Source organism: Chelonia mydas, chromosome 3, assembly GCF_015237465.2.
Source record: "Chelonia mydas isolate rCheMyd1 chromosome 3, rCheMyd1.pri.v2, whole genome shotgun sequence".
Classification (NCBI taxonomy): Eukaryota; Metazoa; Chordata; order Testudines; family Cheloniidae; genus Chelonia; species Chelonia mydas.
Window position 1 is genome coordinate 196,414,766 of NC_057851.1, and position 121,792 is coordinate 196,536,557.

Below are 121,792 nucleotides of genomic sequence, written 5' to 3' on the forward strand. Positions count from 1 at the left end.
CGCATCGACAACTGCATAGGGGGAACCCTGTGCCTTCATAGGCCCTGCTATTGCTCCAGAAATAAATCCCCAGCCTTCCAGGGAAATGTATTTATGTTTTGTGTGTCTAAAACATGTCTGCAGGGGACGCAGGCACCGACTGTTTCGATTATTTTCTGAAGTCAGTGAGGCTGAAAGTGGGCAAAGGGGCACACCTGTGCAGGTCAATAGGCAGGATTAGGCCCTAATCCCTCTCCCCCCAATTTCTTGCACCATATACTTCTTCCTAACCCCATATTTCTTATATCTCTCCTTTCTCTTCAAAAACACCCTTCTTTTCTGTCTCTGCCTCTTTACTCTCAGCTGATGTTTTTAAAAAGCGAGTATAGTTTTCCCCTGTGGATATTTACAGTTAAGTTCACAGATGATGACACATGTTAAATACAAAGACAGGTATGCAGTTTTGAAGTGTGGATTATTATATATGTGTGGGAACACTGATATTTAGTGCAGCGTTGCTATACTCGAGAAAATTCACAAGTACTTGGTGCAGCATTGTGATACGCATGTATATACAAAGGTATTTGGTGCAATGTTTTCATTCAGAGGTAGGTCTGCTAGCAGTTGGTGTAGACTTTTTATGCATGAGTAGGTACACGGGTGCTTTGTGCAGAATTGATGTAGGCAGGGGTTATATATTTAGAGTGAAATTCCCCCCTCCCTCCTACCTTAGCCAGGCACAAAGCTAAAATGATCGAGCTTTGCGTGGATACCTTCATGGGCTCAGAGGGTTGGAATTCAGTCCTATAGCCCATGGGTATGCCCCAGGACTGTAATGTAACCTTTCCGTGGACTGGCTACTACCTCTCCACAGAAATTCTTGGCCACAGGATTCATGTTAATTAAGGATTCTATTCTATTCAGGTCCCCATTACAGGGTGGCTTATTCAGGGCTAGCAAGAGACCATGCCACACCCCTTAGCAACACACAGGTGGAGAGATCCCCCTTTGCTACACAAATGCTCTATTTGCTGCCCCTGTGCACATCCGCACACTTAAGCAATGAATAGAGCCTACCTCAGGTGAATATATACATTATTTCATTGATAAACTACACCCCATGTGCAATATGAACACACAAACAAAACTTAGAGGCCAGATACTACAGTGGTGATGGCATTATAAGAATATAGATAGGATCAGATAATACATAGAATTTACAGCATAATCCAATGTCAATATCAATTTTAAAAATCTCTTGCACACCCATCCAATCCCCTAGAACTAATCACTTCCACCTCCTGAGTTGCCTCTGCCCACCTTGATCCATTCCCATGTCAAAGCCTAGGAGCACAAACACCCAGCGTTGTGTAATACCAAGAGGACACATGAACTCCACAGTCGTGGGATCCCTCACTGAAATTGCCTAACCAGCCTCCCTCACCCACTTACACTGGATAGGAGGCAACTCAGCAGAGTCCCATGAGGAGGGAGGTAGTCTCTAAGGGAGACCAGATGATCTACACCATTTAAGGCATTATAAGTCTAATACAAGCCTTGAGTTGCACCGGGAGACAAAAATGGAAGCCAGAGCAGATCATAGCGCAGGCACATAATGTGTTACACGAGAGAAGCTTCACAAGACAAGTAGAGAGCTGCATTCTGCAGTAGCTGAAGTACTCTGAAATGGCAGCCCCACACAGGAGTATTCACCCTAATGCACAAGTGCTCACATACGTAAAGCTGCTTACGTGCATAAGTGTTTGCAGGATCAGGCCCACATTGTGCACCAATCCACTCCTGTGGTGACAATCAGAGAAAAAAGTTTGCTACTTTCTCTCTAGTCACAAGTGCAGGGGAAAAAAACCCACTCTGCACTACTCTGTTACCGTAATATCCAGAAGCAGCAGGGCTCTGACTAACACCCCAAACTGTGAAAGGAAAGAAGACAGGAAGGTGGCCTTAAAGTACATTATCAAATATCAAACTAATTTCTGTTTTATTTTATTGTCAGATTGAAAGTACTGTTATCAATTATGCTAATTAAAAAGGCATTCAGAGCAAGGCATGACATGGAAACACAAAGATCCTCTTTATATTTGCTTAGGGGTTTTCCCCTGTGCACATTAATATAAAAACCTCTGCTTGCTCAGAAGTTAGAACTCAGTCCACAGCTACTCCTGGAACAGGAGGTAGAGCCAGATCCGTGACTTCCTTATGAGAAGTGGATTTGGGACTTAGTTAGAGAATCAGGATTAGATCCTCAGCTAGTATAAATCAGGAGCAGTGGTAACTTGCACCAGCTGTGGATTATTATTAACCATTATTTAACACTTACATTGTAGTAGCACTTAGAAACCAACAAGGTCCAGGCCCCATTTGTGCTAAGTGCTATACAAATATAAAAAGCCATAGTCCTTGCCCCAAAGACTGTAAAAGCTCAAAGACATGTGGATAGGATTCATGTATGGAGGGTGGGCTGTAACAGGCTGTATGCAATTCTTAGCCAATTGATTGTTGTGATTACAACTGGATCTGCCCCTGAATCTGCCACAAGCCTCTTAGCACAGAAATCAGAGGGAATGGTGAATAGGGAATTGGGTTCACTGAGAAACATGGGGAGGAATGTCCCTGGAAGTGTAAGGAGTCTGTGCAATCATACAGGTCACATGGGCTTAAGGGTGGTATTGGTTGTTAAACAAGGTCTTCTCAGGCCCCAGTTACTACCAGTCATTGTAGCCACATGAGGTGAAAGACCAAATGAGGTTCTCATATTTCTCTTCATTTTCTGCTGAAAGTGAAACACACTCCTCTTGCGGTCTCAGTTAAGTAGCACTTTTCTTATACCCTGCCTTGTCAGCGTGAACTATGATCCTGTTACCTTTGCTTGTTGACAACTGCACTGAAAATTATCAGCACAAGAGGAAAAAAGTTACACAGGACAATTAGGTCAAGTGCTGCAATCTGTACATTCTTATTGTGCCTCTTTGTCTTAATTATGTGCTAAAAATAACACACTGATAAAATGGCCCCACAAGTTATATTCAAACTGGGCTAGAGGGTGATACATACTTAAGACAGGAAATGCAAAATTCAGACACATTTAATAAAGGCCACTATGGAGAAAGCATGATACTGTGAATCAAGTGTGGGGATTGTGAAATAACTTTGTTTTCTGGTTATTGCTGGATTGTGTCATACTGTTCTTCAGAATGTTGAAATTATGGAGCCAGAACCTCTGCTAGTGTAAATCAGTTTAGCTTCACTGAGTTCAACTAGAGGAGCAACAACCCCTAAACTAGAAAAGGAGGACTTGTGGCACCTTAGAGACTAACAAATTTATTTGAGCATAAGCTTTCGTGAGCTACAGCTCACTTCATCGGATGCATTCTAAACTAGTAATCCAATAGGGCCGGTAAACTTCTATTCAAGGATCCTCTAAGATGCACTTGCAATTGTAAAAATCAGCACAGGAATGGCAGATATCATGATCAGCAATTGCCTTCTCTCATCATGATTTCCTTACGATGACATAGTATGAAGGAAAAACAAACAGTTGTTTCAAACAGGTCCACTTCCAGTTTTGAAAACCTGAAAACGTCCTCTGTTCAAACCGCTGGCCCTCAGAAAATGTGCTATGTTAGAGCTGGAGATTTCTTTTTGATTGCCTGGTAACTTCCGGTTCTTCAAAAAAGAACTAGATAAGTTCATGGAGGATAGGTCCATCAACGGCTATTAGCCAGGATAGGCAGGGATGGTGTCCCTAGCCTCTGTTTGCCAGAAGCTGGGAATGGGCGACAGGGGATGGATCACTTGATGATTACCTGTTCTGTTCATTCCCTCTGGGGCACCTGGCATTGGCCACTGTAGGAAGACAGGATACTGGGCTAGATGGAGCTTTGGTCTGCCCCAGTGTGACCGTTTTTATGTAACTTCTGAATCTCTGCCCTGTAAGTTCACCCTCTTCTTGGAACCTTTACCATCATGGTAGCTCTATTTAGCTCCTTTAAATTTTGGAGACAAGCAGCTGTGGCTATTCTGCATCTGGCTACCCTTTCCTAGTTCAAAGGGAAGGAGAATAACATTAGTCACTAGAATCCCAAGCAGCATTAAGGGTTGGAGAGAGCTGATTGGAAAACTGATATGGGCACTGCAGTTTCAGTGCTTCATGTTCCCCTTCTCTTGTATGAACTAAGCTTCCCAGTTGGACTACGTCTTCCATGATGCACCATGGTCTGCCCTCCCGGTGCGGGGAGGTGGTTGCACCATTTCAGCCCCTGGCCATGTTCATAGGCGATGTAGTCCAGCTAGGGCAGTGGTTCTCAAACTTTTGTACTGGTGACCCCTTTCACATAGCAAGCCTCTGGGTGCAACCCCTCCTTATAAATTAAAAACACATTTTTATATATTTAACACCATTATAAATGCTGGAGGCAAAGCAGGGTTTGGGGTGGAGGCTGACAGCTCACGACCCCCTCCCCATGTAATAACCTTGCAACCCCCTGAGGGGTCCTGATGCCCAGTTTGAGAACCCCTGAGCTAGGGATTACCTTCCCATAGAGGAGAATGGGTATATGAGGATGTGGAACTACAACTCCCATGAGGCACCATGGTAGGCTATTCAAATAAAAAATTTTCAGTTCTTGGGCATTTGGGTTTTGGATTGAAAAATCAAAAATTTTGGCTATAAACTGACCCTTTTTGAGACATTTTGTTTTGCTGAAAACCCATTTCTCCGGATCATGTATAAAAATGTGATCATTTTACAAAGCGTCTACCAAGTGTAAATATTTGAAACAGTTTTCTTTCTAAAGCGCTTATTCTCTTTGTAGAACTAAAATATTCCTGGTTGTCATACTCTCTGTTTTCCACCAGAGCATTAAATAGGTGGCTAGTGCAGTTCAGTCTGGTTCTCTTTGAAATAAAACCTGACTGGAGTTTGCTTGGTGTGATTACTGATGACTCAGACTCTTGGCTAATATTCTGAGGTCAATGTTTAATAATACTCAGCTCTATCTGAGGAAGTCTTTATTAGGTTAGCTAACACTTCAGATGCTGCCACTAATTGTACCTTTGTTCAGTGTATAAGAGAGTACTTCCTGTTAGTAAGCATAATTATACATTGCAAAAAGTGGGACAGCCAGCTGCTGGGAAAACTCATAGCCACTGAAAGCCACTCTGAGCTGGATTTATTTTCCCCAGCTGTAAAATACTTCTGTTCTTTCTGCTTTAAATGACTAGATGTTTAAGCTTGGCGGGTATTTTCATATGAAAGTGTCTTTTTTCATTTGAACAAACCAAAACATTATTTAATTTCCATTGGGTCTTTTGGTGATGCTAGTTTATTAAAGGCTGGATTTTATTTCTGCAGTATCAGGTGTCACAGAGACATCAGGGTACCAGTAGCAGGAATGAAGGGGAGATCCAGTATGTTTATATTGCCGTAGTGGCTAGAGACCCTAGCTGAGATCAGGATCCCTTTGTGGGAGGTGCTGTATGTACACATAGTGTGAGACAGTGTTGCCAGGTCTCATGATTTTATCGGAAGGCTTTTGATCACTGGTGTGTTTTCTCAATGCCCCCCCAGTTCTGGAATCGTGTTTCAGGTCCTGGTGGTTGTGAGGAAAAGCTTGAGAATGTGAGTACTAAAGGTTCTGGCACCAGAAGGCAAATAAAAATAACCCCGCACCTGTTTTTTAAATCTCATGACTTTGAGGGGCCTGACTTATGTTTTTTGAACACTTAGGAGCAATATTAGAGAGTCCCTGCCCTGGAGAGCTCACTATCTAAATAGGAAAGACAGATAATTCTGCTTCTCCCACTTAACTGAATTCCATGTCCTCTAACCCAGCCACCTTTGATTCACTCCTCCAGCTATTGCCCCGTCTCCCTTTTGTGGGACATGCTATTTACAATCATTGGAGTTCCTCTCCTCCAATTTCATCCTAGAGCCTCTCCAGTCTGGCTTGCACTTCACTGAAACAGCTCTCAACAAAGTCTCTAAAGATTTCTTTCTAAACAAAGCTCAGATGCAGTACTCCACTCTCCTCCTCCTCCTTGACCTGTCAGCAGTCTTTGACACAGTCAGCTACGTTCTTCTTGTCCTCCCTTGGCTTCCATGACTCTGTCCTCTCCTAGTTCTCGCCCTATCTCTCTCATGGCTCCTTCAGCTTGCTCGTCAGAGGATCCTCCTCATCCCACTCCCCTCCAGCTTTCTGTGCGGGTTCCACCGGGCTCTGTCTTTGGGCCCCTTCTCTTCTCCCTCTACACCTTATCTCTGGGTAACCTCATCTGCAAACAAAAATTCAACAACCATCTCTATGCTGACTCACAGTTCTACCTCCCTACTACAGACCTGCCTCCCTCTGTCCATACTAAAATCTCTGCCTGTCTCTGACATCTTCTTGTCTATGTCTAGCCATCCTATCAAGCTCAACGTGACTAAAACATAATTCTTAATCTTCCTCCCCCACAACCCAACCCAAGCCTTCCCCCGACCTCCTTTCTCCATCACTGGAGACAACATCGCCATCTTGCCTGTCATCTGTGCCCAGGTTACACGACTCACCTTTGACTCAGACCTCAGCCTGGATGTGAAGACGTAGCCAACGTCTAAGCCTTGAGGATTCTTTCTGCATAACATCTGTAAGATACGGCCTTTCCTATCCATCCACTCAGCTAAAACTCTCATCCAGACTCTCATGTTCTTGCATGTCAGTTACCGCAACATCCTTTTCTCTGGCCTTGACAAATGCAGTCTTGCTCTACTCCCATCCATTGGTCATTTTCCTAGCCTGTTGCTTTGACCATGTCACCCCTCTCTGTGCATCTCCCCCTTCTGTATCACATCAACCATAAGCTGCTTGTCTTCACTTTCAAGGCCCTTCATCGCCCATCCCCACCCAACCTTTCATCTCTCCTTCGCTAGTGATGTCGACTCCTACCTCCAATGGGCCCATGGTGCCAACCCTCATTGCCACTCATGAAAATTTCAAAAACGCACCTTTCATGCTTTCCCCCCGGCTGCCCCTCCTTCTTGGCAGGTGCTCTCCATAAACATCTACAGAAGGTACCTCCATCACCTCAAAATTCTCCTTTGATGTGTTGCCTATACAATCTGACAATGAATTAGGCCGCTGGTGTGCTGAAGCCACTGCGTGTCATAAGGACTGGGGTTGTTTCCTTGTGTTCCCCATTTGCTCAGTCTGTATCCATCTGTCTCTTGTCTTTGGATCAGGGACTGTCTTTGTTCTGTGTTTGTACAGCACCTACCACAATGGGGTCCAGGCCCATGACTGGGGCCCCTTGGCCAGGAAGTCAGTGGCAGGGTTAGGAGTTCAGTACCTCATCTTTTTTAAGTATCCAGGATATTTTCATCTGATGTCTCAAAAGCTCTTTGCTTAGCTTTGAGAAACATCTGTTTCTTATCTCATTTGGCATTTCTATTGATCTTATCTCACCAAATAATAAAAGGCAAGGTTCACAAGTGGTCACATCCTCATCCCGTGAGGACAAACAGAAGATTGCCCATAGAGGTTCAGCTGACATCATCATCAGGCTGAGATATGAGCCTTGGTAAGATGCAGTCCTGTTGCTATGTGTGGGTGTGAAGGAGGAAGCAGATGGGAAAAGAGCAGTGGCATTTGAAAGGTGGCATTGCTGCCAGATATTGGCTGTGTCAAGAACACCCAAAGACCAATTAGCAGGGACAAAATCATCAGGCTGGTGGGAGTGTGGGGGAGAAGGGTTGGTGTTGAAATAAAAAAATTAAGTTCTGCCACTGGATATACACAACAATAATTAAAGCTGAGGGGAGCCATGTGTGTAGCAGATGGCAGGATTCAGCCCAGAATACACGGACCATGTACTGTATCAACAAATCCAGCTTGTCTGCATGCTGGCTTGTGTAAGGGTCCAGTACTGAGCCCCATCCTAGTACCTTTGTTTCCTCTCCCCATATACTTCCCACTTCTGTCCTGCTGAGTCAGAGGTCAGGATGCCTATTCTTCTCTTTGGCCATTGTCATTCTGTCAACCAGTTGGCAGGGGGTGCTGTCGTAACTTATTCTTATTTTCCCTTTGCGGGGGGTGCGTGCCAAAACTTGCAAGTTCTGCACCTCTCTGGGAGTTAGACAGACCACTCTGGACATGGATATCTTCTGATGTCTTCCCCCAGCCTCTTTAGGAAATTTTTCATGAATGCTTCTGGTCTCTACTTCAACACAAGCTGTTAGTAACCTTAGCCTTGCCTTTCATTTTAAAGAGTGATCTGCAATCTGTGGAGTTAAGAGGTCTTGGTCCTCCAGCTCCTAGAAAAACTGAGGAAGAGTTGTACATGAGGCTTAATAAAATAAGGGACTTCTGGGTAGTAGGTCATTCCCACTCTGCTCCCACAGTATGATGTCTGTGCCTCGTTTTCATCTGCTCCCACGACTAGACTCTGCAATGGCCAGTCTTGATGTCCTGGCATATTTCTTTGAATGAAACTAATAGTTTTAAAAAAACAATTCTCACGTCTGAGGCCTTGAAGGTCTCTTGCCCAAGTAACAGTGCAGTGGTCCCTGCAGAGACCTTTGTTTGTATTCTGGGATATAGATTATGGTCAGAACATTGTTCAGTGCTCCCTGTCATGAGCAGAAAGGGCTCCTAGCTGCCAAGCTTCCAAGCTGTAGCACACCTGGCCGAATCCTGGTCCCTCTATTCTGGCTGTCTTGCAGCTCCAGAGCTAAACCTCCTCAAACCTTTATGTAAGGGGAATCCCTGGATACCAAACACTGGCACAGTGGTTCTGATCCAGTCTCCCTCGTCACCAGCACAGGATGTCTTGCCAGTGGAGAGGCGGTGTGGCCAGAGTGCCTTTCCACTCTTGCACTTCTCAGCTGCCTCTGGGCTGCTCTGATTTGCCAGGGAGGACACCCGTTCCCAGCCAGTCCCAGCATCTGGTGTTGCAAAGATGACATGTAGTCTCTTTTGTCTCCCCACTTGCCAGAGCTGTGCCAAGCACAGCTCAGAACTGGGGCCAGAGTCTCACTTACCTATTGAAGACACAGTACAGCTCGATTAGAAGGATGTGCAACAGCTCTGCTTCAGTCTAGTCTTCTATTCAATAAGATCTTGTCCCTTTCCCTCTTTGATTGTATCCTGGTTCTCTTACTCAGGCCAGAGGCAGCTATACAACAGACAGCCATCCTTCACCCTGGAGCCACCAGAAGAAGTGAAACTGAATGTGCCAGCATTGAGAAACAAATGGCCATCCTTTCAGGGCTTGTCTACACTTACAGGTATGCTTACTGTAGCATCGAGTGGATTTTTCACACCCCTGAGTGGTGTAGTTGTACCAATATAGGTCTGTAGCGTAGACCAGCCCTGAGAGGAAGCAGAGAGACAAATCTTCTTGGGCACAGAGCTTGTTGGAGCAGCAGATTTGGGGATTTCTGAGCAAGGAAACTGCCTTCTGTTTCTTCTGTGTTCAGGGAAGCAGGACTTTGTGTCCATATTTTTGTAAGATCATCCCAAGAATATCGTTGACTCATATCATTGTTTTCTGCTCCTAAGGGAAACATGCCTGCAAGGCCCCAATTATTGGCTAATAGTTCAGGCCAAAGGAACGGCTCTGTACATTACTGACTACCATACAGCTCATTTCTTCACTCATTTGTTTGCTGCTTTCAACACAGAAATTTGGAAAGATTTTGCTGGGTTTTTTTTTTACCAATTTAGAGTGTAGTTGGAATTAAAACAAAACATGAAATTTCAGTGAAAATTGTAGTGAAAAACTCACTACTCCTTTCCAACCAGCTCTCAAAGAATGACTTGAATGTTGAGTGGGCAAAATTACTTTTGAAACATCCCCTAAGCATCAGAAATTACAAGATCCAAATCAGCTTCTGAAACAGGAGCTTTGCCACTGAAATTACAGGATTACCCAACTGAAACTGAGTACAATAGTGAGAAACAGAAAAGGACTGTTTATAACCCAAGTAAATAACATTTCTTAGAATTAGCGTAAGCAGTGCATGCTTTCACAGGACAGTAACTGACCACAATTGATCATCCTGGTGTTACATCATGTCTGGAAAAATTCCAAACCAAAATTTGTCTTCCACTGTAGCTAACCTCATCGTAATGTTGGGAATCAGAATTTCTCTGATGCTGAGGCACTTTGCTTTAAAGAGAAAGGCCGAAGCAAAGGACCAACCAGTATTCTATGAATTCAAATACACGTATTTCAGACGGCTACTAAGGCTGAAGCTTATTCAGTCATGCTTTAGTCCTCATGCTTCTAGGGGAAAGGGCTGGGGAGGATTTCCAAATGAGTGTGTCTTGGTTCATACTTTCAAATGCATAACCTTACACTTCTCACTATTAAATTTCATCCTATTATTATTACTCCACTTTACAAGGTCATCGAAATCTTCCTGTATGATTTCCCAGTCCTTTTCTAAATTGGCAATACCTCCCAGCTTTGTGTCATCCGCAAACTTTATTAGCACACTCCCACTTTTTGTGCCGAGGTCAGTAATAAAAAGATTAAATAAGATTGGTCCCAAAACTGATCCCTGAGGAACTCCACTGGTAACCTCCCTCCAGCCTGACAATTCACCTTTCAGTAGGACCTGCTGTAGTCTCCCTGTTAACCAATTCCTTATCCACCTTTCAATTTTCATATTGATCCCCATCTTTTCCAATTTATCTAATAATTCCCTATGTGGAACAGTATCAAACGCCTTACTAAAATCTAGGTAAATTAGATCCACTGCGTTTCCTTTGTCTAAAAAATCTGTTACTTTCTCAAAGAAGGAAATCAAGTTGGTTTGGCATGGTCTACCTTTTGTAAAACCATGTTGTATTTTGTCCCATTTACCATTGACCTCAATGTCCTTAACTACTTTCTCCTTCAAAATTTTTTCCAAGACCTTGCATGCTACAGATGTCAAACTAACAGGCCTGTAGTTACCCGGGTCACTTTTTTTCCCTTTCTTAAAAATAGGAACTATGTTAGCAATTCTCCAATCATACGATACAACCCCTGAGTTTACAGATTCATTAAAAATTCTTGCTAATGGGCTTGCAATTTCATGTGCCAATTCCTTTAATATTCTTGGATGAAGATTATCTGGGCCCCCCGATTTAGTCCCATAAAGCTATTCGAGTTTCGCTTCTACCTCAGCTATGGTAATATCTACTTCCATATCCTCATTCTCATTTATCATGCTACCATTATCCCTAAGATCCTCTTTAGCCTTATTAAAGACTGAGGCACAGTATTTGTTTAGATATTGGCTCATGCCTAGATTATCCTTGACCTCCACTCCATCCTCAATGTTTAGCAGTCCCACTTCTTCTTTCTTTGTTTTCTTCTTATTTATATGGCTATAGAACCTTTTACTACTGGTTTTAATTCCCTTTGCAAGATCCAACTCTACTTGAATTTTAGCCTGTCCCACTTTATCCCTACATGTTCTGACCTCAATAAGGTAGCTTTCCTTGCTGATCCCTCCCATCTTCCACTCCCTGTATGCTTTCTGCTTTTTCTTAATCACCTCTCTGAGATGCTTGCTCATCCAGCTTGGTCTATAACTCCTGCCTATGAATTTTTTCCCCTTTCTTGGGATGCAGGCTTCCGATAGCTTCTGCAGCTTTGATTTAAAGTAATCCCAGGCCTCCTCTGCCTTTAGATCCATAAGTTCTTCAGTCCAATCCACTTCCCTAACTAATTTCCTTAATTTTTGAAAGTCAGCCCTTTTGAAATCAAAAACCCTAGTTGCAGGTTTATTTTTGTTAATCCTTCCGTTCAGTTTGAACTGAATTAGCTCATGATCGCTCGAACCAAGATTGTCCCCTACAACCATTTCTTCTATGAGGTCCTCACTACTCACCAAAACCAAATCTAAAATGGCATTCCCTCTAGTCGGTTCAGCAACTACTTGATGAAGGAATCCATCAGCTATCGCATCTAGGAAAATCTGAGCCCTATTGTTCTTACTAGCACTCGTCCTCCAGTCTATATCTGGGAAGTTAAAGTCTCCCATGATCACGCAGTTTCCATTAGTATTTACTTCATTAAAAACATTAATGAGGGCTCTATCCATATCTAAATTAGATCCCGGCGGTCTATAGCACACCCCAAGCACTATCCCAGGGGAGGCTCTAATAGTTTTCTTCTCCAATGTAATTTTTACCCAGACAGACTCTGTCTTATCCATTCCATCGCTTCTTATTTCTTTACATTCTACCTCATCATTGATATACAATGTTACTTCACCACCTTTACCTTATTTCTGTCTTTCCTAAACAGCACATACCCTTCATTACCTGTAGTCCAGTCATGACTGCTATTCCACCATGTTTCTGATATCCCTATAATATCTGGTTTCAGTTCCTGCACCAGTAGCTCTAGTTCCTCCATTTTGTTACCTAGGCTCCTCGCATTGGTGTGCAAACATCTTAATTTTTGCTGTTTGGCCTCGCTCACATTCTGTACCCTATTAGGCACGGTCATTCTACAGCCAGTATAACCTATTAGACTGGAATCCACACTGCCCTTCCTCCTTATATACATTCTCCTAGGAAGCATCTATGTTACAGTGGCACTTCTGTGATGCTGCTGCTGTAGCCACAGAAACTACAGCAGATGTTTCCTCATTTATCTCTCACATAAGAAATTAGAACATAGTGATACAATTAACATTTTGGCAAAATCTGTCATTGGATCTAGAAGATGTATAAAACAGTTGTGCCCACGGCCACATTCTACTGCCCCTTCTCACACTAGTAGAACCTTATTATTGAAGTAATTGTAATTAATGGGACTATTCCAGGAGTAAAACGTGACTAAAGTGGTTTTTGGGTAGTGTAATCTGACCTTTACGGAGCTAGAATCTGCATGACTCCTGTAGTTTACTAAGATCTAACCAAGAGTTAACTGAGCAGCAGCACAAACTTTCTAGAGTATGAAAACTCTAGAATTTTAAGGGCACTGAAAATAAAACCTAGGATGCATTGTACAGCAGTGTTTTACAGTAGATTAAATCTGTTATAGAGTTATTTCGAAGCAGCCACCACCCACCACAACAAATTCTTAAAGTAACAGGCCAGAGTTTGCAAACCACATTTTGATTCCTTTACCAGATATTCATGATTACTTTAGAAAGTTGCCTTGGTTCTTATACATGTTGCCCACTGTGGCACATGATAGCAAATGTCATTCAACAATTTGGGAAGTAAAAATGCGAAATGAGTGGAAGTACAAATAAAATGTATTTGAAGAATATTTGTGACCATGAAAATACTGTATGTTCAGTTTCAAAACTGTTTTACTATCATTTACCAGTAAAGAAATTCAATCTTTTTGTTTATAAATATGAAGCCTCATACTCCTATTGCACCAATACAAGGTTTCCATAGCAAAAGAGCGTCAAATGAGACTCAGACACTAAATTGGGTAACTGCTAAGCACTGAAATACGAGCAAAATTGACATGAAATTTTTTTAAAAATGAGTAGTTCTATATGTAACATCTTTGATAGATCTGTTTAATATTCGGAATTGTCTACACAGAGACTTAGGGTATGTCTACCCTGCAATAAAAGACCTTTGGCTGGCCCAGGTCAGCTGATTGAGGCTCTTGGGGCTCATGCTACAGAGCTATAAAATTGCAGAGTAGACTTTGGGTTCAGGCTGGAGTCTGGGCTCTGAGACCCTGTGAGGTGGGAGGGTCTCAGAGCCCAGGCTCTAGCCCAAATGTCTCCACTGCAATTGTTAGCCCTGCAGTCTAAACCCCACAAGCCTGAGTCAATTGACCCGGGTTCTGAGACTCAGTGTCGTGGGGTTTTGTATTGCCGTCTAAATGTACCCTTGGCCTTAGCGGCCTTCAATCTACAGCATGTGCGCCTGCCAAACACTGACTGTCCAACAGCAGTGCGTCAAAGCACGCTACAGAACTTTTAGTGCAGAGCCAGTTAGTACATGGCAGACTTTCCCCCGGCTCACCATGCATTACGTCTCCATGGGGACCCTTGCACTCTCTTGGGACCTATACATACAGTAAGATTGTACGGTGGTAATGGGGAATAGTGGAAGAATAGATCCTTAAATTTTTAGTGATTATTTTTTAAATAAAAGGCATCGAGAAAATCTGTGGGTCAGAATCTCAGCTAGGAACATAAGAATTGCCAAACTGGATCAGACCCAAGGTTCATCTAGCCCAGTACCGGGTCTCTGACAGTGGCCAGCACCAGATGCCTCAGAGGACACTGTAAGAACCCTGCTATACCAGACGTGTAATAGTCTGTCCCTGACATTAGGTTTCATTCTGATTTCTAATAGAGATTAGTGTAAACTCTGAAGCATAAAATTTGTGTTGTCATCAAGCATATCAAGAGTTATAATTAATCTATATATAGGTCGAATTCCTGTTTGACTCTTATGAAAGCCATAGCTGCTGTGAGCAGGATTTAAAGCTGCGTGGGGAAACTTCATTGGATTTCAAGTCCAGTGCCTTAATCACTTAGCATCAGAGGCCCTGACAAGCTATGTATTGTAGACACACACGTAGTAAGAGACAGACCATGCCCCAAGAAATTAGTTTCAGTAGACTAGAGTTGTATTATCCCCATTTTACAGCTGGGGAGCTGAGGCACAGAGAGATTAAGTAATTTGCCCATGGTCACACATGAAATCTGTTGCAAGGGTGGAAATTGAAACCTGGTCTCCTGAGTCCTAGTGCAGTGCCGTAACCCCAAGCATCCTTCTTCTCCAACACCCACTACCATCAATAAGTCTTTCCATTAAGTTAAATGGGCCTTAGCTTAGGTCCTGAATGAATTCAGATGAATGCCTGATTTCCCGCCCCCCCAAATTAAATTATCTGGAATAAGAACTTTCTCAGATCAATCAGCTAAGCAAAGACTGCTCCCTGTCCCTGCATTCGAATAGCTCTTCCTGCCAAAAGATACAAGTACCTCATTCAGGACAACCGTGAATACTAATATCTAGCATTCATGACTTTTTAATGCTAATTGTACCAATTGAAGTGCAGTGGATTTCTACATCAGCGCTACGAGCAGCTGGCTATACCAATCCATTGTGTGGCTATATGATTCTAGAACTATCTGATTCTTTTTTTATTTTCTTGAAACCAATTTTTTGTGCTGTAGCATCTTTTAAAGTCACTAATGTGCTTCATTTCATCTTCACAGAATCAAGGGCTAGCAACCAATTGCCTCCCCATAACTTATGCCTGTTTAGTAAGATCTCCAGTTCCTTAATCAGATAGTTTCTAATGCCTAACACACTTCTAAGCAAACGGGCTAAAACAGGCTAATATAATAAATTGCTTACATACATGTACTCCTATGTCTGAGTTGAATTTAAGCCTTTCAAGTTGAAGATGCTCTCTCTCACTTCACAGAAGTTTCCTGCTGATCCATTGTATAACACTTTACATTAAGGGATCATTCACTGCAGCTGGGATTCAGTATAAGGGGATCATCTGTGTTTGGTGCACTTTATTGTGTTGTGGCTATCATTTTCAAAAATATTTAATTACATGTTTAGTAAAAATAAATACACGATAACAGGCCAGAGTACATAGCAGATAATGCAACCTGTCTATGCCCAAATTTAGTATCATTCCCAATATTGCTTCACCTTCTTCCAGCTACTCCAGGCATCACAGAAGAAATGAAGACATTAACAGTCAGCCATAATTTCGCTTAACCAGACACAAATGCACAGATCCAAGACACCATACAAGACAGTGGGATAAATGCTGGGGCAGATTTATATAAGATTCAGACAGGGGTACGCAATAAAGAGAGGCTGATTTCTTTTAATAGGCAATCAGACTTCAGGCTTTGGCATTCCTTCCTTACTCCAGCATAGTGGAAAATTCCTTAGCCACTCTGGCAACAGGCATCTTTAAGTTTGGTTATGTAGCCACATCAGCAAGTAGAGAAATGAGCCATTTTTTTCTCTACCTTTTCCCCTACAGTGCCCCATACTACCCGGGAGTGCTCCAGAGGCAAAAATATCATGACAAGTTCTCTTGCCTTTTTCCTGTCTACATTAGAGAGTCGTCATGAATCAGAACTGTTGCCCCTTCAACAAACTGTCTAATTCTTGGGACATGCCTGTACATCTCAGCCTTTGCTGGAGTTGCTCTTTTGTGGATCTGTGGCCTCGTCTAAACATTTTTGGGAAATCCTCCACCATTTCACCACCAGCCTCAAGACAGATCAATGGTGGGAGCAGTGGCAGCTAGTGCAAATAGGGTCTTGGCATTAGCTGGAGATTTTACCACGTTGTCATCTCGACGTGTGCTGAGTAGGTTAAGGAGACACAAGTTCTTCTGCTGGTGGAGCTGCACCGATGATGGTGAATGGTGGGGGTTTCCTAGATACAGAAACATTGCAGGGGACAAACAGGTAGTATCTACAGTCATTATGGGCCATGGACCTGCTGTCACACATGATTCCAGCTGGCAAAAGTTTCTGAGTTTCTATGGAGTCCACAACAATTCCACCTGTCAAAGTCCACCAGCACGTGTACTCTCCAAGCACCTTCTCTTGGCACGTGTCAACAGTGGGATCACATTTAAAGAAACAATCGGTGCCAGAGCTTCAGTGCTGGCACAGAGGATGGAGCATTCTGCAAGAGAGAGGCCACTTGGGGTAGTGTCCTGGCTGCCTATCTGAATGCAGGGTCACTTGGCACCTTTGAACCACAGTAGATTGTAACTAATATTTAAACAGTCAGAATGCCAGCATAACAGATGGACATATGTGGATGAAGCCAAGAGATCATCTGCATTGGATCAGATGGCTAAGGGCCTGATTCCCTGCCAACACTGTTTCAACAGCTGTCCAATCAGTTCCTCTCCCTCTCTGATGGAGCAGAGATGTCATTGCTAATTCTACTCTGACAATATTAACTTTCTAAAAAAAAATTTAAAAAATCCTATTTCTTTGATGGAGCCAAGAGGGAGCCCAGTCAGTTTGAATCAGAGAGACAGAATATTAAAGAGTGGAGAGAAGCGATGTAATGTTCATCTCTTTGTCTCCAGCCACTCTGACTCTCTCTAAATAGGTCAGCAATATTCATAGATTTGTTCCACAGCGTTCTGGGCATGCCAGGAGTGTATAATATTGAGTGTTTCTATCTCCTAGAGTAGCCGGAGGCTAGCTGATCTCCCCAGCCAGCTGTGAGCTCTCAGGGCTGAGTGCTTCAGGAGCATTCCAGCTCTGTGCTTGCAGGAGGGGAACACTTTTTGTCCCACCTATGCGGAGACCAGGCTGTTCCTCCTTATTTGTGGTGCTCCTGATTAATTTCCCAGGAGGCGGGGGAATAGGGAAGGTTGTTTTTCAGACAGGGATTTTTTCGTAAGTACAACCTGAAAACCCATAGTCTCTGGGGCAAAATCATAGCATTGGCAGGTCTGCCATGAGAGGAGGGGTAAGGCCTCTTTAAGGGCCTGTCTAGGAAATGATAATTGTTACAGCCCAAGGGGTTTAGCACTACAAGGCTTTGTCCGGGAAGTAAAGACACATCATTTGCCAGCAGTACAGGTCTGCTGGTGGCGGCAATGGGCAAAGTTGCCATGCAGACTGGGCTCAGTCATCTTTACCCCCATGTCATCTAATCCTGCTCATTATTAATGTCTAAAAACAAGACCACCCAGAGGTTAATGGATCTGCCTGGATGCCAGGGGATCTGCCAGAGGCCAGGGCCAACTATGTCAAGGTTCTTTGCCACTGCTCTGCCTCTGGCCCCCCCTAATCCCGACAGCACTGTCAAGGGATCCCTCTAGCTGGAGTGCGCTCTGTGGAAAAGATGTTTCAGCCCCAGGCTATATTATCTTTCTTGGGGATTCTCCTGGTGGAAGATGGGCTGGATTGCATAATTCTGGGGCTTGACTCCTCTTGAAAAAGACAGTCTGCTACTTGGATGCAAAATCCCAGTGCTTTCACTTCATTTGGCAGCTTTTTCTAGACCACTGTAGAAGCAAAAACTATACTAGGAGCATTCTGATTTCAGCCCTTGCCACAAGATCATCAATATTTTGGGTTTGTTGTCGCTAACATACCCACCCATCTTTAAAACTTATAAAAGAAAGTGACCTGAATCATGCCCTCTATCTTATGTTTATTACTATCAATTTTATATTTGCAGCAGAATCACTTTCATAGGTTCTCCCTGGAGGGTGTATCTGCATGGTCTGTATTATTAATATTTATATTCCAGTATCACTTAGAAACCATAATCAGGGGTCAAGATTACAGCTGGCGGGGAATTTCTTACTGAACCATTTTTTCATGGAAAAAATGTCAGTTCCTCAACAACAAAACTGTTCACAAAACTGGATAGATTTCAACGAATCTCCCAATTCAAAACTGTTGTGGGGAGGGGAAGGGGGGGTTTTCAAATCTGATTAAACATCCCATTTTGACATTTTCAAACTGGAAAGTTCCTGTGTTTTGCGTTAAAATTACTTTTTTTTTAATTTTAGTAAATTTATAGTAAATTTTTGTTTTTAAAAAAGATCAAAATCTAGACAAAACATTTAGAAATTACTGAAATAAGACATTTCAATTTACCTGAACTAATTTTTGGGGGGAAAGCAGGGTTAGGGGAACGCAAAAATATTCAAGATTGACTTTTTGGCCTAATTTGGAATGGGAAAATTTCACCAAATTTCACGAGATGAGAGAACCATTTCCCATCTAGCCCACCAAATAGAGATCTCATTGTGCTAGGCACTATACAGATAAATAACAATGATAACTATCTGGACAAATCCAAGATAACTTTCAGTGTAGGCTGCTAATTGATTGTGTGACTGTGCATTTTATTAATTCAATCTGTTCCTGACTATTCCAACTCGTTGGGAGTGTAGGTTATTGGAAAAAATGACGTTTGGTTTTCACCTAAAAATGCAGATAAGTGGTTTTGTAAATCCCCACTTGATGCCTAAATGTTAGGTGCCTAACTCCCATGGAGTTTCAGTGAGGCTTAGGGTCCTAAGTCACTTTTGAAAGGCTCCTAAATCATATGGGTGCTTTTCAAAATTTCATCCCAGCTCTTTTACTAGAGTGACTAAAACCCAGCAGTATGTATGAGCAGTTCAAATTATTCGTTCCAATGTCACTTTGCATTTGCCAACAGTAAATTGAATCTGGCATTGTACTGCCTATTTACCTAGTCTTGTTATGTCCCTCTGAAGTGCCTCGCTGTCTTTCCTTGTCTCTAATACAATCACAATGGTAACAAACACCTTGTATAATAAGATATAAATTCTAAGGCCAGAAGGGACCAGTGTGATCATCTAGTCTGACTTCCTGTATAACACGGGCCATAGAACTTCCCCATAATAATTCCTAGAGCAGAGCTTTTAGAAAAAACATCCAATCTTGATTTAAAACCTGTCAGTGATGGAGAATCCACCATGACCTTAGTAAATTGTTCCAATGATTAACAACCGTCACCATTAAAAATGCATGTCTTATTTCCAGTCTGAATTCGTCCCATTGGATCGTGTTAGACCTTTCTCTGCTAGATTGAGCCCATTATTAAATAGTTAATCCCCAAGTAGATATTTATAGACTAATCAAGTCACCCCAACCTTCTCTTTGTTAAGATAGATTGAGCTCCTTGAGTCTATTGCTATAAGGCATGTTTTCTAATCCTTTAATCATACTCGTGGCTCTTCTCTGAACCCTCTCCAAGTTATCAACACCTTTCTTGAATTGCAGGCACCAGAACTGGACACAGAATTCCAGCAGCAGTCGCATCAGTGCCAAATACAGAAGTTAAATAACCTCTCTACTCTGCCTTGTTTATGCATCCCAGCCACGCAGCTTTCGCCGGGGACTGCAGCTGGGACTGTGTGCCCATCCTCCGTGGCATCCTTGACTGCAGCCAGGGCCATGCGCCTCAGCCCCGTGGTTTTCGCCAGGGGCTGCTGTTGGGGCCGAGCACCCCTGCCTGGTGGCTGTGCGCCCCCTTTTGGCTTCCCAGGGCCATTTGCCCCCGACCTCCTCCCCCGCTGCGGCCGGGGTTTGGCAAGGCTGCAGTCAGAGCCGAGCACTCCTGTCCCGCAGCTGCGGTGAGCTCTGGAGCGGGGGCTGTGTGCCCTCTGTGGCTGCGCCCCCTGCTGCAGCTGCTGGAGCCGAGGCTGTGCCCCCCACCATCAGTCCCCCCCATGGGACTTCATTCTTCCCCTCTACCTAGCCCTGCCCCCACTTATTTTTAGTAAAGTCAGGGACAGGTCACGGGCTCTGTGAATTTTTGTTTATTGCCCATGACCTGTTTTGACTTTTACTAAGAATAACAGTGATAAAATGTTTGCCTTAGTCATGGCAAGTTATTTTATGTCACTTCTGGAGGTTTATAGAGCTTCCTCCAAGTTCTGCACATTTAGACTGAGGGTAATGAAGGCATCTGGCTGCATAGGCAAAAGGATGTGAAAATTAATCCCTGTACATAGTTAAAACACTATTTAGAACATTCCTGAAATAGATTTTCTACAACACATGTGGTACGTACAAAATATACATTGGGGTGGCGCAGTGATCTTACTGACACCTCTTTGGGATTTCCTGCACAATCAGCCCTGGCTTTGCCACTTGTGACTAAGCAGCCAATCAAACTCATGCTCACGCCATGCACGTAGCGATGGCACATGTAATAAATTTCAGAGATGTCTGAGAAATTGCCTTTACCTTGCATCTTTGATCTGCCCACTAATTTGTATTCCCCAGGACTCCTTCAAACATTCCAAACATCTGAGCAGCCCCCAACAGAGCGGACAGGCCAGTGGGTTGAGATATTATTATTTTTCTCTGACACTTCATTCATCTACAGTACATGTCACAGCTACTGAGATTCTAATGGCTTTTAGATTTCTAGACTGTCCAGATCATCACAGGCTGCTTCAGTTAGCAGGACATAAACTATTAGAAATGAACAGGTAATTTGACAGTTAAATTACAATCCTCTCTTTCTAATCAGGGATTTGCTGCTTTTCTCTTCTTTTCTCTTTTCCCTTTTTCTTTTCTGAATAGCAGACACAGTATCCTTAAATTGCAACATACAAACCAATAGTCAGGACTGTAAAAAATACTGTATTTTCAATCTGTAGAGAGGAAGGTTGGTTCAGTGCCTAGCAGAGATGACCCGTGCCTGCCTATAGTGGGGAGGGGGGGCAGTGTAAGGGTAGCCGGCTTCAGCAGTGTTACTGAGCATGCACAGTACAAACCAAGCAGCAAATCGTGGGAGGGTGGGGGAGTTACACTGCATCCCCCTCCACCCCACCCTCCACATTGCCTCTGGTGGCTAGGGCTCTAGCGTGAGACACAGGAGACTTAACTCTCTGCTCTGCCATAGACCTACTGTGTGACTTTGGGCAAGTCACTTAGGCCCAGCTCCTCAAACATATTTAGGCTCCTAACCGCCAGTGATTTCAATGGAAGTTAGAAGCCTGAGTACCTTTGGGGATCTGGGCCTTAGTCTCTTTGTTTCTCAGTTCTCTCACTCTCTGTATGGAAAACGGGGATAATAGCACTGCCTTGCCTCATAGGAGTGTTGTCAGGATAAGTTCATCACAAGATTGAAGGGCTCAGATTCTCCGGTGTTGCGGGACCTATCAGTATCTTAGATGGATGAAACGCAATAGTGCCTGTAAAAGCACAGGCTGTGTTTTCACTGGTAAATGCAAGACCTATCTTTTAAATATATAGCTTTTTTCCACTCTAAAGGAAAAGTAGTAACTCTGATTTCATAGCTGGGCTGATTTTACAAGGAGAACCAGAGATATTGGCAACAGTCTGCAAAAGTGATTGGAGATTTGAAGTGTTTCAATTTTGGGATGACTCAGGATGGGCACCTAAAAGGCCTGTAACTTTTAGGGAAGTGGGCAGGATGCTCAGCACTTTACACAATTGAAAGTTAGATGCCACAATGTTTGGTGCATTAAATTACATTAAATAGACCTACAATAACAATAAAATTGTTTATCCATTGTCAACGAAGTGACTGACCCAAAACCGTTTGAAGTCAGTGAGAGACTCTCCATTGACTTCAGTGAGCTTTGGTTTCCTAAATTTGGTTTTCGGGTTCTTAGCTTGAGCTCTTAAGGCTGATTTTCAGAAATACCCACAACTCCCATTGACTTCATTTGGAACTCTGGGTGCTCAGTAACTCTGAAAATCAAGGTTTAGGCCTCAGGATGGTCACCCAAAAGCTGAAAATTTAGGCATAAATCATTGAGGGCCCAATTCTGCTCCCCTTACTCCTGCTTAGTAGCACTTACTGACATCGTCCCATTGACCTTAATGAGGGCTTCTCACATGAGTACAAGTTGGTTTGAACTAGGAGTCCAGAATCAGGTTCTACAAAATTGGCAAGGTCATATTTAAATGTAAAGGATTTCACTGATTCCTCAGCAATATTGTGACTCAGATTTACAGCCAGTCCATGACAGAAAATTGCAAACATTTGTCACCTGATCATAAAGATATAGTGGCCCAAATCCTGATGTACCTGGTCATATTTAGAAACAATAAAGTTTGAATAAAACCAGAACAAAGGACTCATGACCTGAACCATGTATAATTAAAATAAATCTGAAAAAATAAAGCAAAGAGCATATAGCAGTGGTCTCACTAGTGCAAATGGGCAATTCAGTATTTTCAGACTGGTTCTGTAACACCTGCGGGCTTCCCATAAAGAGCACAAAACATTGTGAGCCCACAGCACTAAATAGATGAACAATAGGTTAGATTTCAAGTACTGATTCCATAAAGGTTTGTGCATGTGCTTGATTTAAGCTCCCGAATAGGCCCGCTGAACACTGAGGCCTACCCATACCACTCTCACAGTGTATTGCAGCTGTAAAGAGGGTGTACGTACGATTTGTGCCCACGTGAGGGGCCTTTTACATTGCCTGAGCACTCAGAATGAGAAGTAGGCCCAATGTGATTCACTGTAAAGTTAAGGTTCAGCACATACATAAATCTTTGCAGGATTTGGGTCTGAATTCAACTGGGACAGTCTTTTGCCTCAAATTTAACTCTAATCTACTATTCCTGTTGTGCTTGAGGGAAGTCTTTCATTCACCTTTGAAATTGCTTCAACCTCCTTTCTTATTTTGAGTGTTTATTTGTTTCAGCTGGGCAGCTAATTTAAGTACAGCAGGTCACATGGGAGGTCTTTGCGCTCAGGGCTATCCTCATTATATTACAGATGATACTTGGTACTGATGGATCTATGATTGGCTGATGTTAGCATTCCCCGTCTCAGCTTCAACAGCACTTTTAAGGTAGGACAGAGCTTTAATTATTTTTTTCGTATGAATTCTTCTCATTACCTCCTGTGTCCTGTTGGTTATTTAATTGAAATAGCTGCTAAGACAGCTGGTGAACACTGTGGCAATATTAGACTGCTTCCTCACAGTGAAAAACTGCTAGCAATTATCTGGGTTAGTGTGAATCAGCCATGCAGGTTGCTGCTTCTCAATTTTCAGCTGAGCTTTGGGCCTTGCTAAATTTGATTTGCCTTCAAGGAGACATGCTGGAAGCCAGAAGCTTACTAACCATCATCCTTGAGGTTCCTCCTGGGAAACAGGTTGCCTAAACAGGGGGGGGGAAAAATCCCAAGTGTGGAAACTGATCACTCCAATTCTCCACTGCACATTCTCTTTTGCTGGCCCCTTTAAAAATCACCTTGCAGTTCTCCCCATCTGGCTTCCAGTCAAGTTGACGGATTTTGCCAGCTGAGTTCTTCCAACACATCTCAGTGAAGGCACCTTGCGGACGGGTCCAGTCTCACAAGGTTCAGGATGTGAGTTTAGCTCAAAAGTTTAGACTGTAGTAGGGCTCCTACTCAATCTGAGATTGCTGAAAATGACATCTACTCTCTGATACAACATACATCACACTGTCTGTGGAAATGATCATCTACTGCCTTTCCCCTTGTGTAGTCACTTACACCTGTGTAAAGTGTGAGTAAAATACTACCCTTCCGAGTTGGTAGTGTCAGTGGCTCAGCATTATTCTTCTTTGTTTTTCTAAAGTGAGTGTCTCTTGCACATGATATGGCCCTAGGAGACTGTGACTGATATTCTTGGCCAGAGGAATAAAGTTTTGATCTTCCCTGGTAAATACAAGGCAAAAAATAACAACAGTGCTCAGACAGAACCTTTCCCCATCATCACAGTGTCCTGTCCATCTTGATAAATCCCAGCTTGAACTCCGTTGAAGTGGGACTGACAGTCCCCATTCCTTTCTTAAGGTCAGCAAAGAGGGCTGTCATGCACTCTTCACTTTGACAGGCTACCATGTGATCTCTTCTGAGACTTTCTAGGAGACAGACAGTCACGACAGTCAAGTCAGTGTATAAAAATAGCTTTTTATTACAACAAATTATGTAATGGGATAACAGGGACAATCCAGCATAATGAGTAGCTGTGTCACCCCTACCCTCTGACTTGGGGTGCCCATTACACTACTTTGCTGCTGTAGCTTCCAGCCTGGACTGTTCACAAACAGCCTCCAGTGTGCAAGTCTCTCCCAGCTATGTCTGTGTATGCACTGCAGCCAGCCAGTCACACCTAGGCTTTTACCTGCCTTGGTTATACGTTAGGGTGAACCAACACATCCCCAGTCTTGGAAATGTATGTCCTGTACTGCCCAGCCCTCTCCTGCACAGTACAAGTTTACATAAAGTCTGTTATTTCTTTAATAGAAATAATAGGTATACAACTTGTCACCCAAGTGGAGTTTCCCAGACACTCCAATTTAAACATACTGGATTAGATAAAACAATAAAACAAGTGCATTAACTACGAAGAGAGAGATTTTAAGTGAGTACAAGTAATGAGGCATAAAAGTCAGAAATGGTTATAAGAAAATAAAGGTAAAGCACTTCTGGCGCCTAACTTAACACACTATATCAGATTCAAGCCAAGTTTCTCAGCACATGCTTTTAGCAGTTTTACTGACCAAACCCTCTAGGTCAGGACCCCTTCTCCCAGAATCCAATTAATGCTTCCTTTGTCGCTTCATGTGCCATGAATGCAATGAGCAGAGAGAAGGGGGGGTGCCTTGGGGGTGTTTGTCCCTCTTTTTATAGTTTCAGGCCCCCTCTTGAAAAAGATTTCCAGCTGGGTACCAGGAGACAAAAAGTCGATGGGGAAGGATGTTCCCTGCTGCTTTTTCCCTCACCTGTTTGAGCCTCCTTTGTTTCCCTTCCTGCTTGATGACTCTTTACTGCTTATATGCAAATCAATCAGAGCACATATTCCTTTGTCTGAGACAGACCTGTCTGCCAACCTCTATTTGAAACACGTGTTAATAACACCATACAGTGGACTCATAACTTCACATACAAGGTTGCCACACATATTTTACCAGCACAATAATGACTAGCAAATTATGAGTTTTCAGATGATAGCTCACAAGCCCTACTGTGTGCAAAGATCATTACAATAGCATGTAGGGTGTGGGCACGGGTACATTTTGTCACAATGGGAAAATGTAGAAACCAAGACTGAGCTTTTCAGTGCTGCTTCTAGGGTTTTAGACTGGGCATCCAAATCTCTAAGGCAGCATTGAAACTCTGAGCCCAAAGGTTTCAAAAAAATAAAAATGACATTTTAGATTTTAACAACACCATAGTAGAAACCTTAAAATATACACACACAGGCAACAAAGCTACCAAGTATTCTTGTTGGGTAACCATCACCCTTTCTTTTCATTCCCCTCTCTTCTTACTTGAACCCTCCCTTACAGCAGATGTCTGATTTTTTTAGGCACTGATCCCGTAAACACTTAAACCGTCAATGAGACTACTCATGTGAGTAAAGTAACACATGCTTATTGTTTGAAATTGTTTTGTTTCTGTAAAGTGGCCAGCACACCCATATATTAGATTATTTACATTTGATTGCCATCATCCAAAATAACTGTAGCTGTTTTTTAATCTAAGGCAACTGATCTCATTTTTTTCCCAAATCTTTTTTACTGCATTTTCTTTTTACAGTACAAAGCCAAAACAAACCATTGCTCAAAGGCTAATTTGGACCAATGAGAGAAACTTACTTGTCATTCATGGAGTAGTATCACAGAGTCAGCCTAATACACCTGCGAGAAAGTGTGTCTGACAGGGATGAGAGGCCTTTGTTGCCTATGGAGATTGCTTCCTGATTTTTCTCATGCATTGGTGCTTTTGTCATGCTTTTTTGAACACCTGAGCTGCTCAATTTATGATGATTGAAATTTTGTTGTTGCTGTTGCTGTAGATGTTCTGGGGGTATTTTGAGTGCAAAACGTTTCCAGAGATTTTTAGGATCTGGAGGGGAAAAGTGTCCATTATAATTGCCGAAAATGAACATGAATTTGATTAAAGGCAAGTAGAACCTTGCCCAGCTGCCCCTCTCTCCCATTTCTTCCTGTGTGATTCCCAACCCTCTAAGATTTCCTTATCTAGCTTTGAGAGAGATTTTGCAACACTGCTAGAGACATTAGACACAGAGATTAGATACGTTAGTGAGAAAAAACAGAAGGTTGTTTTTCTTTTTTGGTGGTTTGGGTTCTGTAGTTTCCGCATCTGACTGTTCCTCTTTTAAGACTTCTGAAAGCATGCTCAACGCCTCGTCCCCCTCAGATTTTGGGTGGCACTTCAGATTTGTAAACCTTGGGTGGATCAAGTGCTCTAGCTGTTTTTAGAAATCTCACATTGGTACTTCTTTTGCATTTTGCCAAATCTGCAGTGAAAGTGTTCATAAATCACACAACATGTGCTGAGTCACCATCTGAGACTGCTATAACATGAAATATATGGCAAAATGTGAGTAAAACAGAGCAGGGGACATATAATTCTCCCCCAAGGAGTTCAGTCACAAATTTAATTAATGACTATTTTTTTAAAGAACATCATCAGCATGGAAGCATGTCCTCCGGAATGGTGGCTGAAGCATGAAGGGGCATACGAATGTTTGGCATATCTGGCACGTAAATACCTTGCAATGCCGGCTACAAAAGTGCCATGCAAACGCCTGTTCTCACTTTCACTTGACATTGTAAAAAAGAAGCAGGCAGCAGTGTCTCCCGTAAATGTAAACAAACTTGTTTGTCTTAGCGATTGGCTGAATAAGAAGTAGGACTGAGTGGACTTGTAGACTCTAAAGTTTTAAATTGTTTTGTTTTTGAGTGTAGTTATGTAACAAAAAAAATCTACATTTGTAAGTTACACTTTCATGATAGAGATTGCACTACAATACTTGTATGAGGTGAATTGAAAAATACTATTTCATTTGTTTATCATTTTTACAGTGCAAATATTTGTAATAAAAAATAATATAAAGTGAGCAGTGTACACTTTGCATTCTGTTTGTAATTGAAATCAATATATCTGAAAACATAGAAAAGCATCCAAAAATATTTAATAAATTTCAATTGGTATTCTATTGTTTAACAGTGCGATTAATCACGATTACTTTTTTTAATCGCAGTTAATTTTTTTTAGTTAATCGCGTGAGTTAACTGTGATTAATCGACAGCCCTAGTATGTGCCACTTAGTGATACAATGCAGGTAGGACTCTGCAGTACTGATCTCCATTAAAAAAAGGAAAGGATCTCTATTTTATAGCTTTGGAGTTACAGCTGATCATTCAACTCCTTGTTGATCAAGCTGGTGTTACCATGGTATCTTGCTGTGATTAAGCAGTTTACTGGATACTGTTGCTTTGGTTGAAATTAATGAAGTGAAGGGATTTTAATCCCTGGCATTCGATAATTTTACAAAAATAAGTATCAAAGGAATAGAAATGATCTTGACGTTTACATGCCTTGTCTTTACACCTGTGACTAGTGAACGCTCAAATCACAAGTCACCATCAGTGTGTGACAATCAATCCATAGGCTGAAATTGTCCAGCTAGTTGTCCAAGACTTTTGCATAACAAATAAATGATTCGAAATTGCAGATGGTTTGCTGACAGAAAAGAGGGATGAACTCATCCCATTAATCATGTGCTGTGAATACTTTGCCCAGCTCTAATTACAAGGTGTTATACTGCCTGTGTGTCTTGGTTATTAACAATGGTCTGTAACAGGATGGCCTATCTCTCCAGGAGCCAGAGGCCTGGGGCCAGCCAGCCCTGTTCACTAATTAGATGCAGTTGAGACGGGAACAGGTGTTCCCTATAAAGAGCTGAGGAAAGGGACAAGCTGCTCCTGTAGTAGTTCTTGGAGAAGGAAGTCTCCAGGTGGGAAATCCTGAGTGTCCTGGCTGGCTAGAAAGCCTCAGATGGAAGTTTGTTTCCTTTTGCAAGTTTGCTGGTTGTTTGAACAATAAATGGAGCCCAGAGGCAAAGGCTGTTGATAATTCCCCGAGTAGTCAGGAAGGTTGCCAGTTTACAGCAGTGCCACCCAAAGGATTCAGGGGGCCTGGGGAAAAGCAATTTCAGGGGTCCCTTCCATAAAAAAAAGTTGCAATAATATAGTATAGTATATTGCCCCAGGGCCTGGGGCAAATTGCCCTACTTGCCCCCGCCTCTGGGTGGCTCTGGTTTACAGTGCCCAATCCCTTGGCAGGTAGATGTCAGCGTCCCTTTAGAAGAAGAAGAAAGCCTGCTGGACTGACTTTGGATAAGAACACAAGACAGAGTAGATAAAGAGTAGATAAAACATTGATGTTCCATTTGTCATTTCTGTTCCCCTCTCAAATACCTTGTGTCCATCCAGCCTGAGATATTATGAAGAGCGGATGGTCATAAATAAAAAAAATGCATGTACATAAACAAATAAAGCCCACTGGGTGGGTGAGTGTGACTCCCTCTGGGATTTATCAACACTGCTCCTGGCAAAGCTGAGAGGAGTTGCTTAAGAATAAGGGCCCTGATCCAGGAAAGCACTTAAGCATGTACTTTAAGTACACAAATAGTCTCATTGGCTTCAGTGGGGCTACTTGTGCTTTGCTGGATTGAGGTTCTGACTCCTGCCCAGTAGTAGGCTGCGCTGCCTCCATGACATTCCCAGCCTTTGCCATCCCAGGAGTTGGAGGTACTCTGCTTAGGAGTCATCCCCAGATCTGACATGCAGCACTGTATAGCTTGCAAGGACACACCTCGCACTTGTCTTGGGAAAATTCGGGAATCCAACAGGATAGAGTTAAAGAAAAATGTTATTGCATAAGAGGGAAGAAATTCAGTCAAAGGAAATGTTCAAATTAAATATTGTTCCTTCAAACAAAAGAATGACTGTGGAGCACGTGTAAACCAAACAGAGAGACTGATCTGAGCCCTGCTTTCAACAGCTCCAAATACAGACAACTGCTGGCATGTGGAGTGTACGTCCCAAATGTTTCCAAAAACCTCCGCACACAGCAGGTTTGTGATGCATTATTGAGTAACAAAAGGATAAGGTCAGCCCCTGCCTCCCTGGGACAGTTGTTCTTCACAAAACTATCTCCTCAGTGTGGAGCCTAGGTGATACCACTAGGTTGCTGCGATCCCCAGCTGTGGTAATCAAATGCAGAAGGCCAGAATGGAGAGCAAACGCTTCATATTAGCCACTCATGTCCAGAAAATTCATCATTTATCCAAAACCATGGCCCCATTGATGTGTAACCCATGTGTGTGCACTGCAACATTTACTGGTATAAATAAGGGAAGACACAGCAGGGAGGATCCATGGTTCATTCCAGGGCGTGGGGGAGGAACTGTGCCAGAGCTGAGCAGGGTGACTCCATTAGAAGAGTGAGAAACATTCAATTTGGGGTGTGGCAGTCACTACACGTGCTCAGTAGCTGATTTGAAGCTAAACAGGCAGCTTTTCATTGTGGGCAAACTGCCTGGCAGAACTTAACCCACAGTCCCCATCTGAAGGCTGAGCCACCTGGAGCTCAGTGAGGCAATAAATAGCAGAAGTCAGAGACTACCTGTGGGAACTCAGCAGCTGAACCCTACAGGATTAAGAGGTGTTTTGATGGCAAGGTAGGGTAAACAGATGTCCTGATTTTTGAGTTTTTTTCTTATATAGGCTCCTATTACCCCCCACCCTCTGTCCTGATTTTTCACACTTGCTGTCTGGTCACCCTGTGGGAAGGTCTGTGTCTCAGAGATTGTGCCAATCCATTTGGATCCAGATAGCCTACTCCCTATCTCACTGAGAGCTAAAAGAAAGTGTAAGTTACTGCTGGTTATAAGAGTTAAGACTGCTGTTGCTGAAGAGGTGCAGGGGAGTTGGAAGGAGACTGTGGAATTGCTCTAGCTGTAAGAGGCTCAAGGGGCATATATACTTTGAATTGCACACATTGCAAGTAGGGCTCACCTCATGAGAAAGTTGGAGGGACGTGAAGATATATGTATGGGTCAAGGTAGACATTTCCTCAATATCTTGTAATAGCAGCAAGTGTGGAAGTTTGTGAGCAAAACACCAAAGGGGTTATCACATAATAGTTGTTTATAGGAAATATTGACACCCAAGTCAGATATTGCATATAGATTATTTGTACTTATTAAACGTTGGGGTTTTTTTTTATGAAGAAATTGTCAGTCTCTTTCTCTTAAAAGTGTAACTGTATAATGGTAAATCTTGGTCCTGAAAGGACTGATCTCTGACTTGTGCTTCAGCAGAAGAGTAGGTTGAAATGCAGGAAAGGGAAAGTAATCCTAGATAATATTATCTCTGTCCCCTTACCTGTTACATAGGCACATGTACCAGTGCCTCATCTAATGCCCGTTGAACACAGTAGGTCTTTCCACTGACTTAAACAAATGCTGAATCAAGCCCTTAATGACTAACTTATTACAAGGAGAGGAGTGGAGCCTGCAGCGGGCCTGGGATCCCGTGGGTCCCAGAGGACCCACTGCCATAATAGCAGGTGCACGTAAAATGTACTTTATTGCGGGTGGGATTGGGTGAGCAAAAAAACTCCAACCCAACAGACTGCAGGAATTTACAGGAAAACACTAAATCTCTTGTCAGTGTGTCATAGATTTTCTTTTTTTTTTTTTTAAATAAAGGTTTTAATACTTAAATTTAAGTGAGGGATAGAAAGAGATTTTTATATCTATTATAACAGGAGTTAAAGTATTTTTTACATGGTCTAAGGTTTATTTTATTCTTTAATGGTAAATATTGTGTCTGAATTCCGTTTATATATATATTAACCAACCGTGGTGTGTTTTTGTTTTTTTGTTCTGTTTTTTACTGGCATGAGGAATCTGTCTCTTGTGGAATTTGAAGGATCTAAGGTTTTTGCGGGTGGGAGCAGGACAAAAGTGCAAGAAATAGTGAGGGAGTGAGTGGGAATGGGAATTGTAGGATTAAATAAAAAGCCCTGCGTAGGGCTCTAGATTGGAGCTCTTCTGTACTCATACAAATAGCCTTATTCATGTAAGTAAGCCTTAGTCATGCACATAGTCCTATTCAAATCAATGTGGTTAAAGGTGAAGGATGAGATCCTGAGATGAGATACGGGGTAGTTGGGGTGTAAAACTATATTCATTACTCTTTAAAAACAGATGGATAATGAACTTTGAATTACCATGATTCAGGTGAGCGTATAATAAAAATGGTTTTAATGCAAAGTTATGGTTATGAATTTAAATGTAGCTAATGTTGGGAAAGTCTCAGTTAAGGTTCTAATATGCACGTTATGTATATTTGCTACAGTCAGAGATGACAATAGAGTATTTCATTGCAGCCCTAGAGCCTTAAAAGCCCACCTGCCCTGCAGGAAGAGAGTGAGGCAGCAGAGCTATGAGCAGAGCCTATGAGAGGAGGCTATTCAAGGACAGGAGCCTCCAGCCCATATCAGCAGGGTGGATGGGTGGGGATAGGTAAAGACATTTGCAGTCCCTGGCCCACGTTGATGGGGATGGTACATGGGAGTTTCCATCCCATATATGGAGGGCTGGTGTACGTTGGGGTCTCTTGCCTCTACATGAGTGGGTCTCCAGCCAGTGGAGTTCAATTAAATACAGAGTTCTAGGCTCTCCAGTTCCTAGAGAGGAATGAGATGTTGTACGAAGTAATTTAATAAATTGCTGGATTTCCAGGTTGGTGGGGGGGGTCGGGTCATTCTTTACTGTTCTCTCTACTCCCACAATCCATCCAGAGGGTGGAGGAGGTGGGACAGGAGAATATTTTCTGTCCATATATGGTTAAATTTGGTATTGATTTTCCTGCCTTCTTTGCATTTAATTTCTCAATATAGCCTTAGCCTTAATGGAATTTTTTGCTGTTGAGATTTCCTAGGGCCAAATTCTCTGCTGATGTAAACTGGTTCAGCATCAATGAAGTAACAGAATTGCACCAGCATACAACAGCAGAGCATCTTGCCCCTTGTTTCAGTTGCATGCTTTATTTACAAAAAGAAAAGGAGTACTTGTGGCACCTTAGAGACTAACCAATTTATTTGAGCATGAGCTTTCGTGAGCTACAGCTCACTTCATCGGATGCATCCGATGAAGTGAGCTGTAGCTCACGAAAGCTCATGCTCAAATAAATTGGTTAGTCTCTAAGGTGCCACAAGTACTCCTTTTCTTTTTGCGAATACAGACTAACACGGCTGTTACTCTGAAACCATGCTTTATTTAGAGTTTTGTTTCAACACTGCGGATAAATATAAAAAAGGAATAACAAAACAGTACAATTACTTTGTCTAGCAGTTAGGACTGCAGTGAGGGTATGAGTTTGCTCTTTTCAAGACTTGGAAGAAAATTTTATAAAACAGTTCCTCTAATTATAAAGAAAGCACAATTTTTTGTAAATGTCTAACAAAAGGTGTAAGAATAATCTGCTTTTTGCAAAGTTAACAAAAATCTTATTGACACTTTATGTATTTATCAATTGAAGTCTCAGTTTGGAGTACGGTATGCTACAAACCACACTGGAGTAAACTCTGACAAACAGGAAATAGTTGGAAGGTTAGTAATACCAATGGGATGTAGCCAGAAGTCTCCCAGTCTTGTCTTTCAATTGTAATCTTTTCCATTTTTTATTTTTGATGGAGCTTTTGGCAGTCTAGTTTCATACTTTCTCAGCTTTTCCATGTGTGTTCTAATTGGAACACTCCCTTCTATTATGAAGATTTTAAAAAACAGGAAACAACATACTTTTATCTCAGTGCCACAGTAGGAAAGTTCACATCAAGAGACAGGATGCTTATAATGCATATATCAGGACCTGTGTTTGAAAATTAAGTGCCTTGCTCTGATTCACTTGAACTTTTGTTACACTGGTGATTTCATTGGGCCAGATCCTTGGCCCTGTTCAAAACCCTGTGCATTGACTGCTCTGTGGCACACAGGGGCTGGACACCCAGCATATCCAATAATCCAATCCTGGTGGCAGAGGGCCAGCATAGCCTGCTTCCCCCCTCTTCCATTCACACTTTCCTGCACAGGCAGCATGTTGGGGGCACAGCTGAGAATGGACATATGAGTAATGTGCTGTGCTGCGCCCTGGTGATCCTCAGCTAGTGTTTACTCGCTGGCACAAGCTAGAATAGCCAAACTGCTCTAAATTATGTCAGGGGCTGAACGCTGCACAAAATTAGCCACTCATGCTGCATTCCTATATTCTATCTCTCAGATCACTTGCTCTGTCAATTCAAGACAGTGGCGTAGCCAGCATGGAACATTTGGGTAGGCCCCAACTTCGGGTGGGCAGACAATGACGGGGGGCAGGTGGCAGGAAGAACCAGGGGGGTGATGGACAATCTGGCCTGGGGCCCCATGTGCGCACCCAGCTCTGGAAGGAGACCCCGCTCTCCAGTGCGCACAGCTCCCGGCACCTGTCCCCATCCCACACCGGGCCCAGCTCCTTGAGGTGGCAGGCCTATCTTTTTTTTTTTTTTGAGGATCTCCTCTTCCACGCCGCTTGCCTGCCCTCCACCTGCTGTGGCGTGCTTGCCCAGCACTCTGCTGCTGTCCCTCCCGCTCCGGTTGGGCCGGGGTGTGTGTGTACCCGGCATGCGGTGTTCTCCATGTCTGGGTGGGGCTAGCTCTGGGGCCGGAGCAGAGCCAGGGAGGTGGGGTGGGCCTGGATTCTAAGTGGGTGGGCCACAGTCCACCCAGGCAGATATGCCTAACCTGCAAAAAAAAATGCAGAAATTGGGCTTGTTTTTGGCTTAATTGGCTTGTGAGTTGCTTGTTGGATAGTTTTTGGCTTGTAGCTTCTTTTTTTGTCCGGCTTCTGGCAAGCATGGTCAATGGGGAGAGAGAGTCAGAGGTGCACAGCAGGCCCACCACAGTCCCAGACTGCATGCTGGGGGGATCTAGTCACATAAGAGTGTTGGGGTTCTTAGGGATTGTCTTGTTTTGGCCTTGTTTTGAAATGGGATTAGCTTGATTTTTGGCTTATTGTGAAAGTCGGGGTGCTTATTTACCCCGTGAAAGTTGGCATCTGTGCACCCAGGCCCACCTGTGGCTAGGCCCGATTCAAGCACTGAATTTTTACTCCAAAGGCCAGATTTTTAAAGGTAGTTAGGTGCCTAACAATCTGGCCCTAAGAATAGAAGTGGGTTGTGTTCCTGTGCAAACAAAAGCAGGCTGATCCAAAACCCACTGAATCTAATGGGAGTCTTTCTACTTCATCAGTGATCTTTAGATCAGTCCTTATATCCCTTTGTTTAATTATGGGATCTTGGCTTTTCAGCAAGCAATTTTAGGAGTGTTTAGTTGCAAGGAAGTCTTTTTACTTAGCTATAATCCCATTAATATCACTTACCTTAACATTATCAAATGTCCCCCAAGATGGACTATTGTCAAAGCTGCAGTCTGATTTCAACAAAATTAAAAACTAGTTCGTTTTAAGGAGACAAGCATTCTAATTATTGAGTGTCTGTGTGTGTGAGGATCAATAATAATGGTTACTACAGCTCGCTCTGAAATAAAACTGTTACTATACCATGGAGATAGGTACTTTACTGAAAGCTAGAACAGATAATGAGTGAATAAGAATTCACTTTACTTATGTAAATACACTTATTTTAAAAAGGTACTTTAAAAGCATAGGGCTTTGTAACACAGCACATAATTGTCCAAAATTTGACATCTGAAAGGTTTTTAAAGCAAATGGTTTTCCACTCCTAGACTATGTAGGTGTTTACAAAACAGTAGGCCCCACTACAGCATGCCATCTAAACTCAAGGAGCCTTATAACAAAATCTGTAAGTGCGTGGTCCTCTATCATCCTGGAAATCTGCAGAATTTTTACAATCCGGAGGATCAGAATGAGCAAAACTGGCTTTTAATAACAGGTAAAGAGGTATGAAAAGTCACCTTCCATCTGCCTGAACAATCCTTTAGAGGATAACTCATGTAGGTATTTATGTAATCAAATCAAACAGTAATACTGTATCAGGGATAACCCGTGTTAGTCTGGATTTGTAAAAGCAGCAAAGAGTCCTGTGGCACCTTGTAGACTAACAGACGTATTGGAGCATGAGCTTTCGGGGGTGTATACCCACTTCGTGGGATGCATGGCCATCCTGTAGCGGCGACACCTCCCTATTCTGTACAAAGGAGGCTCAAAGACACGTTTCCCTTGGCCTCAGCCCATTCCCACCCCCAGCACCGGAAGAGAAGTTCAAAACAGCCCCACCAAGAGACAATTTTTCCAGAACACGGGTGCTTTTAGGCCCTTTTTACAGGAAAACCGCCTGACTGGCCCCCCTAAACAGCTCAGCTCCTTCCGGGCCATGACCTCCCCCTTTCCAGGCCCTCCCCGCTCAGCTCCCTCCTGGCCCTGGCTGCAGCAGCAGCTGCCCTGCTCCCCGCTCCCAGCCCCCTGCCCACAGCCCTGCACGCCCCCCCACTCAACTCCCTCCTAGCCGTACGCTCCCCCCCGGCCTGGCTGCGTCCCTGCTCAGTTCCCTGCTGGCCCTAGCCGCGGCCCGGCCCGGCCCTATCCCTCCAAGCCCTGGCCGCACCCCCCGCCCGGCTGCTCCCGCCAGACCCGGGCCCTCCGGCCCGGCTCATCACGTCACTCCCCCCGCCCCCGGGCCGCTCTCATTGGCTGGCCGTTGCTGCTCTACTGATTGGCTGACTTTCTGAGCGCAGTCCCGCCCCCCCGGCGCTACCTGCTTCTGGTCCTCTCAAACGCTCCGCCCCGCCGCGCTTTCTAGGAATTTTCTCCGCGCCCATTGGCTGTGCCTGTCACGTGGCCGTTGCCCGGTGCCGCCTCGCGCCCGGTTCGGCCGGGCGGTTGGAACCGGTTTGGCCGGGCGGTTGGGGACGGCCGAGCTCGGCAGGGAGCTCGGGCGGCGCGCCCTGGAGCCGGGGCAGTCGCTTCCGCAGACAAAGGCAGCCGGAGCAGCCCGTCGCGCTCAGCGTCCAGGTCAGCCGGCGGCTGTCGGGATGGAGGGGAGGCGCCTGGGAGAGAGGGGGAAGGTCTCTGACAGGTGGGAGCTGGGGTAGTGAGGGAGGGGGGCCAGAAGGGGAGCACAGGGCAGGCGGGGGGGGCTGGAGGCGAGTGCAGGGCTCCCGGGCGGGGGGGGGGCGTAGACGGGGTGGGGGGGGGCTGGAGGCGAGTGCAGGGCTCCCGGGCGGGGGGGGGGGCGTAGACGGGGTGGGGGGGGGGCTGGAGGCGAGTGCAGGGCTCCCGGGCGGGGGGGGGGGGGGCGTAGACGGGGTGGGGGGGGGGGCTGGAGGCGAGTGCAGGGCTCCCGGGCGGGGGGGGGGGCGTAGACGGGGTGGGGGGGGGCTGGAAGCGAGTGCAGGGCTCCCGGGCGGGGGGGGGCGTAGACGGGGTGGGGGGGCCTGGAGGCGAGTGCAGGGCTCCCGGGCGGGGGGGGGGCGTGGACGGGGTCCGGGGGGGGGCTGGAGGCGAGTGCAGGGTTCCCGCGGGGGGGGGAGTAGACGGGGTCGGGGGGGGGGGCTGGAGGCGAGTGCAGGGCTCCCGGGGGGGGGGGGGGGCTGGAGGCGAGTGCAGGGCTCCCGCGGGGGGAAGGGGGAGATATAACTGAGATTCAGAATGTCAAAGTGGGCTATTGTTATAAGTAATCACTTTCGGGGACATTGTTTATCTTGAAAATATCTGGAAAACTAAATATCTCCTTAAAATGTTAGTGTTGCTATTTTAAACCCCAGGCATATTCTGATATCATTTCTTGAAATAGTATTTCTGTTTCACTACTTCCTAAATGATGGATTAAAATGTACAACAGGATTTTACTTCATCAGTAGACTTTCTGCTTTTGGATCAGAAGTTGTGTGTTCAAACCTTGCCCCAAGCTTAGCTCATATCTAAATGTTAATGCTGCAATGCAGTCTTAAGGAGAGCTGCAGAACTTGTAGAGGTGCTTACCTATGTAGGAAAGATGGCAAAGTAAGGTCCTTTTTGTCAGTCTGTGACTGTTCAGATGGAAACAAAAGGTTTCAGAATTTTCTTTGTAAAGGATGATAGCTGTTATGATTTGATATACTGTCCAACCTTGGCACCGATTCTGATATCGAACACTGTATGATTATTGCAGATTTATTTGCCTGTAGTCACTGTACTGCATGTATCTAATTTGTTAGTTTGTGATATCTTGTGTATGAGCAGAAGAGAATTCTGTTCTTTGTACAATTAGCCTAATGAGTTTTTGCTGGAAATCATTTAAACACCATGTGTGATGCTGGAAGCAACTTATGTAGATATTTGGTATCTGAGGGCTTACTTCTGTAAGGCGGGTAAAAATTACCTCTTAGAATGTTAGTGCTTGTCTCCTTTTTGTTCCCTATAGTACTGAATGTATACTAATTATATGTAAGACAGTAAATATGATTTTTAGGGTAGGGCAAGCAGGGGGGCCAGCAAATGCCTTGTGTAGACTTTCCCGTCAGTAGGGGCAGGGAGGTGTTGATAGCATCCATATATTCTATGGATATTATAATATGGAGAAGGACTGCTTAAGACGGAAACATGCAGTTTTAAAAATACTGTAATGTAACCCTCATGTATATGCCTATGAATTTTAGATTTGGAAACTATAGTCACATTTTGATGTGATTAAGCAAAATACTTATTTTCTGCGGTACCAGTATTGTACACTTGATCTGTTTGGAGACTAGTGTGAAGTTCATGCAAATGTGCTATGTGTTTACCATTATTTTCATATGGCTAATTAAGCAAACTTTCTAGTGTAGTGACTTTAAAATTAATGAGTTTAAGGGGCAGATATTTAAAGGTATTTAGGTGCCTAAAGGTGTAGATAGGTGTCTGAAAATCACACTTGATCCCTTTTTTCATCTTTAGGCAGCTAAATACCTTTACAAATCTGACCCTCCATAAATAGCAATTAAGAGATTTTTTTTTTCCATTGAAAGATCCGAATCCTATATTGTAGTTCCTTCCTTCAACATAATGTTATGTAGGTGAGTTTCAGGTTGGTGGAGTATGTGCCAATCAGAAGTTTCTGATGGTCTTTTGTGAGGTGGAAAATGTTCTCAGTTTTTAAGATAGGGAAAATGATATAACATAAGCAAAGCTTAGTTACAGGTAAGTCCTGCTCCTTTTGGCTTTCTCATAAAAGCATAGCATAAGAATGGCCATACTGAGTCAGACCAATGGTTCATCTAGCCCAGCATCCTGTCTTATGACAGTGGCCAATGCCATATGCTTCAGAGAGAATAAGAAGGACAGGGCAGTTATAAAGTGATACATCCTCTTTTGCCCAGTCCCAGCATCTGTCTGTCAGAGTCTTAGGGACACCTGGAGCATGGGATTGTATTCCTTACCATCTTGGCTAATACCCACTGATGGACCTATCGTCCATTAACTTATCTAACTCTTTTTGGAACCCAGTTATGTTTTGGCCTTCACAACATTGCCTAGCAACGAGTTCCACAGGTTGACTCTGTGTTGTGTAAAGAAGTACATTCTTTATTTCTTCAGGTGACCCCGGTCCTTGTGTTATGTGAAACAGTAAATAATGCTTTTTCTTGACAACATTCATGATTTTATAGATCTGTCATATCCCCTTTAGTTGTCTCTTTTCTGCACTGAACAGTCTTAATCTTTTTAAATCCTCGTCATAAAACACAGCTTACCAGATATTGATTAACTGCAGTGGGTAAGGCTCACCTAGAGGACCAAATCCTCATATGGTATAAATAGCCATATTTCCAATAAGATCATTGGAGCTACTGCAACTTAATGCTATCCGAGGATCTGACCCAGAGACTTTAGTGTGTCAAAATCTTTGGGTTTTGCCCGATGTACAGCTAGATAAGTAAATTGTCTAATCTTGTAGTTCTACCTTTTAGTTCTATTCTGCCACCAGCTGGAATTTTGCCTCCTTTCTTTACTTTCCAAATTACAAAAGGTTCGTACTGGATCCTTTTCATTAAGATGTAAAAATGTTAGTTTTCTTTATGCAGATGATGCGATACTCAATTACTCTGCTCCCCTTCCAGATACTCTGTAGTTTACAAAATCAACACTTCTTTCAGGTTCTAACAGTTCATCCATTTTGGACAGTGAATGGAAAGTAGCTCAGTCAATCTCCAGTCTCAAAATTGTCTCCTTTCAGAATCAGAAAGGAATCAGTCAAAGTAAGTGAGACTCTTCAAGATTTGTAGTACTTGAGGTTTTTAAGCCTCAGCAATAAGAGAAACTGTTGTGACAGGTATGGCAATGTCTAGCCACATCCTTGGGAGACCTTACTGAATTAAGTTTGTCTTTGGGCTCCATTATATTAAATGCATGGCTTATGTATTATTTTGGGCCGAAATTGCGTGTAACTTCTCTAGGTGACATTTGTGAGACCTGGATGTTCAAAGGACTGTATTGAAAATGTGCCAGACAAGAATGGACTTCTGGGTCTGTAAATGTTAAATGGATTTCCAAGGGGAATACCTAGGGAGAGGTTAATGCAAATTCCCCACCTTCAATTACACAAAAACCCAGCCTTTTGAAGCTACATTCACCCTCTCAGGATATCTGCTGAAGATTACCTGTTCCTGGAGACGGTGATCAAAGTCCTGACCTGTATAAAGAAACAGGCTTTTCTGCCCAGTCTCAGTTCTGAATCTGAGATAGTTATGAATTTGTAACTATGGTAAAGTCACAGTTGTGGGCTTTGCAGGACTAATGCCTACCAAACGCCAAGATTGGTGTTAAGGATTGCCTCTGGTAAGCTTTTTAGCATGTGTGCAGATTTTTGTTTTTAATGTTTTCTTTGTAATACTTTCACCTTAATAATAAACGTGCTTGCTTAGAAAGAGCTATGGGGTAACTTATAACTGTGGGCGACTATATGGGTCATAGCTTCTGGAGATACAGCAAAATGCAGATTCTAGTCTTTTAGGGAGTCTGGCTTGCTGGGGATATCCGAGTGTTAATCAGGTAGCTGTACAGCCTTTAACACCCTGGTCAGGAAGGAGACAGACACAGGTTTCTGCCCAAGAGAGATGGTGGCTGAACAGTTGGGAGCCTACAGTGGGTCCCTTTGGTGGACAACTGAGGGGAAATAAAGGTGCACTTACCCTGAAACTATGACAGCTGTCAGATCATACGGGGAGCATATCCCATGCATCATACTTGGAGCTCAAAAATCTGTCCTTGTACACAGACTTAAATGCTGGCTCAGTGACAGCCAGTAGGCAAGCTGGAGCTGTCATATGTTAGCTTCAAGAAACTCCTGAAAGCAGCTATATGATATTCTAATGTAAATTAGAATTCATGTCCAGTCTGATGTTTGGTGTGGAAAAAACAGTTTGGAAGTCTTTGTATATACATCTCAGAGATCACTGCAGAGTTTAGCATGATTGGCAGCCCTTGCTCAAAGACTGACGGACGGATGGTTGTTTTAGGTCACTAGTGGAGTAAGGTTTGCCAATGCACTATCTGAGAAGCTTAAATAAATCTTGCCCTCAGTGACTACTGGTTTGGTGAGCATGGTTTGGCCTTCATTTTTGAGTGCTAATGTTCTGTCAACTTTTTTGAAAGGTAAGATTTTTATATATTCCAGATTCCTGTTTAAGAATTTTATAAACTTTAGATATTTCGTATAGACTATAGGCTTGCAAAGAACTGAGGTTACTTGACTGCACTAGGAGATGCAGTTACACTTCTTGTCTAAGTGGAAACCTTAAGTCTTCTAGCTAATGAGTTTGTGAGGGGAAAAATGGGTTTAACCAGAGTTTTATACCAGCTATGCTTGTTTTTTCCCGTAAAGGATGGCTGTACTAATGGAAAAACAAAGTGTTCTTATCTTAACAGCTTTGCCATGTATATCAGGCATAACATTTCAGTGGTACTCAATATACCAACTGTTGTTGTTTCATTGTAGTTCCTGTGAAAGTTGGAAAATTCAAAAGAGCACTATAGCAGCAGAGAGCTGTACTGGAGGTCTAGTCATGAAGTGATTAATACCACCTAAGCTTGGAATTAACAAAATGTTGACTTGTTTTGGTACATCCTGCCTGTAGCCAAAAATTAGACCAATACCTCGTTTATGCTAACAGCTCTAAACTATGCTACATACAGTCTTTATGGGAAACAGTTGTTATACTTAATTGTGGTACATCCACACTTGATCACATCTCCTCAGGGAGAAGCTCCTTTCTCTCTTCAGATATGGAGATTCAATAGGCTCTCCAGAACTCTGAGGATTATTGCAAGTATGGGGAAATAGGGAATTTTCCTTGACCGCTCTTAATTGGCTAGGGAGTCTTGCATACCGATAGGGTCTAGGGCTTATAAAATTTGCATGGCACCGACTAGCCAGAGAGTTAGAGTTCTTAGCCAGGAAACTCTTCCCTTTGCCTTGCAAGAGTTTAAAGGAATAAAATTAAAGCCTTCTGGACAGTTTAATTGTGTATTCTTTTCAAGATATATCATGTTGTTCATCTAGTATCCCAAATATACACAGTGCTTTACAAATGCAGAATAATGTACAGCATGGATAAGGATTTTGATGCATTAACGTAAAGTTAGAGGGAAATATAAACTGAAATATATTAACTGGATGCCACAGAGAGGTGTGTGCTAATTTGTATTGTATTCCATACTTGCAGGCATAGCTTCCCTTCAGGAACTTTCTTAAAAATTGTTTGGTTTTTTTTATACTTAAACATGGTAAGACTAATCATAAGCCTGATATCATTGGCAAGAAATTCTACAGCTGCAGTACTGTCCCTGAAAATGTTCTGTTTCCTGTCTGTGAGTGTAAACTAGGGTTATTTTCAGGTGTATTATCCCTGTGGAAGTTGAGGTAGTCTCTGAGGTAGATAGTTTCCATTCCGTTGAAGGAAGCTTTGCAAAACTGCAAATGAAAATTCTTCCAGCCCAGGCTCAAAATCCACTCATCCACCCTTGAACATTATAATGAACAACTAATATTCTTTTTGCCTGTCAACTAAAAAGCCCTAACCCAATATTACCTGTTGGTAAATGAGTGAATAGAACTTTATAAAACACTTAAATCTGTAAGGCTGCTTTAAGATAAGGACTTTGAATTCAGTTTTGAAACTAATTGGGAGTCAGTTAGTATAGCATAGGCATGGTCTCTTTTATATCAGCCGTAGCTTTGTGAGACATGCTGCGTCATCGTTGGAGGCAGTGTTATCCAGTGATAAGACATTGGTCTGGGACACCAGAAGTTCTGGGTTCAGTTTTCAGCTCTGCAGATACCTGCATGATAGCCTTGGACAACTCACTTCCCCTCTCTGCCTCAGCTTCTCTTTGTGGGGGTTGGGGGGTGGGAAAGCTCTTTCTTGTTTCCACTTCAGTGAAATCTCCTCCCTCCCATATTCTCAGGCACAGAGGGAAGAGAAAGGGGTTGGGGAGAGTAAGAAAAGAACAGGAGTGAAAGAGGTAAAATAGTGTGTGGGGCAGAAGAGGGACAGACATGAGTGAGGAAGGGACACAGACCCAAAGGGAAGAAATGTGGAGGACACAGAAGGAAGAAACTCAAACATTAGAACTTGTTTTCTGCAGCTCTCGGACTTTCTGCTCTGGGCTCTGAAGAGCTACCTTTCTGCATTCTCCCCTATTCCGTCTCTAGAGCTTCTTTCACTCTGCCTTCTGGGCTCCTACTCAGCTCTGTATACGTGTGCAATCACTGGAGGACCGGGGCTTGCCCTCTAGTGTTGTAACTTGAACGTTTTTTGTTTAGTAACACTAAAGCTCTCAACTCAGGCATGCTGCTGTCGTCATTGTATTACATAAACAGTACTTCTGTTCATGCAATTCTGAGTAAATGTGATTTGTTTTTTTTTCCTGGTTATTAAAATAGGACTGCTATAGTTATGTAAACTATCATCATGTTTTCATTGCTGCCATGTTATTTTGAGGTAAATGCTCTTTCCAAGGAAGCTTGATGTTGTGTTTTTGTAAATATTTGCTTTAGAGTTATGTGTATTCATAATTGGTTTTCTGCTTGTCTGCATTATTTTTCATGAGTAGCTTTGAAAGTAAGAGTAGGGTTGTCAACCTTCCAGGATTGGCCTGGGGTCTCCAGGAATTAAAGATTAATCTTTAAATAAAGATTATGTTGTGTGATGAAATCTCCAGGAATACATCCAACCAAAATTGGCAACCCTAAGTAAGAGTAAAGAATAGCTTAAAGAGGCAGCTGCTTACCCATAGAAAAGCTATTGGCCATTGAAGGTTATAATTTCACTTTGTCTCTAATGATAAAGTTCCCATTGACTTCATTGAGAGCAGAGTTAGGAAAATGCTGAGTGCTTTAGAGAAATCCTCCCCTAAAAATATTGAATGAATGCTATTTCTAGTTGCACATATCAATCTCACTACTTTTGTTTAACACTTGTTAATCTTGTAGATAGGCCCTGTGTCACACTGACTTCCTCGCTGGCTGGACAATGGTTTCTTGATCTGGTCAGTCCTTTGCTTTGGTTTGCTGTGGAGTGGTCCAGAGCTCACAAGTGCTGCCATTTGTTCAGAACATTAAGACCAATACTTGGTCACCCCCCTGTAGATGACTGAGGTTCATACCCTAGCTTTTAGTGAGACAGCTACAGATGCGGTATATTGTTACTGAAATACTTTTTTATACCCTCTAATAGGAGACATCAGACTTCCTTAGTCATTATCTGCAAGTATGACCCCATCTCAAGTTACCTTTGAAGTAAGAGGAACAGCAGAACCAGGTACAGAAATCACACTTGTCATATACGTGTGTGTGTTGTAAAACTAGAAGAAAATCTTCAAGCCATACAGTTAAAAATATTTTTTTATTTTAGTTAGAGGGCAAAGAATCATATAATTTTGATACCTACGATGACAAGGTTCAGGAGGGTGGATTGGTAAAGAGGAGCTTTACAAAATAATTGTTCTTTAGCGGAGAGTTGGGGAATGAATTTTATCTCCTTTATTAATAACTTTTGTTTGAAAAATGTTAGCGTACCAGAGATTTTGATATACTCCTTGAAATAGTCTAAATACAATTCTAATTTTAAAAAGTATTTGTGATAACCTTACTTTATCAAGTGGAAATATTTAGCATTAATCCTGACCTCAGATACGCAGGCATACATTGCTATGTTTCTTGGAAAATCCTCAGTTTGTGCATAGGTATGCAGAGGGTTCCTGTTGAACCAAATATAACAAGAGAATATGTTTTGAATGAGTTTGGAACACAGGTTAACAAACTGGATAAGATGGCATGCTGTTCTGATCAAGTATCCTGAAACCTCAGATGTCAGTTACATTTCCGTTCTATCTCTAGCTGGTTTTGGGATGTTCGCTATGTCTGTCTGTGTCTAACCAGTAGGATGTTATCCAATCTTTGCCTTCAACTTTTTTCCAAAATTGTTACAAGCCAAAAGCAGACACAAAGTAGCTATTCCATTGAGTTTCCTCTTTCACTTCCTTCTCTGATTCACAGACAAACACCCCCCAACCCCCCCCACCCCCTCCCAATCAGTGGCTGATTGCATCTAAAAAACCAGAGTGCTTCCTCTGTGAGTCATTATATGATTTGCCACAAGCCTATCTAAGGTATTCATCTTCTCGCCCATCCTGGCCAGCCTAACCATACACACTCCCCTGTTATTTATACAGTGCTATAACACTTAAATTCACAGCGAACCACTCTAATAAATCCTAGAAGGCATCAGCAGCCATTCAATAATAAATCACTAAAATCACCAGAAGCCCCCTCCCCTTCTTATTGAGCATACTCTGCTTTGCCAAACTCAGTGGAGTTCCCTCCCCTCTGCTAAAATCAGAGGTAAAATTCCCTTTCTTGGGCTTGTGGGAGCTTAGCTCTCTCCCCCTCCTCTGCTGGTGAAGTTGAGGACTCAATAGATGTTCAGGATGTTCCACTTGTTCCCTTTACATTCCTTTCATGCTGCAAATCAGAGGCCTTGTCTACACTACAGCGGAAAATCGATCTAAGCTACGCAATTTGAGTTACATGAATAGTGTAACTCAAATCGACGTAGCTTAGACCTACTTACCGTGGGTTCCACACTATGTGATGTTGACGGGAGATGCTCTCCTGTCGACTCCCCCTATTCTTCTCTATCCACTGGAGTACAGGAGTCAATGGGAGAGCAATTTGCGGTCAACTTAGCAGGTCTTCACTAGACCCGCTAAAATGACCGCCGATGCATCGATCACTGCTCGTGGATTAAGTGTAGGCAAGCCCAGAGTAGTCCAACACTTTCTTGTGACTTCTTACTCTAAATTGAATATGGAAGCAGTTAATCATTAGGTAGAAGATGCATGGAATCTGCATTTCTGTCTTACTACAAAGATGCCACTTAGGTTCTAAGGTGCCACAAAGTACTCCTTTTCTTTTTGCGAATACAGACTAACACGGCTGCTACTCTGAAACCTTGTTTTGTGATACTTTTTGCTGTACCTGATGATAATGCAATTCTTGCTTATTATGGGGTATCATAGGGTTTCCAGTTTCAACTTAAAATGATGAATCTAGACTCCATTACCAAAAATCTGAAAATATAAATATATAAGTACCTTGGAAAAGTGTTTGTAAAAGAGGCAGGTAGGAGCTTGGGAGATGATGTTCTCTGTAGCATGTGATTTCAAAGGGGACATTTTGAACATAATTGTGTAGTAGGAGGAGGCGAGAAATATAGCAGGCCAATATTACTGCAGTTTTTGGGGCAACTGAATAAATGTTTGATATATCATTCTGCTCTTTGATAAAAAAAAAAAAAAATTATGTTCTTTGGCGGTAATTAGTACAACAAGAAATACAAACTGGAAGTAAACAGGGAAACAGTCTACCATATGTGGTTTATTATTACAATGATATTGGCAAAATAATGAATATATAATAATGCCTTGTCACTAGTCATCTGTTAAAACTCCTTAGGACACAAACTTTCTGTCACATTTTAGTTAAAAATTAAAAGCACTAATTATATCTTTGTTTGTTTAAAATGAGGTGTAATAAGAGAAGTAACAGGCTATTAAAACAGAAATATGCATTGAGACAGAAACCAATGCCAACATCTTGATTGCTAAGGTAAAATTTATCTAAGGTCACTAACATTTGTTGACGGTTCAAGTGCAAATGTTTATCAATAACCAATTGCGGTTTATTACAAAAACTTCAATATGCAATAAGATTGAAGTGAGCATTCATTTATTTCACATAAAATAAATCAGTAGCTGTTGCTCAACAGAAGCAGCTGAACATGTAATTATGAATGTTGGCAAAGGTTCTGTTAAGAGGCAAATGTTTGGTTGCATAAGTTTCCATTGCATTTGAGCAAAAATTTTCAGCCATATTTGAGTATGAGGACAGAAGGGCAAAAATATACTTTTACCAGTTAAAAAAAAAAAATTGCAATTTTTTAAACCGCTGTACAGGCAAAATGTCCAGGGCTTGGAACCTGAAACTCAGTATGAAGATATAGACCTTGCTAAGGAGCAGTGTCTTTGATTTTTGTATTTTTTAAAAATGACTCTCCATGCTTCCAGCTTTCACAGTCTGTAAGAACTGTTTGATGCCTCACAGAAAGTATTTTGTTTAAAAATGATTTCTACTTGTATGTTATAGTTTTTGTAGAATTCTGAAAACTTGCAAAAATTAAAAATAATAAACAAAAAGGTAGAACTCCAAAAAAGCTTCTGCTTATTTCCTTCTTGTATTTGCAAGTTTATTTCTAAAGCAGCTAGTTGTGACATTGCTGTCCCTAGCAGAACAGACTTGAAGGTTTTTGTTTTTTTTTCTAATCGTAATAGAAGTAGTAAACAACAAGGCTAGAGAAAATTAATTCCTTTTCTGTCAGTGGTTTTGCAGGGAGCTTTTCTGTGGGAAATACCTACAGAATGTGGATGGCATAAGAGGATGATTGTACTGTTTCTGTTGCCCCACAATACTGACATGACATGAGGGCTTGTCTTCATTACGGGGGTAAGTCAACCTAAATTACACTACTCCAGCTACGTGAATAATGATGTAGCTTAGGTTGACTTACTGCGATGTCTTCACTGCACTGTGTTGAGGGGAGACGCTCTCCAGTCGACTTCCCTTACTCTTCTTGGATAGCTGGAGTACCTGGGTCGACCGGAGAGCGCTCTGCTGTCAGTTTAGTAGGTCTTCACTAGACCCACTAAAGCAGCAGCTGGATCTCCCCCTAGTGAAGATCAGCCCTGAGTTCAGGGGTGGGCAAACTTTTTGGCCTGAGGGCCACATCGGGTTTCCAAAATTGTATGGAGGGCCGGTTAGGGGAGGCTGTGTCTCCCCAAACAGCCAGGAGTGGTCCGGCCCGTGCCTCCTATCTGACCCCCCCCCCCCCCTTCTTGCACCCTGACCCCTCCTACCCCATCCATCACTCCTTGTCCCCTGACCACCCTCAGACCCGCCCCCACCCCAACTGCCCCCTGTCGCCTCATCCAACCCACTCTCTCATTCCTGACTTGCCTCCTGGGACCCCTGCCCCATCCAACCACCCCTTCTCCCTGTCCCCTGACTGCCCTCTGCCATCCCATTCAGCCCTCCATCTCCTTCCTGACTGCCCCCCTGGGACCCGTGCTCCATCCAACCCCCCTGTTCCCCACCCTCTGACCCCCCGACCCCTATCCACACCCCTGCCCCCTTACCGCACTGTCTGGAGCGCTGGTGGCACTACAGCTGCGCTGCCCAGAGCACTGGCTCAGGCCGCTGCTCTGCAACTGCAATGCCCAGCTGCCCAGAGCGTGGTGCGGTGTGCTGAGTCTGTGGGGGAGGGGAAACAACAGGGGAGGGGCCGGGGACAAGCCTCCCTGGCCAGGAGCTCAGGGGCCAGGCAAGAGGGTCCTGCGGGCCAGATGCGGCCGTGGGCCATAGTTTGCCCACCTCTATCTTAGTTTCTTTCTGCTGCTACTAGTGGAGAAGGGGCTTTTGGTATTAGCAGAGGGAGGAAGCAGGCCTGAGGACATGTAAACAAACTTTCCAAGAGGCTTCAGCTGTTCTTTATGCCATTAAATTTTTTTTCCTCCTTAGCTAGCCATTGTGTGTGTTAATTATGTCAAGTCACAGCTATAAATAGTGATATATGAAATGAGAATCCTTGCATAGAGCATTGAGAGAATATGTATTTTAGTCCCACGTTAATACTTTTTTCTGCAGTATTCAGCTAAGGAGTGTTGCAGTGATCTTGAAAATGCTCTTAACATTAAGCAATTCAAGTTTATAATATACTTCCGTTTCTCTAGTGCCTTTCATCTAGGGACTTTACAGCATTTTATAAACACTAATTAAGCCTCACAACACCTTTCTGAAGGTACATAAGGGATCACTACCTCTCTCATTTAAATATAGCCACCTGTGTGTTGCAACTTGCTGTGTGGTAAGCAATAGCCAGACCTTCACATGTTTAGGACAAGAAATGAATAATATTGCTAAATAAAACTGCAGGGGAATTTAGAGAGGCAGAATATAATTATCCAATCTAGAGATTGGCCAGTACGCAGACTTTAACTTGTCTCTTAAGACGAGACATAAGATCTTTAATGAGCGTGTTGGACAGATCTATGTGTGGTTTTTTTCCACTTTTTTTCCCCCCAGAATAAGCCAGGCCTTGAGCTTCTTAAATGCTTCAAAAACTTATTAAAAGCTGCTAGGTAGCTTCGACTTGCTAGCAACCACTCAGTTGCCAGCAAAAAGTTGCTGTTATCCAGAAGTTGCTGAAAAGTGGAAGGCAGGTTTGCAAGGCAGTAGCCAGGGAAGAAGCTCTGGGACGCGCTATCCCTGGCTGCAGCACTACTAGCCTGCCTGTGTAGAGGACAGCATTGGGGAGGGATGCTGCAACCCTGCTTCCAAGGGCAGCAGGAGCACAGGAGACCAATGGAGCTGCACTGTACATCAACTTGTGCTCTCCGGTGATCGGAGTTCAACACTTCCCAGCACTTCCTTCCCTTAGGGAGAGGTACCATGCAGCCATGCTGCAATGGCTCTTCCCACAGCCTGCCTTCCCAGACCACAGCCCCTTACTGCTTATGCAGGGCCTAGGTGTAGGCAGGTTTGCAGTCACAGAAAGGAAGAAAGAGAACCTTTGAGATGGACTGAGCACTGGCCACAGGCAGGCTTGTGGGATTACAGCCAGAGAAAGGCATATCCCAGCACTTCAGTACTTAATTTGTAATGCTGGAGCTCAAGCAATTTTTTTACTTTCATAACTGATGTGGCAAGCCCAGAGGTGCCAGGGCTCAGCACTGGTAAGCCCAGGCACAAATTAAGCACTACAGCACTTCCTTCCCTGGCTGCAGCCTTGCAAACCTGCCTGCAGAGGGTGCTTGGCACATCCCAGTGTTCCTTGTGGGGCTGCAGCCTTGCAAAGCTGCTTTCAGATGGTGCATTTCTTCCCCACCAAAATGTTGCTAATAAGCAGCATGCGGTTGCTGATTCCCAAATCCCATTAACATTGATGTTAATGAGGTGGGATTGGTTTTCAGCAATATGTTGCTATTAACTGGAAGTTACTAATATCATTGCTATTAAATGGAATCTGCTGTATTTTAAGAGTGTTCCAAATGTTTTTACCTTAATATTAATCTACTATAACAGTTTCTAGTTTGGAATCTCTTGCCTTTGGTTGTAGTTGTTGGTGCTAAACAAATCTTTGCTGTAGCACGTTTTTTAAAGAATAGCACCTGACTTGCATTGATTGTATGCATCAGTTACACAGTAAGTTCATTGTCATATTACCCATCTGCCATTGTAGGTTTACAATGGAGAATATAAAGTAGGTCTGCGTTCTGTTTTTTCTTTTTAATATTTTAAAGAAAATATTGATGCAAAATTTGATAGGCAAATACTAAATGGGACAAATTACTATTATTGGGACTGAACGACCTTGGTAACATCCTTTTTAAAGTTGTAAGTTTTGCATCTACCTCCAAGCGGCAATGTATTCTTTCCCAGTATGAGAAAGTGACTTGTGGCACAGGTTCACAGCTTCTATTAAGGCTTCCTGTGTCTCTGTAGGATTGGTTCAAGTTTAATAGTTGAAAATACCTAGCCCATTGTCATAACAGGTAGGTTAGTTTTCATTAATCCCATTTTTCTGATGCTCATGTTTTCTGAAATTAAAGAACTATTTTCCTTTTGGGCTAAAAATGCTGCATGTTTGGTCTCAGCCCAAAGGTGAAATTAAGACAATTCAGTTTTTAGTGAGGGTGAAACACATTCTAATCCTGTTCTTACTTTTTAGGAACAGTTCCAGTAGAAATGACTGACATTTGGAAATGTCTGCATGCAAATTGTTCTTAATGAAGGGGTAGTACTTTTCTAGGAGTTTTGGAGGGAGGTGGTGAGTAGAGGAAATGCTCAGTGAGGTTCTGCTAAAATGTGCAGCAGAGCCAAATGAAATCCCATCACTGTGTTAAAATTTCAGTGTTCTTGCATGTGTAGACTACTGCTCTGAAGTGGAACACTTTTTGCATGAGGGGCAGGAGGCAGTGCTCACTGTGTAAACTGCAAAAAACCCCAAACCTCCAAAAGTACTGTTTTAACATCAAGAAAAGGAAGAACATTAAAGTTGTGCAGTTCAAGGATTCCAGGGGAAAATTCTTGAGATTCAGAATGTTAAGGTCCCAACAGAAGCATTAACCTTTCAACTTGCCCCTGTTGCATATCCATTTAATGCATGTATAATGTTGTACATATGCGCAACCATTAATTTTGTGTTGCTTTTATATTCATATAGACATAAAAAGAACTAAATTAAAAAAAAAAGATTAAGGTTGAAAAGTCAAGTATTCAAGTTTGAAAATGCTAAAATAAATTAGCAGCCTGGTATCTCTCAGTGCTTTCCTGTTCATTGACACCAGTTAAGGGAGACTTAAAAATAAGCAACAAATCAGTTGCTAACTATTGAATGTAAAATTCTGCTTGAGCTGTCACTACGTATTTGAAATGAATTTCAAGGAAACTGACTTGGCATTAAGCATCTATGCTTTGGAATCTGCCTGTACCATTGTCTGCAGAAGCATTTGTGTGGTGGTTCCTATTATTTAGCAGTTACTGTCAGTAGACCCGCCCGTCTGTAAACTGGAGGTGAAGCCTTCAAGATGGAGATGAAATTTGAAGCACAGTCACAGTCCTGTAGTAAAATATCCTTTGTGAAACAAAAACTTGAAGAGGGCTTGATTGGTGTCTGTCTTATATCACAAGTTTTAAAATCCCTTCAACCACTGTGTAGAATGCCATTTCTAATTGAAGACAAGTCCAAGTAATTATGATGATTATCTTCCTAGGAGAGGTTTTTGCAATATGTGGGAGTTGCAGCGCTTTGGGAAACTGGAATCCTAAAACTGCGGTGGTTCTTCAGGCTGATGATGCTGATGGGTAAGCTTTTAGTAATAAAAATACTGATCTAATACTTGCATTTTGATACTGAATTAAAATTCTAAAAACTATACACACTTCATAAAACGTTTTATCTAATCAGGTCTTTCCATTGTTTGATCATTTTGGAAAGCATTTTTAGAAAAAAGATGTTTACTAATGTAATAGAATTTGTAACTTACACACCTGCTATTCCAGTTATGAGTGATATCACATACTGGAGTGGTGTGGTAGCACTGCTCAGCAGTACACTTGCAAAAACTTCTTTAAAGTGTTGTTAAAGAGGATCTGTACTAAAAACTTCTGTTGCTGTGACTGTAAACCTATAATAAGAGAAGTTTTTTGTGTACTTATGAAATGGGGGAATATCAAACACTAACACTTGTGTTGCATAAATTTTTAAATGGTTTAGTATGGGAATAAATACTGCAGTTTCTTAAAATTACACTATGTTGCTTATTTTTCTCTGATTTGGGGAATAGCATGCCCAGAATCTGTTCCTAACTCTGCCAGTGACTGTGTGACCTTATTCATTTAACTGTTTCTCATTTTCACCCGTCTGTAAAATGAAGATAAAATGTTTTTCCTTACTTTGTAAAGCACCTCAGATCTACTGATGAAAGGCACAATAGAAGTGCTATGTATTTTATTATTGATGCATGCTTAACTAAGTCAACTAGAAGAGAACTTTTTGTGATTTTTATACAGTTTATTTTACAAGATGTATAAGAACATGCACTTATGTCTGAGATCACAATCAAGTTTCAAAGCTTCTTATATTTAATGGAATAGCTGACAGTGCTGCATATTTGTATTACCACAACATTCTAGATGTGGCCTTTTTCTAAATGGCTGGCTGACTCTCACTACTGCAGCATTGATAATAGATGGTTGTAGCAATAAAATCATACTGCAACTTCATTATAAATTCTGTAAAATGCTTTCAGCCTCTCAAACCATTTTAGAGGGCTGTTACATAAGTTCAGAACTGCTATTCAAGTTTCAAGAGTGCTAGCCTAGTGTATTTGTGAATGTTTCTTTTCCTAACTTATTTTAAAGAAAGAAAACAAACAGCCCTGGTGCTTTTTTTAAGAGGTAGCAAGAAATGTACCTAAATCATATTTTTCCAAAACCATATTTGTATACTTACCTGTTTCTATACAACTTTTAGTTTTGGGCTAACGATAAAATTTTTTGAAAACCTTCATGTAACCAAATACTTTTAAAAAAACTATTTTTCCGCAGTATGTTATGGAAAACTACTGTTGAACTTACTAGAGGAGTTGCTGTTCAGTATCGATATTTTAAAGGGTGCTTCTTAGGACCCAAGGTATGTATAACTTTTTAAGCTGGTGTTTTTGTTTTTTTTTTACTGTAATACTTTAACTCATAAGGAGTATGTCTTATGACTCCTGCAAAATAATATAATGGACACAAACTTAGTCTGCGACAACTTACTGTTACTAAATGGAGTTTGTTACTTTAATCATTCCTACCACCCTGTCCCACAACTGCTGGTTTTTGTTCCTCCAATAAAAGTGCGTGAGGATCATGCAGAGCTTAAATACATACAAAATCCATCATAAGTTCAGGTCATCTTTATCTGTTGTCACTAGAAGTAATCATTAAAAGCCAGCAACTTTATTACAAAGGGTAAGAGTATTGCATCATAATAATGTAAATGTGTAATAGCAGAAGAAAATTATTGGTAATTTAAGTAAACATGCTAAAATTCTGCTTTACTGGGCTGTCTTTAATATTTACATTTTTTATAAAACATTAAATTTTAACTGCCTCTTAACTGCTTTCATTTAAAAAAGCCAAAAAAGAGAGAGCATTCCAATATTTTCTACAGTTCCTAATTACGCATTTGCATGAGTTATACACCTGCAGTTTTTATGTGGATTCATACTGAAGATGCATGTGAGTAGGAGTTAGAAGGCAGCATAATCATCTGTGGATACCAAGCTCTTCTTGGGATTAAGGATAGGAGAGCTCCAAGGAGATGATCTGATCATATAGTCGTGTAGGGGAAAATGAACAGCTACTGTTTAGCTGCATTTTCCTAGAAGCCACCATACTGAAGAAGAGTGGTCCAGTAAACCCACCCAACTGTCTTTTGCACCTATTACGTCTACAAATATATTGTAGTTCTTCACTAGGGCCCAATTCATTATCAATTATATGTGACTTCATTAGTAAGTAAATACGTGGAAGGGCTGCAGAATCGTGCATCCTCTTTGTATAGCTCAAATATTTTAAATTATTTCATGGCTAATAAGTCTAAAAATTGACTGGTCTTGGTTTTCATTTTTTTTTGGAGATGGGGAAAAATTCTTTCTTGAGTTGAAAATATATTTGAAAAATACATTTATTAAAATTCTCAGTAACATTACTTATTTGACACATGCTCTAAAAGATAGTGTTACTTTATCAGTTCCAGCATGTGAAATCAGCTAATCTTAAACTGAGACTTAAAACGGATATTTGTGAAATATTCTAGGGGCATAAGAGGAGGGTACAATGATGGTTTTTTTCAAGGTGAGAAACTTATAAACGGGGACTCCTGTCAAGGTAGGTCAGTTTTAAGGCCTAACAAGTCGGATAGTTGTTCAGATACCCCAATATTTAAAATGTAAGCAGTAACAAACTGGGGGAAAAAGCATACTTAGCTTAAAAGAAAATTGGCAAGAAATTTTTTGCTAGTAAAACACATTTTTCCCTTGTAATATTTGCAAAAGTTCACAGTATATATTGGTGAGTGTGTTTCTTTAAGTAGGTGCTCTGTATCGTGCACGCTCTATGTACCGTGTGATGCAGAGGCTGCCAAGGTAAGTATGAATTTTATGGAATAGCAGAGTAAATAGCTACTGTATATAAAAACCCATATAAATAGCCATAGTGAGATAACTATCCACCTACAAAGTTTAAATTGCACCTTGTTATAAACACCTGACTTAATTTTTTAATAAAATAAATTTGGTTTCTGTGTCTAGAAGTGCTTTTCTAGTGGGTTGGCCCTTTTTTAGTTCTTAAGTTGTTTATGGGTATAGGAAAGATCAGTTGCATGGGTGGAGTGGACAAGTTTAAGAACAAAATAAAAAATACAACACAAATGAACCAAGTATACAGAGAACCTAAGGAGATGAAATGTTAATTATCTAATAACTAAGAACTATATTTTTAATATAATTTGAGATTCAAAATACTTTTCAATCACTGGACTGTATTATATATTTCCTGCTGTTTTATTTAGTACTCTTGGTTAACTTCTAAATTTGAAACTTATTATCTGTACAGTTGCACTAACACAAAATTTAGTAAGGGTCTGAAAGGTACTTCATATATCTTGAACTTTTAATCTATCTGAATAATCACTGAAATATCTGTATGCTAATCCTTCATCTGCTAAACAAATTAGGGGGTTAAGTATCTCGAAATATGTTTTGGAAAAAGTCATTTTCTACTTTTGTAGTCCCATAATAAAGTTTCAGTTTGTAAATTTATAAACATGCATTAGAATAAAAAATGCTAAAGACAAACCCAGTTTAAATATGTACAGTGGTTAGTAGTTCTGTTTCACATTTCTTCATGAACTGAGGGTGCCACATATGCTTGAAACAGAACATCATATTGATATATATGTGAATATTGGCTAAACTAGAGGCCACAGACATAAGGGCTAATAGAGGAAACTGACCACTTCCACCTATCTAGAAACAAAATACTAATACAAATGAGAAGCTGAAAATTTTAGCACAGCAAAATATGCTTTATAATCAGAACATAAGAATGGCCATACTGGGTCAGACCAAAGGTCAATCCAGCCCAGTATCCTGTGTGCCGACAGCGGCCAATGCCAGGTGTCCAAGAGAGAGTGAACCTAACAGGTAATGATCAAATGATCTCTCTCTCCTGCCGTCCATCTCCACCCTCTGACAAACAGAGGTTAGGGACACCATTCCTTACCCATCCTGGCTAATAGCCATTAATGGACTCAACCTCCATGAATTTATCTAGTTCTCTTTTAAACCCTGTTATAGTCCTAGCTTTCACAGCCTCCTCAGGCAAGGAGTTCCACAGATTGACTGTTTGCTGTGTGAAGAAGAACTTCCTTTTATTTGTTTTAAACCTGCTGCCCACTAACTTCATTTGGTGGCCCTTAGTTCTTATATTATGGGAACAAGTAAATAACTTTTCCTTATTCACTTTCTCCATACCACTCATGATTTTATATATTCAATCACATCCCCCTTTAGTCTCCTGTTTTCCAAGATGAGAAGTCCTAGCCTCTAATCTCCCCTCATAATAATCTCAGTATTCAAATTCAAGAAGAAATAAGTTGAAAAATCCTTTCCCTCAATCTTGTAAATTGTCATTTTGGGTAGTATCTCTGACTGGTTTTATTTCGCTTGAAAATATGGTGTCAAATTAAAAGGACAGTTTATATTTAAGTATTTATGTGTACAACCAATATGAATATTTAATACTAAATAGTAACTGTCTTGGGTTGTTTTAAGATTTGCTACCATCTTCCCCCCTTATTTATAAATATAAATGAAAATTCATGAATATGAATTATTTGTGTACAGTTAAGGCATGTCTTGGCTGCATTAATGAAAGGCAGCACATCCATGCAGAAGGAAAAAAGCTTTTAATGAATTCTAGATACCTTTTGCAATAGCTTTTATGTATCTTGTGCATTTTTGTGAACAAGTGGTTACATACACTTATAGAAGCAAAGTATTACTAGATATTTCTGCTATTTTGTACAAGCTGAGCTTTTGTTTCAAACGTATATATGTCTTTTAAAGATATACTCACTTATTGCGATTACTTTGCTTCAAAGTTCTATTTTTATGAAGTTCCTTATTTGGGCAGGTTGCTTCTGGGGGGAAAAAAAACTGTTGGGGGAAAAAAAATAACAATCCTGTTTGGAACATGTCATGCATGTATATTATACATAAATTAAATATACTATACTATTAAGTATGGTTTTTAAAAGCTCATTGTGGTGAATACAGAATAAATAAAATACATAAACTCTTGGCCTTTATTTAATATTTTCCTTCCAGTAAATAAGCTTGCACATTTTAGGGAATTTCCTTCAAGGAAATATACAGTGACTAAGCCACCAGTGGGTGTAGCAAAGCTTTGAAAACTTGGCATCACTCTTCATTCACTTTTTTAAATATTGGCAGAATACTGTTTGATATATTCATGGGGATTTTAACAGAGCTTTGTATTTTCTTAAAATTTTCTAGTAATAAAAACACTCCAAAGATGAATCTTGGGTTCACGCTCTGCGTTTACTAGCAGAGTACCCTAGCAAAATCCTTTGGCTGTCAGTCAGTAGCAGGCTAGCAACTTCTAGTTTCTGCCTAACTGCTAGCAATGAGGGGGTTCTCCACTTTACTGTGGTACAGCAGTAAGTTGTGTGTTAAATCGTTACTACTTGAAAATGTTTCAGGCAACAGAAAATACTAGGCTAACTAGCTTTCGATGTTAGGTAACTTAAATGTGTGTTCTAGAGTCTTTGTGCCTTGTGAAGTCAGCTACCCTTTGAGCTTTCAGATTTTGTGCCAGTGCTGGTTGATGTGCTCAAATATGGTCTATCAGAGTGGTATAAAAACCTAGGTAGATGGACCTTGTTGTCAAAAGTGCAACGTTAAAAGTCATGCTTTAGTCTTCTAAGGCATTCAGCTGCCTTGTGCTCTTACCCAGCTTTTATATGGCACATAGGTTCCATTTTGAGAATCTTGGACTTATGGTGTGCATGTGAAATGCCCATTTAGGCACCTGGCATTACACTTGCACAGATTCCATTGGTGAGTTCCATTGGTGAGACTGACTTCCTTTGTTCATACCCTGCTATCATTGTTTGTTAGCTTTTGGAGAGGTCACTGGGCTACTTGATGGGAGCAGCTGTGGGCACCTGCCTCCCTGCTGGCAGACATAGTTTTCACTGTGGGAATCCAGAGTGTGTGTGTCAGCCAAAAGCGTGTGGGTCTGTTATAAGAAAACAGGGAAGAAACTTGACTTCACATTCTTTTCAACTTACTCATATTTTAGACAATTCTGTTTTCCCTTTCCCTCTATTATCCTTGCAATTGTGATCTCTCTCTCTGTGTGTGCTGTTAATTAGCATAACATTACCGAAAGAGAGATTAATAACGTAATACTGTGTTATAACTAGATGTATTCTACCTTTTTAAAGCATCAAGTGCTAAATAACTTTAGGTATGTATTTTGCATGAAGTGGCTTTGGGTGGGGTATATGCAGCTTTGAGCTAAATGGAACCTTGGCATTTCTTTTTAGCAGTGATACAGAGATCAAGCCTAAATTTACTGAATACTTTTAAATCTTTTGGCTTTTGGGGTCACCTAATGCAAAAACCTTAATAGATTGCATATCCTTTACATAATATCAGGAAGTCCTAGCTGGTGCTAAAAAATTGATACTGAGCCATAAACATTCACAATGTTCAGATATTTTGATTATTACTATTGGATTTTAAGTTTGTCTGAATTTTTCATTTTTATCAGCAAATTAAGTTGTTTCTGTTAATCCGAAACAAAATTAATGTTTTCGTCTTTTTTTAACTCTGCTGAGACGAAACTGGTGTTGGAGCTTATGATGCTTTGTAAGAGAAAGGACAGTGTAGGCTTGATGAAATCTAGAGTGGCTTCTTAGCCAAAAATACCAGGATGGTGAACCCCGGAGATAGCTAACAGCACTTCCTGTAGAAAATGGTAACCATGTATTGATAGGGGAAGTAGATAATTTAAGGAAAAAAAAGGGCAGAAAAATAACTTTAGTCATTAAGTCCCATTCAGTACAGATTATCCAGAGATTTGGGCCCAACAAAGTCTCAGTTCCTGCTTCTGCAGCCAGCCAAATGATTCACTATAAGCTCTAACTTAGAAAGCATTTTTAAAGTTCTGTTGATCCTCGCAACAGAGAAACTATCATTGTTCTCAATATCTAACTGGCTTTCTACCAGATTCACTAAAACCAAATATTGCCCCCTACAATTGCCAAAGTTTGGGGGGACCCACAAATTTAATCTTGGTCCAACCAAAACTAACCACAAAGGACTTCACTGATAGCTTGTTGTGTATAAAGTTAGAAGCATATTTTTGTAGTGGGATTTCTTAATCTTCTGCCCTGGCATCTTCATCCCTCTTCTGTGGATTCTTCTATGAATACATTCTCCTTTGCCCAGGAATAGTCTATATATGTAAAATATTTAACATGGATATATGGTTCACCTAAAATGATGTGCCTCCCTTTTGAGCATTGTGAACGCTTTCTTTATGCTTTTGCTATGCCTTTTAAGCTGTGTAAATTTTTTATATTCCTTTTGTGGTAGTGAACCAAACTCGGATGTTCTATTTGAGGTAATGCAGAAGAGCAGGACATCTGCCACAGCCAAAACACTTTTGTGTCAGTCTGAGTTCCTCACCAAATAAAATAGATATTTTTAAAAAACTTGTGTTGGATGGGTTAGAAGCCTACCTGAAGGAATAAATTTAAGTATTAATATTAGTATTAATTATCTGAATAACTATTGAAGTACCACAAATTAAAACAAAAACCTGAGTTCAGTGAGAATTGTTTTCTTGTTGGAAAGCGTAACTTTCCAATAAAGTACAGTAGCTATAAATTCTGAGGATTTAATAATTCCATCCAACTTCTCTGCTCCCAGTCTGAATTTGTCAGTTTGTCATAGTGTGACCTGACTCATCAAATCGCATCATCAGCAGTCTCAGAAGTAAGAAGCAAGCCTTTTCTTTTCTGAGGGTATGTCTACACTAACCACCGGATTGGCGGGCAGCGATTGATCCACCAGGGATTGATTTATCACGTCTAGTCTAGACGCAATAAATCGACCCCCGAGCGCTCTCCCGTCGACTCCTGTACTCCAGCTCCATGAGAGGCGCAGGCGGAGTTGACGGGGGAGCGGCAGCAGTCGACTCACCACGGTGAAGACACCATGGTAAATTGATCTAAGTACATCTACTTCAGCTACGTTATTCACGTAGCTGAAGTTGTGTAACTTAGATCAACCCCCCCCCTCCCCCCCCAGTGTAGACCAGGGCTTATTCTTTAGCATCTTTTCTTATTCTTTAGCATATAAATTAAGATCACAAGCACCCAAAGTGGCATTGTGGGTAGAATATCAGATATGACATAAGAGATTATTGCAGACATTTAACTTTTAAATTACAGACTATCGATGGTCCCTGCCAAGTCATAGTTCACAAGTGGGAGACTCATCTACAACCACGATCAATAACCCCTTTAGGTATGGGCATCAATTGCATCTGTTTGAGGCATATGCATAAGATTACTAATATGCTGCACATTGGTTTAGTGGGATTGACAACAATTTATAGCTTTCAAATATTTAAATTTAGTAATGTGTTGCAGGTAAATAAAATTTCTTTATACATCATGGACCTCATTCTCAAAACCTTAAAATTATCAAATCTTAAACTCCCATGAGCAACTGCTTTAAAAAGCAATAGATTTGAAGTGGTTTCCTAAATATTGTCTTTTGCCTATTTCTATTTAAATTGGAGTTAGCATAACTTTTTGATGTTTGTCACTCTTTGAGACTGAGGATCCATAGTTACATTTTTAAAAGAAGTGTGAAGAAGGGGAGGATATGAATTTACCCTTGTCCTTGTTCATATGAAGTTCCAGTAGTAAATTTAAAGAGGACTTTAATCTTTAATCCCAGTGAGTGGGCATCTTAAATAGATATTACTAACAACAATAGCAACATAATTCAAGGTGATGGAGTTTTTTTCTAACTGGTAAATACCAGAAATCCCCCTTTTGTTGTAGGGACATATGATACGAACTTGATTAAGTTCCTTAGTTTTCTGAAATCCAAACTTTCTTTTTAAAAAGTGATTGAAGTCATCCATTGAGTGTAGTTCAGATCACAGGATGGCACTCTTCTACATATATTTTTTGTCTAGTATATCAGAAGGCCAGTGTTTTCTAAACCTGAATTAGTTCATTCTACATATATTAAATACCGTCTGGTTCCTGGAGAGAGTGTACCCTTTAGTTAGAATCTTCTGTTTAAATATCTGTTAGGATTAATCATGTGTATCAGAAGGGATTACTGTTGCTTACTAGTTAGTTTTTTTTTGTGAATTAGAGCAGTTAAGGATTTCTTTTCCTGCAGAAAATTGTTTTTTCTGTATATTGGTCAGCAGTTAATATTCTGGTCTATATTCCACTCTCTGTTGAACTTTTTTTCTAATACATTTGTTTACCTTACTCTGAACAGTTTTGAATTTTTAAGTAATATTAAACTTTATTCTTTTTCACCCAGTAGTCATTGGAAAAAAATACACTGGTCCTGTGAATTCTGGGGTGATTATTTAAAATGTATAATATATTTCCTAGGAAAGCTAAAGTACTAATAAATGTAATGAGATAAGAACTTACTTATTTTTAATACGTTAAATGAACTTCCCAGGGATCTATCTATTTAATATAGCAGCTCTGTTTGTTTATAAAGTCTTTTTTTAAAAAGAAAAAGAACTTTCTTGATCTAGTAAAACCTGGATATTGGAGATCTAGAGCTGTGTGAAAACTTTTGCTGTCAGAAATCACTCTTTGCAAGTTCATTGAAAAAATAAAACATCTCTTTTGTCACAAAAATGTCAGTCTATTAATGCAGATAGAAAACTTGTCATTACACCACAAAACGTTCTTTAATTACTATTAAAGATTGAGGGCAGAATTGTGGTGTTTTTTACAAAAGGCTAATGACATTATTGGCAAAATATTACTAAGTCAAATTTGGTTCTCAGATTTTGAGAAACAAAGTGATTATTTCTTTAGTGTTTTTTTTTTTTAATGGCTCTGAATGGTTATGGTTATGCTGGTGAGTTTGCATACTTCCTGAGCTTCCTGTTTTATAACCTTTCTGAGTAGGGTAAAAGTGAAGAAACACTTTGAATATCTTGTTCCAGGGAAACGGGTCTGTCAGATGCACAGAATAAGCATTTTAATTGTGACTAACTTGATTTAGAAGCTTTTCGTAGCAAAAAGCTTGTATGCTTTCAAGAAACATTTCTTAAACACTGTCAACATATATAATACTAAACGGATCTTGAACGCTAGTGAAACAGAATACTAGCAATATAGTGTAATCTGCAAGAGAACCAAACTTGTAGAATGCATTTAATAGAATTTTGCAATAAATATGCTTATTCTTTGTCTACTTTTTTCCTTCTAAATTTTAAATACAGTAGTTTAATTTTGACATTTGACTCTAAGGTAAGAATGCTAACTAGTTTCCTTCCGTTTCCCCTCCCTTCAATTACAGAAAATGACATCTCTGTTGATGATGGACAGTTTGGAATCCATAGTAAGTAAGGTGTATTAATTACTTTAAAATCCTTACCAGCATGTATGAATTTTAGGAAGTCAGGTGTTAGCGATTAAAAATATTTTGAAATTCTAGGTGTTGGCTTAAACAAAACATTTGCCAATGCCTGAGGGCCTGCTTCCGACTGGTGATGCCCTTTTCAGGGGGAAGAGCACCAGCCATGTGCCAGGGAGATATTCTACTGACTGCAGGATGCTGTGGCATTATGTTTTGGCCATGATCTTCATCCTCCCCAGATTCTCGCTGCTGTGTGTCAGCTGTTAGGTTTGGTAATATCTTTTAGGTGTTGTCTACACTACAGAGTTATGTTGACAAAAGTTATGTTGACTATCAAAAAGCACTATAATACACTCTCTCTGTCACCAGTGTGTGTCCACAGTTGGGGCTCTAGCATAGACCGTGAGAGTAGTGCACTGTGGGTAGCTGTCCCACAGTCCTACTCACCACCTTTTGCTGCTAGCATTTGTAGGTTGGCAGAGTGGCTCACAGTGCATCGTGGGTTCGTGGCATTTTTCAGTGGCCCATGTTTACTGTATGCTCACCATCTCTATGTTAAAGGATGGATCCTGCACTGCTCTCTACTGCTCTGTTAACTGTCAATTTGTAATGTTAAATTGAACATACCTGTTAAGCCCATTTTGGTAAAATTTCAAAACTTTCCAGTCTAGGCAAAATTCTTAGTCCAGCCTTAGAATAAACATGGACAGTCTGCCTAAATAAATCAGTCCAAGAGCCATCAATACACTACCTCCCCAATTGCTCTCATATGTATGTGCCCACACTTGCATGCTTCATACCAAGTTCTCCCTCACTTTACAACTGTGTTTTCACACACCTCACAGCCACGCCACCATTCACTCATTGCTCAGCCCTCTAACACCTACAAAATTATCCAAGTTTGACACTACTGTCACACATTGCACATCAATTCTGTCCCTTCCACTAAATTCTTAACTTCTGTTTTCTCCTGTCTTTGCTTTATGCTTCCCCCCCAAACTACCTCTCTTACTCCTGTCTTCAGAGTTGTCACTTCTTTTCACAGCCGCACTAATCTATTGCTTCTCAGCAGCTTCAAAGCTGCAGAAGCAATTTCTGATCATCTGGTAGCTGGTACCTTGTGCCCCCTCCTGGCAGCCCCACTTGTAGCACTACTTTCCTCATTCTGAGAAGCTGAGGATTCTTCTCTACCTCTTGCCAGCACACACTCTCTTTCACGTGGTGGTGGTGTTGTTGTTAAGTCTTGGTACTTCCTGCAATACACGTATATTCTCAGTAATTTTATTTTTTCAAAGTGTGTTTTTAGTTTTTTGACTGGTCTATGCATTTTATAATTTTTTTTTTCCTCTCTTACACTTAAATTTAATTAATTGAGTAGTGAGTTCTAAAATGCCTAACCAGTCCTGGCTGGAGTAATTATCCCTATTGGTAACTTTTTAAAAATATAATATCTAGGTTTTCTGTTTCTATTGCTGGCACACATCCGCACGTTACTGCGGTGCACATAACAAAATTTATTCTGCACATGGGTGGAAAAAATTGGAGGGAACATTGGTTACAGGTATGGTAGACTGTGCTAAAGAAACTAGTTATGTGAAATCACATTATTTCAAAGTTATACCAATATTCTATTTTTAATTTATATTGATGTATGTTTCTTTTTTGAAAAGCTCTTGGGCTGTATATAACTGTTACTACTTTTCATCATGTTTACTTTGCCAGACGGTGTTCAAACTCTGGATTCTGGGTGGCTGTCCTGTCAGACTGAAATAAGATTACGTCTACATTATTCTGAAAAACCACCTGTCTCAATATCCAAGAAGAAATTTAAAAAATCTAGGTTTAGGTAAGATCATCATAAGTTGCAATTTTTGTAATGTTAAGTTCCATCACAAGTTAAATACTGTAGTGTGCTCGCATGCCTTGCATACCTCAGTTAACATAGTTTTACAACTAAAGCTATAAATAATACTTACCAATATGTATTACTGTGCCCTTCCCAGATATTCACAAGCTTTGCCGAACATCTGCTGATAACATTAAATCAGTGGTGCTCCTTTCCTCAGGCTTCTCCCATTGCTAACTTTTTTCTTCTTTGAACAATTATGTTAAGAGGCCACAATGTACGTTAGCATCCCATTTCTATAATGATCCTAAGTCTATTTTACAGCTACTTGTGGGGGTGGGGATACTGTCATACATGAGATATTTATATATCCTTACATGTGCTGTCCAATGAAACAAATAATTAATTTGGTATTTTTTAATGTTCCATTATGATGTTTTAGATGAATGTGAAAAAATTAATAGCTGTTACAATCCTTTACTTCAGTTAATTTTACTGTAGTCCTGATTTTGTTCAGAGCTATATTTCTTGAGATTCTTCATTAAATATTTAATATTGAGTTCTCTTTATGAAAAAATGAAGCAGTACATTTAGATGAAAGAACTACTTCAATTTAGCCCATTTTCAGTCTTTATATTTTTATGATAAGTTATTTTAATAGGTCCCTTTTCTCAAACTACAAAAAATATCCATATACAGTAAAAGCTGTTTTATCCAGCACTTCACCAGCTGGAAAGCTCTATAAACCAGCATTTCTGATCTTCAGTGAAATTCCAGTTTATAATCCGGTTGGCGTGGGGGTGGGTGCAGGGTGCTGGATCCGGGGGGGAGGGGGGCACTCACCACAGGTGGCTCCCCACAAGCAGTGACATGTCCCGGCGACTCCTAGGTGGAGGTGCCCCAAGCCCCCGCCTGCACCCACTCCTGCACCCCAGCCCTGCACCCAAACTCCTTCCCTCTTAGTTAACCGGCATTTTTCACTTACCAGCACTCCCCATTCCCCCAAAATGCTGGATAAAACAGCTTTTACTGTAGCAGGTGGTATAGCATCATATACCAGGAAGTAAACAGACTGCATTTCATAGTAGGTACACACATATCCCTTTGTCTTAATTTTCCTTAGCCCTAGAAAAAGAAAGTATAAACTATGTGATTAGATGTGACTTATCTCTTCAGTTATATACATGCAGTGCTCAAGTCTGATCGTGTTAAGTGCGGTTAGCTGTCAAATATTTTATACAGCTTTTGATAGTGCAGAGATTCTCCAGCTTTTAAAATAGCATATCTGCTGTGATTTTTTTCCTCCCAGTCTCAATCATGCTGACCGCCTGCCTTCCAATTTGCAGTTGGTTAGAGGATTGGGTTATACTTGTTGGAAAATATTAATGTGTATATTTTTAATCAGTGTGATTTAGCTGCTGTAAGTCAGATACTGAGCCGACACCATGTGACCAGCTAGCTTTTCACATACCACCAGCAAGTGCTCTGCAGATCATGGGCCATAATCTGAGAGCCCTGTCATAATGAACGCCTGGCTAAGATGGTAGCTCTCCCTCCCACCCCCCCCTTCCGGTGCTCAACCTTGTCATGAGGCTGGAGAGGTAACTGCGTTACTTAGAACCATTGCACCTAATATGCCCTTGCTCTGTCCCAGTACTGTAACACCTGACGGTGTTTCCTGGGGCACACCATTGGCAGGGCATGCAAGAGAGATAAGGTAATTCTTGAAACCTGGTCCTAGTCTTCCTGAGAATCCGTGCACTGCCCTTTTGCTGGTTACTTCAAGGACCTCCTTGCTGGCTTGTTACTAGCAATTCAGGAGGGCAGTGAGAGGCTTTGAACCTCTTTCCCTGTAGTACATTGGCTCTTCTGCTATCTTGGACCATTCATATCACCAAAGTCCTGATGTGCATGGCAGATTGAACAGACATGACAACCCCCCCCCCCCCCCCCCCCCCCCCAAAGATTGGGATTCATTAGAACTCTAATAAACACGTCTCAGCTCGATATCCCTACCAAAACTGGGAATCCTGGGCAGTGCCAGGTCAGACAAAGGAGGTAAGTCTGCATGTAACGGTTCAATCATTTAGCAAAAACTTGGTCTCATGACTCATACCTAGACTATTTTCTCAGGAAGCATCCTCACTGGACAGTAAGGTTCCAGGGAAAGTCGAGCTTCACACGATTTTTGCATACAGCCAGAGGAGATGTTCTCAGGGTTTTCTGGGCCTGATAAGTCTGGTGGTAATCTTCAGTTAGATCTGGATGGTTAAATTCTGTTTTTATTGACATGGGTGCATTGAGACACCTTTCACAGAAGGGTTCCACACACAAAAACTTTCTTTTTAGAACCAGAAATTGCATATGTTAAGTGATCTAAATATCAGAAGAGGTGTATAATGCACAGAGGACCTGAAGAGTTCTGGTATATGAAAGGATGGATGGTCTGAAGTCCGTTGGATAGTCAGAACAGCACAATTAAGGTGCTTGTGGCTGCTCTTTCCACTGTCTAGGGTCCTGTAGTGGAGGGTCAGTTTTAGTCTCTGGACTGTTTCAGATTTTTCTTTCTGTGGTATTGAGGATACAGATTTGATGTAGAGGCTCTATACTGGCAGCATTCTCTCAGTGGGATTTGTTTGCTGCTTTTAGTGTTATGTGGACGTCTTTTTGTAACTGCGAAAAATATCTCCATTTACTTTGCTTTCTTTGTAATTGACTGAGAAAGGGGTTGGAACCTGGTTATATATACTTCCTTTGATAGGAAACAGAGGCAGAAAACCTGTTTCATGGAATGATGATGTTTGCTGGATGCAACTTTGTTTGCTAGGATAGGGCACATTGGAAACCAGGGAGAATTCTCCACATTCCATGTAGGACCACTTATTGTTTTCAGTCTGGGAACCTTCATAAACACTACATTCAATTTAATTTTGTGTTTGTTTAAAAATAATCTGAGGTTTACTCTTTCTTTGCATTTGTCTTTGTGGCTTATCAATAACACAGGATATATCTACTTATATTACTTGACTTTAGGAATATTAAGGGACTTGTGTGTTTTGTGTGTGCATATTCATACATCAGTTGTCATATGCTCAAGGCTGAGGGGCTGATGGTGGCAATTACCCTAGTCTTCAGTTGCCTTCAGGTGACCCTTTGTTGTTGGTAATGATCTCCTAAAGGAGGCCATCTGTTCACTCTAGCACCCATATAATTAGTCAGTAATGATTACTATCTTTTTACACAGTGGGAAAACTTTTCAGAGCATCCAGTAACTATTTTTCAAAAGTAACTTGTGCACTTATAAGCCAAAATTAATCATTTTTGAAAATGGAATGTAGTTACTAGAGCCTAAGTTTCTCTGAAAGTCTGTGCAACTCAGGCTGCATGTACTCTACAAGTGAGGGGTGTGATTCCAAGATTGCGTACATGTACTCGCACTAGCTCTCATCTGAACTAGCATGCTAAAAATAGTAACGTAGTTGCAGTAGGTTGGGCAGTTGTGGGTACAGTCTAGCCATCCCAAATACAAACCTGCCTGAACCCCATGGTTCTGTGTGATGGGATCCCCAGGGTACAACCTGAAACTGTGGGACTGTTGTGCCCCCTTAAGTCTCCAGCCTGGGTTGTCTCTCATGATGCAATGCCAGCCAGTGACAGGCAGTGAACTCTTCCGGGTGCTGTGATCGCTCAGCCATCAGCATGTGGAGATCCACACACAGCTAAATTGTATGAAGGCTTTCCCAGTCATTCATGAATTATACAGAGTGAGGCACCAGCAAATCACCCTAGTCCTCAGCCTTGCAACGCTGAAATATACCATCTTACACTGCTCAAGACTCTCTTGGACAGTGCAAGCTCATTAATTAGTTCTCCATTCCAACAAGGGTAGTAGACATGCAACAATCCTTTTTAGCCTGAGCTGAGATTCTCTAAGCATTTTAACCTAAAACACTCTGTTTTAGGTAAAATATAAAACAGGTTTATTAACTACAGAAAGATAGACTAAATGATTATAAGTAGCAGGCATAGAGCTCAAAGTTGGCTTCATAAGAAATAAAAATAAACTCGCAATCTAAATTCTACAGACTAAGTAAGGTTTGATTCAAACAGCTTTTCTCACCCTAATAGGTGTTACAGGCATCTTACAGTTCCAATACATAGGGTGGATTTCCTTCCCAGCCTGGGACGTATCTCCCCAATTCAAAGTCTGTTGTCTTCCAGACTGTCTTCGAGGTGTTGAGATGGAGAGGAGAGGCCAAGTGATGTCACTGTCCCTCTTCTATACTTTCTTCCAGTTGCTAGAAAGATCCTTGCTGTGATGAGGGTTAGGCAGCCCCAATTGTGTGTGTGTCCTCTCTAGGAGAGTGGATTCTTCTCAGTGGGTCATCAACAAATGTCTGGCTGGTCCTGATGTAAATCTGTTTTACTGGGTTGCCTCTGAAAGGCTGGCTGTGGGTGTCTCCCAACTTCACAGCATATTTCAGTAACACACACATAACAATACTTCAGATTCACACAATCCAGTAGGGTAGTAGTAATCAACAGATCATGACTTCTCAAATGATACACAAGGCATACTTTGTGACATGATTATATGTTTTGTACAGTGGTGATTATGGGGGTTCCAGGGTGCTATTTTGAGGTACAGAATGTTACAATATGTACTCAGCAGCTAGCCTGTGCTGCCAGTGCCTAGGCTGCTGTGGCTATGCTGTTTTTAGCATGCTAGCCTGGATGAAAGAGGGCGTGGGTAGGTGTACATGAGCTGCAGACCACACCCCTTGTTTGTAGCATAGACATATCCTTAGGGATTGTCTGCATGGTGAATTAGCATGCAGCAAGCCAGGGTGAGTCTACAGCCTGCTATTTGCTGTGTGCTAGCTCGCCATGTAGACCCTGCTACACTAAAAGTTCTGTTGTGCGCTTTGACATCCTCCTCTTTGGGACTGCAAAACTTTTAGTGCACGGTAGCAGGTCCACCTGGTGTGTTAGTGTGGCAAACTAGCACACTATAGAGTCACACTGTGGCTTGCTGCACACTAACTCATGTGGACAACTCCAATTCTCCTAAGTCATGTAAGCATTTTTGAAAATCTTACACAGTGTCTTGAGCTTTTGTGATGTGCAAGAGCATAAACTATGAGGTTAAAATCTAAATCTGTAGAGGTGGTTTGGAAAGTATAACTAGAGAGTAATGGCTCCAGGATGGGAGGAGTAGGGAAGTATTATCCCACTAATGTTGCCTTGAGATCTTGGTCATCATGATGTTTAGGGAAATATAGGTAGTACAATGGCATATAAAGTTTTTGTGGGGCAGAATCCTACTGGTTCTACTAATCTAGTATTTTGTAGGCTTTTGAGTTGTTGCTGTCACTGAAGATGCTTCGCTAATTTTCTAGCATCTGATTTGTTTTTCTTTTTGGTGCATAGGGTGAAGCTGACTCTGGAAGGCTTGGAGGAAGATGATGATGATGACAACCAAGATAAAACTGTTACTCAGAAAATGTCAAACACTCTGGAGATCTCCTTAATAAGCGATACTGAGTACAAATCTCGGCACTCTCAGCCAGAATGTGGTTATGGTTTGCAGCCTGATCGATGGACAGAATACAGTATACAGACAATGGAACCAGATAACTTGGAATTAATCTTCGACTTTTTTGAAGTGAGTACTTATCTGGCATATGTGTTAGGAAGTGATGAGTCTTTGGTGCAGGAAGAGTAATTTTAAATAGCTGAACAGCTAGCAATTTTATTTTAAAAATTACTAAAAATATTTAGTCCAGAGAAGTTGTTCTCAACCAGGCATATTTGTACCCCTGGGGGTACACATGGTGTTCCAGGGGGTACATCAACTCATCTATATATTTGCCTAGTTTTACAACGGGCTACAGAAGAAGTCAGTACAAACTAAAATTTCATGTAGACAATTACTTGTTTATACTGCTCTATATATTATACACTGAAATGCAGTACAATATTTATAGTCCAATTGATTTATTTTATAGTTATATGGTAAAAATAAGAAAGCAATTTTTCAGTAAGTCTGCTCTGACACTTTTTTGTATTTTTGTCTGATAGTGTAAGCAAATAGTTTTAAAGTGAGTTGAAACTTGGGGGTACTCAAGACAACTCGGACTCCTGAAAGGGGTACAGTAGTTTGAAAAGGTTGCGAGCTGCTCGTCCAGAAAAGAGAGTAGACCAGTTCTTCCTAATTGTTTCACTTACTGCCAACTCAGGGATATGGGTCCCACTGTTTAGTCAAGGAGCTCTTTACATACCTTAAGAGTCCCTGTGATTAAGACCGAGCAAAATAATCACTGTTGTTAACCAGAGCTATTTTATTACCAAAAAGGAAAACATTAAACAAAATGCAAGTGATGGAGAGCAAGTGATAAACTGGTTACTTCCATTACAATCTCTTCCATATCATCAGTATATTGTGACTTCAGTATATTTGTAGTTAACTAAGAATGTTTATAGATGGTCAAAATAATTTGTGTCAGGGCAGGTGTACCTTTTGGATATTAATAAATAGCCAGTCAGTTGGTAAAGAAGCAACTGTAACTACATCTATGAAATCAAAGAAGATATTTAAATCAGTTACTTAGAAGAAGCCATTTAAGGAGCTGTCTTGAGACAAGCCAGTTAACCATTATTAAGAACCTTAAATCCACGTAACTCCCACTATTCCTGTTTACCAATATTTATCATCTGTCTTCTGTGCAGGAATACATGGACTAACCACTTGGTGATTAGCAGGAGAAAAACTGCTAGTATTTTAAGTTACAACAACATTTCACTATTCCAACAAAATCATTACAAGGGTTTTTTGTTTTTTTTTTGTTTTGTTTTTTTTTAAATCTAATAGTTTGGCAATGTCTTAGTTAACTTTCTCTCACCAATCCCTGTTGAAGTTTTTGGGAAGATTTTCCTTGGGTTGGTTTCTTTTTGAGTCTGCTCTGTTTCTTATGTGTCTGTGGCAGCTTGTTTGTAGAGATGGACAGGATGAGTTGCAAAGTGCTTGCTGTCTAAACAGAGTTAATAGGGTGTGTGTAAGCGGTACTCACTCCAGAGTTTTATACTCTTCTCCTTCCAAGTTCTGTAAAATTATAAGAGAACACCTCTGTAAGCTTGTTTAGATTCCAGGTTGATTGCTGTCACCCTTTAATTGGTTTTGTGTCTTCATGGTAGTTCTAGGAGCCCCTCCATCTTTAAGAATATATAGTTTGTTAATACATATGCAATTTTCTGTATTTTTGTGGCAGGAAATATTCAGATAGTTTTTTAACCAATCAAAAGTTTCTTTTTATTTAGTCCACTTTCTGACAGTCTTTCAGTTTTATTAGATTTTGACCATTAATATATAATTTTATTTTCAAAAAGTCCAAACACTCCTGTTTCTTATGTTTTAGTCCTCAAACAGGTTTTTCAAATTAAATAGCTCTTATAAAGGCTTCAGTGTTAATAATTAAAGTCATTGACTCTTAACAGAGTTTGGAGAGAGAATTCTTGTCTTCCAAAAGTGGATGAGTGTTTGCTTGGGCACTGTCAGTAATTTAATTTCACACGAATATAAATAGTCTGTATTTAAATGGCTTCCTGAATTAGTAATTAGTTTAGCATCAAATGACTGTGCTATACTTGTACATACTATTCATATAACAATATCAAGCAGTTATTATATGAAGGTTTGCAATTAGATACAAAATATTTGCAAATATACATTTTAAAAGAAACTTATGCCATCTTAATCACTTGAGAAACAGCAAAGGTTTTTACCTTTAAGTGGAAACGTGAGTTTGAAGTGACCAATATCTTCTGTAAAACATCTGACCATAAATGTTCTCAAAGACTAAAGAATGATGACTTCAGTTGATTTTCAAAACGAAATATTCATATTGAAATTGATTTTAGAATTCTTTGAGTTTAAACTAAGGTTTTTCTTTGTGAAGATGAGGGCTAAATGATTCATTTTTATGATTTGGTTTATGTCTCGGATAGCACATCCTGAGCATTACTACTTTTTGCGGTGTTCTACATGAAACATCCTCACATTCTTTTATTCAACCAGGTCTCTTTCCAGACATAAATATCTTACAAAGTCTCTTTTCTTGAGATAAAGATCGTATCTGGACTAACTCACATTGGGTACATAGGGGGTGTGTCCTTGTCTGTGATAAGATACACTAATGATTTGCAAAAAGAAAAGTAGGACTTGTGGCACCTTAGAGACTAACAAATTTATTTGAGCTTTTGTGAGCTACAGCTCACTTCATTGGATGCATTCAGTGGAAAATACAGTGGGGAGCTTTATATACACGGAGAACATGAAACAATGGGTGTTACTATACACACTGTAAGGAGAGTGATCAGGTAAGATGAGTTATTAGGCTTGAATAAAGACTAGGAGTGGATGGGTCATTACACAAAGTAAAACTATTTTCCCCATGTTTATTTCCCTCCCTCCCTCCCCCCCCCCCTCCCCCCGCTGTTCCTCAGATGTTCTTGTCAATTGCTTGAAATGGCGCACCTTGATTATCGCTACAAAAAGTTGTGGTGTCCCTGTCCATTTCCCCCCCCCCCCCCCCCCCCACTGGTAATAGCTCACCTTACCTGATCAGCAGACTGAGGCAGGCTCCTGGTCTGGAACAGCTTGGCCAGGGCAACTCCATGGGTGCGGGAAAAGGCAGGAGCAGCAGTGGATCAGGGTAGCAACAGGAGGGGCATTCCTGTCCCAGAGGCATGCAGCAGCATCCCCCTGAACACGGTGCCCTGGTGTGCGATTAACGCTCGTTTAAAAAAAACAAACAAACAAACCCCCACAAAAAACTCATTAATTTGTGTTAATTGTATGCATTAACGCTGATTAATTGACAGCCCTATTTACAACCTACTGCTTTACAACTTGTAATTACTCTCATCAAATATTCTATACAAAGCATGAACCACAATAACACTTTTATACACTTTTCAAATATAGCACAAAAGAAAACAGCATAGAATATTAAAGTGAAATAGAAGTTATAAAGCTGTATTCCAGAGTCTCTGTAAATGCTCTTGAAGATCATAAACTCTTAGAAAAGATAAATATGACTTTATCGCTAACACTTGCTTGTCCTTGGGAAATAAAGTAGAAGTTTCCTGGAATTCCTTTGGTTTCTTGAATATTTCACATAACAAAATAAAAATGTAGGCATGTTGAGGTACCTTTTTTCTATAAGCATTATCTGTATGAAAGTAATGATAAATATATTTTAAGTTTTTCAGTAAAGGCACAGGCAAATTTCATGACCTAATATTAAAATTACAATTTTTTAAAATTTTTGCATCAATATTCAGATCTCTCCCCCACAGTCTGCTTCAGTAACAAAAGGATTCAGTGTCAGTGAAGGTTTTATTACAGGCATGTAGCACAATACTGTTAATTGATGTGTTTGACCCTGTAGGCTTTCTCAGGCAGTCTTCATGGAAATTGGTCTTCTGTGAATGGAAGTGAACTTCATAGGTAGAGTAGCTCCCCAAAGTAAACATTTTTAAAATGTATTAAAATACCTGTTTTATATTAGTTTTCCATGGTCCCTGTAGGCTGCTCTTGATGTGTTTTGTGTTCCAGCTTACTGTATATTCAGTTTATGCAGGTACACTGTATTCAAGGAGCTGCCCTGTGCCAATTGTTGGCCAAGGCAACTTGTGGGACTGATGGGGATCTGGGTAGTTCATTCATCCTCTCATTTCTTTCTGCATAATGGCCTGGACATGAAGTACTTGATCTAGAATATATGTAATGGAGCAATAGTGTTCAGTGACATTCGGGCCCCCTTCCAGATAATCTGTTAAAGACTGGATTTAAATCCAGAATTCTCTCAATGTAGTTAATATCAGAAGTATTTTCCTCTTTTGGAGAGTGAATATGTGGACCTGCCTCCCCTTTCCTCCAACAGTTTTATCTGAATTTGATTATATTTTGCAAATGGAACCACCTGAGTCCAGAAAATGCTGGCTGTGTAGCTGGTAATTCCAGAGTTGATTCTGTGCATCCACTAATGACTTCAAAGTGCTTCATTCCCTGGAACTGAGTGTGCTGATTCCATAACACTTTCAATTCCTGCTTGCTCGGAAGCAGTGCGCAGACTAAGATCTTAGTGTGACATCATGCTGCCCTGCAGTTAGGTAGGCTGATTGGTTCTTCTAATTCTAACTTGCTTCAGTTGCATCTTAAAAAAAAAAAATAGGTATCCATAGTTTTGACTTGCATGTGTTTTTCAGTAAGATTACAGAAGACCTAATGAGGTTGTATCATAAAATTATGAGATAACTATTACAATTATCAAAGTCTTTAACTTACTTACTAGAGAGGTAGTAAAGTAACCACTTATTTTCATCTGCAGTTGTTCTCTTCGCCTGTTTGTTGTGTTGGGCTCTCATATGAAGTTTTTCTGCAAGATTTAATAATCTTTAAATCCTTAAAGTTTTGGCTGTAGCAAGCCAAAGCAAATATTTCATTACTTATAATTCAGTATCTTCGTTATGCATATACTTATCTACATATACACCATTAGAGCTTCTACTAAATTTGAAAATTAATTAAACAATTACTGACTTTGGCAACAGTCAAATGCATAATTCTGCCTGCATAGCCCTTGACCTTTTTTCCTTCCCCCAGAAAAATACTGTATATAGCTTAATCATATATTTAATAACCTAGTTTAACTATAAGTCCTGAATAAAATACTGGGCTTTATGTCATAAAGCCAAAATAAACTCTGCAAACCAAAAGAGAGTGGCTGAAATTCTGTAAGGGTCTCTTAAATAATTTTTTTTCCCTGTAATTCTATCAAATTCGGATTTCATATTTCTGATAATTTACAGTAACAATGAGATCAGGTTTGTGTGTAACACAGGTACATTTGAGTTTAAAAGGAGGGATCTAATAACGAAGCACACTAGATGGGTATGTTTCATATTATATCAGTGCTTGTCTACATCTGCCCGACGAGCAAAGTTTCCATGACTATGGAGAGTTTATATTGTCATTCATATAGCTGTAATTTTAATGTTTTGTTTTTTTTAAAAGAAAACTTAATACTCTTCATTTTTAGGAAGATCTAAGCGAAAGAGTATTACAAGGAGATGAACTTCCAGGCCATGTGGGTTCTGCATGCCTCTTATCCTCCACGATTGCAGAACTGGGAAAGAGTGCTGGAATTCTCACACTTCCTATTATGAGTAGAATTTCAAGAAAAACCATTGGAAAAGTAAGAGGTATGACTGATACAAAACAAGAACTTCAACATAAGCTACCTTAAAATTAGACTGACAGTTTTGTTTAAAGTGCTGTGTTTGGCCATTTAATCCAATGATTTCAGAATGCATAGCCTAATGTGTTAGAAATTACCTCCATTTAATTTCTATTTTTTCACTCTAAGATGGCTGTGGTGGTATTTAAAGATAATTTCCTAGCATGAGTGCATAGTTACTCTACATCAGGGAATTCTGTAGACTTGCAGTAAATTCTCAAGTGCAGTGGCTCTGAATCAGCTCCGGAGATATAGCCGGACTGCTTTACTTAAAACCATCACCTTTTTATGACATTCAAAACAACGTTTGTTTTCTTTATAGTGGACTACATAATTATAAAGCCGATCTCAGGATACAGTTGTGATATGATAGCTTCATATGCTAAATACTGGAAACCAAGAACAACACTAGATGTTGGACATAGGGGCGCAGGAAACTCTACAACAACTACCAAGTAAGTTCATGTGTCCTGAATTGTGATATTTTGTCAAGTCCCACCTACTTCATTTTTGTAGGTATCCAATTGTGTAAATAGGTTTGCCAGGTCAATTTTTATGAAAAACTCATAGTTGATTTTAAGTGATTTTATTCTAAATTTGAGTGTTCCTTTAAAACTCAAATTGCGTGTGTGTGTGCACAGTCTTACTCAACAATTTTTCCTCTGTTTCTATTTCAGACTCGCTAAAGTGCAGGAGAACACTGTTGCTTCTCTGCGGAATGCTGCTAGCCATGTACGTGTGGGTGTATATGAAAACAAGCTATTTGTTGTGATTTGTTGTTGTTCTGATATGTTGTGTTGAGGATCTAGTGGTTCAGCAGTTCAGTCAGGAAAATCTTAAGTGAAAAGAATAGTCAAATACACAAAATATGGAGCTTTGATAGCAACTCCATAGGCATGGCTGTTACTTTCTTTTATAAGCTTGCTTTTTAGACTTTATCCTCAAACTCACCTTTCCACCTTAAAGTTTTCAGATGTTGCTTTTAACACATGGAGAACTTTAGAGAGCTAACCCCAAATCCTACAAAGACTCACATGTAGTGAGTAACTTTAAGCATGTGAGTAGCCTACTGAAGGCAATAGGCAATATTCTGACTCTGAAATCCGTGGATAAACTTGCACTGACTTCAGTAGGGCCAGGATTTCATCTGGTGGGGACTTGTTGGGTATATAAAGTTGATTTGCATAAGTCTTTGCAGGTTTGTGGCCCGGAGGTTAATTGGAAAAGACATTTTGGAGATGAGTTTGAAAAATTAAATCTTTCATTTTTTCAAAATGTGTATGATATTGAAATCTAATTTTTACTTGTTTTCAATGAGAACTAGTACCTCTGACATTTTAAAGATTTGGATGGTTAATTTGGGGGATATTCATTTAGAATTCACAGTGAGGATATTCTGTCATTTAGTCTGAGGTTGCATTCAGACTTCTTTCCTGTCCAAAGATCCTGATCTGAGGACATGTATGTCTACACTGCCCACATTACAGCGCGGCCGCAGCAGCTGTGACATGGGCAGTGTAGACACGCTTTATCGCTGGGGGAGAGCGCTCCTGGTGACTTTTAAAAACAAAGCAAAAAAACCGCCCCGAACGACTAAAGTTCTAGCGCTGGAAGTGGCAGTGTAGACACAGCCTAAGATGAAGGAAGTGTTAATGGACTCAAGGACTGAAAGGAAGGTGGTAAGCAGGTTGAGATGTCTTGTCCCACTCCCTTTTTCACACTGAGAATGAGGTGAGGCTCTTGAGGAGATGCTGCTGTGAGATTACGCATCCTTGAAAATCTGCTAGAAACAGACCTTTCTGATAGTTTCACTTCCTTGTCACTGTGCTCTCTGAGGTCTGTAGCTGAAAGGTGATTTCTGGGTGTTACTTTCTGCTGTGGCATCATTAACTTGCTGTCTGAATGCCATGTCAATAATTGTAGTATGCAGCAGAGAAGATTTCATTGCCTTCAGGGTTATTGCAGTCCAGATGTACTACAGATTCATGTTAAGGACTTTTAAGGAAAGTCGGATTTATTATTTCTTCTTTGAGTAGTGTCCCTATGGGTGCTCCGCTGTAGGTTTGTGTCCCTGCACTGCTGATTGGAGAACTTTGGTAGCTGTGTCTGTTCGGCCTCTGTGTGCCTTGCCTCCGCCGCGCCATCCCCTCTTTCCCCGCACTCTGCTATGAGGCTAACCAGAGTTGCGTGGGCAAGCTCTCCTCAGTTCCTTCTCAACCATCCGGGCTACCAAGGGAGCTTTTGCTGTCCATTAGCAGATCTTAACTTCTTTAGAATTGTTAATTTTTAGCTACCTTTTTGGAGTTTTCCTTTCTTTTCTCCTTTATCTTTTATTTACCAACCCCTCCCTTTATTTAGACTTAGTCTTTCTTCAACCCCCTGTCTAGGGAACCCCCCTGGACAAGGTATGCCCAGTTCAGCAGGCTTCAAGAAGTGTCTCAGTTGCAAGGAATCTATCCCAATGACTGACAGACACTCTCAGTGCATCCGCTGTCAGATAGAGGACCACATTCCCCAGAAGTGTGGTTTATGCCAACAATTGAAGCCCAGATTCAGAAAGCATAGAGAAGTGAGACTCAAACTTCTTCTAATGAAGGTGGCCCTTCAACCGCCCTCAGAGCCGTGCCAAGACCACAAAGGGTGGGAAGCCTCACCACAGCCCTCTACATCTAAGGGTAGTGAGCCCAAGAAGGCAACCCTGAGCCACTCACACAAAGCCTTTTAGAAAAGGGAAGTGAGTTCCCACAGTGAGCCCCAACCAAGTTGAAAACAATCTCTGACTCGCTCAGTATTATCCGTATTGACAGTACCGAAGCCATCTAAGTCTGGTACCCAAAGCTGGCACAGTACTAACTCGACAGAGCATGTTGGGCTGCATAAGGACCATATGGGCACAGACAAGGAATCATTGGTATGAACAGCATGCAAGAAATCCAGAGAATCTGCCATGGGAAAGGCTTCTTCAGCCTACATCAGTATGGTCTTTGGCACACTAGACACCGATGGACTACGCTATCAGGTCCATATCACGGACTCCGTCGGTGCAGATATCTTGGCACTGTCAACCGCCACCAGTAATGACATCTTTGGCACCACGGGACTTCTGGTATGTGTCAGACACTGAAAGGTCTGGACAAACATAAGGCATCTCATAACCTGCTCTACTGGATTCACCTCTACTTGGTACTGGGACCCCAGTACCAAGTCCACCCAGAGCTCCAGACCTGGGGGCAACATCATGCCATGCACCCCCATTTTGAAGCACTGAGTTGGATAGAATCATAGAATATCAGGGTTGGAAGGGACCTCAGGAGGTCATCTAGTCCAACCCCCTGCCCAAAGCAGGACCAATCCCCAACTAAATCATCCCAGCCAGGGCTTTGTCAAGCCTGACTTTAAAAATATCTAAGGAAGGAGATTCCACCACCTCCCTACGTAACCCAGGGCTTCACCACCCTCCTCGTGAAAAAGTTTTTCCTAATATCCTACCTAAACCTCCCCCACTGCAACTTGAGACCATTACTCCTTGTTCTGTCATCAGCTACCACTGAGAACAGTCTAGATCCATCCTCTTTGGAACCCCCTTTCAGGTAGTTGAAAGCAGCTATCAAATCCCCCCTCATTCTTCTCTTCCTCAGACTAAACAATCCCAGTTCCCTCAGCCTCTCCTCATAAGTCATGTGTTCCAGCCCCCTAATCATTTTTGTTGCCCTCCGCTGGACTCTCTCCAATTTTTCCACATCCTTCTTGTAGTGTGGGGCCCAAAACTGGACACTCTGCTCCAGATGAGGCCTCACCAATGTCGAATAGAGGGGAACAGTCACGTCCCTCGATCTGCTGGCAATGCCCCTACGTATACATCCCAAAATGCGATTGGCCTTCTTGGCAACAAGGGCACACTGTTGACTCATATCCAGCTTCTCGTCCACTGTAACCCCTAGGTCCTTTTCTGCAGAACTGCTGCCGAGCCATTCGGTCCTTAGTCTATAGCTGTGCATGGGATTCTTCCGTCCTAAGTGCAGGACTCTGCACTTGTCCTTGTTGAACCTCATCAGATTTCTTTTGGCCCAATCCTCTAATTTGTCTAGGTCCCTCTGTATCCTATCCCTACCCTCCAGCGTATCTACCTCTCCTCCCAGTTTAGTGTCATCTGCAATCTTGCTGAGGGTGCAGTCCACACCATCCTCCAGATCATTTATGAAGATATTGAACAAAACCGGCCCGACGACTGACCCTTGGGGCGCTCCACTTGATACCAGCTGCCAACTAGACATGGAGCCATTGATCGCTACCTGTTGAGCCCGACAATCTAGCCAACTTTCTATCCACCTTATGGTCCATTCATCCACCCCATACTTCTTTAACTTGCTTGCAAGAATACTGTGGGAGACAGTGTCAAAAGCTTTGCTAAAGTCAAGGAACAACACGTCCATTGCTTTCCCCTCCTCCACAGAGCCAGTTATCTCGTCATAGAAGGCAATTAGATTAGTCAGGCATGACTTGCCCTTGGTGAATCCATGCTGACTGTTCCTGATCACTTTCCTCTCCTCTAATTGCTTCAGACTTAGTGAGCAGATAGTGAGCAAGAGGACATGGTTTCATGCCGCTCTTCTCACTCACCCTACAGTATCCATTTCCAGTATGGACCTCCAACTGTACTGCCCCTCTGATCCCCAGCCTCCTTGATATGGGCAGCCATGGTACCTACCATCGGGACCCTTCCCACCTTCTCAGTGGCCCTACTGGGACCATTGACAGGCACACAAATATTGTGCCTCCCATAGCTCTAGCATGGCCTATCAAGAGCCACGGAGACACCCTCCTTCGGCAGCCACATCAAGGGCATCCAAGTCCCCTGAACCATTAAGAGAGGAACAAGAGGCTGAAGTAGAGGAGATAGTTACCTCCCAGACTAATTTCTCATCATCACCAGACGCATTGGCAGATGACTTCAAGCTTTTTCAGGAGCTAGCCCAGCAGGTGGCAGAGGCACTACAGATACCACTACAAGAGGTGACTGAGTCACACCATAAACAGTGGACATTTTACATTCTTCTGCCTTGTCCAGAGTAACCCTCCCGATTTAACGAGGCTGTCTTGGACCCTGCCAATCTCATATGGCAGACCCCTGTGCCAGTCCCACCAATGTGCAAGTGGGCCAACAAAAAGTACTATGTGCTAGCAAAAGACACACAGTTTTTCTCCTACCTACCTTTCAATTAGTGGACATGATGAACTCAAGAGCCCGCCAGCACCATCTCAAATCTACCCTCTGCAACTGGGACTGGAAACATCTAGATCTTTTTGGGAGAAAAATATATTAATCAGCCATCCTACAATTCTATATTCACACTATCAACCTTAATGGCAAAATATGGTTACTTAAACTATTCAAAACTCAATTCCCTTATTAAGCAGCTCCCAAATTCTCAAAGAACAATTTAAAGCCATCATTAATGAAGACCAATTGATGGCAAAGACATCACTCCAGTCTGCACTTGAAGCAGCTGACATGGCAGCACATGCCATCTCTAGTGCTGTTGTGATGAAACGAGCCTCTTGGCTGCACTTATCCGGTTTGTGCAAGGAGGTACAAACAACTATGGAGGACCTTCCTTTTTGAAGTTTCAAAACTCTTCGCTGAGAAGATAGATGTTTCCATCCACATTTTAAAAGACTGCAGAGTTACTCTCAAATGCTCAGAATCTACACATCTGGGCAGAAGAGAAAATATACTCAACCTTCATTCAGACTCCATTCATCACAATACTCATCTCAACGATCATATGAACCCCAAAGAAAGAAGCCCAGGTTCCCCGTACGGAAACCTTTAGGATCTGAACTTGCTTCTTTAGAGCCATCTACCTCAAAATGACAGCTTTGACAGATTGGTTGAGGTGCCATCAGGCCACTCTCTCTCCTCAATACCATCTGCCGCTGGAAGACCTCGCTCATCCCTAGGGATAACTCACCCCATTCCACAGCACCTGGGAACAGAACCTCCAACAAATGAGTGCTGAGGATTATTTGAAATGGGTACTCCATCCATTTCACCTCCCTCCCAGCCCCTAACACCCTTCTCCGTCCGTTTTCAGGGATCCTTCTCACGAGAGCCTGCTACGACGAGAAAGGCCATCTCCTCAGCGTAAGAGTCCTAGAGCAAGTGCCCATACATCTGTGAGGCAAAGGTTTTTACTCTTGCTCTTCCTGATACCCAATAAAAAGGGAGATTGGAGAGCCATACTACACCCCAAAGGCTGAACAAATTTGTCAAGGCTCTGAAGTTCAATATGGTCACCTTGGTGACAATTATTCCAGCGTTAGAAAAGGGAGACTGGTTCTTGTCTCTCAACCTTCAAGATGCTTACTTCCACATTTTGATCATACAGAGTCAGATGATACCTCAGATTCACACTAGGCCAAGACCATTATCAGTACAGAGTACTCAGTTTGGCCTCTCATCGGTCCCCAGAGTATTCTCCAAGGTTCTCTCAGTAATGGCAACGCACCTACGCTCCTAGGGTATTTACCCTTACCTGGACAATTGTCTCCTCAGGGTGTGTTCTATCACTGACGCCCAGCTAGTCACCACCTGCAGAGCAGCTACCTGGACATCTGCACATACCTCTGCAGAACGCTATCCCATCCTGGGGGACTTTGCTGCAGATGCCAGATTTGGCGCCAGGGTACTATCATCCATCGACTCTGAAGTCCCAGCCTCCAGTGGGGGATACTGCTGAGGAGTCACTTACAGTGGAGCGTCTATAGGGACATTGCTAGAAGAAGGTACTTCCCTTGTGCAGTAATGATCATTGTTGGAGATGTCTCCCTGTGGGTACTCCATGACCCGCCCTCCCACCCTCTACTTCAGAGTTCTCATAAATTTCAGTAAAGAAGGAATTGAGGAGGGTCGCCCACACGCTGCTGGTTAGCCTAGTGGCTGAGCACGCAGGGAGGGAGGGGGGGCTGTGCATGCACTAGCTGAACGGACACTGCTACCAAAGTTCTCCGATCAGCAGCGCAGGGTTGCAGACATGCCTACAGGGACATGCATCTCGAAGAATGATCGTTACTGCACAAGGTGAGTAACTTCTTCCCTCAGTTAGGGATTTTTTTTAGCCAATGGTAATACTAGTCATTCACTTAAAACAAAGTTCCTGTTTAGTCCAGTGGAGATGTGGTCTTTCTATGAAACTAAGCCTTTCAAGGAATGGAAATGGGCTCTAATTCTATTTTATTCTCCACTGATCCACCTGTACCGATGTTCTTTTGGTGGCTAGAGTAAGAAACAGTTAGGCGACCATGATGGGAACACAGGAATTATCAATGGAGAGAAAACCAGCAGTGGTCTGTAGTTGAGCATCCTGTCTTTCAGTCCTCTGAAGCATTGGATGTAAGGAAAATTTAATTCCGTGAAGGTACTGTATAAATAAGCCTTTTGAGAGAAGGAGTGGAAATATCCTGGACTTTCTATTTAGCTTCTAAAGCTAATGGAGAGAGAACATATGATCCAGGTGTGGGAATCTGATGAGTGCTACCTTCAGAGGACTTGATTTACTTCTGAATAATTCCTCTTCAATAAACCAAAAATACAATTGCTCTTCAATTGACTTTTTTAATAAAAGCAGCACATGTAGTTCTTCAGCTTTCTTCTTTAAAAGAACAAACTTTCTAAATGCTTTTACATAATTATAACATAAAAATATAACAAATTAGCTCAATCCAAATAGATTACATTTATTTATTTGATGTTGTTGCATATGTTCTTAACTGATACTTGAATGGCTCATCAACAATTTCAGTATCTCGAATCACACCTTCAAGCGGACCTTAGCTTATATGTAAGAGAGGGGAAAGGAATGTAAATTTCAGTATATGAAGTGTATCACCTCTCATGGCTTTTCTTCAATGAAGAGTGCATAATACTCTGACATACACTTGAACCCTTAAGAGATTGAGTATATAATAGTTATCACTCTTGCATACTGGTTATTTTTTCCTGTACATTGTTTATCAGTTGTTGAACTGAAGAATTTTGGTCAACATATAACCAATAGTTCTCTACAATGCTATATTGAACTCTAACTTTTATCAGCTACTGTAGTTATTGTATTTCAGTTGACCTGCTATATATAATTTATAAATTTGAAAACTTTCTTTTGAGCTCTCGCTAGTTCTTATATATATGCAGTTCTTACTTTCTTTCTTCTCTGCAGGGAGCAGCATTTGTGGAATTTGATGTACATCTTTCTAAGGATCATGTGCCTGTTGTGTATCACGATCTCACTTGTTGTATGGCTATGAAAAAGGTAATATATGAATGTGCTGGCCATATTTCTGTTAGTGTGACAGTTACTGGAACTCAAATTTTGACTGAAATTCCAGGGTGTCTTGTAAAAATAATTCGGTAACTCAGAAAAAGTATGGAATGGAAACAAACAATACAATCTTAATATATTGGAAATGATTGTTTTGCATAAAATATACCACAAAAGATGAGCTAATTTAATAGTAATTCTTTATCTTGACATTAGGGGCACTTCACATATGTGATCTGAAATACTTCCTTCCATGCTGTAGTGCAGTGGTTCTCAACCTCTTAGTCCATGACCCACAAAATAGCAGAAAATTCCTGCAATCCACCATATCTTGCAAGCCTTTGTGGCCATAATGGAGTATCGCAAGTTGCATTTTTTTTTTTTTTTTGGCCTCTTTTGTCTTCTCAGCCCCTTGAAGCACTACTTACCCTATTTTAGTACTTAACATATTGTGGGGAGGGAAATTGGGGCTGAAGAACTGCTCTGGGGTTGAGTGGTAGGTCAGAAAGGATGGAGCTAGGGCAGAAGTGATAGTAGCAGGAAGGAGGGTCCTGGAAGCCAGCTGCTTCTGTGACCTGCCAAAACAACTTTCTGATGCTTTCTCACAGTAAGGGTGAGGAGTCTGGAGGCCCCTGTATGCGATTCACTGGATGAGCAACACTGTTGTAGTGCATACTGATTATGATAGAAATTCTCTAAGGCGAGCACAATCTTACAGCAGGCTTGTAGAATTTCGCTTAAACCTCCCAAGTTTCATAGCATACAGCCCATTAAATATTGTTTCTGAAAAAAGTGACTATAGATTTCTACGTCTTCCCCTTGCTTTCCTCTTCTGTACAGTTTGACAGCCATAGAGAAGGAGGAAGTGAAGGTGGAGAACTTGCCAGATCTGCACCCCCTTTCCACTGAAAAGCTTGAGCAAGTGTCTTGCACTGAGTAGACTGGGTTATCAACTCATCATACTCTGCCTCTAATATTGTCACCTGACAGATGACGAGCTTTGGCCTTGAACTGTGGTTGGCATGAAACGTGCACTCAGTATGGGATTAATGAAATGGGTGTACAAAACATCTTAAATCAGTTTAGCAATGCTTGAACCAAAACTTTGTAGTTGGGATGGGGGAACATTTGAAATGAAAAACGGGGACAGATGTCTTGAAGTTCTTGGGACACGAGGACATCATGTGAAAGCCAGGACGTGTTCTCTTTATCAATGTTTTTGAGAAGTTCAAAACGAAAATTTGGAAGGGTTGTCAAATGAGGTGTTTGGGTTTTTAGAATTTTTATTGTACACTTTCCAGCTTGTGAACTTCAGGTTGAATGCAGAGTAACATCAGTAAATTAATCTGTTATTTTTAAATGAACAAATATAGGCAGTTACAAGAATTTTTAATAATGTACAGCACAGCCTAGTGCATAGATGACCACTTGAAAATTAAGTCCTAAATTGTGCTTGCAAATCTTACTTTTGCCTTAACTAAGTGCACTAAGACAGTTACTATTTTGCACATCCAAGTGCCCATGCTGCTGCTTTTGAAAACTGGTGGTCTCATCCACAAACTGATAAAGTGCCATTTTAACAGTGTCAGTGGTAAACAAAATATTTGTCAGTGTGCTTGGCTAAATGCTTTAATGATGTCTGTCTTGAAACAAAAGTATATTGCTTTTCATACTTTCTAGTGAATTTTCAACATTTAATGACAAATATATTTTTTTTCCAAGAAATTCGATGCTGAGCCATTGGAATTGTTTGAGATCCCAGTAAAAGAACTTTCATATGACCAACTGCAATTATTAAAGGTAATGTCATGGTAGGCTAGTTTGGTACATTACTGCACAGTAGATGTTTGTATTAAAACTGGATATCAGACCTTCGTTTTGAAATAGTTAGTCTGAGAGAGCTCTTGCTGCTGCTCTGAATGTACTACATGAACACAATTTAAAAACATTTGACTGGTGTCGTCCGTCTTCCCCTTCTCCCCCCCACCCCCCAGTTTAGCAGAGAGCATTCCTTATGGAAGACTAGCTATATGTCCAGATAGGAGTTTAAATATTAAGCCATATGAATAACTGAGCACAAAAAATTACCTCTTAGTTGTAGATGACTAAGTGGATCTCCTTTACTTCCCCAAAAACTTAATGGAAAGGTATATTCTTGGAGAAAGATATAAGGGGTTGGGAGTAGGTAGTTTAAAAAGCAATGGCCATATCTGTAGTATCACTACTATGATACTCCGAATAAACTGAAGATGAGGTTAAGGGCCTAATTTTCAGAAGTGCTAAGTATTCTCATCTTGCATAGAAGTTAATGGAAGCTGAGGGTACTCAGTAACTCTCAAAATCTGGCACTGGGGTTTGTTTTTGTGTTTTTTTTACGTTAACAGGATTTTTAAAGGTATTTTTACTGTCGTGATTAGTCAAATAGCTTATTTTCTGATCGAATGCTACTTTGTTTTCAACTTGTTCTGTCCTTATAACTCTCGCATACTGGGTGGAAAGGTGGAACAGCATCCTAAACAGACCCAGATGATGACCAATTAATGTTGAGTATTACAACAATATGAGTTTAAAAAAAATAGAATAGCCTGACGATGGAGTTAGAAGTCATTTAAAGCTGATAGTTCAAAATCTTTGCCAAAGAAGGGATATAAAAACTATATTTGATATTTTAGGGGTTTGTCTGCATTAGGAGAAGACATTGAGGGTAGATCAGATAATCCTGGCTTAATCTAGACAGACCTTGCAATTGAGGGCAAAGGTTAGGAATGATACATAATCCAATCTAACCTGGTCAGGCAGAATTGGAGAGTAGGATATTGGCCTGTCACTATGGATACCATGGGGGCATTGATTCTCTGGAAAAAATAGAGACCAGGAGATAAGTCTGGGAAGCATGAGAGTTGAAAATGAGGGTGAGTCAAGGAAAGATGTGGCTGAAACAAGAATTTTAGGTACTCTTATTTTCTTAAATTACCTAATTTTCTCCTTCAGCCTCAAAGAGAAAATTGAATGGATGCAGGGTCTCAGCCTAAGCCCCACCATATTTTAAGTCAGATACACTGCCCCATCGCATAAACTGTGGTCAGCCATCTGCTTGTAGTGGGGCCCAGAGTACAGGAAGTATAAAGACAGATTAGATGAGTTTTCATGGGTGCACGTTATGACCATTTGCAAACTGAGTACATAAGGTTTGTAAGGCTCATTATGAAAGTTGTATCTTCTCAACTTTAAATTACATGTAAGTTTTTTGGTTCGATGATTAAATAATATAAATTTTTTTTTCTTTCTCCCTAAAATCTTAAAATAGGCAAATTGGAAAGAAAATAGATGTGTATTAGAATCGTTTGTCTTCCTACCAGAACTGCATATTTCGTAGACTTTTTTAAACTTTTAAAAACAAATGTAAGGGAATTCAGAAGGAAAAATCTAATTGTTCTTTACCAAAATAGTACGGTCGCTACAGATAAAAGTATACTTGTTAGTTTAATATATTCTTTTTTGTGATCTTTAGCTGGCTCATGTGACTGCATTGAAATTAAAAGATCACAATGGTATGTACTAATACAAATGTCTTTATCTGCTGCCTTATAAGAATTTATATTGTCATTGAAATGTTTATTTTTCAATCAATTTTGTTTATTCTTGGAAACTGGAAGTTGAGATTTTAAAATACTTGAGAGCGCTATTCATCACATACGATTTTCACAGGGAAGTTTATGTATAAAGGCATCACTGATAGCATGTAATACCATCCTCCAACATATTTAAGAAAAATTGTAATTACTCCACTAACAAAATCACCACAAGTGTCTTCCCTCCAACAACTTCTTGACCGTACCAGTTTCTCAGCTCCCAATATTCCAGGGACAAAAGATGGACCTTGCAGTGTGCCCTAAATGCTAGTAAACTTGGGCTGTTACAAAATATGTGACACTGTCTTTATTGCTGCAGAATTTCATAGTACTATTCACTACAGAATTAAATATCACCAGGATTTAGTTAGCTCTGATAACAGTGAAATATGTAATTTTGCTGCATTACAAAAACTTTTAGTGCACAATAATTTAAATTTGTAAACTGAGCTGAATTGGTTTGCCACTTGTGTTGCCATTGCACAGTTGATGTAATGAAGTGGACACTGTCATCAATTTACTGGGCTTGCTCAAAGCAGGAGTACATTGTTGAAACAAGGCCCTGGGGGAATAGGAATAACAATAACTAGTGGAGTCTCTAAAGCAGGAGTTTCTTATCAGATGTCAAAATTCTGTGTTCTCAGCCATTTTTCCTGGTGCATTTCATAATAAACTTCAGGAAAAATGAGATTTTTTTTTTTTAATTTGATTTATGGTCTTTTAAACCTTCCTTAAGATCACTCATTGAACCTGTAGCTTGTGTATGTATTGCATGTGTTAGACCGTTATCCTGCTCATACTTGGTAACATACTTTTTTAATATTTTCATAAAAAAGATGTACCTTTTCAGAAGCCATTATGCAAACTGTAGTTGAACTTAACTTCTTTACTAATTAGCATATCCCAGGAGATACATTGCAAATTACTGAATTTTGAGGACTGGCATACAAATACAGAAGCAAATTGTCCCAAGTTCTGTGCATCACAGACTGTACTATATTAAATTGAAGTACAAGTGGCAAAATATATTGAGTTCATCATGAACTAATAAATGTACTGTAATTTGTTTTTAAAAGTTTTAGTAATACCACTTAGCTGGAGATGCCAATTAAAGTATTGTGCAACTGAACTGTTGTCTGCCACTTTCATGTATAGAATGTATTGACTAGCTTAATTTTTATATAGTATTCTTTTGTATCTAGTTCTTATTGGATACATGTTTTCCAGCAGAAGGTTTTGGCAATTTACAGTGTTGTCAACTGGAATTTATTGGAAATAACATGATTTTGGCCACCTCTATAGTCAGTCTTGCGATTGATGTGAATATCTCCCTCCATTATATAATTTGAGGAAAGCAAAATCAGCATGAGCTCCCCACATACTACACTGTAGTCTTGAAGAAGGTGCACTGAACTGCAAGCCCAAGAGACCATGAGTTTTAGTTTCAGCTCTTTTATATTTCTGTGCCCTTCACAATTATGAGCCAAGGTCTCATACTGTTGCCTTGGCGAAGGGGTTCAGTATCATTCATCCATTTCACAGGATAATGGAGAACGTGTATAAGGTCATTTTAGGCAGAGCTGGGAATCGAATCTAGGTGTCTAATATAACAGCCAAATCTTACCAACTTTGACACAGTTTGCCAGAAGGAACGTGGAAAACTAGGTGCTTCTATAACCCATGCTAACACAGTGTCGCTCTGTCACCCTTTAGCAGCCAGACCACTCACAGCAGCTTATGACTCTTGTTATGATTTCCATGTTAAATCTGGTGAAGGCTTGTGCTTTTACATCCAGAGGTCTCTGGCTCATTCCCCAAAGGCAACATACAGGGGTATTGTTATATTTAGCTATACTGCCTGTAACCAGAGGAAGAAACCAAGAACCCTGATGCCCAGCGTTAGGCGGTTTCTCAAATGCTAGTGTAATCCACTGGCATTGTATGTATATCGTCTCCCTGTATGGACAGGCTCCTGCTGAAGATAACAGCATGGTTTTTCTTTTACCAGTTACCCTAGCAGAAGTGGACGAGATCTGTGCTGTGGAACAGAAGGTTTAAACTCTGCTGCCAATGTCCCATGTGGGAGTGAAAATAAATAAATAAATATAAATTATATCTATGAATAAAAGTTAGTGTAGGACCCTGAAGTAAGAGTTGGAATGGTTTTCTATTGCAAAATGTTGCATTTAGAAGTGACTTTACATGTGGTATTAATACTTGTTGTTGCATTATTTTTTTTTTTGGTGCTTGTACTTTGGTTAATGGGAGTTGTCCCTTTAAGAATAGCATGTGAGATTAAGACTGCCTATAGAGGTATTTGAATCTGAGAGTAATGTGTGGGAGACTGTCTGTTTCCTGAGTGGAAGATAATGTCTGTGTAATTTCCAAAAAGGTCAGAACTTCTAGAAAACAAGCTTAATTCTCAAAGTATAATATTAGCACTTATAGGGAACTGTGGGTATGTCTACACTACAGTAAAACACCCGTGGCTGGCCTATGTCAGCTGACTCGGGCTTGTGGGGCTAGGCGTGCAGTGCTACAAAATTGCAGTGTAGACGTCCAGGCTTGGATTGGAGCCTGGGGTCTGTGAACCTTTCCCCCTCATGGAGTCCCAGAGCCTGGGCTCCAGCCTGAGCCTGGATGTCCACATGGCAATTTTATAGCCCTGCAGCCTGAGTCAGCTGACACAGGTCACCTGTGGATGTTTTTATTGCAGTGTTGATGTGCTCTGTATGTCTCAAGGCATTGCTAATGAGCTGTAGAGCCTTTCAACCGTAGGTCACTAGTATGAAATCCAGCTCAGCAGGAATTAAAAGGCGTTCCCATTTAAAGGAAGTCTGGTAGCCTCGGAGTTCAACTTGCAGCTCCCCGTCACAATCTTTGCACTAAATTGTAAGCTCTTCAGGGAATGACTTTCTTACTATGTTTGTACAGACCATAGCGCAATGGGGGACCCATCTCAGTTGAGTACTCAAGGAAGAGCTCATGCAGCATGGGCCAAAATCACCTTACTCACTGTATGTTTGATTCGGCAACACTAAGTCACACACACATTGGAGGTGGGGTGGGAGGAGTTAAATAAACAGACAAACTTCAAAAAAAAAGTGAATCTTTTAAAATCTTATGATTTTGAAGACAGCCTCCTAATTTGAGGGTTGGCAATACTGCTGTTCACCTTTTTTAAATATTTTTTTATTTAATTTCAGCATCTCTTAAAGGGGAGGAAAGCCCTGTTTCTGAGAATCAACCATTTCCATCTCTCCAGACGGTAAGCTGCAGTCAGTATAGAACTAGACAATGTAGAGCAATGTAATGCTAGGCAAATGGAAATTTCAAAATATTTATAAATAAGTTTGGGTTCTGGCCTGCTTAACGGAGAAGTGGAGTCTAGAAAAAGAACTTTCAAAGGTTTTTGTCACAGGACGAGGAAAGGGTTCAAAATGGAGCTTATTTTTGACTGTCTATGTGCACAAGAGTTCAGGGCACTGAAATGCTATAACTGTCTTTAGTAAGGTTTCAGAGTAGCAGCCATGTTAGTCTGTATCCGCAAAAAGAAAAAGGAGTACTTGTGGCACCTTAGAGACTAACAGATTTATTTGAGCATAAGCTTTCGTGAGCTACAGTTCACTTTATCGAATGCATCTGATGAAGTGAGCTGTAGCTCACGAAAGCTTATGCTCAAATAAATCTGTTAGTCTCTAAGGTGCCACAAGTACTCCTTTTTCTTTTTGTCTTTAAGTAACCAATGTAGGTGTTATAGGCATTGTAAATGTATCAGCTACATTCAAAACCCCTTCAGTTTCCAACATGAATTCTAAATGGGACCTCTTTTTTGATCTACTGCTTCAATTTTGAGGAAAAGCCAAAAAAGATGATCTGGAAGAATTTTTTCCATTTCTTTCCCGTTCCTGAATCATCCTGATTTTTCTGCAATAGGAGCTCACTGGTGGCTAATGAAATACTTCTTCTCAGCACTTGACAAGAAGCTTTTTACCGGCAGCAGTGCATTAAAGCCAAAGAAAATGGGTGTAGTGGCAGTAAAAGGAGGCTGTGGGCCAGAACTTTCAAAAGTGGCCACTAATTATGGATGGCTCAGTTTTTAGGTGCCCAGCTTGGTACCTAGGGCCTGCTTTTCAGAAATTCTGTTCATCCACAACTCTAAAAGTTTTTGGGACCTGCAGGTGCTTAACATCTCTGAAAATCCTACCTCGGGGGGGAGGAGTGAAATTGGGCACCAAATTTGGGGCATCCACAATTGGTGGCCGCTTTTCAAAACTTTAGCTTTAGAAATACATTCCTTCACCACTTAGCTTCTGCTACTTAGCACAGTTGCAGTATATTCCATTAATAACTAATCTTTGCCAAAGTTTGTATTTTTGAGTTGGCTTTTTCTTCAGAAACTGTTTACCAGACTTAGTCTGTGATAATGCTTGAAACTCTTTTTTCTTGAACGGTGCTTCTATTTGCCCCTTACAGCAATTGCTGGGTACTATTCTCCCAAATCCAAATGAAAGTAGTTAAATCTTTCTTTTGTCTGAGAGGTAAACATGAACAAAATGGATAACAAACTGGCCTAGACAAGGGAATCTTGTCTGCTGTGCCAGATAGTTTTTGGTTGTTAACCAGGGAAATTGTGACTTTTTTTCATGTATCAGAGCAATTGTTTGTTTTTTATATAAAACAAAAACATATATAATAAGTAGCCAGACAGAAAAGTATGCACTAAGTATTTGTAAATTGTAAATAACTGTACATCTCAAAGTGTTAGTACATAAGAAATTAGTTGCAGATAATGGTGTAACTACTTCCTGAAGGCTGTTCTCATTATTCCATTGACCCACTTTGGACCAGAGTAGAAAAGGGATAATGTGCCTTTTAAGTGTTAAAGAATCATATATGTATATGCTATACTTTTGGCCTTTGCTGGGTGGTGATTCAGCATTTTTTGTCCTGTATTTATCCTTACCAATAGTACTTAATGAGCATCATGTGATTTGGTACCTTTTTTATAAAACTATTGTATCCAGGTTCTGGAATCCCTTCCTGAAGATGTTGGGTTTAACATAGAAATAAAATGGATCTGCCAACAAAGAGTAAGCAATTTATAATGTTCCTTGTTTTGATGCCTTGTGTTACTTTGTAGACTACTATGCATATCTTGATAGGTCAGTTTGCATGTGACCCACACCTAAACTACTATTTTACTGTTATTTTTATTTAATCAAAGTTATTAGCCTTTTTTTTCTTTTGAACAGTAAAAGGCAGTTTTGTTTCACTGACAGTGTATCCTGCTAGCTTTAGAACTAGAAAATCAAAGGCACTGAACCTGCAAATAAACAGACACGTACTTCTCTTTAAGCACATGCATAAGTGTTTGTATTGGGATCATAATGCAGAATTGACAGTTTCTTGTAGGCAGTCATCTTCTAAAGATGGAAATATTCCTGAGTTATTTATATAATTAAATATTGGTACAACATTTATATCCTTACAGATGGTTGCACAAAACATCTGTTTCGTTGCCCTTTATTCATTTATACTACATTAGGCTTCTTAATATATTTTTGTTTTTGTTTTTAATATAACCCATATTTAAATGATTTTATTATGCAAATGATCTTTTAATTTTAATAGACTTCATGAATAGTTGATGTCTCCAGGAATAAAGTGAGTTGTTTTAATGAATCTTGAAAAGACCATTTAAAGTTATAAAACTTATAACACTGATTTAAAAGCTGCATATTTCTGAACAATTTTGTTGAAAGCCAGCTCTATAGTGTTGCAAACAGCGCTTGGTAGACTGGAGAAGAGTGCTATTTTTTTATTCATATTGACGAGCTGGATTCTTTTTTCGCTCAACTTAAATAATAGACTCCTGTCATTTGAAATAATTAGTGTAGTCATTGATTTAGTTCAACTACTTGTTTTTTTTATAGGATGGGAAATGGGATGGCAACTTGTCAACCTATTTTGATATGAACCTCTTCTTAGATATCATTCTAAAAACTACTCTAGAAAATGCTGGAAGAAGGAGAATTGTATTTTCTTCATTTGATGCGGACATTTGCACAATGTAAGTTACAACTCAACTTTAAACCATTTTTGACTCAATAGATTTCACTTTAGGTATTAGTGTTCAATGGAAAACTCATTAAGAAGTTATTTTTGTGACTTGAGTTTGAATGCCAACACGCTTAAGTTTAGTTCCTGGACTTAGACCTTTCATCCATCTGACCCATGCCCAAAAATACAATCGGAAAACAAAGCCAGCAACATATTAAGAGAAAAGGCATTGGAAAAAATAGTGAATAACAAATTGTCTAAGTAAACATTTTTCTTAAAACAGTAGGGAAAAGAGCAGACTTTATCCTGGGGTTTCACTTTCCCTCTGGCTTCAGTTTCCTGGCCATTCCAGCATGTGTCAAACTGTTCCTCCTTCCTTTCGGCTGGAGGATAAAATATTTAGTGTTTCAGAACAAGAAAATACCTGTTTGAAATGCTCTTCTTCACAGTACTGCAAAAGGAAAGTCAGGGCCAGATAACAGCTCTAATGTCTCTTCAGTTACAGGACAGTTTTGGGTAATGTCAGTGTCCATATGCTGCTGTTCAAACAAATGCCAAGACAGTACACTTACTTGGTAACAGCCAATTCTTGTCACAATAGGTGACCATCTTAGAACAGGGCATACTGTTTTTTATTTGGCAGTTTAGTGTATGCAAATTAAATATACATATATAATCATAGAATTCTCTATTGACAATTTTCAACCAATCTCTGATTAAAAAAAACAAACATGAAAGTTTTTAAACTACATAAATAGTTATTGGATATTGGCTTTCTAGAAAAACTAATTTGCTTTCTGTTGTGGCACATCTTATGTTGGTTTTCTGGGTGCTGAACAAAAGACAGATCCTGAATCAGGGAACTTATTGACACACTACACCAGTCTTTGTATGGAAATATTGCAGAATTCCTTATTGAAAGACTGTGTAGAAGAAATCCTTTAAAGCAGAGATTTGAAAGAAGACAGGTACTTGACAATAAGAGGACTTCCAAACATAAGGGACAGCCTGGAAAAAAGAGTGGAAGAACGGTGTAAAGGGGATGGTTAGGACGGGGCAATGAAAGGTGAAGAGTAAGTGAACGTGGAGTCAAAGTTGATGAATCACCATACCCGGAATATTACTTTCGCCTATTGCTATTTCATAGCTATGCTGGTGAACCAACTCTAAAGTGGTCAAGGTGGCTTGAGAATGTTTTAAGTTTGCTATTGTGTGTTTTGTAAAGGGGAAAAAATGATAGGCTACCCGCTTCTAAAATTTTGTATATGGAAAACTTTGGGGAAGGGGGAACATACTCTAGACTTTAGATAGTTGAAATATGTGTGAAATATGTAAATCTCTAAAGTGGTGAAAGGGACAATGGTATGTTGTACACGTTGAGGCAAAACTGTAGTGTTTACCAGTTGCATCCGCAAAGGATTAAATGAATATCCAGTAAGTAAAAGTATTCCCTTCTAACCATGAGACTGAACTTGTCATTTGTAGTGAATGTGTTCAAACATGAAAATGTGCATATTACTATGCAGGAAAGGGAGACATCACTATGCTAAACTATCTTTCTGGAATTACAATCCAGGGCAGTCATGTCCCTTTTGCTTAGGAAGAAAGGGGACAAAAAAAATCAGTCTTGTTATGAGAAAATGGAGAAATTCTTTTTCACATGTGCCTTGTCTTTCTCTGGAATATAGTAAAGGTTACTGCATTATGTTAACTTTTTAGTCATATCCAACTGACTAGACAGACTGGTGTGTGTCCACAAAACTGCTTAATCCTTGATTAATACTTTGCATATTACATGTCAATACAGTTTGGGAATGATGACTGTGCTTTTATGTTCTCATCCGTGTGAGAGAAACACTACTGAAAAGTTTCCCTTTGCAGTTGTATTTTTATACTCTTTTACAGGGTTCGGCAAAAGCAAAATAAGTATCCTGTGTTGTTTCTCACACAAGGAAAATCTGATATTTATCCAGAACTTATGGATCTCAGGTCTCGTACAACTCCTATTGCCATGAGCTTTGCCCAGTTTGAAAACTTGCTGGTAAGTTGTCATGCTCTTGTTACTCTGTGAAATGAAACTAACTTATTGCTACATTCCATAATTGCTGATAAACTGACTTTTAAAATACAGAAGCTGAATAAGGTGACAAGCAAACTTAAAAGAATACATAAACATTTAGTAAACATGTTTTCATTGCTTCAAAGTACTAAGAATGCACTTCAGTCCTCTTGAATATTGAACAGTTGTTAAAGAAGCAAGTCTTTAAAAATGCATTTAATTCCTGGAGTTCATAAGATTTTTTTTCTTTTAGTTGTCTAAAAATTGTGAAACACTTCAGTGATCAAAAGCTAGAAAAGTTGACTTTTAATAGTATTTAGTCTAGATTATATTTGCATTTTCTTAAGTGTTTTTTATAACTTTACAGGGAATTAATGTGCACACTGAAGACCTGCTTAGGAATCCATCATATATTCAGGAGGCCAAATCTAAAGGTTTAGTTATTTTCTGTTGGGGTGATGATACAAATGACCCAGATAACAGGAAGAAGTTGAGAGAATATGGCATTAATGGGCTAATATATGACAGGTATTTATTTCTTCAAATATGCTCACTTTAGGTATTGTAATTCTAAAGGAATATGAAATGTTTGTTCTGTTCTGATCCTGCTTTGATTTCACTTTGATTTTGTTTTTTCACACCCCTGAAGGACTAAAGTTTTAGCACTTGAAAAGCTCCAGTATAGACAGTGCTTTGTTGCCAGGAGCCGTGCTCCTGGTGATAAAGCTACCACCTCTCGTTCGGGGCGGTTATTTTTATCACCAGGAGAGCTCTCCCCCGGTGATAAAGCGTGACTACACTGCCCACGTCACAGGGCTGCTGCGGCCGCGCTGTAATGTGGGCAGTGTAGACATACCTAACATGTAACTGGCATTTTTTTGATTGGTTTTTAAACTTTGTATACAAGATGTGGGAAAGTTTGCTTAACTGAACTTCGTTTTCTATATTTGTTGAAGACACTAAGTGTAATGGGTATTTTTTAAATATTTTCAGACATCGTTCTGTTTAGCAAAATTGACTTTCAAAACTGTACATTCGTGTGTAATCAGTACTGCTCTTGTCATCAAGAGGAGCTAGACATAGTTCTCTCAAGCCAGTAACCTCTAGGTCAGGGGTGGGCACATCCGGCCCTCCAGACGTTGTACTCAGGCCCTCGAGCTCCTGCCGGGGAGTAGGGTCTGGGGCTTGTCCCGCTCTGCACAGCTCCAAGAAGCAGTGGCATGTCCCCCCTCTAGCTCCTACGTATAGGGGCAGCCAAGGGGCACCACACTGTCCTCGCCCTAAATGCCGCTCCCGCAACTCCCATTGGCCAGGAACCACAGCCAGTGGGAGCTGCACGGGTGGCACCTGTGGACAGGACAGCACACAGAGCCACCTAGCCATTCTTCCACATAGGAGGAGTCAGAGGGGGGACATGCCGCAGCTTCTGGGAGCTGGTTGAAGTAAGCGCCACCCGGAGCCTGCACCCCAACCCCCGGCCCTGATCCCCTCCCCCCCACCCTCTGAACCCGTCAGTCCCAGCCTGGAGTACCCTCCTGCACCCCCAACCCTCATCCCCAGCCCGGAGCCGCCTTCTGGCCCCACCCCAGAGCCCGCACCCCAACCCCCACTTTCGTGAGCATTCATGGCTCACCATACAAGCTCCATACCTAGATGTGGCCCTCGGGCCAAAAAGTTTGCCCACCTCTGTTCTAGGTAGAGTGATTAAAAGGCACTCTTTCTATTCTTTAGAGACTGATAGATTACATTACCTTTGCAGTGCACCCAGCCTGACAGTGAATGACTAAGCTAGATCCTAGAACAACATGCATATTGTGACCCGTGGTGCCTAGGGTAGTCCACCCTGAAAATGCCCGGGGCAGGGCAGTCTGCAAAAAGGAGAACAGATTCTCCCGAAACTGGTGGTTAACACTGTGTAGTTAGATTCACCAACTAGTCACAAACTGTACTGCTTAATAACCAGTGTGGGGGATAAGAAGCTGGGGGGGGAAAGAAATCATAGACCCGTTTATTGCATTCCAGTCTCTGGCTCCCAATCAGCAGATAGTTCCAGTAAAGTGAGATGTTACTTAAAACTCACTATTCACTATACAAAATGTTCTTCTGATCCCCAAAGGGCCAGCCACATTACCAGGTCAATTCTAGTTTGGATCTTACCCAAAATACCACTCTGCCAGCCAATCCTTTAGTATCTAAAACCCAAAGGTTTAAAAGAAAAAAATAAGAAGAGTTGGTAAATGGTCAAAGCAATCAGATACATACATATGACTTCAGAGTCCATATCTCAGGTTCTTAGCAGCATTGGTGAGTTTGCTGGCTTGTAAAGTCTCTCTGGAATGCATCCAAAGCTTGGATGGGTCTATCAGTTTTGCGTTCAAATCTTCATTTTGTAGAGCAGTTACTCCAGAGGTGAGAAGCAGGATTCAAGACAAAATGGGGGTGATGCAGCTGCCTTTTTATATTCTCTGCCATGTGACTTGTATATCCTTTGTCCCAAACACAAGCTCACGGCACTTGGGCATGGAAAAGTATTTGGAGTCCTCTGTCCATACATATGTCCCTGTACATGTCGTGTTGACTCATAGGCATAGCCCTGGCTTGTTTTAATGGCTTCATTGTACAGCTGATTGCCTTTGATGGGCCATCAAGCAGGCTGGGTAGTGCTGATGCCAGTCTGTCTTGGGGTGTCACCCAGATACACAGCACAAGAGATAAATATACCACACACTTATAACATATGATATAAAGATGATATATATGTATAAACAAGCTTATCATATTTAGCAAATCATACCTTTTCCACTGATACCTTACATGGCATATCTGGTATAAGACTCATTTCAATTTTGTAATATTGGTATCGATAATATTATAAATGGTCACCCATATACCATACAGCGTCACACATCGTCTGTATATTCCAAGTATAATTTTGAAGTTCTTTGTAATAGTTAAACTTGTAGGTCAGTGGTCTGGAAAAGGATCTGCAGTTGGTAATGGTCGAGATTTAAAACAATTTGTTCAGGGTCCCTCTGCAGTTGAAAAAGCCAACTTTGTGCACATTGATGGACCAATGAAACAAATCAGAAGAGATGTTTATGGTGCCCTGCAAATGGCTAACAATAGGACATGCAAAGTTGTGCATAATTTGGGCACTTAATTCATTATTGTAGGAAGGATATTGAAGAATTGGAAAACGTTCAGAAGAGTACAGAAAAGGGGGCATTGTAATAGAGTAGAAAAGAGATTAAGGGACACAGTTGAGGTGTGTAAAATTATAGAGACAGATTCTGAAAAACCTGAGCTAGTAGCCTTTGAGGGGGGAAATAATATATAGTAAATCAGGCATTTAGAACTTTGGTACCTATTCTTCTTGAGGTAATAAAATGAAGGACAGAGAGCCAAGTAAACTTATTTCCTGTTTCTCTTCTCTAAATATATTCTTCCTATCCTATACGTATACATGCTCTTAGAGTTCTTACGTTAGTGACATGAGTTAAGTTGGCTCTGATTACATTTCCCTGCCATTCTCTCAAGTACAGAAGATCCTTCCTGAAAAGTTGGCACAGAATCTCCTGTTTACTACCAGCCTTCTCATATTCAGGTTGCCTGCTTCTATTGCTTCTAGGTACAGGTGGTACCTGGCAGCAACAGGAGGTGAGACAGACCACTGAAGTAACTTTCTAGTTAAAGGAGAGGGGTTGGAGACCACCTTTCCCCTAAAGTAGCAGAGCTGCAGCTCCTCCTCCCTGCCACAGCATCACATATGGATCTCTCCCATAGATCAGGAATTAAGGTGACACTTGTAATGGACTTCCAGATGGGAACACAGATGACTTTCTTCTTTACCAAATATTATTTTAAGTCTTATTGTGAAATGTCTATATTTGAAATTTAAACCTATTGGGTTTTCTAAATTGCCTGTTTAAGATCGGCAGGTGACTGCAGTCTCCTGGCCCAAAAGTAGTTGTGCAAGCCACAATCTCAAAATACATAATTTTTAGTCTAGATTGAGTTTTGAGTTTTAGTCTAGATTTGAGTTTTGTAGCTAGTTCTTTATCTAGATACTTTTCTCTGCTAGACAGTAATGAAAAAGGAAAAGGTAGAATTCCTTTGTAGAGGAATCTGAGTGTCTCAAAGGTGAATGTTACTGAACTACTGATGGCAATGCAGTTCAAAAATCTGTGCTGTGAGCATGTTGCTGGTGTCAGGGCTCTGAACCACGGCTGCACAACCCAGACACCCAGGGTTATAGGGCACACAGTGACACAACCTCTTTACTGGTCTGGGTTGAACCCCAAAGTGTCATAACATCTCTTCTCCCAACTCTGCAGTAGAATGCTACATCTCCTGTAAAGTAAGGAAATAATAAGATGTAAGAGGAGAGGCTTGCATATAGCTTCCTGGAGCACACACACCACCCCGCACACCTATAATATGGTTTGGTGGACCAGTTAGTAAGGAAGAGCTCTGGGTAAGCTCAAAAACTTCTCTCTCACCAACAGAAGTTGGTCCAGTGAAAGATATTACCTCACCCACCTTGTGTCTCTAATATTGACTGACCATTTTGATTCTACAAAAAGAAAAAAGGACTTGTGGCACCTTAGAGACTAACAAATTTATTTGAGCATAAGCTTTTGTGAGCTACAGCTCACTTCATCGGATGCATTCAGTGGAAAATACAGTGGGGAGATTTATATACACAGGGAACATGAAACAATGCGTGTTACCATACACACTGTAAGGAGAGTGATCAGCTAAGGTGAGCTATTACCAGTGGGGGGGGTGGGACCTTTTGTAGTGATAATCAAGGTGGGCCATTTCCAGCAGTTGACAAGAACCTCTGAGGAGCAGCATGGGGGTGGGGGAATAAACATGGGGAAATAGTTTTATTTTGTGTAATGACCCATCCACTCCCATTCTTTATTGAAGCCTAAGTTAATTGTATCCAGTTTGCAAATTAATTCCAATTCAGCAGTCTCTCGTTGGAGTCTGTTTTTGACGGGTTTTTTTGTTGAATTGCCACTTTTCGGTCTGTAATCGAGTGACCAAAGAGATTGACGTGTTCTCTGACTGGTTTTTGAATGTGTTAATTCTTGACATCTGATTTGTGTCCATTTAGTCTTTTTTACATAGAGATTGTCCAGTTTGGCCAATGTACATGGCAGAGGGGCATTGCTGGCACATGATGGCATATATCACATTGGTAGATGTGCAGGTGCTTATGCTCAAATAAATTTGTTAGTCTCTAAGGTGCCACAAGTACTCCTTTTCTTTTTGCGAATACAGACTAACACAGCTGCTACTCTGAAAAATGCTATATAGTAATTCTTCCTTGAACATGCTAAAAGGTAGTTACAGAACATGGAGCAACAACTGTTATAGCTGGTGGCGTAAGAGAGGATTCCCTTAGGAATGGATCCACTGACTGAGGGAGGGCCAGAAAGTGAATCCAGATTTCTTGAGTCCCAGTCTAGTGCACAACCACAAAACCATCCTTCTTTCCTTTCAGACTTGTGACATTGGGCAACTTGCTTAACTTTCTGTGCCTCTTGTTTCCCAGCTGTGAAAAGAGGATAGCACTTGCCTATTATACAGGGATGTTGAAGATTCATTAATGTTTTCAAGGTGCTGAGATACTACAGTAAAGAGGGGTGCTGAGGACAGAAGTACTTATGTACTCCAGAAAGAACTGGGGTCTAGCTGGGAAACCAGAGGCACAGAAAATTAAGTGACTAATATCTAAAAAGTTAGAGTTTGCTAATGATTAAAATAATTTAACAAATTTCTGTATGGAAGTATATATTAAACCTAAATTAAAAAAAAATACTTTTCACCATTTATTTTTTCACCTTAGTAAAGCTGTCGAAACTGAAGTTTCATTTTCTGGCTCTCACATTCTAGCACAAAACTGCAATGCTGAGGTTACAACCAACACAGTGGAATAGTTACATCCAATCTAACAAACTTTAATTGCAATTAAAACCATTAAGGAAAAACATTTCCAGTATTAGTTTTGGTACGTAATTGTTTTACATAACTTACAGCTTGGGCCTCATCCACCTAACCGTATTTTCTTAATTTCTCACTATTGTCATGTGTACTCACAAAAATGGAAGCTTTAGCATAGATGAGGCACTACTGGCAGCCAGTGTAGTTAATTCTCATGCACTGATGCAAAGCTGTAGAATTTGCGTTGCATAAACTACAGGGGAATGTTCAATCCAAACTCATTGGAATAACTTATTTTTAAAAAAGAACATATGTTCTGTAAAACTGTTACACAAATTCTAAACTTGGGGCCTTAATTGCCTAAGTGTTCATGTAAATTAGCAGCGCCTTCCTGTAAAATTAAAGTTAAATAGTGTTTTATTAGATGAACTAATGTTTAAATGTTAATGTTCAACTAACTATGTTTAATAAAAGACAGATATTGTAAGTATACAGATATAGTATCTACATGTAATAATTCTACTGACAAGATGTTTACTGTATAATTACTATTTGGCACCTAAATAGCATGATGACAGAAACATTAGATGTAGATATTCCCTAAAAAGACTTTCTGCCTGTCATGCTGGTTTCTTCACTTTTAAGCCATTTAATAATACTATATTTAGTTTGTGTGTAAACTTACATATTTGATATTTTCCCTTTCACACTGTCCTTTCATATGTTACTTGCCTTGGACTGTAAGATTTTTGAGGACATGGACATAGGCTAGCATGATGGGTCTTAAATCCTGATTGGGGCCCCTGGATGCAACTGAAATATAAATATTAAAGAATCACTCTTTAAATGATAGTTGAGCTCTGAAATAAATTTACTCCTACATGCTTCCTTGGTTACAAGCTTTCTCCTTTATTATGCATTATAAATGGTACTCATGAAAAGCCCAGTATGAAATGATTTGAGTATTTTGGACCTGAACGTTTATTTCAAAAGAAAAATATTCCAGTTGACAAAACTAGTGTAGATGAATTAATATTGTTTAGTAAAGCAGATGGAAATGTTTAATGGAATGAAAAGCCAAAACTGCTACTGTCTTATTCATTGGTACGAGGCTCTTGAAACACTGGGTACTTCACCCAGTATTAAAACACACTTCTATAACTATATGAGAATCAAGGAAATTTCACCTTCTAAGGCTGATACTGGACCCTTAAGTTAGACACTGCATGAGCTTCAGTATCTAGTTACAACAGAACATCACGCTGGTCACAGAACCACTCTGGTATGCCTTTGTGTTAGTTTGTGTTTGATATTGGTGGCACTTGAACCAGTTTTTTAATACAAAGCTTCAACTGAACTGTTACAGTACAACATTTTATACTTAACTAATGCCTAAATGAACTCTTCTTCTTAAAAAGATAATTATTGGGGGTTAAATAATAAGTGAGTTGAAAAGCAAAGATGAAAGTTGGGAGCTACTGAGCGAAGCATGGAATGAACTGCTGAGTTTTTGGGAGATAGGAAAGGATGCAAGTCCATTGAGGGCATGAGAGTTTCATCCTGTTAGGAGCCATTCAAGAGATAATGGAGAAGAACAGACACACCTCTCTTCTACCACACTGCTGCCAGTGAGTTGTCTTAAAAATTGGACCAATATAGAATGCAGTGGCAAATTTCTATGTGGATTATTTAAACATTAACAATGCTCCTTAAAAAAAACCTTTATAATTTGCGACAGCAAACTTGAATTTGGACTATTTGAATATATAATGTCAGCCCTTCAGGGCTCCAGCCAATTTAACGCTGACCCTGCTTCACGGACCCCCTGAAACTGGCCCGATGGGGCCGCAGACTCCAGGTTGAGAACTGCTGCTCAAAGGGATTGTCAAGCAAGGGGCAGGAAGTTCCTATGAAAACTCTCTCCAGCTAAAGAGAAAACAGGAAAATAGGTTTTCATTTTAACATTCTTACTACTTTACATTTGAAATGCTGTAACAGTGTTTTTCCTCTTCATCTTTAATAAAAGAAGGTTTAAAAGGATTTTCTGTGGTGTTTGCAATGGTACACAGCCAGCTGAAATCTCTGCATACCAAACTCTGGACCTTGTTTAACACTGTTTAATGTTGGATAGTGACTGGGTTATGTTAATCTCTTTGGCTCATATATTCCATCTAAATTAATACAACACCACCACCTGTAAAGTCATGTCTTCAGAAGAATAAGTGGATGTTAGTGGTCATAGTTTGCTCGCTTTTTAGCATATCTAGTCAAACCGTTAACCATGCTGATAAAGGACTACCGCTTTATATTGCAGAATATGGTTTAGAGAGACAAGTTTCAAGTGTTAAGTACAGATCTACTAATTTATAGAGGTGTTGGCTACCTAATTTCACTCTAAGCAGAGAAAATGGAAATTTAACAGTAGTTTTATGTAGCGTTATTTCTTAGACTTTTTTTTTCTCAGACTTTTTTTTCTCATTTATTCAGGATATATGACTGGATGCCTGAACAACCAAATATATTCCAGGTAGAGCAGCTGGAACGTCTAAAGAGAGAATTACCAGAGCTGAAATTCTGTGCATGTCCCACTGTTAGCCACTTCAGTACCCTATCTCTGTGTAAATGTCATAATAGCCATATGGAAATGAATGGCATAGATAATTTACCAAATGCTTAAGTGTCATAGGCTGACTCCAGGCAGGATTCTGCTTTCTGTATTTAATTTTCACCATTGGAGCAGTGCCATCTATGCCCTCATTTTTTTGAGCAATAACTATGTTCCTATTCCATGACAGTACTTGCTAGAATTTAAAATTCTGTTAATGTTAAGCCAGTTATAATTATTATTCCAGTTTTACATCTAGTTTTTAAATCCTCACAATTGACAAGTTCAAAATCTTAAAATAGAAATCAAGTACTGTAACAGTGTGCAAACATGTCTTATAAAATGAGCAATCTGAGGTGTGGTAGTTTCAAAGATGAAATTCTAGAGGTTACTGTGATATGATATTGAAACTGCTGATGTATCATTTTGTCATAAATTTGATTCCAGTACTAATCTGACATCAGATTAGGAGAGTGATTGTAATGTATACATAATTAGATCTGGCCTGAATAAATTAGTACCTCATATGCATGTATTTGCACTGATGCATCCAATTGTACAAAACCTTTGTGCCATCTTAAAGTGGTGTGTGTGTATATACAGTGTGTGTATATATATATATATATTTTTAAGTAAACTGCAGTGCACATGAACTGATTTTTCTCGCTCTGTTAGAACCTTTAGGTTGCTGCCATTTTTTGTTCTTTACCAGCCAAATGAATGGCATAAAGTTTGTATGTGGCAGTTAAGGGCGAACCACAAGTACAGCTTTTAATTAATCCCGCACAAACCTGCCAAACCTCAAAACGTTGCAGATTTTTCATTGGTTAAGAACTTTATTATTGCACAATAATCTTAAAAGAGTAAATTTGTATAATGCACAAATTCTAGAAAATGCATGCTTCAGGTATTTTAAGCATGAAATTATAGGTGTTTGCAATGGTCCGTGCATCCTTGAGATGCTAGTTGAGTGTGAGGGTATCAAGGATGAACTAAAACACTTAATATTTGTTGCCTAAAACCATGAGCCTATATATAGGTATATTCAAATAAGGTTTACACCATCTACAGTTCATCTTACTACATGTTACAGACCACTAACTCTTGTATTCTGCAACAATCGTGATTTTTTGCTTTGAAAATTGATTTCTCAGATAATCCTTATCCTCTATTGGCTGATGTCTGTCCTCTGTAATTTATTCCAAAGTTATAGTTTAGAAAATCCTGTTAGATATGTATGCATGTTCTTCAATTTGTACCTCTTAAGATACTGTCATGACAACACAACAGCTATAACTTTTTACTGAAGTGTTCATGTATAATAAAAAAAAACCCAAATATTTATTTTTCCCTTGTTGTAAATTGACAATGAAATTGATAGCTTGTATTATACTCTTTAAATGCTGTCATTGTTGCATAGAATTGATTACATGAGCAATTGCAAATGCGTTTGGGCCTGCACCACTGAATAGTTTGAGGCAAGAAGTTTCTTTCAGCTTGCCTTGCATATCTAGTTATTTAAATTTCTTTTGTCCTCCACAAACAGCACAGTACTTGGAAATTGTCTTTATTTAAAAAAATAAAATAAATCTGAATTTAAAAACAGATCGTTTTTTCTTTTTCATGAGCTACTTAAACTGGTTTGAAGCCAACTGTTTAGTGGTAAATCATAGCGGTGTTACTTGATACATCTGTTACACAGGTCCAGATTCATAAATCTGTCAGACTGCAGATTGTGATGAAATTTTAAAATGTTGTTCTTAATTTCAGTTTACCTTGAAAGATGCCCAAGTGCTTGTTAACCCACCAGACTTTCTTACAGTCTGACTGATGAAGACCCAGATTGCAGGATTCGAAGACCCAGAGAATTTAAAGTGATAGCTTGTAATGTTAACACAGTTTTCAATACAACATAATTTACAGACTGATGTACTAAATACACTAGAGGGTTGCATGTTTCATTGCTTGTCTAGGCTGAGCTGTACACCCAATGAGAGAGTAGCATATCAAGCTGCTGCTGGTGATGTATAGGCAGCAGTGAGGGACACTAGAGGGTCACCTCTGCTTGCACGGTGCCATACATTTGAATGTAGGGTCTTGCGTTGCTCTGCCAACTAAGATTGGAATGGCTTAATGATGAACAGCAACACTTAGTTAGGACAGTGTAAATACTGCCATGCTGCATCACCAATGTCAACACTGTTCTTGGCTCCTCCACCTGCACCTATGTCCAGACAAAAAACCTGACCATGGATGCCTCTATCCAGGTCCTGGTGTGGATTTGCAACCTGTGGCCTGCTGGGGAGATCATCCACTGTGAGAAGTGCCTACTGGTAGAATCTCTCAGGAAGCATGTGGGAGAGCTACAGGAGGAGGTGGCTGGGCTGAGGAGCAGCTGTGCACACAAGGAATTCACTGTAAAATGCATATAGAGACCTCCAAGGTTGAGGAAGCAATCCAGCTGGAGAGGAGGAAACAGTTCCTTCACAGAGAGGAAGCTGGCTGCTGGTTACATCTGGCATCAGGCAGTGCTCCACCCCTACTACCTACCATCCTACCATCCACAGAGATTATAAAAATGGTATGCAGCTCTGGTAATGAGGGATCTCCCCCCAAAGATGGAGGAGGAGAAGCCATGTACACCCAAGGCTGGGAAGATTGCAGCCATCACTCCCAAGAGGAAACGAATGGTGGTTGATGACTCCCTTCTAACTGGGATGGAGGCATCCCTCTGCTGGGCTGACCTGGCCCATATCTAAGACAAGAACATGGACAATCAGCAGGCTTGGTGGGATAATTCACATGACTGGTGAAGAAGGGTACAGCTTGCTCAGGAAGGATAGGAGGAGATGTTGACTTGTATATCAAAGATGTATACACTTGCACTGAGGTAGAGAGAAGTGGGAGGCAGACCTGTTGAAAGTCCCTGGGTAAGGATAAAAAGGGTAAAAAACAACAGTGATAGCCTATTAGGGGTCTACTACAGACCACCTCACCAGGAAGAAGAGGTGGATGAGTCTTTTTTTTTTTTTTTTTTTAAACAGAATCCTCCAAAGCACAGGACTTCAACTACAGTCATCTGTTGGGGAAATAACACAGCAGGGCACAGAGTATCCAAAAAGTTCTTGGATTGGAGACCACTTTGGTTACAGAACATGGAGAAAGCAACTAGGGGAGAGAATGTCCTAGATTTGATTCTGAAAGATAGAGAGGAACTGGTTGAGAATTTGAAGGTGAAAGCTTGGGTAAACGTGATCGTAAAATGATGAGTTCATGATCCTAAAGAATGGTAGGAGGGAAAACACCAGAATAGAGACAATGGGACTTTTTGTTGCCCTTCTATGTACTTCTTCCAATTCTAATATCTTTTTTGAGATGGGGTGACCAGAACTGCATGCAGTATTCAAGATGTGGGCATGCCATAGGTTTATAGAGTGGTATTATGATATTTATGGTCTTATTTATCCCTCTCCTGATGGTTCCTAATGTTCTATTTAACTTTTTGACTGATCCTGCACACTGAGCGGATGTTTTCAGAGAACTATCCATGACTCTTAAGATCTATCTTGAGCACTAACACCTGTTTTAGAGCCCATCATTTTGTATGGATAGTTGAGATTGTTTTCCAGTATGCATTGCTTTGCATTTATCAACACTGAAGTTAATGTACTGTTTTGTTGCCCGTCACCCAGTTTTTGTGAGATCCTTTTGTAACTCTTCAGTCTGCTTTGGACATTGCTATCTTGAGTAATTTTGCATCTGCAAATTTTGCCATCTCCCTGTTTACTCCCTTGATCATTTATGAATATGTGGAACAGGACTGGTTCAGATCTCTAGGGGACACTGCTATTTACCTGTCTCCATTCTGAAAACTGTTCATTTATTCATACCCTTTGTTTCCTGTCTTTTTAACCAGTTACTGAACCATGAGAGAACCTTTCCTCTTATTCCATAACTGATTACTTTGCTTAAGAACCTTTGGTGAGGGGTCTTGTACTTGGACTTTCAGAAAGCCTTTGACACTATATCAATTGGATCACCCTTGTCTGCATGTTTATTGACCCCCCCCCCTTAAAAAACTCTAAGGGGGGGGGGGGTATGATTTCCCTTCACAAAAACCATGGTGACTCTTCCCCCAATAAATCATGCTCATCAGTGAGACTGATATTTTTGTTCTTTACTATAGTTTCAACTAATTAGCCTTATACTGAAGTTATGTTTACCAGCCTGTAATTACCAAGATCACTTCTGCAGCTGTTTTTAAAATTTGGCATCACATTAGCTATCCTCCAGTCATCTGGTAGAGAAGCTGATTTAAATGATAGGTTACATACCACACTTAGTAGTTCTGAAGAAACTCAAATATGAAATTGCAGAACTCTTGGGTGAATCCCATCTGGCCCTGATGACTTATTACTGTTTATCAATTTGTTCCAAAATCTCTATTGACTCCTCTGTCTGGGGTAGTTCCTCCAGATTTGTCACCTGCAAAGAATGGCTCAGGTGTGGGAATCTCCCTCACATCCTCTGCAGTGAAGACTGATGCAAAGAATTCATTAAGCTTCTCTGCAAAGGCCTTGTCTTCCTTGAGCTCTCCTTTAGTACCTCGATTGTCCAGTGGCCCCACTGATTGTTTGAAAGGCTTCCTGCTTCTGATGTACTTAAACATTTTTTTTGCTGTTTAGTTTTTGAATCTTTGGCTAGTTGCTCTTCAGATTCTGTTTTGGCCTGCCTAAGTACACTTGACTTGTCAGAGTTTATGCGCCTTTCTATTTTCCTCAGTAGGATTTAACTTCCAATTTTTAAAGACTACCTTTTTGCCTCTAATCACTTTTTTTACTTTGTTTAGCCAGGGTGGCACTTTTTTGGTTCTCTTACTATGCTTTTTAATTTGCGGTATACATTTAATATGAGCCTCTATTATGGTGTCTTTAAAAAGTTCCCATGAAGCTTCCAGGCATTTAACTTTTTTGTGACTGTACCTTTTAATTTCCATTTCACTAGCTTCCTCATTTTTGTATAGTTCCTCTTTCAGAAGCTAAATGCTACTGCGGTGGGCTTCTTTAGTGTCCTTTCTCTACCTCCCCCCCCACCCCACCCCCAATGATATATTGAATTATATTATGGTCGCTATTAACAGGTAGTTCAGCTATATTCACCTCTTGGATCATTTCCAGTGCTCCACTTCTGGACCCACTGCTGGTCATCGCAGGTCTGCATGACTATATTATTCCACCAGTCTCTGCTTGCAGATCTGTGCCAGAAGCAGCAACCTCACAGGGGGCATCAGCGGCTGTGCCAGCGTACGATGCCGGGGTACTCCTCCTTTGCTGCCTTCTTCTCCTGTAGCTCCATTAGGAAATCCGTTAGGCACCTTTGGTGGGACAGAAAATGCCGCCAAAATGGCCACTGGTGCCTCGCAGATGCTCTGCCTGTTTCTGACACTGGAGTGAAAGTGTAAGTAAGAGAAGTTTGTCAAAAGACACCTCCTCCGTGGTTCTGGTTCTGGGAGCTGTGGGGGGTGCTGCCCAAAATGACGGCTCAGCAGCCTCTGCTGGCGGGCTATTCAAACGTCTGGTAATGTGCAGGGTGGGCAGTAAACTTTTCCCCCAGTGCACCAGGGTCCTAGGGCTAGAGCGGCCACTTTTGGGGTAGGGGAACACGGGGATACAGTTACTTTGACTCAGGTCTGTGCACTGCAGTGTGGATGCAAGAGCCCTAGGTTCTGGCACAGGTTAGAAAAGTCTTAATGTAGGGTTAAGAAACCGTGTAGATGCTCAAGCCCAACGTTCTCTAACATGGACCAGCTGACTTGAGTCCCACTAACCCTGGGTTTACATTGAAGTGTCGATGTACCCCAAGAGGCAGGAAGGCATGTGTGTTATAACAAGAGCATGCACATTCCCCAGTGCAAGGCACTGGGGCATCTCTTTAACCCCTTCCTCTCTCTGTCCATGGTCACCTCAAACATATGCTTCAGGACCATCTGGTGCTGACCCTGCTCTGGAACTCCAGCCTTCCAGGTAGCTACGATGGGGGAAACTATTATTTGTACGACTGTAGTCGTAAACCATTGTGCTAGGTGCTGTACAAACACAGGACAAAATGACCATCCCTGCCCCCAAAGAGTTTAAAATACAAGTTTAAAACAAGAGACAACAGCTGGCCACAGACAGGGGAATCCAAGGGAACAATATTGTCTAGGTAGACCAGATGGACTATATGGGTGAGTGAAGGGGTAGAACACTAGCAGAGTGAACAGTGTGGCAAATGTCATACAAATTCTATTATTTGGGCTGGGTTTTTGTGGGATTTGGGTTTAGTTAGGAGGGGCTCAGCAAAATGGTAAGGGGCGGAAGGGGACACAGTGTGGGAGCAGAGCGGCAGGTGTGGAGGGAAGCTGAGGTAAAGAGACTGGGGCGGGGCAGAGGCACAGCATAGCCGCAGTTTGGAGTGGACAGTCCAGAGCCTCCTGCCTGGGCAGCTCCTGTCCCTAGGTGTAAGCAGGGAAACAGTCCCGCTATTGTGGGGAACTTTCCTGGCTTCTGCACTACCCCGGTGAAGTGGGCTAGCGAAAGGATCTGAGTCCTCGCTCCCACTTCCTTTACCCAAAGGCCTCCCTGCCCTTCAGGACTCCCCTTCCATTCTTCGGTCTGGCAGAGTCCCTGTAACCCCAACAAGGCCACACGCTCTCAGGCTCTAGGTGGCAGGGCCCTTCTTCCCAGTGTCGCCCCCGCCCTGTCGGGGTTACCAATCCCCCTCTGAGTCTGGCCTGCAGAGCCTCCTGGCGGAGGCGTCTCCCTGTGCTGGGCCCACTGCCCAGGGTCCCCCCTCGCTCTCCCCAGCTGCTCACGACACCTGGCTCCGGACTGCTCCAGCCCCAGCTCCAGCCCCACTCTGTCTTAGCTCCAGCCCTGCTCTGCCTGCAGCTCCCTGGGCTGCTTCTTGGGCCCCTCTGCCTCTGGTTGCTGCAGCTCTGCTCCCAGGACAGGTCCGCTCTGCAGGCTGCGTCTGTGACTGTGCTCCCAGCACTGACCCGCTTCGTGGGCTGCTTTTCCGGCCCCTCTGGATCTGGCCCAGCTCTGCTCCCCAGCTCAGCTTGGGCCCCACTCTGTCTCACTCAGGTAGTCCCAGCTCTCATGGAGGATGGGACCTCCCTGGCCTCCTGACTCCCTGCTTAGCCTGCCCGCCCTGTCATTCAGGCTGACCTAGAGCATTGGCCTTTCCCCATTGTTCCTGGGGGCTGGCAGTCTCAGGGTCCTGATTCCCCATCGACCTTTCCCCTTTGAGTACTGGGAACTAGCAACTGAAACACCCCACTGGATGTTAGTAAGGGGGCAACAATTGGAGTCTCTGCTGTTCTCCCTTAAGGCCACACAGAGTCGGGGAGGGGAGGCACCACCTGGGTACTAGCGCCCCTAAAGTGGTGGGGGGAGGGGTCCTCCCCTGCACAGTTCTGGATCTGCGGTTAATGGGGGGAGGGGTGGCTGCATTTAGGCCCCAATTTACCCTCTTTCCTCCCCACCCCCACCACCAGTGCATGTGGCTGCTCCTCCCAGCCGGAGTCTGGCTGGCTATTGCCTGTTCACAAGAACTGACCGAGCCACCGAAGCCCCTGGGCCAAGGTGAGTCTCTTCAACCCTGGGTTTCCTTCAGCTCCTCGGAGAACTCGTGCCGGAGTATCTTTCGTGTGGGTGGGCTGCAGTGAGTGTCCCTGGCAATGAGGCGGAGGCAGTTTCTCCACTTAAAGGGACGAGGGGGCCGCTAACTTCTGCTAACGAAGGGACGGTGTGGGCAGGGTCCCATGAACGCTCTGCAGTGTCCCTTGCTTTCTCCGCGGACGTTAATTTACTGCCACGAATGCCCCTCGTGCCCATCCCGGGGCCGCCCCCTCACACAAGCCCACAGAGCTAGGGCTCAGGCGTCAGAAAGCTCCCTGGCGTCCAAAGGGTCGGTGAGTAGTTGCAAGGAGGAGGTTACTTTCACAACGCTCTCCAGGCAGCCTGACTCCTCTCCTTTGGCCTCGGCTGCTGGGATGTTGTGTAAGCCTCCCAGGTGAGAGCTCCCTTCTCCGCCTGGTGGGCCCGGGAAGGCTGATGAAGCAGTGCATCCCCTCAGGCCTCAGTAGCCGCTCTGTTCTCCAGGTGGCCCAGCCAGCTGTTGCGTAAATTAGCTAAGTACGGAGCTCGGTGGTGCCCAACCCTGGCCGCTGCCCTGGCTGACCGTTATGGCTTGGCTCAGGGCTGGCTTCTCACTGGTGTCAGTGGAAAAAGGAATCTGGAGGTGGGATTGGACGGAGGAGAGGGAGTGGCCTAAGATTACTTCCAGGAGGGCACTTAATGTAGGGGGCCCCTGGTTTTGGGTGCCAAACCTGAGACAACTAGGGCCTGCGTCTCAGAGGGGCTGAGACCCCACCTCTTCAATTGCCTTCCCCATCGGAGGCACCCCATAGTAGTGGAAGCTTCTAGAAAATGTGGGTCTTCAGCACTTTAGAGACATTGCTGCTCTTCCTCTTCAAAGCCAGCCTCATCAGCGCTCGGACCCTTTCGGCTCGGGTTGCCGGGTGTCCAGTTTTCGACCGGAATGCCCAGTTGAAAAGGGACCCTGGCAGCTCTGGTCAGCACCGCTGACTGGGCCATTAAAAGGCCAGTCGGCGGTGCTGCGGGGCTAAGGCAGGCTCCCTACCTGTCCTGGCACCACACTGTGCCCCAGAAGTGGACAGGGGGCAGGCCCAGCTTCTAGGTGAGAGCCAGGCGGCGGGGGCGCGCACAGGGCTCCGGGCGCTGTCCATCCCCCTCTCCCCTCCCATGCACCAGCTCTGCACTCCCATTGGCCAGGAACCGCAGCCAATGGGAGCTGGGGGTGGGGCAGTGCCTGTGGGTGGGAGCAGTGCACAGAGACCCCTGGTCCCCCCGCCAAGGAGCCGGACCGGCTGGCCGCTTCTGGGGTGCAGCACACTGCAAGGACAGACAGGGAGCCTGCCTTAGCCCCGCTGCACTGCTGACTGGAGCCACCCGAGGTAAGCCTGTGCCCCAACCCTGAGCCCCAACTCGCTGGCCCAGCCTTAACTCCACCCCCTCCCCCAAACCCAGAGCCCCCTCCTGTATCCCAAACTCCTCATCCCCAGCCCCACCTCAGAGCCTGCACCCCCTAGCTGGAGCACTCACCCCCTCCAACACCTCTTCCCCAGCCCAGTGAAAATGAGTGAGGGTGGGGGGGAGCGAGTCACTGAGGGAGGGGGAATGGCAAAGGGGTGGGGCTAGGGTGTTCGATTTTGTGCTTTTACAAAGTTGGCAACCCTACTTTGAGTACTTTCATGCCTCTGCAGCACTTCTGCCAGGCACTGCCTGTTCCTATGGGAACGCAAGACAGGCAGCCCCCAGCATCACTGCAGAGATGAGCACTCTGCGGCATTTGGCAGGGGAGAACGAAAAGCAGGAAAGGCTGTTTTTAAGCCTGAATTATTCCTTTAACGTTCCTGTGGGTTCTGAGTCAGTATGGTCCTGCCACCTGCAGCTTTGTTTGTTTGCTTTAATCAAGCCTGGAGTTTCCTTTGCTAAAGCCAAGAGACCTCAAAGGAATTGATTTAGAAAGTCTCTGTGCTGTGGTGGCTAAGCCTGATGGAATTTCTCTCCTAGCTTCTGAGCGTTTGCCAAGCACTGGGCTGGTTGAGACGGGCCCAGTCCTACTTATGTACAGCAGTGAGAGTAATTAAGCATTTTTCCAAAGCTCACTTTCATAACGTAAGAAGATTGTGCCATATGTTCCATCACAGATGTCTGGCCAATATTCTATTGTTAGAATGATCACCTTTATACTAGCAATGGGCCCAAACCAAAACCTTAGAACTGTACTTTATACTTCTGTAATGGGCCAAATAACAAATCTGGATTGGAACATGTTCAGACTTGAGGGTTTCGCAATCCAGATCCAAAACGTCAGCATGTTTGGATTTGGCCTGGTATCCAAAGTACCATGTGTTCTCTGACAAACTTGACCTTTATTCTGGGCAAAACCCTTTAAATCTGCCCTACTACTGGAAATTGTGGCAGCTGCAGATAAAAACCCTCCATTGAACATATGTATTAATTACATCTGAAAATGATTCATTTAATTATTATGGTCTCCCTTCCATTAGTGAATTTGGTATTAAATTCCATTGATTTTACACGGGAGCCAAAATTGTTAATTGTGTTTTTTGGATTTTGCTGTGAATACACATAACTGAACAGTAGGAGTTGTCTGAGGGGAAGCTGGAGGCTCTCTTTCGAGTATGTGTCCATGTGGATCCCAGGGGTCAGTTTCTTGCTCTGCCACAGATCCTGTGTATCTTGGTCAAGTCACTTAGCCCTGAACCTCAATGGTATTTAGACACCTTGTAGAATTTTCAGAAGCATGTACGTGATTTCAATAGGTGTTGGGTGTGTGAGTGCTTTTGAAAATCCTGTTAAGTGCCTAAATACCTTTAAAAATCTAGCCTTTAGTCACTCTGCGACTCAGTTCTCCATCTGCATCATGGGGATGATAGCACTTCGCTTCCTCTCAGAGGTGTTGTGAGGATAAAGACATTAAAGGGTGTGAGTTGCTCAGATATTACAGTAATGGAGGCCCTGTAAGTACCTAGATTTCAGTGAGATACAAAGCGAAACCAGTGTGAGAACAAAGACGATGGAAGATTTAAATTGGTTTAGATGGATAACTGGGGGGGGTGAGTGAGGCAGCTCCTGTAGATTCAGACCCAACCCTAACCTCAGGGACAGCATCTGTATCCACCCCAACTATCACCTGTTCTCTTAGCTGTGCTAAAGTCCATCACTGTCTCAGCAACCTTTACTGGGCCAGCCACTCCCATGAGTTCGGGGTGAGTTGAAACATCTTTACGGTACATGTGTGTCCTCATTTCACCCAAAGGAAATACAGATACCCTGACCAATCAGCCTGGTTTTAATAAGGTGAACTCTTAGCTCATTCAAATTAACGCTCAAGAATGCTGAGCCGCCTGTGGAATCAAAGGCTGGCAATTCTATGGGGTCTCCATTCCCGAGGCTACACAGCCATGCTTTTGAGAACAATGTACACAGCTTTGCGGTTATATAATAGATGGTAATTGGTTTACTGGCATACGAACTAGAGATTCCTTAAAGAAGACGTGAAATTCAGGACCAGCTCTTCAGCTAGTACAAATCAACCTAGCTTCGTTGACGATGATGATGCTGTGCTGATTTCCACCAGCTGAGAATCAGACCAGCATATTCATAAGGACATGAAGCACCTAATGGCAAAGCAGTAAAGATGTTAGTTAACAATGATACATTTAAATGTTTCTTAACTAGAGACTTTTGGTCTAGCAGCTGTCTGGGAATTAATGCCCATGCAATGTGATTTATTTTCTCTGTTTCTCTCCACTCAGTCAGTGAACCAGATCCTCAATTGGTGTAAATTATCACAAGCAATTTCAGTCACATTTCTTTCACCTGGTTTTCTGCCATTTCACTCCTATTCCTGTACTATCCACTCATCCTCTTTTGCTTTACCTTAGCTTCTACTTACAAATGATCAGAGTGTACATGATATAATTTGACTCGTTTTGTATTTTATCTGTCTATCTTAGGTATTTATATACTTCTATTACTATAACATCTCCTAATCTTTTATGCCTTTTATGCCTTCTCACAACACCCCTGTGAGGCAGGGCCGTGCTATTATCCCCATTGTACAGATGGGGAACTGAGGCAAAGCGAGACTAATGGCATGTCTACACTGCAATTAGATCCTCGCATCTGGCCTGTGCCAGCTGACTTGGGCTTGCAGGGCTCAGGCTAAGGGGTTAACTGCGGTGTAGGCATTCAGGTGCAGGCTGGAGCCCAGGCTCTAGGGAGAGTCCCAGAGCTGCAATATTAAACAATCCCTTAGCCTGAGCCAAGTCAGCTGTGCGTGCCTAACTGCAGTGTAGACACACCCTAAGTGGCTTGCCAAAGGTCACACAGGAAGTCTATGGTAAGACTGGGACATGAACTCACATTTCCCAAGTCTGAGGCTAGTGCTTCAACCACTGGACTACCCTTCCTCTTTACCTCATGATTTTTGGGGGCCCGACGCTCCTATTTTAATGCTTGGGGTTGGCACTGCAGCAGTGTGTGCAGAGTAAAGGGCTATGCACAGACCATCATTCCCTGAGGACTGAATGGCTCCTGCTGGTCTGACGGAGCAGGGCAGGGCAGGGGTATGTGTAATGGTGTGTGTCAGGTGGGTGTGTGCCTCACAGCTCAGGAAGGCACAACCTAAGTCTGAGGCCTGGCAGCTGCCTTCTCAGGGGGCTTCTGTCCAAAGCAAACAATCCCTCATTCTGTTGCTCCAGAGAAGCATAAAAAGAAAACAAAAAGCCTCCCCTGGAGAGTGAGATGATCAGATTGTGGTGTTAGCCAGCTGACTCACGCTTTCCACAAGGCATTAACACACAGGCCCGAATTCATCCCTGGCACCACCCCCACTGAAATCAGTGGAGTTACACAGGGATAGATTTGGCCCAGGGATAGAGCGATTATTTACCTGGTACCATATTGGCATGTGGAAGCAGGGTCTGAATGAGCTGTCCCCTGAATCTAGTGATGAGTGGGGGCAAAAGACTTCAGGAACAAACCGTGTTTGCATAGAGACACCTCCTATGCCTGGGTGCGCACCATGATGGAACTGCTCTGTCGAAACGATCACTTTTGGCTGGAGTTCGGTTGCGAATCACTTTAGTGCAGGGGTGACAGAATGTTGTTATCCTAATTGTGTGTGTAAAGGGCAGCTGAACTATACTTAGCCACCCTGATTGGGTGGGGGAGGGTCACCCTAAACAGAACCTCGCTAAGCAGGGGGTAGGGATGCCAAAGCCTAGTGGGGCGGGGGAAGAAAGGTGTTCTTTGTGGTGTGGGCTTTGCCTAAGGAGTCCTAGATGTCATTTGACCACCTCCTCTCTAGTGACTGAAAACAGAGCTGATTAGTCAATCAAGAGTTAGTGATTCTATTTGGCGATTACCAGAGCTGAATGGCTGATAAGCAGGTGTAGGGGCTATGCTTTAGACCTGGTGCAGGGACAGCGGTGAAAGGAAAGACAATGCAGAGTCTGTACTGGCAGTGAGGTTCCCTGCCACCCAGTGAAAGCACCAAGAGCTGACACCACTAAAGAGCTGGGTTAAGCGGTGGAATCTCACACCGTGGGGTAGCAGAAATGGCAGTGAGCATCCGACAGCGGCAGCAGAGAAAAGCAGCAAACAGCGTTTTGCAGAGGCGTGCAGCGACCACAGAGACATTGCTCGACATTGCTCCCTTTTCTGGGGTGCAGCTGAACCCCATAGAACACACCTCTGAACTCTGCGTCATTGCTAACCAAGTACAGCCAACTGTGAGTGGGGAAGGCGCGGGAGTGATGTATTCAGGGGACATTCATTCACTGCACTTTCCCAGCACAAGATTGGGAACTGAGGCAAAAGACACTGCCTAATGAACTGTGGAGTCAGGTTTGCTTATGGTCGGATGCTTTTGAATGTGGTTATGGTGTTTTCCCAAACTAATGCTTAGTTCCCTTTCCCTTTTAATAGAAGTTCTCTTGTGTTATATACAGACTCAGTGCTTGTGAGTCGGGAAATATTGCCTTTAGGAGGCACCCAGGGGTAGTGTTCAGTTTTCCCAGATTACTGGGAGGGAGCTTGAGGTGGTTCTGTTTCGTATTGTTAAGAGGAATCTCTAGATATTGAACCCAGCCCTTGTTGCTGCTGACGGCACCTGGCAGAAGGGTTACACGTGTATTTGTGATAGGAGACTTGGAATGTCACCCAGAGCTTTGGGATAACAAACAGCACCCAGCTTGTACACAGACCTTGCATATTCTTATTTCTCTCCGTTCTTTCTTTGCATTTAAACCCACGGCTTATCCTACTTGCTGTCATAGAATCATAGAATATCAGGGTTGGAAGGGACCTCAGGAGATCATCTAGTCCAACCTCCTGCTCAAAGCAGGACCAATCCCCAACTAAATCAAACTACTCCAAGGATAGCCACTGTTCTTAAGCCTTGCACGTGGATGCAGTGTATTTGTCCTCATTGTTCATTGTACGCAGACAAAACACAGGGCATCTGTATGCACTTTCTGTTAATGTTTTGTGATTGGGTTACAGATGACATTTATTCTGAAGTAGCCTCAATATTTCAGCTGGTGACAACACAGCTGTCTGCTTCCTAGTACTACACATCCCCACTTGATATCAAAGTCCAACCAAGTGACATTCTTGAACCGGGAGGTTTGGTCTGGGATGTATGTTGCAACAATTGAATAACAGTGGTCACTGCTATGACACAAATAATAAATAGCACTAACGACAGTGAAGTGTGGTTAAGACACTGACAGGGGACTATAGAGATCTGGGTTTTATTCCCATTCAGCAACAGACTCCCTGTGTGACCACGTGCCAAGACTTTTTTTCAATAGGATCCTTCCAACTCTATATTTAAGCACCTAAATCAGTGGCTTGATTTTTCAAAACTGCTGAGTACCCTGCAGCTCCCTGTCACTCCCATGGGGTTTTCAAAAGTACTGAGTGGCTTACGAGCGTAAGTCATTGAGAGTTGAAAATCAGTGGGTCTTGTGCTAAGTCTTTGAAATGAATGGGAGTTCGGCATCTAAGTACCTCTCCGGCCCGTATCCTGAGGCACTTTGGGAAACCTTCATCCTAATTGCTCTGGGCCTCAGTTCATCATCTGTAAAATGGGGATAATAATACTCCTGTCTCCCACCGTTTGTCTGTCATGTCGATTTACATTGTAAACTCTCTGGGACAGGGACTTTTGTACAGCACCTAGCACAGTGGGACCCTCATTTTGGTTGAGGTAGTACGTGCTGCTGTAATATTAATAGCAATAATTACAATGTAATAACGCATTTTGTCTTTTATACTTCTTGAGCACAATAGCTCTGGCAGTAATAATTATCTATCTATCTCAAAGCCATTTATCCTGGCATTGCTCAATTCATTTTAATTACTATATTTTTTCCCCTCCACTGAGTTTTCATTAGAAGTCTTTAGCTAGTGGCATACAGTGATGAAGCCTGGCATAATTATGACAAATTGAAGCACTTGCGGTAGATTTAGCTAAGATTAGCTCTGAGTATGCATATATATTTCCAACCAGGTATTATTATAGTGTTGCTTTGTTCTGGTATTCTTTGAGGGAGCCGGCTCAGATTTTATTTCTCGCTCTGTACAAAAGCATTGTATATTCTTTGCAATTCTAGCTAAAACAATTAACAGCCTGCTTATACAAATCACTGGTCCCCAAAAGTGCCTCTGGTCTTGAGCAAACCATAAATAGGAAAGGCTATCTGCTGTGAATTGTGTTGCAGGTTGTTAGCAATGCGGGTGTAGAGGAGAACCTGTGTTAGCAGCTCTGGGAGTTTCCGCCATCCTGTCTGCCTGTGTTTTTTAAACCAGCTCAGCTGCTGGGATGTGGCAATACCAGCCCAAGGGAGGGAATAGGAGACTGCTTTGCATTCTTATCACTGCTCAGTGGATCACTTCCTTGCTGCATATTCTGCAATGTTTTGTTTTGTTTTGTTTTGTTTTTTCAGTGCACCCTCCGCAGGAGTAGATCAACATAGCGCCACTGAGTTCAATGGGGAATACATAAAAAGCTGTTAGCTGAGTTTTAAGTGGGATGATAAAAGATTGACCTGGTGGTCGACTGGGAGCCCATCTCTGGGCTCTGTGCCCACTGCTACCAGAGGTGGTAATGCCACAGTGGCCTTGGGCCACATCCGGCCAGCTCCAGGGATGGCTCTGATAATCTCTGGAGTGCTTTGTGCCTATGCCTCTTTGGTCAGCTGGAGGTTTGCTTATAAATCATAGAAGTCAGGGATGGAAGGGGCCCGCTAGATCATCAAATCCATCGCCGTGCAAATGGAGCCTCTAGAGCCCCATGGAAGATGCATCAGATAACTAGAGCTGAGCCAATAATATGCAATGACTAAGTGATGTGAAAGAACCTAGCCTGTTTTCCTGCCTTTCCTCGAGTATGTTTGTTGTTCTGCTGGCACCCATTTAGTTGTTAAATATTTTACTCTAAGGGCTAATTGCAAACAATTCATTGCGAGTATTTGATACTCAGAATTTGGATTTTGAGTTGCGTTGCTTAGTTGGGATTGGTTAGCCTAAGTCACATGGTATTCCTTCTGGTCCTTGACTGGGTGACTGCAGAAGTACCTCAGTCTTGGGTACTTGAATATGTAACTTTGACAATTGCTGTCCATGAACGGTGCACTGTTAAGCATGCTTGACTGGGCATTCACAGAAAGCAGCGACTCAAAGGGACCTGAGTGTGGTATGTTAGTGTGAGGTAGATTTGCACTCCTGCTTGCCATGTATTGACTCTTCGTCTAGACAAGCCCTGCGTCATGCTGGCTGGACTAGTCCCATAGAGACTGTATTGCAACCAAGGACCACCCAGAGGGCTGTGTCCTCTGTCCCACATCATCTCCTTCCCCAGCATGCCCCCTCAGTCAGAGTGAGGCAGGTGTAGCATAATCCTGGCCAGCCCCAGGCTGGGCTAAGGTCCCCTTTCACCCTTCCAGCAGTGCAAAGAGACCTTAGGAGGTGCTGAAGATCTGGCTCCTTACATCTGTTCAGAGGTTAAAGTGAGCAGCCTCCCCTGGGAACACTGCTAGTAAATTCTGTGTCTTAGCCAGCGCTGCGTTGTTAAAGACACTCCTCCTCTAGTGTAAATAACACACCTTCCCCAGAGCCTATGGCCCTGATCCCACACATGTATGCACTTGTAACACCAAAGTTCCACCAGCGGGTGTAAGGATGTGGGGAATCGGGACCATACAGTAGACAGGGTCCTGTATCCATTCTGAGCTGAAGTAGCCTGGAGTTGTGGGCTGAGGAGAACAGTAAGAGGATGTGAGGAAGCATAGTCCACGTGACATGAATTGCATGGAACACAGAGCTTCCCACCTGGGCAGAAAAGGGAAAGTACTGTTTCCTCCTTCTTTACAATGGGGCAAACATGGTGCTTCACAGCCATCGGCTTAAATAAACCTTCAGTGCTGAGGCTGCTCTGAGGAGATTGAGTATTATCATAATAATCATTAATAAAAAATTTCCCCTTTTATACGGTCTTTTAGCATGGAGCTCAAATTACAAAGATTGGGTCACGCGTTGGGGTGGCATAAATCAATGGAGTTGTTCCAGTTTACACCAGCTGAGGATCTGATCCATTCCTTCTAACTCAGCTGCAAGTGAACAAGTTCCTCTTTATCTGCAGGGAGTATTTCTGTTTCCTCACATGTTTCATGGGCATGTCAGAGAAGCTGTTTAGCATTTAAACACTTCCTTGGCAACCTAGTGTCTTGTTGTTGCACTGCACACTATATTTGGCTGAGTTATTTCAGTGCATTTAATAATGTGGGCTATATCCTCAGCTGGTATAAATTAGTGTAGCTCCAGTTGACTTCAATAGAGCTACCCCGGTTTACACTAGCTGAGGATCTGGGGTCTGATGAAAAACCCAGTGAACTCTCCCATTGGCTTGAATCAGGCTTGTGGCTCTCTTGCTCTATAGCAATTCTCTTATGAGCTAGATCTCCAGCTGGCTTTAAGTTAGTGGGGCTATGTTGATTTACACCTACTGAAGATCTCTGGCCTATTACCCAGATGGCCTTCTGTGTGTTTTCCCTGGGAATCTGATATTTTTCCCTCTGTGTGTGTGTGTGTGTGTGGTGTGTACACGCATACATACATACACTTTTGGTACAAATGTTATTTATTTCTCAAAGCAAATATCCCCACAGACTGTTCAGAGGGGAAACTATTGTGA

At 41.6% G+C, this 121,792-nt stretch overlaps 1 protein-coding gene across 4 annotated transcripts; it reads left to right on the top strand.

Moving 5' to 3' along the window:
- The first annotated feature begins 29,826 nt into the window (after positions 1 to 29,826).
- On the top strand, positions 29,827 to 105,539 carry GPCPD1 (glycerophosphocholine phosphodiesterase 1). 4 transcript variants are annotated; one of them, XM_043544082.1, is made up of 20 exons: positions 29,827 to 29,970; positions 44,005 to 44,088; positions 51,656 to 51,746; positions 52,992 to 53,076; positions 59,980 to 60,055; positions 62,102 to 62,143; positions 63,884 to 64,007; positions 69,438 to 69,672; positions 75,110 to 75,272; positions 75,630 to 75,762; positions 75,985 to 76,039; positions 83,524 to 83,616; positions 85,348 to 85,425; positions 87,137 to 87,176; positions 90,464 to 90,525; positions 92,285 to 92,350; positions 93,194 to 93,330; positions 95,226 to 95,361; positions 95,747 to 95,907; positions 103,819 to 105,539. In XM_043544082.1, the coding sequence occupies exons 2-20, from the start codon at positions 44,040 to 44,042 to the stop codon at positions 104,006 to 104,008; spliced, it is 2,016 nt and encodes a 671-aa protein (XP_043400017.1). In that variant the 5' UTR covers positions 29,827 to 29,970; positions 44,005 to 44,039; the 3' UTR covers positions 104,009 to 105,539. The 4 variants fall into 4 exon arrangements, with proteins under 4 accessions (XP_043400017.1, XP_037752109.1, XP_037752112.1 ...); XM_037896181.2 differs by lacking the exon at positions 29,827 to 29,970 and adding an exon at positions 36,100 to 36,325; XM_037896184.2 differs by lacking the exon at positions 29,827 to 29,970 and adding an exon at positions 40,362 to 40,921.
- The last annotated feature ends 16,253 nt before the right edge of the window (positions 105,540 to 121,792 follow it).

Coding starts and splice junctions, on each gene's coding strand:
- GPCPD1 (XM_043544082.1), top strand. CDS start 44,040: ATGACCCCATCTCAAGTTACCTTTGAAGTAAGAGGAACAGCAGAACCA. Junction 60,056..62,101: donor ACGATCAATAACCCCTTTAG/GTATGGGCATCA, acceptor CTTCAATTACAG/AAAATGACATCTCTGTTGAT. Junction 75,273..75,629: donor AACCATTGGAAAAGTAAGAG/GTATGACTGATA, acceptor TTTTCTTTATAG/TGGACTACATAATTATAAAG.